This window comes from Thamnophis elegans, chromosome 11, assembly GCF_009769535.1.
Source record: "Thamnophis elegans isolate rThaEle1 chromosome 11, rThaEle1.pri, whole genome shotgun sequence".
NCBI lineage: Eukaryota > Metazoa > Chordata > Lepidosauria > Squamata > Colubridae > Thamnophis > Thamnophis elegans.
In genome coordinates this window covers 39017832-39141364 of record NC_045551.1, presented here as the reverse complement: position 1 = coordinate 39141364, position 123533 = coordinate 39017832, and the positions used below count along the sequence as shown (strand labels likewise).

The window sequence follows — 123533 nt, the reverse complement described above, 5'->3', positions numbered from 1 at the left end:
ACAGAAGCATTTTTTTACTACTGTGTATGCGCACATAGTGTGCATTAAGCGCACGCCCGCCCGAAACACGTCCCTGAGCGAACCGGCAGTAGCAGAAGCCAGAACCCACCCCTGCTGTCCACCCCATCCCTCTCTTCCCAAGAAAATGCAGGGCCCATGCAGAGGCTTGGGAAGGAGGGAAATGGGCCTAACGGAAGTTCTGGAAGTCCAGAAACGGGCCTCCAGAGCCCAGGGAAAGCAGATTTTGCCCTCCTAGAGACTTGAGGAAAACTTCCAAAACCTGAGGAGGGCAAAAAACGCCTCCCCCCACCATGGTGCAGGAGGCCGACAAGGCCACACCCAACATGGCCATGTCCACGCAACAATGGGGCAACAAAACCATTGCTGCAATTTTTGAAACTAGTGCTGCAATTTTTTTGAAGTTAACAACCCCTGACTTGTTTCATTTCTTTGTTTGTTCATTTTATAGAACTACCCATCTCACATATGTGACTTTGGACAGGTTACAAACAAAAACAATACAACCTCCCCATAAGCAAAATAATGAAAAACATTAACAACATAGTAAAAACTATGAAAATATAATCAGTGGGAAGACGCCATCAATTCACTAACAATGTAACCACTTTGCAGGCTTCACACCTTTTGATCAAATCCTCAGGCCAGTTGGCAAAGCCACACATTTCCAAACTCTTCTGAAAGGCCAGCAAGGATGGGATAAGTATGACCTCTGCAGGGATGGTATTCCAAAGGGACGGTGCTGCAGCTGAAAAGGCTCCTCTCCTGGGTCCCATCAGGTGACCTTCCTTTGTGGAGGGGATACACAACCTGCCTTTTCTATTAGAACTGATGGGATGAGTAGATGCAATTGAGAAGAGATGGACCCTCTTACTTGAACCTTCAATAATAAAGTTGACTCTAAAGCTATGATGGCAAACCTATAACACGCGTGCTACAGAGTCTCCACATGGCCCATTTTGGATGCCAGGTAAATGTGGGGCCAGCATGGAGGCTCTGGGAGGGTGAAAAACAGGCCTCCTGGAAGTTCCAGAAGTCTAGAAACTGTCCTTTTTCTTGCCTCCAGAGGTCATCTGGAGCCCAGGTGATGCTGTTTTCGCCCTCCCGGAGGCTCAAGGAAAGATTCTAGAGCCTGGGGAGGGTGAAAATGCCCCCCCATGATGGTGCAGGAGGCCAAGTAAGCCACGGCCACCACGGCCACACACACAGCAACTGGGCAGAGAAGCAGTTGCTAAAATATTTGTGCGGGGGGCAGGGCATCGTGTGTGCATGCACAGGGGGGAGGTGCATTGCATTATGGGTGTGGGCACGTGCACGCAATTTCAGCATGTGAGGAAAAAAGGTTAGCCATCACTGCCATAAAGGAACACCTAAGTACATTCTCTGCAATGCCATTTAGAACAATCAATCACCACACAAAAAGTCTCCCTCCTGTTAAGGAATCAACCTGAATTTATTGGCTTGCCCTTTCCCTACAAGGAGCCAAGAACCAACTCAGAACATGTGCAGCTTGACTTATTTAGATGTTTGGGGAAAAATTGAAGTGAGCACTAATGATATATTGATAACACTTCACTCAAACCTCTGGTACTAAAATAGTTACATGAAACTGTCAAGTTGTAGAACCTCAAGCGTCCATCTCTGAAAACTTCGATCCTTAAAATTTAGTTCTAATTATGTCAATATTATTGTCAGTATTCCACTGGTGATCAAGAAACTTTAATTTTGCTTAATTCTTTATCACAGTAAAAGCAAAATCAAAGCAGCCCTGAAATGTGTTTTATATGTTTTCTCCCTCTGGTGGATGCATAAGACAAAACCAGGAATAACACGCATTTGAAATATATTGATATACTGTACGTGCTATGAAATACAATATATTTTATTTCATTATAATCACTAATATGTTGCCTTGCTGAAAATTCTACGGAATGATAGTTCATAAAAATGATAGAACTATACACTAAAACAACATAGAAGAGGAGTATTATATCTACTGTGATCAATTGCAGCACAAACAGCTACTGTCAATTATATTCTACTACCAAGCTTTATGGAAAGGCAGCATCTTGACAGCCTTCCAGAATGGTAGTAGAAAAGTGCCATCCAATCAGTGGAGGACAAGGTGTTCCAGAATGAGGGGGTGGCAACCAAAATGCATGTCTGCAACATATCCTCTCAGCAATGCATGCCAAACAAGGACATAATCATATAACACTGGGCAGAGTTAGAAAGCTATTCAGGTTATCACTACTGCAAGGAAAAATAATTAAAATTTGAAAATAGAAAAGATGGAAAATGAAATAAAAGACCAGTTAGACTAGTAAGGTGCATACTTATAAACACATCTGTTTATTTACAGCCCAAAATTACAGCTTTGTGGATGTAGGATATAAAGTAGGAATTTAATGTATGTCCAAAAATTTATAATAGATATCAACCCTAAATCTAAAAGTCCACAAATTATCTACTGAAATTGCAACAAGCTGTAGTACCATTACATGCAGCAAATTGCAATAATTTCCAATGAATTAAGTCCAAGGAATGTATTTGATTTTAATATGAATAACAGAAATAGTTGTTTCATATAAACTAGCTCAATACTACAGATTGACATTGGGAATGCTAGTATATTATTATTCACTTGAACATTTTTACGTAATTGCCTATTTTGTAAAGAATGTGCTTTTGGTAGATATAGAAACACTCTGGTTTGTTGAAAGAGCACGTGTGCAATTTATTTTTTAATATCATTCAGGAAAAAGGAGAAACAATTTAAAAACTATTTCTAATTTGTTATGGAAGAAGAAAGAGGAGGACAGAAGGCTGACATATTAACTACTTTAATTTGGCTTTAGGTGTCCAGTGAACTGAGTTCAACGTACTGAGTCAAAGGCGCGCACACAAATTTCAGTGAGCAAAGGTTAAATTGTTTCTAATAAAATGTTTTCCTTCTTCCATTTATGAAAAATAGTTGAAAAGAGATGGCTTCAAAAAAGGACAACTTCATGAAAATCACGGGATCAATGGCCAATAGCTTTGATGGATTTTGATCAGGGGTGAGCTTCAAAAATTTTAGCAACAGGTTCTCTGCTTGGTTGCTGGCTGGGTGTGGCCTAGTTGGCCTCCTGCACCATGGCAGGGAGGCATTTTCACCCTCCATGGGCTTCAGAGGCTTAACTCAAGCCTCCGGGAGGGCAAAAATGGCCTCCCCCAGGCTCTGGATGCCCTCCGGAGGTCAGAAACTGGTCCATTTCCAGCCTTCCAGAACTTCTGGGAGGCCCGTTTTTCACTCTCCTGGAGCCTCCCTGGACCCTGTAATTACCTGGCATCCCAAACGGGCCGCGTGGAGACTCCTGGGAGGGGTGGGATGGGCACAGCCAGCCGGGGTGCGGGTTCACCGAAGTGGGCAGATCTTTAACTAGAGGTTCGCCCAAACCCGTGTGAACCCGCAGCAACCCACCCCTAATTTTGATCCCCCTCTGAAGGCATCAGTTGGGAGACTTGTGGTCTTTTGGGGGGGCAGGGGGTTGGCCACTGTGACAAAAAACAGCATATATATACACACACATACATACATACATACATACATACATACATACATACATACATACATATATATATATATATATATATATATATATATATATATATATATATTAACAGCCCCCTCTAAGTTGTTTACAGAGTCAGCATATTGACCCCAACAGTTTGAGTCTTGATTTTACCAATCTTGGAAGGATGGAAGACTGAGTCAACTTTGAGTCTGTGGGACTCGAACTCTGGCAGTCAGCAGAATTAGCCTGCAATACAGTATTCTAACCATTGTGCCACCATGGCTCTTGATCAGCAGATTAGTGCATAAGAAGCCAAGTGTTGATCCAAAGACTTCTTTTGACTGCAGCAGTTGGTAAAGGGGAAGCAAGTTTAAAGGCTAAATCTGTGCTTCTCTCTTGGCAGATCTGCAAAACTCTATTCTCTAAAAGGTTTTGGCAGTAAGAAAAGTTGGACAGCCTGAAGGAGAATGTAAAATCAGAGCAATCCCCCTTCAGTAGGAACTTATGATAAGCCTAAGAAGACATGAAAATAGAACTTTATCTAAAACATTTTATTTAAAAAAAAAACCTATGGGTTTATGCAAAGGCTAATCCTGGCATAATCATTTGGAATTAAGAGTCTGTACTTCTGCTAAACACTCTGTATTAAACAAAAATAATATTTATATGCATAAAGACTGCCCTCCATTTATAATACAAAAAAAGACAGAAGACATACAATAGAAGAGCAGGAAAAGAAAAGAGATAAGTTTGAAAAGAGCTGTTATATCAGCGAAGGATTTTGGGACAATGATCTGAGGCCCCAGTTAGCAAAAAAAGGAACAAGCTCTTTTTTCCATCACTTCTGCCTATGCCGAGTCCCTGTTGAATTGTGTTAACATCATTTATGAATGAACAGTTGTTATATGGGTTGTTAGACCTGATGGTTTTCGCCTCTGACTTCACTGTCTTTCCCTTTCACCTGGGGAAGGATCCACCAATGAAGGCATTGCAGCAAGAATGAAGAGGGGATTACTTAAAGACTTTGTCTTTTGGCTGTTCTTCCTCATCAGTGGTGGGATTCAAAAAATTATTACTACCAGTTCTATGGCCATGACTTTGTGGGCATGGTGTGGCTTTGTAGGCGTGGCAGGGGAAGTATCCTGCAAAATCCTCAATTCCCACCCCACTCCTGGGGGAAGGTTACTGCAAAATGCCCATTCCCTCCCTTCCCCACTAACCTGCTTTCCAGCTACGTTCTCCTGTTCAGGGCAACAAAAGATTAGCTGGGAGGCCACGGGGGCAGGCCAGCCTATTTGCCAGTTCTCCAAACTACTCAAAATTTCCACTGAATACCACCTATGTTCCTCATACTCCTTCCAGCTAGTTTTTGGGCAACACTCAACATGATCATGTAACTTGCAAGATTCATTGAATGGGAATGCAAGCTACCTTACTCCTGAGCAATTGGTTATCGTCTAGTACTTACAGAAGAGAAGGTAATCAATATGGGGAAAATGGCAAATAAGCAAAAGCATGCTGTTTTTTCTTCCTGAAATGAAATAGTGATGGCCTCCTGAACAAACTTTGACTCCTAGGCAGAAGTTAGTTTAAAAACAGACAAGCTAGTAGTGAATGAAAGTGATGGGTGTGAAAGGAACTCACAAACAGAAGTGTGAGAGGAAAGACCAAAAGCAGAGAAATGGTTGATGTAGGATCTACATAAGGACCAGCAAATTGAGGATATTTATATACCTTTGCGGATGCTCTTGGATAGTGTTGGAATAAGAGGAAATATTATTTTGTATTGTACAATTAATTATGACTTATGCCTATCTTACTAACAGGCTGAGATTGAGATGAAGGCCACATTGTGGGAACAAAGCTGAAAACAGTGCTGACAAGGCATAACTAAGTAGTGCTAAGGGGAAGTGGAGGCAGGACCAAGCCAAGTTATATACAAAATAATCTCAAGAGGAAACTCACATAAACTAATCGTGTTTGCAGCCCAGACTTATGCATCTCCACCATTAAATTAGTGTTCAGCATTCAAAGTTCAGTGTTCTGAGATCTTTTTCTTAATCAGTGTTGATATGTTAATAGAAAGAATTCTTGCAATTGGGAATAAAAAAATATAATTCTGGATTTCTGCAGAAGGAACAGAATATAGAAAAGCAGACATCAATCCTGGATAAATATAGAGGCTTTTGGAGATTCATACATTTGGTTTATGTAGAAGTCAAGAAAAAAGAGACAAGAAGAGCAGAGAAAAGGAACAGCATAATTACAACATGGGAAAGATGAAATATATTGTACCCGTCCTCATTCAGTGACTGTGTTACATTTCAATGAACAAGTCATTAAACAAAATGGTTGCTAAGTGAATGCATGAAAAGCAGAGAGACAGGGAGAGGGAGAGAGAGGGAGGGAGAGGGTAGAAGCTTCAGAGAGATATATTCAGACTCAAAATAAGAATTTCCTGAGAGCTACTAAGCAGTGAAACACCTTTATATCTGAAGCAGTGGTGGGATTCAATTTTTTTTACTACCAGTTCTGTGGGTGTGGCGTGGTGTGGCTTGGTGGGCATGGCAGGGAAAGGATACTGTAAAATTCCCTCCCCGCTCCAGGGCAAGGCTACTGCAAAATCTCCATTTCCTCCCAATCAGCTGGGACTCGGAAGGCAGATGGGTGGGATCAGTCAGAGGTGGTATTTGCCGGTTCTACTCAAAATTTCCGCTACCAGTTCTCCAGACCTGGTCAGAACCTGCTGAATATCACCTCTGGTCTGAAATCATGGATGCTCTGTGTCACTGCAGATTTTCAAGCAAAAGTTCAACCATTTGTCTGTGATGGTAATGGAATCCTACAATGGGTCAGGAAAAGATTCCCAGATTACAAGATCTCTAAACCCCCTAAATCAGTGGTCTCCAACCTTGGCAACTTTAAGACCTGTGGACTTCAACTCCCAGAGTTCCTCAGCCAGAAGTCACAGATCTTAAAGTTGCCAAGGTTGGAGACCACTGCTCTAAATGATTCTTCTAACTAAGCCTTTTAGTCACCCACAAAATTAAGTGCAGCCTTTATGGATGAATCACTCTGACTACTCCCTCCTTTCCTTATCTTCTCTACTTATTGAGCTCTAACTTATAGCTGAAGAAATGGGGCACCAAAGGAATAAGTTCTCTTAGTCCGATTTGTTCACAAGGGCAATGCTGATGTTAACCTTCATAGCACAGTTGCAGCTAAATTCCAGTTAAACTCTTTACAAACACCTCCAAAGAGAAACAGCAAAAAGTAGTGAACAAGAGACATTTAACAGAAAACTGGAAACCAAAGGTACCACTGGGACCTGAATTACATATTTATTATACCTAAATACTATCTTTATTTTAGTAGCTTAAAATTGCCACCTTTATTATAAATACCAATACACTTGATCCTTGTGAAGCATATTAGGATAAGAATTTTTTTAGGTATGACAGCACAACACCATTCCCACAGTGGTCACAAGCATAGTGTTACCTGCTTGCCTAGCTAACAGCAATGTGGAAAATATTCTGCCTGTGAAATTTAGGATTTCGCCATCAATGACGTTAATCTCTGTGCTTAACCCTTAATAGAATATTCCTAATAGCTTGTCCCTCTATATGGATAAGACTCTGAGCAGCTGCTATGGGTTGTATCTTCTACCCATCTGTTGAGGCTTACGATACAGTATTTATATTGAAGGACAAAGTCAGAAGGACATTTATGCACACGTGCAGTTTGAAAATATATATTGGTTCATCAGATAAAAGGTAGTATAAATGCCACAAGTATTTGTTCAAAGTTTCTTTTTCTTTTAAGTGAAATCTCTAATTGTTGACACTCTGTGTTGTCATTGCTCTGCCTCCTCTTTTTTTGAAACAGGCTTCCAAAGTTGCACTTTAAACTTTGTTCATTCTTTGTCTTTATCAAAGGGCCACGGTTAGGCAGACAAAATTCAGCAAACTACGCCTAGGGAACAAAAATGGGAATTCGCAAATGGATAATATGCTTTTTCTTATTTGTATTTATGGCTCACTCCGTAGACCTGACAGGTAGGAAGTTTTGCTCACATAATATTAACTCTCACTTTTCAAAAAAAAGAAACAAGAGCACAAGGAAAGGCTATACTAACCTCTTATTAGTCTATACCTTTAAGAGTTAATTCCCAATAATGTTTGTTATCGCACAGGAGGGAAAAATAAATTAGAAGAAGGAAGCTTTATATTACTACTAGCATCCAGAAATGACTCATGCCATTTACCCCTAATAATAAAGTGGGAATCCAATCCAATGCATGATACTTAGAACTTGTCCTATTGAATGCCATAAGACATGCTGCCTAGTTAGACATCAGCCTCAGTTGTAAAACTAAATTAATTGCATTTTGGGTTTTACCAGAAAGAAGTGGGCCATAGAAAGGAAATGGAATATTTTGCTCTTCTCTGTCTTATTTTCTCTATTGCCACAGATATTTTACCCGTTCCAGGGAGGTGTGCTTGAAAAACAAAGCCTGCAGATTTGTTTTCATATGAAGCATTGAAACAAAAATAGCTTCTCATACCTAGAGATATATTTCTGAACAAAAATGAGAGCCTTCCCATCCCTTTATGTGTTATGCAGCACATAGGTGGAGCTCAAAGCTGTTGCCATTCCATCCAATTTACCATTTTCATTTTGCCATTGTTGAAGGAGAATTTTATGCAGAATTACCATACTATTTTTTGCAGATGCAAGCCCTGAGATAAGTAATCCTCCCATGTACCATCTCCCCCTTTCACAGTATTGCAGTATCATCCAACCAGTCATCTTCCAAGGAAGGATATTTTTGGTCTATTCCAGTTGTGGGGCACAAAGGCATGGGGCTGTTTTAAATCCTTTCCCCGACTTGAAAGGATGGGCTTAGATGAGGGTGGATTAGGTTTCTGATTTTTCCCTTGTCCTTCTCTTAAGTGTTTCTGAAAACAGAAGATGCAAATCAAGTCCTGACAAGATCCAGCCGTGCTGCTTTTATGTTTTTTGAGGAACTTCTCAAGGGCAATTTAGAAAGAGAATGCCTCGAGGAAAGGTGTACCTATGAGGAAGCAAGAGAGGCTTTTGAAAACACAGAAGAAACTGTATGTATTTTAAAACAACATTTCCCATACAGACAAGTTATTTCCTTTATGAGCCAAGCCCGTTTGATGGCATTTCAATCGAAGCATGTCCACCGCTGTAATATCTGCAGACAATTCATTCTGGAATCATTCTAAACCGTTTCTATACAATACCCTGGTTAAGCAGCAGCTTAACCAGGGTGTTATGTTTGCATTCCATATAATTCAGCTTGACCCCTGTTGACCACTTTAGGTTAATGCAGGCATGCCTTTTCCACTTCAAGGTTTTAATTTTTATATTTAAATATTTTCCTATGTTTCATAAATAATTCAAGTGGTGAACTTATCTAGCACCCTTTCTCCTCCTATTTTCCTCATAACAGTTGGGTGGGAGAGCATGACTGACCCAAGGTGTCCCAGCTAGCTTTCTTGCCTGAGGCAGGACTAGAACTTACAGTCTTCTAGTTTCTAGCCGGGGTCCTTAACCTCTAAACTAAACTGGACCAAATGTTTAGTGCGAGGAAGCAAACAAACCTGGGGGGAAACCATCAATCCCTGCTCATAATACACAGCACCATTTGCCAGTACATTTTTATGTTGATGTTGTTTTTGGTCAGTTCAGGAAGTGATGGATGGTACTTTAAGTTGACTGTGGGGAAGAGCCCCAAACTGGGAGACAGCACAGTTAGTGTTCTGAAGAGCAGAGAAAATATACAAGGGCAGTAATATGTTTGTGATTTGCTGCAGCCTATCTGTGCAAAAAAAAAAAAAAAAGGAATGGCATAATCATATCTATGTGTATTTGGGAATAGGACTCAGAGAGTTGAAAGATGTTGACCAAAAGCTAGAGACTGGTAAACTTTACACTGCAGTGAAGAGCAGCTGTCTTATGTCCGCTACAATCAGTCATTTTTAGATGTCTGCCGAGTCACAAGAAAACAATTACATTTCTTTTTTTCCAGAATGAATTTTGGAATGTCTACTTTGGTGAGTATCTAAGAAGAAATTTAGAAATACTTTGTAACTGAAGAATTCTCAATGTTTATGTTATATTTTAAATCACCAGCTGTGCTGGTATAATTTACTATTCCAAAGGACACCCAAGATGCTGTCGTTAATGCAAACTTTGCTTCTTTATTCTTAGTCTCCTTTGGGAGGGAGGGAGAGAGGGAGGGAGGAAGAGAGGGAAGAAGGAAGGAAGGAAGGAAGGAAGGAAGGAAGGAAGGAATTCTAGCCAGTGCTATTAATCCAGATTCATTGCTTTAAAATGAAAGAGTTTTCAAACATTTCCAGGCAAGCCTTGCAGCAGTAATAAACAAACATAGAAATGTTGTAATTTAGTATTTTCTTTTTTAAAAAATACTCTTCGGGTCTGCTCATCCTGCACTCAGCTTGTTATGTTTATTTTTGCAACAAATATATCCCTAAGATTACATTTTTGTTTCTTGTTCCATCTGCTTGATATTTTTCCAAAAAAAAAATACATCAAATCTTTCTTTAGAAAAACACTAAGGCCTTTTTTCAGAGGACTTACTAACAGAATAATCTCAAATCAGCTGAGAAGCATTTCAAAATAATCTTATTTATGCATGATTTTTTTTTTAAATTACCTTGAATTTCCTTCAGAAGGGAAATTCAGCCTGATTTTATTGATGGCCAAACAAGAGAACTGGCTAAAATTACACAATTATTAAATTTTAATCATAATAAAAATAATTTATCTAGTCGCTTTTGGAAGTAATCCACATGTCTCAGCTTGGTTTTGCAGACAGTAGTCTGCCTAATTATTACAGAAAAATGCAAAAGGAGAGATGACTATAAATTAAGGATTTTGTTAAACAAACAAGCAAATGTGCAAAAGCTTCTTTCTACTTACATTTCTTTCATTTCTAAACAGTATCAGAAAACAGTAGAAAACAACATTTTTTTCAGTACTACTCCCCAAGTGACATTCTTAAATCATTGCTCCAGCAACTCTTACAAAATGAAGATTTTTTTTTGTTTCAAAAAATGTTTTCTCCCTTAACAAAAGATGCTTGATGCCTAATATAAAAACTAAGAACAGAATTGTTGCAAGCAGAATTTGATCTGCTTGAGTTATAAAAGAAAAAATATTTTTCAGATATGGTTGATTTTCACCCACCTTTACCTGAGCCCATTGGTTTCTTTTCAGAATATTTGAGATCTGATCTTTCTTGCACTTTTATTACTGCTGCTATTCCCCCCCCCCCCCAATAAGAGTATTTGAACAGATATGTTGCAGCCTTACCAGGCATCCTCAGTCTTTTAGGGCTACTGACATTTAGGGATAACATGACAGGACCCAATGGTGGGGTGAAGCCTATTATATCAGAAAGCAAAGAAAGAGTTTTGTTGCCAACAACCATATGTATTGTGACTACACCTGGCCCTGCTAATTAGAAGGTTGGGGGAGGGATTCCCAACACATCTAGAGAATGCCTGAGTGGTGAACAGCATTCAGCATAGAAGAAATGATTTCAAAAATTTAAATTCAGCCTAAGAAACTCTTTTGGAAAACTTGCTTAGTAGCTTATAGATAAACATATGAAGAGGAACCAAATATAAGCTCCCTTGTTAGAAAATTCTAAATGCAGTTGTTTGGTATTTCCCCCCCCCCCCAGGTGGTATCCGGTGCTCTTCCAGTCCCTGCCTTCATAATGGTGTATGCAGGGACACTATTCGCAGCTACACATGTGATTGTAGAGATGACTTTGAAGGAATAAACTGCGCTTTTGGTAAAAACCAGTTTTTATTTAATCAACCAGAACGTGTGCCATTAATTCTTATGAGAAATTAGTAATGCTTTAATAATGAAGATGCTATAAGGAATATAGTTTGCTGCCTTCCAATACTAGTGTCAAAAAAGAATTTATAATAAATATGCAGTCACAATGGACATTTTTCTCTTTAAATCCTTCTGTTTTTCAAGCAGAGATATTTGTCTGAGTTTAGAATAACTCTGCTGCAAATGAAGGGCTGGGATGCACTCAGGGGTGGGCTGCTACAGATTTCCCGGGTTTGGGAAATCTGTAGCTAACGTTATGGCTGGTTTGGAGAACCACCAAATCCCACCCCTGGCTGGCCCTGCCCACCCTGCCCTCCCACCCCACCCCTCCTAGGAGTCTTTATGTGGCCCATTTTGGATGTGAGGTAAGCGCAGAGACCAAAAATTGGTCTCACTGAAGTTCTGGAAGGGGGTGGGCCTCCGTAGCTCTGGGGAGGCTGTTTTCGCCCTCCCAGAGGCTCAAAGAAATCCTCTGGAGCCTGGGGAAGGTGAAAACGCCCCCCCAACCCCCGCCATGGTACAGGAGGCTGACTAGGCCATATCCACCATGGCCATACCCATCCAGCAACTGAGCAGAGAACCTGTTGCTGAAATTTTTGAAACCCACCCCTGGATCCACTGGCAGTTCATTAGATAAGGAGTATGGATCTGATTTTGCCCAGCCAGATCCCCTTCCTCTGCAGCATTTCAGGAGATTCCCCCCAGCCCCCATAGATTTTTAGGAGAAAAAACTTGCTGCCACATTGTTTTGGTGGCATCAAGGACAAGAATGCTGACAATGGGGTATTATGTATGTTTGTTGCCTGGAATAATAAACTTGGGATAAAAACCTAATAAAATATCAGAGAGAAATAGTACTTTCTCTTCTTTTTCCCAAATCGCTTGCCATGGTTGAAGAATTCTCACTTCTCTTTCCCTTTTTTTTTTCCTTTTGGACTACAATACAGACCTTTTCCTTCCAATATTATCTCTCTGAAGACAAACCACACAATAACACTCCTAAGATTTTCCATGGGTATTGTGCACGTGCATTTGCAAAATGAAAAGTACAATTAGTCTTTAATAGGTCATCTATTTTTATGAGGGCAGTAAAGGGGGAAATGATTTCAAAAGAATTACTCACAGCCCATCTAATGATATCACTATCTTGCCACACTTCATAGAAAACTACACTGTATTTTATTCATACTGTAAATGAACTGAAGTTCTGATTAATCGGTGCAGTGAAAATTACGACAATGTGGAATGTTTTGGCCAGAGATACAAAATCGTTTTGCCATGATTTACCCACAACTAAATACAATCCAGCCATTTTAGTCCATTGTGGGGCTTTTTCCACTCTTAGTTTCTCAAATCTACTACCAAAATTTAAAGCTGACTCTATACATGTGATTCATTCCAAAATTAGTCATACCATAGTCTGAGAAGGGTGGCACATAACAATGGCACTTTATACAATGATTTCAGTGAATTTTCTCTATGACTAAATCTGGGTGCCGCTCATCATTCTGCAGAGCACAGCTGCAGCTTTTGATTCCAAAATAACCTTACCAATAACTTGCAGTTACAAAGAATCTGTATATCTCACAGAAATAGAGCATTTGGAAAATGGTATTTGCAGAAATAAATTGAAAAAAAATAGCCACTTAAAAATGGACAAATATTAGAGAAACAAAGTCCTTGCTGGTTTTTTTTTAATAGAATAATTTCTTACTTCCCATTTCGTGTTTATTTTGTAAAAGTTATATTTTATTTCTATAGCTAAAAATGAGTGCCGCCACGAAATCAACACAGGGTGTCAGCACTTCTGCTATCCAGAATCCAACTTTTATCGCTGTTCATGTGCCCAAGGCTATACATTGGGGGAAGATGATAAATCATGCATTGCAGAAGGTAGGTAGATTTTTTTTTTTAAAGATATCTTGGAAGATAACCCAGGAGTCAATATTGTATGCATATTAAACAAATGAACTGAAATTATTTCAGTTAAGTTTATTTGTCAGTATCTGAGGTTGCATTAAGGACTGGGAGAAGATCATATATTGCAATAATCCCTTCATTGAGTATCTGTGCAAAATGTAGCTCATTCTAAACATAATAGGCAATGTAAACACAACTCACTGTCAGTCCTTTTAGAGGAGGCTGGGTCTCCAGTCATAAGGAATAATGAACAGTTTTGATCCTACTGCAGCTCTCTTCTACAGCGACTACAGAAAAAAGGCAACTATCAGAAAACAAGAACATATATAACAGAATAACTAAGTTGGAAGGGATCTTGGAGGTCTTCTAGTCCAGGGATAGGCAACCTTAAATACTCAAACGGCCACAAAGGTCCCAACCGGAAGCTCCCTGTTCAATTCTAGAGCTGACCAGAAGTCTGGTTCCCCCACCATAGTCTCCTCCTAACACAGTGGTGTCTTTTTTTTTCTACCTATCCTAACCAAAAGCCTATCAATTGTGGAGCCAACTGGCAATAGGGAGCCGCAGCAGGGGAATGAAAGAGCCAGATGCGGCTCCAGAGCTGCAGATTGCTGACCCCTGTTCTAGTCCAACCCCTTGCTCAAGCAGAAAACCCTATACCTTTTCAGACAAATGGCTGCCCAATCTTTTGTTTAAAACTTCTGGAGACAAGTTGTTGCACTGATTAATTGTTCTTGCTGTTAGAAAATGTTTCCTTATTTCTAGGTTGCCTCTCTCCTTGAATAGTTTCCATCCATTGCTTCTTGTCCTGCCTTCGGATGCTTTGGAAATAGCATGACTCCCTTCTTTGTGGCAACTTGTTAGATATTGGAACACTGCTATCGTGTCACCCCTATTCCTTCTTTTCATTAAACTGAACATACCCAATTTTTGCAATTCTTCAGCATGTTTTAGCTTTCAGTCCAGTGGTGGGATTCAAATTTTTTTACTACTGGTTCTGTGGGTGTGGCTTGGTGGGTTTGGCAGGGGAAGGTTACTGCAAAATCCCCATTCCCTCCTGATCAGCTGGAACTCGGGAGGCAGAGAATAGATGGGGGCAGGGCCAGTCAGAGATGGTATTTACTGTTTCTCAGAATTTCCGCTATCGGTTCTCCAGAACTGGTCAGAACCTGCTCAATACGAACTCTATTTCAGTCCCTAATCATCTTTACTGCTCTTCTCTGCACTCTTTCTAAATTTATTTTAAATTTATCTATTTCTACAATTTAAAGCAATAAAGCTTGGGAGATGATTGCCGCCTCCCCTAAACAGAATATCAAAGTTTTGTGTGTCTGTGTGGGGGATAATCTAATTCCAAAGATGTTACACTATACAAACTGCAAATGGTAGCGAAATAGTTAAGGTGTGCTTGCTTTCATCAACCAAAGACCCAATTTCTTGTTTAAAAAAACATTTATTTTAATCAAATTTAACCAAAACAGTTACTTTTGAAATCTACCCATTAAAAAATGACTGTTTTCTTTTCTTACAATATATTGCCAGATGAATGTGCCTGTGGAAGATTTCAGAAACCTCTTTCATGTCCACCCTATCCAGATGATGGAGAATTCCCCTGGCAGGTACCCAAAGGGATGAGGGAGCTCCTGATTTGGTCTGGCTGGGCTCAAATGTAAACTTGTAATGCTTACAGGTGGTCAAATCCAAATCATGATTGTAGATCAGAAAAGTAAAATTTTAAATATAAATTACAAAACAAAATTAAAATTAATTTAGGGCAGGGCTCCCGGCCCAGTTTAGCGAAGGGTGGAAAGCCCCGATACATCACATGACGTCGCTGTGACGTGAGTTTGACACCCCTGGTTTAGGCAGTCAACTGATATGTCTTTACTGCTGCCCACCAATAGATGGCAGCTCTCCTTATGCTGAGAAGAGTTAACATATTCAAATAATTCACATATTTCATGGTAATGAGCATTTTGGAGCTCCCTTTGAGGGAGCTAATTCTGACCTCTTGGCTAAGATGAAGTGTAGTGTACACTGTTTAAAACTCTGTGGCATCAGAGAGAACATCCAATTCTTGTATTATTTTTGGAATTCTACTCAAACAATGGCAAACAACATTTTTTAAGAGAATTAAAGCTGGGTAATCCTTCTTCTTATCCATTTGCGATTGGCATGAATTTTTGCTAGTTCCCTAATCTGGATTTTCTACCCCATATTCCTTCCTAAATCCCAACTGGCATAATTCTGCAATCCAACAAGACAGACACAGACTTCAGGGAATAATCAGAACTGCAGAAAAAACAATTACTGCCAACCTGCTTTCCATTGACGATCTGTACACTGCACGAGTCAAAAAGAGGGCCGTGAAAATATTTACCCCTTGCATCCTGGACATAAATTGTTTCAACTCCTCCCCTCAAAACGACGCTATAGAGCACTGCACACCACGACAACTAGACACAAGAACAGTTTTTCCCCATCACTCTACTAAACAAATAATTCCCTCACCACTGTCAAACCATTCACTAAGGCTGCATTACTATTAGTCTTCTCATTTTTCGTATCACCCATCTCCTCCCACTTATGACTGCAGGACTGTAACTTTGTTGCTTATATCCTTACAATTTATATTGATATTGTTTCCTGGTTGGTTATTTATTTATTTATTTATTAATAAAATGTATAGGCCACCCAATCCCGAAGGACTCCGGGCGGCTTACAAAAGAAGAGGAAGAGAAGTAATAAAGAAAAATAAAAAAAGATAGATGTATTTTAAAAATCACAACATACATTTGTTCTAATCGGGGCTGGACCTCAACAATGAGGTCAACAGCCCCAGGCCTGCCGGAATAGCCAGATTTTAACAGCTTTTCTGAAGGCCATGAGAGTGTACCCTATGACTATCATTAAGTGTTGAACCTTATGATTCTTGACGAATGTATCTTGTCTTTTTATGTACATTGAGAGCAGTGGTGGGTTGCAGGAGGTACGCCCCGGTATGGGTGTACCGGAGCCTGCCTGGAGCACCGGGTACCGTTCCAGTATGGTGCTGCGGAGGGCCCACCTGCCCACCCGCGCTCCTTACCTGTCTTTATACCCTTCGGCTCTTCCACGCATGGCACATACAGCGCCCTACGCGATGCTCCGGTGAGCAGCTGAAGCATTGCGGAGGCTCGTGGAGGCGTCGCTGGATGGTAAGACGCATGCGCACGGTGCATGTGTGTGTGCACACACTGCGCACGTTCATGTGGAGGACGCTGGGCCCCGTTGCAACCGGTACCCACCACTGATTGAGAGCATATGCACCAAAGACAAATTCCTTGTTTGTCCAATCACACTTGGCCAATAAAGAATTCTGTCTATTCCAGTGATGGCGAACCTATGACACGCGTGTCAGTGCTGACACACGTAGCCATTTGGGGTGACACGCACAAGATTTCATGCGATTCATCCTCGGCTCCTGCACGGCCGCCGAGGATGAAAGAATCTGTGCTGGAGGAACGGGGGGGGCGGGACGTGTGATCTCCCCCGCCCACACTCACTTACTGTATCGCCGCCGCCCCTTTCTGAGCGCAGGGGCTGCTGGTAAGGCGTGTGTGCCGTGCGCACACACGTCATCAGCGCGGCGAGGGAGGACCCGCAGGAGAGGAGCGCGGGAACAGTGCGCGCCTCTCTCCAGTCAGGCCGGCACAGAGAGTCTACTCCTGGGACTGTCGGTTATGACCGCACCACAGCAGGGAACAGCGGAGTGCCAACGGGAACTGTGAGCGCCATTAGCAGCAACTATAAATTGCGCAAAATTATGTTTTTGTCGAAGTGACACACAACACGAGTTATGCTCGATTTTTTGCCGATTTTTGACACACCACGCCAAAAAGGTTGCCCATCACTGGTCTATTCTATAACCCAAATGTTGGCTTAAAATCATGAGTTTGGTAGTCCCTTTTCCAACTAACAAATTTTTATTAAAAGGCCAAAGCTGCTATAACAGCGATAGCGAACCTTTTTTGGCTCACGTGCCATAAGTGGGGGAGCGCAGGGGAGGGTCATGTGCGGGCATGCCGCACCCATAATGCAATGCGCAACCCCCCCAGTGCACATGCGTGCACTACAGGCATGACCCATTTTTTGCATGCTTTTTTCACCCTCCCTAGGCTCCAGAGGCTTTATAGGAGCCTGGGAAGGGCAAAAACAGCCTCCCCCACCCCTCTGGACGCCCTCTGGAGGCTTCAGGGACCTTCAGGAGGCTTCCCTGAAGCCTCCAGAGCAGTCAAAACGACCGAGCAAACCGGAAGTCATTCTGGTTTGCTCAGAGGGTCATTTTAAGTGCTCCAGTCAAAACGACCCTCCGAGCAAACCAGAAGTCCGTTCCCAAATTTCTGGTTTGCCCGTAGGGCTGGGTTTTTTTTGCGCTCCGGAGGCTTCACGGAAGCTCATGAAGCCTCTGGAGGGCCTCTGGAAGGGGCAGGGGAGGCTCTTTTCTCCCTCCCCAGGCTCCTATAAAGCCTCTGGAGTCTGGGGAGAAAAATGGCTTTAAAAAAGGGTGAACTCAGCTGGCCAGCGCGCACATGCACGCTGGCCAGCTGACAGGGCAGCGCCTCGTGTGACCTGACAAATGGCTCCCTGTACCACCTGTGGCACGCGTGCCATAGGTTCGCCATCACTGTGCTATAAGCTGCAGAGTTTTTCTCCTATATTGACTTACCAACTATCCAGTTCATAAAAAAGATTACAGCTGCTAGTTAGTTCTCCTTATGAATCAATGTTCCATAAAACATAAATGTATCCTGTCTAGCGGGTGTATAGGTAGTCCTTGACTTATAATCGGTCACTTAGTGAACATTCAAAGTAGCAACAGATCCCGAAAAGGTACCTATGATCCAGTTCCTGAATTTTGACAGTCAGACTCACCAGTGGTCATGTATTTCGTCTATTCAGCGAGCCCATATTTATGGCCATTTGCAGCGTCCCATTGTCATGACGATTTATTATGATTTTGCCAGAAACAGGTGTTTACTTCCAGCTTTCGTAAAAAACAGCAAATAATGGGCTTACTTAATGACCACAGTATTTGCTTAGCGACTGCAGATTCACTTAATGACGCAAAAAGGTCATAAAATTAAATCAGCATGTGATGACTGCTTTACAATTACTACTTCTTACCATAATGGGTGGGTTACCTGTAGCGAGCAAAAGAAATGCTGGTTTGCTTTGTTTTTAAGGTCTTGCTGTTAAATTCAGAAAAAAAATGGATCTGTGGAGGTGTTCTCCTGAAAAATAACTTTGTATTGACTACAGCTGAATGTGCCCTGCTGTCTCCTGTTAGTGTTGTGGTTGGTAAGTAACTTACTGTTTCTCTCAGTATTGGGAATTTCAAAGAAATAGAAACTCAAAACATGTCAAGTAAAAGTATTAGTAGACTCAGCATGTTCACCTGCAAACTTGCCATGCTATAGTAAGTAAGTAAGTAAGTAAGTAAGTAAGTAAGTAAGTAAGTAAGTAAGTATGTAAGTATGTATGTATGTATGTATGTATGTATGTATGTATGTATGTATGAGTGGTGGGATTAAAAAAAAATACTACCAGGTTTTGTGGCTGTGGCTTGGTGGGCGTGGCAGGGGAAGGTTCCTGCGAAATCCCCATTCCCTCCCGATCAGCTGGGACTCAGGAGGCAGAGAATAGATGGAGGCGGGGCCAGTCAGAGGTGGTATTTACCGGTTCTCTGAACTACTCAAAAATTCTGCTACCGGTTCTCCAGAACTGGTCAGAACCTGCTGAATACCAACTCTGGTATGGATGTATGGTAGACAGACACTATCACATTAACTGCTAACACCCAGCCAGCTTTGCCTAATCTCAAAAGTTGTCAGCCATCATTAATGAATTAATTTGGAAGGGAGACTTCGTAAGAAAATCCCAAGGCTACTCTAGAAAGTCCAAGAACATTGTGGAAGGTAATTATGACATAGTGCTTTTCAGTCTTCCCAAGAAAATTGCATGGTGCAGTCATACCACCATAAATCAAGCTTGAATCAAGGAAGCTTTTTAAGTGTTTATTTTAGGCAGCAAGGAACAGCAAAGAAAAATTAAGGCATAGCATTTCCCCAGCGCAAACATGAATCATGGGGCTACAGTGATGCTAAAAAAGAAAATTATCTTTAAAAAATCATATTAATTGAAATGTCAGGAGGTTACTGAGATTTCTGTCTTCTCACATGACTGGGTGTTAAAATCTTATTTGATTTGATAATCTGTGGCTATTTATTTATTCCTCCCTAGTGTCAATGAAGATCACATGATGTAGAAAAGTTGTCAAGCTGTGGTCCGATGTGATAGTGGATATAATCATTATGTTATTATTCCCTATGTGGCAATTCCATTCATACAAATTGCATCATGCAAGAAATGATGGGTTGAAGTGCGTTTGCTACAATCTGACTATAGGTATTGTTGCAGACTGTTCCAGTCACTGCAGCCCCCCTCCCTCCCCAACCACTCCTCCTATGTGTAACAAAGGTTGCTGTTGTGGCCCGCCAGCAGAGCTGGCAGCTGATTCGGACAGTGAGGAGGTTGGGGAGGAATGTGGGCCAGTCCTGGAGTCTGGGGAAGGCTCTGATGAGGGCTCTGTGTAAGAGGCAGAAATGGGGCCAGAGTCGTATGCCAGTTATCAGCTGCCTTCAGAGTCAGACATCAGTGAGGCAGACGAAAAGCTGGATCCTGTTCCCAGTGTGTGCATGACTGGCTCCTCCCAGAGGAAATAAAAGAGGAGCAAAAAAGGAGTGGAGTTTGCAGGAGACAATTAGTTCACTTATTTGGTTTGTGACTCTCCAAGACTCCTTGCTAAGTGTTGCAGATATCGGCCTGTCAGCTCTCCAAGCCAGACTGTAAATCCTCCCTTGAAAGACTTTGCTGGATGTGAATGAGCAGAATTCACAGTAAATTAATAAAAGGGTTTTTTGTCAGGACAAGGTGTTTGCTTCATGCTCTTGGGAAGCCTAGGACAGAACAGTTGCCAACATGGATATTCCACTATCTGAAATCAGTGCCACCTCTTCTCCTTTCATGATGCTATATACAATTAGTGGTTTCACATTATTTATTGGCAGGACTAGGTTGGGCTACGTCCATTATTAATTCTTCTTATTTCAGCCCTAGTTCAATAGGTCTAGAGCCAACATGTACCATTTTTTCTTTATTTTGTACACTTTATCCAGGTGATTGTCTACACTTCTGAGCAAAGTAAAAAAAAAATTGCTATCTTTGTTTTACTGAAGTCCGTAGATCCCAAAATAGATACATAATCTATAAGCATTACTGTACTAATAACTTCAGTTGTATATATTTAAATGTTTTTAAGACACCATTGTCCTCTCTGTGCTTATTTTTCTCTATTCCATAACATTAGCAACTTAACTGGTGTGAGCAAGATGGCATTTTTCATTTGTTTAATGTAAACCCAGTTGAAAGAAAAGCTACTGTCAGCCTCTGTTTCGCTCGCTTGCTATCGGCTGCCATAGAAACGGCAAGGATGGGGGCATGGTATTGGGAAAGGGAGTGTTGTTCTCACCATCCTCTGCGCATGCTGATGGCTGATGTTTGGACTTGGTCAAGGCCAACTGTCTCGCATATCAATCTGATGAGGCCCTTTGAAGATGCACCCCACATGACACCTTAGGGAGTTGCAGATTGGACACTGGGCTGGGGTAACTGGGGAGAGGGGCTGGGCAATCATTTGATATGTACGTGTTCACACCTTTCTGGCTCAGATCTTGCTTTCCTTTTTGCTGCTTTCAATTCATATCTAGTAAAAGTACTTTATCTCGATTCAAACAAAGTTGAGGTTTTTCTTTCTTGGATATAGACAGAGGCATGCCTGACAGCTACTGTAATGACCAATGAATACACTTTTCTCTGTTCAGGAATCAACAATCTGCAAGGACTGAATCAAGTAATACCAGTGAAAGAGTCTAATATACACTTCCGCTATGACAACACCACTGGCGAGAACAACCTGGCTTTGCTTGAGCTTAGCAGCCAAAGTGACTGCGACAGGGACCATCTACCTATATGCATTCCAGAAAGGGATTTTGCAGAGCACGTCTTGATTTCACAAATGGAAGGTAGTCTTAGTGGCTGGAATGGAAACAGAAGTCATCTGACACCCACCTTAGTACAGTGGCCTATTTCCTACCTCAGTGAAAATGATTGCAAGCAAATTCTGAACAGAAATCTGATAACAAGGGAATACTGTGGCTACAGTCACACGCAAACCAAGAAGATGCCTGTGGGGGGAAGTTTTGTTGCTGTTCCCTATAAAGGAACATGGTTTCTCACCGGAGTTTTAGAACCATGGGCAACCAAATCAGTTAACTGGAAAACACTTATATTTACCAAGACCTCAAGATACGTGATGTGGTTTAAACGAATAATGGGATAATGAAATATAAAAACAAAATATATGTATAGAAAATGAATATCCAGCATATAACATATTCAGGTTTGAACTACTACTGTAAATATGATGTATGCCTATATATGAAAATAAAACTGTTTGCCTTCCATGAACAAAGCAATATTCATTTCATTTGCCTCTGTGGAAAGATTTCATAGAACATCAGTATACTGTTCCCAGTATAAATCAAAGTACTTATCAAAATACTAATCTTACCAATTGAGAGATTTGATATTAAATCTATGTTTCCCAGTAACGTGTATTTAATTTTGTATTCTCTTCAGGAGAATAATTTCTGAGATCATTGTTTCTAATATACAAACATGAAGAAATGCAAAGGAGAAAACCTAGTACAATAATAACAAGAATTTTATAATTCATACCACTGTAAACTAGATTGATTGTATGTGCCCTGCAGATAATTACTTAATGAGATGCTTAATAGAAGCTCTAAATTGCCTTATAGGTTCTGAAGTTATATTAACAACAGGCTGTCTCACTGAAAGTACCCTAAATTTACAATTAAAAAATGTAAAATATCCAACTATTATTTTTCATTTGCTACATTTAATTAAACTTTGAAAGGTAACACATTAAGTCATTACATGGTTTTTTAAAAAAAAAATATTATAGCAATATTAAAATTGGAAACATCAATTATGGTCATGTTATGAAGAGTTCACCAGAGGTTATCAACAGAATATAGTGCTGTTTATTCGATTTGAGATTTTTATCAAGAAAACTCCACACATTTTTTTTGATGGAACAATACATAGTTCATTCCGTACATATTCTGAAAATTGCCTTCCAGAAGATGGTCCTGAAGATTACAGAGATCATAATCATTTCCTTTGAGTGGAAGGAAGTAATGGAGCCGTTTGTTTTCTTCTGTGCTGTAGCAATCTCTTCAATGTGCCCCTCTTAGTTCTCCTATCGCTTTTGTCCTAAATACAAGACTGTTCAAGCTTTTAAAGAGGGCTCCCCCTTCCTAATCCCCATCCAGAAGCAACAGTCCTCAGTTCAGCAGACAGTAGAAAGTGGAGGGAATGGATTTTGCTTGCTGACAACAAGCTTCTGATGCTGATGTGATATATAGCCCTTAATATGACCCTAGTTTGGGAAGAAAAACCCACAAGCATCAGCCTGGTAAATATAGAATAATATATTTCTTGGGTTTCAATATTTATTTAACTATGTATATTTTTCACTGTATGCCATTTTTAAAAGATCAATTACAGATTAACGCAATATTATGCACAGGCACATGTTGTGCGAGGTTGTGTGATTAAGACACTAGATAATTTGAATAAGGCACGTACAGGGCACCGGGCTAATGTATGGTGAATTGAGTGAGAGTAGGTAACGTAAGTAAAATTATAAGATTAACAGATTATTTTGCATTAATATTCAAGTAGGAAATTGTATGAATATATAGAGTATATTGCAAACAAAGTTAAGACATATTCTGAATTAATGCTCCTTTTCCTGGTCTTGAATAATGTCATTATCCCATCACCCATCCCCAAAAAACAGATTCTCTTGTTTTGCACATGTGTCTCAGGAGAAAGATAATCCCAAACCGGATCCTCAACTCACAAACCAGAAATTACAAATTATTCCATTACTCCCAACATAGGTCCAAATTACCTCCAATTGAAGAACTGCTGTTCTAAGTCAACTTGGCATCCTCCAGATTACCCAAATATAAACACGTGTATTTATAAAGTTAAATCCCAGAATTCCAAATCAAGATGATCTTTCAACATGCTAGATAAGTATTTGGGCAGCTAAAATTCAATACTGGTTTGAAGGCACCAGACCTAGAAAGGGGCACTAAAAGGTATCAAGCAGGTATAAAGGAATTCCTTTTTTTTGAATCAACATTGTTATATAATTATTTCCATACATCATTGCTGCTGATACCATGGATATCTATTTTCCCTGAATCTGTTGCCTTCCAGCTGTACCAAAACCATGAATTTCTGAATTCTCTGCCAGCTTGGCCACTGATTAAGCTGGCTGGGAATTTTGGGATCTGTTACCTCAGTGAAGCCCAAAGGCACAAGGCTGATGTACTCTCATCCTAACACAGAACCTGGGAAAGCTGACAATGTTCCTCTGACTATAAGCTAGTTTTTAATATACCATTAATACAATCCTGGAGAAATGTGTAATGGAGAAAAAAACTTGTCCAATCCCATTGTCTATTGAGTAACTATTTGTCCTTTTATGCTTATGAATATACAGAGTACGTTCACTGTATATAAAAGTAGGATTCAGAGACGTTAATGTTATAGTACGGTAAGTCTACGACAACAGCACATGTTGTTTTTATCATGCCATGTTATGAATGCCAACACTTACCATGTAAATGAGATTAGCCAAAATGCACTGGACTTCATCAATATCAACATCAGTGACTTTCATGAATTTCAGGGCAACCAGAAAGGCATCTAGAGATAGCTGGTGAGTTTTAAGTAACAAATATCTGAAGGAAAGGGGAAAAAAATATCCCAGTCGCTATTACTGATAATAATTCCAACCTAGTCTATGCCTCAACCTCCAGATCTATGCCCTCGCTGCCTTCTCAATATTTCTGTGAATGGAACCATCTACATATCTTACTTTTCTGAGAAAAGATTTTGCCACGTAATCTGGTGGATCCAGCCAAATTTCATTTTGGTTACGACTTGTGCTGTATGGTTATGGGCAGGCTGCTGGAAGACTTTGTCCGGCAGCCTGCCCATAACCATAGAAAACACTCCTAGAGCGGCCACTGCTGGAAGAATCAGAAGCCGGGTTCCGGAGTTTGGAAGCCAGAGAAGAAGTTTTGCTCGGAGCTCGCTGCTGGCTGCAAAGACAGCTGGCCCAGGGCATGGTGAGGCTGGGAGGCATGTGAGCTGGGGGCAGAGCAGGCGCTCGCGCAACCCCCCTCTTCAGCCGGACAGAGCTCCGTGCACTGATATAGTGGGTATCCCAAATGTGCCAAGCCGTGGGAGCTGGAGGGCAGGCAGAGCGCCATATGGCTTGGCGCCTTAGGGATACTCCATAGGTCAATGAATGGTGCTCTGCTCGGCTGGAGGGGGGGGTTTGCCGGGTGGCTGCTCGTGAGCATGGTCACCTCATGGCTCCTTCGCCCCTGAGGCTGTGCCTGGCTCTTCGGGAGCCCGCTTGCAAGGGAGCAGCCGCCCGGCAACCCCAAAACAATAAGCCCTCCCCCTCTAATAAGCCCAAGGCCATATTTTGTGGGTCTAAAAAGTATAAGACCCTGTCATATTTTCGGGAAAACACGGTATAGTGTGTGTTTGTATGTATGCTTGTATGTATGTGTAAATGTACACACAGACACACACACACACACACAAACTTTAACTGGGCGAAACAGTGCATCATAGGGGAAAACCGTTCCAGCAAGGTACCTCAAAGGGGATAACTTCTAGAATGTGAGGACCCATTATTCCCATGAGAATGAAATTTTGGAAAGTTCTTGCCGTGTCAGCACAACTAAGCTGCTGTTCAGTGCCACTGCTCTGCTGCCATGGTTACCTGATCCTCATTTACAACATTCCCTGACACCTTCCCACAAGTCAGTTGGAAAGCCTGAGAAGTTTGCAGGGAGAAAGTCAATGGGGATCATGTGATCATGGCTGCTGACAGAAACGGACTTGCATTCTCCGTTTTGATAAGGAAATATATGAGGATGACCCAATGGATACGAGTTGTCTAATTAGTCCCTAATACAGTGTTTCTCAACCTTGGTAACTTGAAGATGTCCAGACTTCAACTCCCAGAATTCCCCAGCCAGCGAATGCTGGCTGGGGAATTCTGGGAGTTGAAGTCTGGACATCTTCAAGTTGCCAAGGTTGAGAAACACTGCCCTAATATTTGGTAATCCCAAATATGTGGAACCAAACTGCCCTATTATTACTTTATTTGGGGAATGAAAGAGAATCTTGATATTTTACTAATAGATTAGGGTTAATCCAAATAAGCAAGTCTGCTTATTCCAGAATAATTCAGCTCACATAAAGCATTATTTCTATTATTAGCTATAGATGCTAAATCAAAACAGAATATAAAATTCATATAAATCAAACAATTCTCTTTATACCCTTCATATGACTTTTCTCGGCTGGTCTGTATAGGTACTACAGTCGGAAAAGATAGCTTTCCGATTCCCATCTCAGAGACCTCTCTTTTTAAAAAAAAATGCAGAGGGACAGTATTTTTCTTGCCAGATATTTAAAACAACAGGCAAGTCTCTGAAAATCTAAAATATGGCATCTTACATTTAAAAAAATAGATTCCAGATGCTTCTGGCAAACATATTACTGATTAAAAGATTTTCCAAGCAGACATTTCCATTTAGGAAGATGGTCAGAGGTTCTTTGCTCAACAAGTGCAAACTCAAAAAGTACTCCTTACAATAAAGAGCAAATACATAATATATAGATAGTTGTTGACTTACAATAGTTCATTTAGTGACTGTTCAATATTACAATGGCACTAAAAAAGTGACTTATGACTGTTTTTCACACTTACACCATTGCAACATTCCCATGTGCGTGGGAATGGCAATTGGCCCTTGACTCATATTTATGACTGTTGCAGTGTCCTGAGATCATGTGATCAACCTTTTGCAACCTTCTGGCAAGCAAAATCAATGGTGACTTGGTGGCCTTGGTGGTGTGGTGGTTAGTGTGTAGTACTGCAGGCTACGTCTGCTGACTGCCAGCTGCCTGCAATTTGGCAGTTCAAATCTCAACAGGCTCAAGGTTGACTCAGCCTTCCATCCTTCCGAGGTGGGTAAAATGAGGACCCAAATTGTTGGGGGCAATAGGCTGACTCTGTAAACCGCTTAGAGAGGGCTGCAAAGCACTATGAAGCCATATATAAGTCTAAATGCTATTGCTATTGCTAATGGGGAAGCCAGGTTCATTAAACTGTGTTACTAATGTAACATCTGCAGTGATTCACTTAACATCTGTGGCCAGAAAGTGGGACAAAACTCACTTAACGAATATCAAATATCAGAAATTGCTGGTCAACTGTGGTCATAAGTCGAGGACTACCTGTAATTCTCGTTGATCTGACTTTTTCCCTATTATAACATCATATTGTACACAGTTAATGACTCCTTAGCCATGCCAAGCAATATAAATGAAACTCTTACACTTTCTTGAAGAGGTTTCTGTAGGTGATGATTTTCAGCTTCTCAAGAATAAGGAAGATACCGCAGCGAATGAAAAACGTCTCATGTTTTGCCAGAGCATCATTTAATAAAAGAAGGTTCCCTTCACTAAAAGAATTTTAAAAACAAAGATTTTGAACATTCCAAAAAATTCAGAGTGACTGTATCTACATATAAGTTGGGTTGCATAATCACGTGATGAGTGATGAGCAACAAGTAACTTCACAGGAAGCCATCTATTTATTTGACTTTTCCAGTATCTTGTCATTTCCCCCATAGTCAAGAGGAAGAGTAACCTAAAACTCTGTTTCACTTTAACCTGACATATTATTATGGGGAAATATGGAATTCTAATCTAACAGTCCAAGAGTTATAGTCTTGTTCAATCTTTTCTGGTTTATTCAGAGGTGTTATCTTAATTAACTATCATTACTGATAGGTAGTCGGTCAATTACTTTTTCCCACCTTGATCCTCCTACATTAAACACAGGGGTGTCAAACTGGCAAATTGTGGGCCGGATGCCCACTCTGCAAAGGCAAAAACTGTTGTGATACGTCACGTGACATGATAGAGTTTGACACCCGTGCTATAAAGGCATCAAAACTCTTTCATAACCTAATGAAGCATCATTACTTCACACTACAGACTATTAATAATTTTCCATCGCAAGCAACTGTCCTCCTACAAGAAGGAGAAATACAACAGATACAGCATTCAATTGCCTGGAAAGGGCATGTTAAGTTAGAACCAGCAACAAGCATGATATTCTTCAGAAAGAAGACCAGAAATAAATTAACAACCAGTTTACAAAAACCAGAACAAATCAGTAAATTAACATTCCAGTTTATATGAAAGAAGAGATCTAGTCAAAGTAAAACATAATTTTACTTTGTTCTTCCTCCTGGTTTCATGGAGGAGAAATGAGAAAGTCCACAAATCATGACTTTGCCTGGGATGTTTCTGCTTGTACATATCACACTAAACCAATATTTGGAGATAGCAATATTGAGCAAATCGATTGGAAACGTTTTGGATTCTGGGATCTACTTTGCTAAGGGTGAGACTGCAATGGCAGGGCATTAGTATAAAGCAAGCAGTTACAGCTCAAATGTGGTTATGGTTGGGATGTTCCATTTATTTCCTGAGGAGAGGAGAATATTCGTTTAATCTGCATTGCAACTTTTTCATTATTTCATTATATTACTATGAAATTAGGGACTAAAAGAGCATTTTTTAAATATAATAGTAAAGCAACATTCAACAGCTTGTTATCTACATTGTAAGAAAAATAGTTTGCAGTCTTACTACACTAATAGGATTAGAAGTATGCAGTTCCATAAATGAAACTTACCTCACAGCTTGTGTAACTTCTGCAAACTGCATGAGGTCATACTTTTTTAAAAGCTGGATCATTGGCATATGGCCCTGAAAATCCAAGCATAATTTTAAACTCAATGCCAAAAATTAGAAACACCAATAATCAGTTTTTTACCTAAAGCTATAAACAGTCATGAGTTGTTCTGTTAATTATCATCATAGCTAATCTCCTAGCACAAAAGACATTATTTCTGGCTGCCTACTACCCACATAATATCCAGATGTAGCAAGGATCCTAATGGGATCCCAAACTGGGTCAAGTTAGACCAAAGTCATATCTCTAAAGTGTCCTACAGAACAGCATTAACAGAAAGACTAATTCTGAATCTAGCAAAAAAAAAAATCTATTGACAGGAATCGCTTTCCATTGGATCTGGAGTTGGGAGTTTTCCATTTAGCAAAAGGTACCAAAGAACTGCTCTTTCTCCTCTTCCTGTGCTCTGAAACTTGAACTACAGTTCCTGCCTCATGAAGAAGTCATCACTTTATTCTTAAGTGCTTGCAACAGAAGTTCCAACTAAACAGCTCAGGAAATTTGTTAATGATTCTGGCTCTCTGGAATCCAGGCTGCCATTCCCAAACCACGTACGATGGCATACTAATCCAGTTTCACGTTTTCCTTGACTACCTGGAGCTACAAAACAAAAAAAGCTATGTAACAAGTGTACAGCTAACAATTTTATATGCCTAAAAAGTTAAAGGTTCCCAAGGCACATATGTGCTAATCATTCCCGACTTGGGGGGGGGGGGGGGGTTTGCTTATCTCAATTTCAAAGCCGAAGAGCCAGTGCTGTCCGAAGACATCTCCGTGGTCATGTGACTGGCATGACTAAATGCCGAAGACGCATTTAGGGACACTGTTATCTTCCCACCAAAGATGGTTCCTATTTTTCTACATGCATTTTTACATGCTTTTGAACTGCTAGGTTGGCGAAAGCTGGGACAAGTAACAGGAGCTCACTCCATTATGCGGCGCTAGGGATTCGAGCCGCCGAACTACCGACCTTTCTGATTGACAAGCGTGACATTTTAGCCACTAAGTCACCTATTTTGTATGCCTTGGGAGGCCCAAATCTTACATGGCTTCTTCCATAAACTGTACTTATGATGGGCAACTCCATAAATCTCTGGCCAAAAAAGGGCTCATTCCCCAATTCTTTACTAAGTATCAGAACATACTTTAAGACCAAAATTTCTAATCTGCTGGTACCTGACTTGATATCCATCAAAACACCTATCATCATTTTCACATTAACATTCTTTTTCATTTAAACAAGGTAGGGAAAGAATTCTTTTCAACCCCTTTACCAGAAGTAGCCTTAGGAAGCACTAGTAGTTTTGTCTGGGTAATGAATTAACAAGTTGCAACTGTATTTCTGTTCTGTCCTTAAACTTCATTTCTGTTTGTGTATATGTGAGCTGCATATACACAACTCTGCAACTCTGGATCGCATGATGATGAAGGAGGAGGGAAGTGGGCCTAGAGGAGTGGAGTCAGTAGCATTCAGAGCCATGTTTAGAAGCCTTCCCATGTAGTTGTTGTTTTTTCTACAGTTCCAAGGCAGCCCTGGACCATTTCTAAACGCTATCTTTCTTCTGACTTCTAAATTTGTCCCCTTCTGTGTGATTTTTATAGAGTCATTCTGTTGCCAAACAAATAGACCTCAGAAACAGTCCTGAGCGCTTTATATAATTTCTTTCAAACAGTTCACTGGGTTGGCAAGAATAAATAGGAACCCCAGCTTGCTACAAAGCAAAGTGCCAGCTTCTTCCATTACACTGAATGAACTCCAAACAGAGCTCTAGTCTTTCTTTTAAAAATTGGACAGTTGCCAGTCCAAGCTTTGCAGAAACGTGTTCACCTGGCCAGAAAAAAGACAAACCTTGAATAGAAGATAGAATGGATGAAAGGGGCAGGCCAACAGCTAATTTCAGAATATCCAGGACACATTCTTATAATTCCGATTTTTTACATTATTCATCAAAGTTCGGAATCTCTCCTGGGGGAAGACTGATACATTCAAATGCCACTCACCAGTAACATTTTCACTGGCAGCAAATAAATCAATATCATCCTTTTGTTTTTCTGACAAGACCGGTGACAGTGCTCAAAGGCAAAAGACAGATACTCTTCAGCTGCAAGAAGACAAAGAGGAGGCACACCATAACTCATCAGCATAGACCAAGAGCAAGTACTGGGCTTAAAAATAGTAGAAAAATCAGGAGAATCCACAACATGTTGGATCTTCTAGACAATAACAGGAAATAATGTTCCCTCCACACATACTTTAATGAAATTAGTAATGTATCTAGTTCAATAATTTGTACTAACAATGAATTAAGGAGAGTTTATCCACAATCATTTTTTAGCAATCTTTTCAAATGTGGCTCCATAGCCAGTCCTCTGGAAGATTGCATATATCTTATTACAGTATAAAATCTAGCTCTTCAACATGTATGTTTTTATATCAAAGCAAAAATAAAATCAAATGAGATTTTAGTATACATTATATACATTAAGAGTATCTCAGTGTTGGCCATTTTAAGAGGGAGAACTTCCAATTCCCAGAATTCCCCAGCCAGCATGCATTAGAGAGAAAAACCATAATTATTATTCTCAATAGTGGTTTGTACAAATACTCAAGTTTAATAGAACGTTCTCCCTAATCATACTTAGTCCTGAATTTTACTACATCCGTTTTCTGAAGAGCAACAAATGTCAATCTCACGATTGTCAGAAAAGTGAGCACTGCCTTGTTTTCAAAATGTTTAAAGTAGAAGGGAATGCTTAGTTTTTAATCAACCTAATTAACGAGTTTGGTTTAACCTGAAACAGACCATTTCATTTTTCCCACACTCTACTTTTAACTCTGGAAATAAGAAACAAAAATCAGAAGGCACACCTCAAAACATTAGAATATAAAATAATTTTATGCTTCTGAATTTGAGACTGCTTTATAGTATAATCACCGAAAGAACCTCACATGTTCCTCTTTCCTTCTATAGATATTCATCTCTCAGATTAGAAGTTAATCGTGATCAATGTAGTAGCATCAGTAGCATCAACGAAAGCTAGTATTAATTCAACATATATGACTAGTGAAAATATCAGTGTACAAATACTAGCTAGAGACAAATGGATGGAAGGAATATCAAAATGGGAAAGGAAGTAGAAAAATCAGGAACATCCATAACATGTTGGACCTTCTAAATAATAGAAATGATGTTCCCTCCACAGTTTAACAAAATTAGCAATTTAATTTCAATAATTTGTACTGACAATAAATTAAGGTGAGTTTATCCGCAGTTATATATCTGTAACCTGCAGTATTCTTACGATACTGGAATCAGACATATCAAACCAACTTTTTAAATGTATTAATATGCAAACGTTCATAGCAAAAAAAACCCCATCAATTATATTAATATGATAAATACCTTGTTTAAAATCACTATCAAACATGGCCTTCCTTCCAACATAGTACCTGTATGTAACTCTTTGTGCCATACTATATTCATCTTTAAGGTTTGAGCTATCAATTGCTCTTATCAATGGTTTACATAGGTGAAGTTTATTGATCTGGAAAGAGCAACATTGTTAGCAGAGGGGAAGTTACATGTGTGATAACAATCTTGAGTTAAAAAGAAAGAATTCATGATAAGATTTTCAAAGTTCCTGTCATACCTTAAAATATATTTTAAATAGTTGATTTACCAGGAACAACATGCCCCACTTTTTTGAATCCTCAATGCTGGCTCGACTATAACAAATATTACAAAAATGATCAAAATAATTTTTTATCCTTAAACACACATATTAGGCTTTAAGCCACATTCCTAAACAAGTATTTTTGCATACAAAAATCATAACCAAGGCCTTTACTAACATCATAATCCTCTTTACACATATTCAGAAACATTCTACTGAGCTAATCAGGTCTAATGTGGCATATATAAGAGTCACTTTATAGGGAGATGAGACGCATAAAAATGTTATAAATAAAATCATAATAAATAAATAATATAAACATTATGAAGGCCAGTTTTAATTGTGACATTTATCAATGAATTAATATTTACATTAATTTTCAACCCTAGGAATTCAAATTTTAACACTGAGGAAACTTTGTCTTAAGAAAAATAACCTCTGCTTTAGGAAAATATGGTTAATAATTTGCTATAATAAAGCACTCAAAGAATTCCTAATTCAATCTTATGGGCAATTTCACAATTGTCTCCCAAGTCAAGGAATACTGACATACAACAAGCCTACATACCAGTTTACAAGGTATAAAAACTGTAATCTACATTTCCAACAAGTTAACCTAGGACTAAGGATCTACTCACGTGTCACTTGCACATACACGGAAACAGCTCATAAGAAGTTCAGCTGCTTTTTCCAACATATCACCAACTTTGCCTTTGCCTTTCTTTGCTAGTTGTTGATCAGCCTATCATGATACAACAGTGAAATGCAATCACACTTAAGCCTTCCACTCACTAAATTGGGACAGAATACATACACTCAGAGTGAAGCTTTGTGAGCATGTTTCAGGCCAAGACCAGAGCATCTCCATGCCAGTCCATGCCAATCTCTTCCATTCCTTCAGCATCTATTAATTTTGGCCCAAGCAGTAATACTTACACTGTTGGCAAAAATTCGAAGGTCAAGTGCCACTGCATACATAATATGTAAAGCCCTGGCAAATGAAAATTCAACACAGGGTTAATCTTGCAAACAGTGAAAAATAATCTGCTGCATACTTTTAAACATAGCAACAAAACATCTTTTATTCTTATTATTGTAACATGGACAATGAAAGTTTACAGTTTCTAAGGAGTTCCTTTAATTTCTCCAAATATTCAGGAACATGGAAAAAGCACACCAATATCTAAGCCCACATTTACCCAGGACAAATGAGGTCTTCAGAGATTTCATGGCTGTTTCAAATCCATTTTTAGTATTTATTGAGGATAGTCATTTGACTGAAAATTATAGCAAAGGCTAGCTTAATGCAAATAAAATCAAATGTTGATTTAGTTGTCTTTCTAGCTTTCTTTGATCTCCATGCCATTCTCTATGTATGACAAACTGCTATTTTTGGTCCACCAAGAGATCGCTTTGCTTCTGTTTTTGTTCTAAGTTGAGGAACATTTGAGATATTAAAATGGGTTATCCCTTGTCTTCCTCTACCTACGTCAAATGGAATATTTCTCATCAGGCCAGTTCATTTATATTTTAAGATATAGATTTATGTTAATCAGGTACTTACCAGTTTTCTTCTTTGTGTGCTTGAAAAGCTCTCAGGAAAGATGTAGAGAATATAAGGAAATTTGATGAAATGTGATTCATTTAAAAAATCATGGAATTTGGTGACCCAGCTCTAAGTGTGAACCCACAACTTAACACCAATATAAAAAGCCAAATATAATGTCCATGGTTTAATATGGACGTTCACAGGATGTGGATGACAGAAGCCACACACACTTTGAACAGAAGAGGCCACAACTATTAAAGGTAAAGGTTCCCCTTGCACATATGTGCTACTCGTTCCCGACTTCAGAGGACGGTGCTCATCTCCGTTTCAAAGCCGAACAGACAGCGCTGTCCGAAGACATCTCCGTGGTCATGTGGCCGGCATGACAAAACACTGTTCCCTTCCCACCAAAGGTGTTCCCAGTTTTCTACTTGCATTTTTTACATGCTTTCGAATTGCTAGGTTGGCAGAAGCTGGGACAAGTAACGGGAGCTCACTCCATTATGTGACTCTAGGGATTCGAACCACCGAACTGCCGACCTTTCTGATCGAAAAGCTCAGCATCTTAGCTATTACAACATGCTAATTACCAAATGTTAACATCCTCCTTATCTAGAAATGTAAATCCATTGACTATAAAAGCCAGGCATGAAGATTTACATTGGGTGTAAAGCCAGAATTTTTTCAGTATTTACATCCAATTACAGTATAGTTGACCCTGTTAATAATATAGATAGAGCCCGAGTCTAAGTAGTAGATCAAACATTTACTTGGTCCTTAACCCAACATTGGCAATTCTGTAGTTTGTGCTGAAAGCTTAACTCCAAATTCCACTCCAAAATTCAGATTTTCAAAAGAGCAAATGGTAAAGGATATTGTACTACCACTGTTTGGCATTTGTATGCTTCCACAAAGTCATGGTTGGCAACTGCGTAAGTACATCTATTTTAAAAAAATGAAACATGAATTTTAAATAATAACCAAAACTAAGCTGGCTTATATTCTCTTTACTTCTATTTAATAAATCCTAAACACGTTTTTCATTAGTAAATCCAATTGTACTTCTTGCTTCTTAGTATATTTATCCTGTAATTTAAATATCACACTTCTTAAATTGCAATAAATTAATAATAGCCAATTTCATTTGCTAAAGAGGGTAGTTGAGTAGAATGCTTACTTCTGATATATTTAGAATGTTTTATTTTTCTACTTCAAAATTTTTCAGGTACAATTCTATGCAAATATTCATTTTCATGGAATAATTGGGTTTAAAAAAACCTATTCTTTTGCACCATTTCAGCCACTTTTACACTTTCAGAATAATTGCTAAGATGACGTTTTTAGTGCAAGGTTCCATTTGTGACTACTTGAAATACTTGAATGGGACATCTTGTCTCACCCAGTTTTACCTTAAATGAGCAGCAAACATCTCATCATAAGGTGGTTCCAGCACTTGTTGACATTTTTCTTCTGGAGATGAAAGCTAGTTATAAAATAGACCAAAAGGAAAATGAGGCCTTGTTACCATAAAATAGTTTGACAAAAACCATGACGCTTTAGAAGTACAACTTAGCTGCCTTTGGCTTTTTCTTTCATAGCAGCTGAAACAAATAATAATAATAATAACTTTGTAAGCATACCACCTGGCCACATTTAATTTTTAAGAAGTTTTGAAGATATTTACAGAGTCGTCGTTCTTTCAATCAATGATATATAGTATGGGAGAGAGGAATCATTGGAATTAGATTCAAGAGTGACTAAGGTTCACATTTTATAACAAGGATAAATTATACTTGCAACTCAAAAAAGGAAAAAAATGAGCTCAGAAAGCAATTAGGTTTCAAAAGTTTAAGGTACAATGATCATGAGAAACCAAATCCTTGCATGGGGCAGCATTTAATCTAAAAGCTGGCTATTAAAAAGACAGTACAATATACTGATTTTAGAATTACAGAATTCTGTAGTATGAACCACAAAGATTATTTATTCCAATCTTTTGAAATGTATAGAAAAATGAGTTAAACCTTCTTTCAGAGGTGGATGTCCAACCTTTTCTTTAAAAGATGGCAAACCAGTTCTTTAGGAAGACTGTTGAATACACCTTTTACATTGAGCAAGCACAAGGAGATACCTCCTTGTCATTAAAACATAAGTAAACATTGCAATAGCTTTTAGGCATGGAATTCACAATGAATCAACAGTTCAAACTGTATTTTAAAGTATTTTCCCTGGCTCTAATTATGGCTATCTGACAATCCTATATATTTCTATTCAGGAATAAATATGTCATGTTTCTTTATGAGTTCAGCAGAACTTCAATACATTTACAGGATTGCAGTCTAAATGTGTTACCTGCAGTCTAGGATTTGCAACATGAGGATGTTTAAATGACACTAATTCTGCACAAAATAATCCATCTCTGCCATCAATAGATTCTAGTACCTATGAAAGAAAACCATGTAAATTTAGTATTAGAGGACCAATAAGAAAACTGTATCAACTCTTGCTAGTTTTGATTAGAACCATCATGGTGCCCAGCAGTAGGGAGTAACATGTGACCTTCCAGATATTGCTGAATAGTTCTCACCACTGGTAATTGGAACTGGAGTCTATGAACATCTGGAAATTACATGCTGTCCATACAATGTTTATACTTATGGAGAAACCCACCCCCACCCCCCGAATCAGGAAGGAATAGAGCTGGGCCTTTCTACAAGTCTCATTTCTTAATAACTAAGAGTAGCAAAAATAGCAATGAAATAAGAAAAAGATATGACTAATTTAAAGTGATTTTTAAAGTAATCTCATGCAATTATTGAAGGCAAAATGCTTCTACTATTTCCATGTATATTAAACAGAGCATTATTGGATTTGGAAGTTAGATTAGAATAATTTTTCAAAGTATACCAAAATGAATGACTAATAGCAGATGATTCTTTTTTCAAATTAGACTTATCAATTACCTGCTGCAAGTATTGGTTGATACTGATATGTGCCATTGAAAGAGTACTGCATAAAATTAAGTGGATGCTTTAACCTGAAAAATAGCAGACATTAGTACAATAAAAATAATAGTACAAAAGTTAGCCAAAAGGGGCTCAAAAATCCCAGCTAGTCTCAAATCTTTTAGCACAATATTGGGGGGGGGGGGAGATATCCCTTACTGTATTTATATAATTTCACTGCTGCCACTACTTTTTCAAGAATAATTCCAACTCCCATCCCATAAGACCTATCCAACTGGAATCTTTAAATGTGATTTAAATCTATGAATTGGACTGTTTTCTCCCTCTCTTCCATCCAGAGGGCTGCACGTGACTTTTCTCTGGCAGCCATTAATAATTAGTTGGAAGCAGACTTATTAGTAACAGCTCCTTGCCTTTAGGATGCCCATCATTTAAGCACTTATTTAAGGGATGTTATCTCTTCCTAAAATTGACCCCCTAGAAGCCAGCCTCCTTCAGTACATAATAGTTGAGATTCTCTCATGAATGTATAGGTCTCAGCTGTGATACTACAAATTATTCTTTAAATAAAGCCGTTTGTAGATCAAAATTGATTTTTTAAATTAGTTGATCAACTGAGAAAAGCTGTATTTACTCCACATTAAGTCATTCGATTAATTCAATTGTTCTTTTTTAGCCCGGCGATGCTCGATAGCAGAAAAACAGAAAAGGATAAAATCTTTGTAGAAAAGCTAAACTTAAAAGTTTCAAGGGCGGCTTTTGCTATCAGGTCCGAGGAAGGATTAAGGGCGGGCTGGCAGATGGCATTGAAACACAGCTCCCATCGGTTATTGGAAGCAAAGCCGATGTGCAAGTGACCAGAGTGGCACTAATAACACATTGATCATGGTTGTTCGTGGCTGCGAGAGCTAATCAGCCGCGAAAGCAAAAAAGAGACCCTCTGCACATGCATCAAAGCAAGATTTAATACGAGAAAAAGACGGAACCTTCTGGAACATGAGGACCAACACGTTTATTGCAGTAGAGCAAAAGCTTCGCAGGAAAATAATCTCGATTTCCGGAATCAATAACTGAGCCTTCACTAACAACTACGATGTGCGGTACGCATGCGCACAACTCTCCTATTGGCTGCCCTATTTCTTCCAGCGCTGCCTACCAGGAGGCCGATTCCTGAACTACGTCACTACTGGGTCACCCTGCAGATAGGCGGGCCAAGCAGAGCAGCTGTCGGGGTCCTCTATCGCGGATTGGCCGATTCCGGTTTAATGTTCCGCCTATTCCCAGTCCCTACAGTGGAAGCGACTCCTCGGCACTAATCCAACGGAACGAGAAGGGCGTGGCGATGCAAATGATGGGGTGGGGGCTCGGAGAAAGCAATGAGCGAAAGTATAAAAAAAATCCGGCGCCCGCTAGAGGGCAGCAAAGGGGTAATGACCTGGAGTGTTTTTCAGTCCATATTTCTAGTATTAGTTTTTTCTCATATCTCCAACTTAAAAGCCCAATATGGACACCTTACTTTTTGCTTGCGCTATCCGTTTGGTCAGCTAATTTCAATGCATAATTTACGGATTGAACCAGAAATAAATTTATTTGCGTTTAGAGTAAACCTGTTGTCATTTAAGGGAATATATAGTTCTGATTTTTCATGCAGTTCTCAATTTTCCTAAGGAGACGAAGACAAAAATAAAGTCCGTCAAGAGGAAAAAGCCTGCAAAAGTCTAATTTAACCACAAGCCATTTGTTAGGATTGCACGCCTAACCTTGGCTACCAACAAGGCAGCGCAATTTTAGGCAGATTCTGTGCAGGCTGATGAGTGGATCGGCGCTATAACTAGCGAGGAGGAAGATCCTATTGGAGGAATCAATCAGAATAGAGTTAGAAGGGACCTTCGAGGTCTTCAAGTCCAACCCCCGCTTCTCAAGTCTGTTGTGCTGTTCAGACGACGAAATGGACTCTTGAGTCTGCGAGAACATCTCCGTCGGGCGAGAGGCGAAGGAGCCATTTTGAGACGCGCCTCGAGGAAGGGCCCGGGGCTCAGCCAGCAAGAAAGAATCGCTCTGGCTGCGGCCGCGGTTTGCCCTGTAGCTCTCGGATGAAATCAGCGCGGCGCTTCTGGAACTTGTGAGCAAACTGTGCCGTTCCCACGAGAAGTCTTCTACCTGTACTGTTGTTCATTTGTAAGACACCCAAGAGTCCAAATTGGAAGATGGATGGATCTTCCTTTGAAAAAACCTTTTGCTTTTATAATAGAGTGGTCCAGTGCCGTTCGATTAAATTGATTGATTGCCATCAAGTCTTTTCAATTCCTGAAGAGCCCGTAGATTTTTCTCCATGAGGATCTATCCCAGTTTGTTCTTGCAAGTCTCCCAACGGTGAATGATGAATTATCGTGTTTGTAACTGAAGCTAAGTACCTTGCTACTGGTCATCCGCTTTTACTCTTTCCTTTCATTTTTCCCAGCATTAGAGAGCCTTTTCCAAAGAACTACCGTAGATCTTTGCATAATGTGTCTGAAATGGGATGTGAGCCTGGTCATTTGTGTTTTGTTTTATTTATTTATTTATTTATTTATTTATTTATTTTATTAGAATTTATAGGCCGCCCTTTTCCCTGAGGGGACTCAGGGCGGCTTACAATCATAGGGAAGGGAGTGAAATGCAAAAACAAACAATATGTGAATAAAATAAAATGATAAAAACACAACTTGCATTCAACACTCAACACTCGGGCGGGGTGAAATTGGAAACCTATCCCCAGGCCTGTTGGGATAGCCAGGTCTTAAGGGCTGTGCGGAAGGCCTGGACGGTGGTGAGGGTGCATATCTCGACGGGGAGGTCGTTCCACAGGGTCGGAGCTGCAACAGAAAAGGCTCTCCTCCGTGTAGTCGCCAGTCGACATTGACTGGCGGATGGAATTCGGAGGAGGCCCAGTCTGTGCGATCTAATCGGTCGAAGGGAGGTAATCGGCAGAAGGCGGTCTCTCAAGTACTCAGATCCACTACCATGGAGTGCTTTGAAGGTGGTCATCAACACTCTGAAGCGCACCCGGAGATCAACAGGTAGCCAGTGCAGCTCGTTTCGAGTGAGAACTGGAGTTGATTTCTTGATGACCCATCCGTGGTATTCTAAGAAAATAATATATTAACTTAAATATGTTAGAAGTCTAGAGATTCTCAGTCATCCAGGTCATGGTTGTCCCAAAGTTGCTTTTTCAGGAGGCAACTGGACTTTCTTGGGTTTTTTTTTCTTTTAAAGACTAAATATTTTAGATTTTAGTTAGACTTTGTGGCTTAGTATTTAACTAAGTTTTTATTTAGGCTTCGTGATATCTTTCAGATATTGATTTTCTGTAGCCACAGGTACATATGGTCACTCTAGCTTTGACAACCTAGATAGGTATCTGCCAAAATACTATACAATACTTTTAAAGTCTAAAAAGTATCCTGTCTGGCTTTGAATCTTGAAATCATAAAAAATTGTGTCTATTAATCTCACCTATATATAAACCTCTAAATCAACTGGAAGAATTCTTCTACTCAATAGAAGAATTGAATTGATACTTTCATTATCAGATGAGTGTACATAGGATTGGAGTCAACTTGATGTGAGAGTAAAACCATAATGTCTTGTCCAGGTTTTCTCATGTATATTCCCTTGCAGTAAAAGGATATTAGCCTTTGAATGTCATCCAGACTGGATGACTGGAACATTTTCACATAACTATACAATGCTCCTGTATAGTATTCTGTCCTTTCCAACTTCAACATTTAGATCTGTTCATTTATTTGTGCCATTTCTGTGTCACTGACTTCCAAACTCACCAGATGGTTTACAGAATTATACAAAATCATAAAAATATAGCAATACTACCACCACCATTAATGAAATCTGGCATCCCATAGCAACTTCCTTCCTTCGCTTCACCCATTAAAGTTTCTGCTTTTGCATTCCATGGTGTACTTTTTGTATTGTAAACATTTCCCTACTGTTATTTAATGTGATTTTTGAAGATTCACAACTTTCACTGCTATTATACTTTCCATATGAATCTGAGTAATTTTTAACTCTGAAAGTGTTCTTTATTTTTACAGGACTTTGTACCAAGGTTAGTACATATGTTACAATTGTGCTGGCATGCAAACAAAAGCTACATCTGGGCTTCTTCCTGCAGTGCAAACACTCCTAGCCTTGTGACTAGGGTCATTATTGCTTGTCATGCAGATTACAGCCTAGGAGAGTTGTCAAAGTACAATAATAAAGGGAAGATGTTTGGCATTGAGCCTAAATTACATCAGAACCTTGGAGCCATTTGGAAACTGAGACAGTCTATTTGCTGAAATGTGACATTCTTGAACCTTCCTTCATTTTATTTATTTAGTGTATTTGTGGATATTCCCTCTGTTTAATGAGTATTTGAAAATAAGCAACATGAAGAAAAATTCATGAATCAATTAAATTCTTTGCTTTAGTTTCTAATACCACTAAGCTCAACACTTTAGGACACAAAATATATGTTTGTGTTTGAAACGGGAAGCTTTTAGTATCCATGAGTCTTTGCTATGCTTTACCTCTTTGTTACAACCTGCAATAAAAATGTAGCTACTTTTATTACAAGGGCAGTTTGGAGTCTTTTCTTTAGTGTACCTATTATTTGGTAGGAATTGTTTTTTGTTTACAGCTCACTGAAAAAAATGAATTGAAGTAAAACTTGAAAAAAATTGATCAAAGTAAAACCTGCTAAGGAAAAAATAATATTTTAGTATGAATAATTAACACTCAAATATCTCTGGGCTATAAATTAGAAATTCTCTCTCTCAGAAGATAACACATCTCTGTTTCTAGGTTTTCTAAATCTTTAATAAGGCATCATGTATTTGCCTATATGCTGCTCCTTTCCTCTTCTTCCTTTTGATGTTTGACAAAAAGATGTACATAACAAACCCAGGGGTGTATTCTCATGGTGAATTATATAAATTTCCTGCTACAGGAAGAATGATTACATGAAGACATTTCTATACATATTTTCTTTGTAGTGTATTCCGATGTGATCAGCAGGTCTTAAGTAATTATTGGGAAGGCTGATGTTTTTAAGCTTTTTGCCTCATTCGCTGATAACTATTGCTTCTTTAAAAATGTTGCTCAATATGAGTAATTGCATCCATAGATTAAACCATGGGTCGTCAACCTGGTCCCTACCGCCCACTATTGGGTGTTTCGGGATTCCAAGTGGGGGGTAGGGACTTTGGAGGTTAAAACCTCCTTTTGAGCGAGTGGGCAGGCGCGAGTGCACACATCCATAAACCAACGTGCGCCTGCACGCAAACAAGCAAACACGTGGGAAGAGGAAGGGGAGGAGTGGAAACTGATAGCAGGGACAGGCAGATATGTTTTGTTATCTTATAAAATAAAGGGGAGCAGAGCAGTTGCAAAATAGGAGAAATAAAAGTTATAGGCAGAAGAGAATTGTTGTTGGCTAATAATAATAAGTGGGCTAACTAGCTCAGCCTTACTTTTGTACATTGCCCTAAGGAAGGTTAAAAAAAAGGAGATAAAAAGGAAAAGATAAAAAAAAATTAACAAAAAAGGGAAGAAAAATAGAAAAAAGGGAATAAAATAAAGGACGAGAGTAAGCAGTGTTTAGTCTGGCTCATAAATTAAGTTTTGTTATCTTATAAAATAAAAGAAAGAAATAAGTAAAGGAAGAAGGAGAAAATAAAAAGGAAAAAGAGATCCTTGATATAGTGAAATACTATAAGAAAGGTAAAGAAGAAGAAGGCAGGAAAAGGAATTTTGTTTTGATGGCGACACTTAATAAAAATTGGCACCTAATACAGCATTGTTTTTGGTGTTTGTAATAAAAGGGAAAAGAGGGAAAAAAGCACTGTGTGGAGTGCAGATCAAAACGTAAAAGTAGTTGTTAAATTGTGAAACAAATTTAGAACCCATGTCTGAAAAAAAGAAATATGCTCATGTTCCACATTTGCACAAAAACTGGTGGGCAGCAGTCACTGGAGGCAGGGGAGGCGGGGCCTCAACAGTCTCCTGAGGAAAAGGAAACAATTTTTAAAATAATAAAGGCAAAGGTAGTTGCTGCCAGTCACAGTGACTTTGAGTCTGCTTAGTGTTAACTGTAGGAGGAGGCTAGAGAACTATGGGCCTCCTTTGCATAATGAATTTTTTGCCTTTTAAAAGTTAACCAAGGGTTAAAAAGCAAAAAATTCCTTATGCAAATGAGGCACGTGATTCTCCCGCCTCCTCCTGCAAAGGGCACTTTGTGTAGAGGCTATTTTAAAACATTTAAGCAGAGTCATCCACGTGGTGACTCTAGCAGCAACTATCCTAGCCTGCCTGGCCCTGGCTAGACCAAATCTTGCATTTTTGACGCAGCTGGAAGGTATGTGGGTCAGAGGGAGGGGGCAGGGGGGGAGGAATTCAATTTATTTGTAATGTAAGTAATTGTAATTTGTTTTTAGTGTGTGTGTGTGTGTGTGTGTGTGTGTGTGTGTGTTTTTACCCGCCCCTGCTGGCGCGCGGTCTGGCACATCTTTTTTTATTTTTTAAAGCCATGCCACCTTGGGGCACCATAGAGCGAAACATGTCCTGGTTTGTGGCCGGCGGCATACACTTTAAAGTGCCAGCATGCCGCCCAGCCACAAACCAGGACGTTTCGCTGAATGGCGGCCAAGCTGGCTGGCAAAGTGCATGCCTGCTCGGCTGCCATTCAGTGAAACATGTCCTGGTTTGTGGCCGGGCGGCATGCACTTTAAAGTGCCAGCATGCCACCCTGCCACAAACCAGGACATGTTTCGCTGAATGGCGGCCGAGCCAGCCGGCACTTCAAAGTGCCGGCATGCCTTCCGGGCCGGCCATTCAGCGGGACATGCTGAATGGCCAGCCCGGAAGGCATGCTGGCACTTTAAAGTGCCGGCCTGGCCGCCATCAGCAAACCATGTTTCACTGAATGGCCGCTGAGCCGGCATGCACTTTAAAGTTCCTGCATGCCTTCTGGGCCGGCCATTCAGTGCTCGCACCCAGCGCTCGCATGCCCACTGGACGGCGCCGGGGAGGAGAGGAACCGTGCGGGTCCCACCGCTGATGGTACAGGCCGAGGGTTGGCCGGCTGGGGGTGGGGGTGGGCTGCTGCCGAGGCCTCCAGCCTTGCAATCCTGGGCAGGGAAGGCGAAAGTTCACTCCGGAGCTGCGGAAGACCATTGCACCAGGAGGCCTCCGCCCCGGGGATCCCCCACTCCCCCCATTTGGATCACCCCCGAACCCAAAGGAGCCTGGGCGGGTTGCGTTGCATTGCATGGCATAGCATCAAGTTGCACGTTTTGCTCGCCTTTCCAGCCAGGGGTGCAGGCCAGGGAAGACGGGGTTTGGGGGCACGGAGGAGGAAGGGGCGATCTCACCTTTCGTCTGTCTGTCCCGCTGCAGAGCTCCTCCCAGGGGAGGCAGCGAGTGCGTTGATCCCTGTTTGCAAGACCAGCCCTCCGCCTTCTTGTCCCGTTGGGAAGGGAGGGTGGGAGAACAGAAGGGGCAGGCTGGCCTCGCCGCTGGCATTTCCCCTATTCCCCTCTCCCAATATAGGTGCAGAGAAAGAGCCAGGCTTCAGAAAGGAAAGGATATTTTTAATAATTTTCTTTATCTGAATATGATTTCCCATTGAGGAAAAGGGGAGTTTTAATTCCCCACCAGTAAAAAAAAAGTTTAGTCTTTGAAGGGCCCTTGTGTGACATCTGCCTCTGTGTGTGTGTGTGTGTGTGTGTGTCTGTGTCTGTGTGTCTGTGACATCAGTGCCTCACCAGCCATAAACCTCACCGCACGTCACCGGTGGGCGGTAAGGAAATTTTTCCATCAAGTAAGATCCATTAGTGGGCGGTAGGTAGAAAAAGGTTGACTACCACTGGATTAAGCCATATCTTGGTTATCATTGGAGTACAGGTAATCCTCGATTTACAATCACAATTGAGCCCAAAAGTGAGACATTTGTTAAGGGAGTTTTGCCCCATTTTATAATCTTTCTTGTCACAGTTGTTAAGTAAATCACTGCCATTGGTAAGTTAGTAACATGGTTGTTAAGTCAATCTGGTTTTCCCATTGACTTTGCTTATCAGAAGGTTTCAACATGATGATCACATGACCTTGGGACACAGTAACAGTCATAAATACGAACCAGTTGCCAAGCATCTGAATTTTGAAACATGATCATGGGGATGTGGCAAATATTGTAACTGAAAAACAGTAATAAGTCACATTTTTCAGTGACGTTGTAACTTTGAACAGTCACTACATGAACTATCGTTAAGTTGAGGACTACTTGTACTGACTTGAAGTATCAAAAGCAACTTCTATCTGCTTGCAACTATGACTGAGCATGTTCATTTAATACTATATTAAATATAGATTCACAAAATATAAATTATTTAAATGGAGAAGTTAAAAATGATGCAAGTATGTTCAAAATGCTACTGTTTTTAAACACATCCATGGACAAGTCACACCAATGAGCTATTTCCTTTTGGGGTAAGAACATTTACCACAGTACAGAAAATAAGTAAGAAAAGTACAATGGTTAAAGCTGTGAGATAAAAGGAGAGGGAGGAAATATAGCTAGATATAATTTATACCAATGTTTGTTCACTACACTTCTCCTTATAACATTATTCTGTTAGGCACCTATACATTTTTATACACATGTGAAACAGACTGTAGTTGCCCTATAAGCAAACTATATTTTAACATTTCTTCACTCTATCTACATTTTTCAACATTCTTATAGCAGTTATGACTTTTGCAGTATTTGTTTCTTGGACACTAACACATACAGCATTCATTTAAATTCCATTATTCAACATATTGTTATATTCCCTTGTAAATATCTACAATAATTCTCTCAGCATTCCCTCACTTATTTCATACCAAATCACTGTATCATTTTCATTTTTAATCCATTAGCTCTATTAATTTAATAAGATCATGATTGTAGCATAAAAAGTAGAGTCAATTAATTCTAGATCAGTAGCTCCTGTTAATATTCTCTATCGTATATGCAGCTTAATGCACATTTATGTTTGTTTAGGAGCAAAAACACAGTGACATTAAGTTGTTGCACATTGGTGCTACCTTTACAAATCAGAGCTAGAAAGGAACTTTCAAAACTGAATTGCAATATTGTAGAATTTTATAAATGGAAGAAATGCTTGAAGATTACTGATGGAGTGGTTTTTTATATCTAATGATGTGTTTCAATGGGAATGTGGTTCTAGTTCATGTAATGTCTGAAGATTTGATTTTGCAATTCATCATTTTATATTTCAAAAGGATTTTCTGTAGATTTCCTGTTGCACAAAGCCACTGCCATCTCAGAAAGACAAAGCATTTTGTTTAAAAGCAACCTAGTTTGAAATATAATATTAGAAGAGAATGTAATATTACAATTACCATTGTTCTGTACCTATGTAGAGAAATCCAGTTTGCCTAGTAATTATATGGCAACAACTTAAATTGTGCCAACAGCCAATCATCTGTTAAATATAACCTCCAATGACTTTACCAAGTAGGGATTAAGTATATAAACATCATAACTTAGTAACCAAGTAAGTTGGTAAGACTGTAGAGTTGCCTCACCAGATCTCATTCATTTAAACATATTTTTAAAAATATTTACTTTCAATTCAGAGACTGTTGTAGGGCAAGTTGTTGCATGCTCATCTGGCATTTCTCAACATTACTGTGTTTCCTAGGGATAAAGTAACTCCTCTTAACTCCAATAAATCTAATTAATGTTACTCCAATTATTATATTATCTGCCTTCAATTTAGCTTGTCCCCTACAGCAGGAACAAATTTCTCAGCTCAAACTCTGTTTTCTTATTCTAAATTATTACTATTTTAGTATTTAATACAATAGAGGATATCAATAATGGAGAATATTTGTAGCTCCAAGTTGAAATGTACTTTGAGCTTGGTTGTTTCCTTGCAGATGTTTCATTACCCAAACTAGGTGACATCAGTGCTAGGAAGAATTCCTTATCAGAAACTCTGCTTTTCTATTGCCATTCTGATTCCTATACTTCCTGTTTCCTGAGGAATTCTAACATTAAGGAATCCCTGCATTGATGGCTGGTTTCATAAGTTCTCACCACTGATACTGGATGGGAGCTCTGTATCTGAACTGCTTAATGATTTCTCAATGAATCTAACTCCTTGAAGCTTGGAAGACATTTCCAACATTCATGGCCAAACATTTTGGCTTATATTAGATTTATATAAAACAGAAGTGACAAGTCATTGTCAATCAGCTTAATCGTAACAAAAGACCTGGCTGTCAGGCCTGCAGCCGGTTCCTTTTGGGATCTTTGGCCTGTCACATTTCTATTCTACTATGCTGTTTCATTAGTGGGGAATTGGGAGGGGGAATAGTAAGGAGTAGAATGTGATATTGCCAAAATAAAATTCCTTTCTAGAATCCAAGGTCATCCTTTGTCTCTGCACCTCTGCACCTGACCGGAAATGGATGGGTGGCACGTGGAGGATTGGACCATGTGATGGACTTGTGGGTGTGGGGGCAAGATATTGGGTGGGGAAAACCGGGAAGCTTTCAGATTTCGGTTTTTTCAGATGTGCCAACATGACTCTCTTAATAAATTGGAACTTTGAGCAATACTTTGCCTTGGACTCTGATTTAATTTTGGATGTTATTTGGAACCCTGACACTGGCCATGGTAGAAAACTGCATTCACCAGCTACAATGTCATATAATTGGGGTAAGTCTAAAACCAATCTCTGTGTTTTGGTGGAGTAAGGTAATGCCTAACCTTTTGCAGAGAGGATGAGATACATTCCTCAGCTACATTTTTTCCCCTTAGAACAAACATCCATTTTATCTGAATTCATTGATTTTCTTTCTGACCAGTCATGATAAGGATCAGAAGGACCCAGCCAATAGCTTCCTCATCACACCTTGGTGGCCTCATAGCTATAGTTCATCCTGTTTCTTTAGTCCATCAAAGGTACTTTCACTTTCTGAGCTGAACCAGTTTTAGTCTCTATGCCTTGAGGTTAAGTCTTCCATCTTTCCAGACCACGAGTGTTTGATTGCACAAGGTAGAGAAGATTGTTTTAGTTTATTGAAGCTTTCACAAGAGTTTTCTGGAAATCCTTTGAAGCTTTTGCTCAGAAATAACTATTCAGTCCCTGCAATATTAGATCTGCCATGTTTTCACCTTTCACTTGTAGCTGAAACAGCAAATTTTACACTTCTTTTTATAACCATCTGATAAATATTTCCTGAAAGGCCTAGCATATTTCTCTCCTCAACCATTCTGTCTGCTTTCAATCTGGAGCCTTTCCCTTATCCTCTCTATAAAACTGAAATACTTGGAACCAGAGAGTTTTGCCAGAACCGCAGCAGTTTTTGGAGGAGAATTTATACAGAGCAATTCTCACCCTCCCCTACACCACCATAACAAAATTTCCTGTAATCTTTTGCTCAGGTTAAGTATCAGAGCACTGCCAATAGAGATAATGCTTTTACTGAGGGAACATGGAGCAAGCAAGTAGGTATATTGTTGAAAGGTTGATTGAATTACAAATCTTAACTAGGCTGATCTCTATGAATGCAAGAAGATAATGAGTTTTTAAAACAATCGGAACAAGGAAGTCTTTTGTGCCTTTGCCTTGAACAGAGAATAAAATAATTAAGATTTTTTTGTCTTTATTTTAGCTAGATAAGTCAGAACTTGCTGCAGTTGGGCAGCCAACTGTGAGCATCTTCCATCCTCACAAACCTTTGGTTATCTCAGTTACAGTAACTTTGCCTCCTGACTTAGATAGAAATCTCCTGGTTTTATTAAAAATAGATTGACAAAACTGAACAAGTGTTTCAGTATTGAAGTCAGCGATGTGAAATGAGATGTGTAAGGACAAAAGGAAGAAATAGGCTCATAGTCTTGTTTCATGGTGAAATAACAATGAGCATTTCCAGTAAATGTTAATGCTCTTGTCTTATTAAAAAAGGAAACTAATCTGCTTTTAGGTACACAGAACTGTTCAGAATTGTCAACTTGATTAGTAATCAGGCAAGCCTTTTCAAAGCCATCTCAGTGACTTTGGGCCAGTCACTCTCTCTCAGCCCAAACTATCACAGTTGTAGGGATAATAGGAGTATGTTTGCCACCTTGAGTTACTATACAGTAATAAAGGCAGGATAAAAAAACTTTAGAAATGTACCTATAATTCTGAAATTTCCATATCATTTGTGTTATCATTTGTGATGACACAATGCATGTAACCAAGATTCAAAATTCTAGTCATTGAATAAATATTGTTTTATCTTTGTTGAAATTTTGTCTTTGTATTACTAAATGACATATATTTCCTTTCTCTCTCCCTCATAAACTGGAGATTTTAAAAAAGTATGCTTATTATACATTACCCTATGGAGACAGACACAGTGGTACTTAATTTTCAGCGCTTCTTAAATATAACCTAAAACGTGTTTTTATACACAAGCCTAAAGAAAACCCAATTAAACAAGTGAGTTAAAATATACTTGTTCACTTCTTTACTGGTGAAAATGATTCAATCTGTTTTATGAACCACTATCCGAAACATCTTTAACCAAAATCCACTGTGGTTTCAAAAATGTTTTAGTTCTGCTTTAGAATTCTGATCAAAGTTCATTTTGGAATTAAAATTATATGAACAGTATTCTCATTATGTAAATATCTGGCATAGAGAAATGAGTGAGGCTGTGTGATTCGGTGCACATTATAAAGATTATGTTGCATCGTTGTGTTTGAATGGGATTTATTTAATGGGGAAAAAAGAATGTGGCCCTAGAATGCATTGAATAATTGGACAGGATTAACATCCTTATTTTTAAATGTTATCTTTCTAAACTATTATTAACCAGATCAACTGCCAAGAGTAATTGCATAGTAAATGGCATTAGCTGAACTTTCTAATTCAAGGTATACATTAGTGGTTTTTTAAAACAATATGAAGTGAATTAAATTGCCTTACTCCAGGACTTGCTTTATGAACTTTCATGTGAAACCACAGGATACTCTAGTTTTTCTTTAAGAGTTATGAATTTTTTTAATGTGTTTAAATGTTTTATAGCCTGAAAACATATGTGAAAATCACATCCATCTTACTTCTCCCATTTACAGAACCAGAGCTATGTGAAGTCTTCCCTTCTGCATGTTTAGATGATTACATATGCAAAAAACTAATTTCAGTTTTTGTCATACCAAAGTGGTAGCCAGCTGACTTCGATCAGTTGATTTTCGTGAGCTTTCTCCTCGTTAAGCCTTCATGGGAATGTAATCTTATGCAAAATTTTAAAAAGGTTCACTTTTTTTACATCCAACATCACAATGTAATGAAGCTGTAAGAGCGTTCTTCTAGTGACTTTTTGTTGAAACACATGCTGTATTCCACTTTCGTCCATGGTGGATAACTAGGAGGCAATGCTTAAGAGTTATCAATCATATTCTGTGTTAACAAAATCTCAAGTCTTGCCATTGATCATCATGAAATCAGTGAAGTCAAAATACAACACATGCTATTGTGCTTTGTATAAATCAGATTCAGCAATACAATTGCTAGTGCTATACAGCAATCAAGATTGTGGTTGTGTGTACTTAGATTTTCCTCGTTATTAAGCACAATTTCTAGGTATACTTAATTTCTAGAAAATATTTACTATATTAATGTTAACAACTATTAATTACTACCGCAATAAATAATCAATTTAATTCTGAGCAGCTCACACTCCAATAGCAGTGTGTAAAGCAGATGTAACAAAACAAGCCACATTTTGTCTCAGTAACGTCAAGAGGGCGGGATAGCAATTCACAAGGGATCAAGGCTTGGTTGTAATTTAAACCCTCCAGATATACGAGTTCAGCTTCTCCCATTCAGATGAACAGCCGTCTCCCGTGCCGTCACTTTCCTAGTCCTGTACAACTCTGGATCCTATCCAGGATTTTCTTTTCTTGCGAGATGAACAGAGGGACACTTAAGTGCTACTATAACCCTCTCGAGTGGCTCTGCACGAATTGCACGCTTTCTCCAAAAGGGCAGCGGCGAGAACACTTCAAAGATATTTTTTTAAAAAACCATTCCACTGTCCCCATCTATTTGTGCTCATTTATTTCGTTTATATCCTTGTTTATATTTATATCTGCTACCTTGTACACGTTTGACTAACGACGTTTCGGTCTAACTCAGATAAACGCATTCGAGGCTGCTAAAAACCGTTGAAAAAAAAAAGGAAAAAACCCTCGACCCCTCCACCCCCCTAGTTAGCACAGCAAAGCATCACGCGTCCGTCACGTGAAAAGGCAGCAACGCGAGCCAACCGCACGCTGAAGCAAGCGCGGGGCGACAGGAAAACCGCCGCCTAGGCGAACTCCTCTCGCTCGCGCGCGCGCGCGCGCGCTTGCCCCGTTTGGCTTTGACGGTATTCTCGCGAGGGCTTGATTCCCCCCCACCTTCCATTTTTAAATAAATAAATAAAGGAGGCGTGGTCTTAATTGGAATCAGGTGACAGCGAGGGCAATAACGACGGCGGGGGCGGGGGTGGGGCTGAAGTCCCAGGTCATGTGACCGCGCCCCTGGACGTTTTTTCCCCCCTCAGCGCTGCGTTGGGTCTCGGCTCTCCCGCAGGTCCCGTGTGGTTGCTGGCAGCTTCGTCGCAGCGCTCCTCTTCTTCTTTCGCGTCCTCCCCCTCCTCTCTCGGAGCGCTCCGTCATGGCGGGCCGAAGTGCGGTGGGTTTCCTCTTGGCGGCTGCCCTGTTCGGTGAGTGTAAGGGGGGGGGGACGGTTTTTCCTCTCTTTTCTCCCTCCTTCCCCCCACCCAAGGGCGATGTGGGCCGTTCGTCTTCCCTCACGGCGAAGGCCTGCAGGGGAAGCCTCTCGCCTTCCTGCGTAGCCTTGACTCGCCTGGCCCTTCCGGGACGAATTCCCTCCGTCCTCACACCCCACCCTACCCGAGGGTCGGTTTAGCAAAAGGAGAAAGGCAGGGCGGCCTTTCCTCAGCCGGTTGGCCGCCTCCTTGCTTGGCGAGGCGGTTCCGTTGGCCGCCTTTAGAGAAGGTGAAAGGATGACGGAGAAAGCGGTTTCCTTTTCCCTGCTGCTTCTCCCCACCCGATACCCGATCCACCCCCGCCGCTTCTGCTCAGCGTTGATCGGGCTTTGATAAGAGCCTCCGAATCGGATCGGCTGTTTAAAAACTGTTTGAACAGCGATGTTTAAAATAGGACGGAACGCGTGATGAGACGGAGCGGCTGCCTTTTTGCCTTTCTTTTCACCGGCCTCCTTTCGCGTTCTCTCGTCATTTCGCAATGCTCGGGAGTAGTGAAATCAGTGCTTTTCCTTTCTTCCTTCCTTCCTTTTCTTCTTCTTCCTGAAATTTATCCGAGTCCTTTTCCCAGCCTCTAGTGAGCATTTGGAGGAGATGACTAACCGCTTTCTCCTTTCCCCTTTTCTTTTTTTGCCCTTTTGGGGCACTGTCATGTAAAATAGGCTGCTCTTCCACCTTCCATTATGCTGGATAATTGGGAAATTTTAAAGCTACTGGAGGCCTCGTTTTTTCTTTCTTTCTTTCTTTCTTTCTTTCTTTCTTTCTTTCTTTCTTTCTTTCTTTCTTTCCCGTGTCTTTAGAATCGGTTTGCTGTATTCTCCTTCCAATTAGGTTCGGGCTGCCGATATGCATTTGACTTATTTCTGTATTTCTTACAACTCCCGAGGTAGATCTGGGCCATAGGTAATAGTAACAGAGTTAGAAGGGACCTTGGAGGTCATCTAGTCCAACCCCCTGCTCAGGTAGGAGGCCTGTACTAGGGATTCAACCTACCGACTTTTCTGATCGACAAGCTCAGTATGTCAGCCACTGAGCCATCTAGTCGTTAACTAGGGTGTTGTTCAAAGCTTGTATTAAGGAAAGTAAGAGGTGAGAGTTGAGAAGACCAGAGGTGCCAAATCCTTCCCAACTATATTCAGAGAGGGAGGGGAATCTAGTTCATTTTACTCATTAGAGGGAATAATACCTCGAAGAAGCGGTTTTGTACAAGAAGGCTGTAACTTCTCCCTGCTCAAAGGGCAACAAGCTGTTGGTGTTATGAAACTACTTGCCAGGTTCACAGATTTATGTAGATGGTAAATATCTTATCCTTGAGGAGTTTCCCTGTGGTTTTTCTCATGTATTCTTTAAGTAAAACCATTTAAATATTTTGCTATGTCATTTAAACATGGCTTATTTAGCATATGACAGCAGAATTCTTGCTCCCCCACAAAGAATGGTTGATTCTTTTTTTTCCCTCCTCTTTGAAATTTCTGGATTTGTGCTTTCCTCCTCTAAATGTTCTATCTTTGTGGCCATTTAAAGAACCCAAATTTTTCACATGGTTGATTATACAGATAAGATTCAGTTGGTTCTATATCCAGGTATTTTTTACCTTACTTTGTGAAAACTAGATGTGATTCTTTGTAGAATCATGTAATATGCTGTCATTGATCCAAATTACAGATTTTTTTATTTTTTCCTATGTCAGTATTTGTTTCCAGTATACTTGCTATGATTTTACAGTGTTTATGATAGGGTATGTTTCTATGCAAACTTAAATAAATATTATTGAACTGTATGAACTATTTACAAAAAAGATTCTCAGACTGTGCAATGTTGTGACCTTGGAAAGTTATAAATCTGTGATTCCCACATACAAATAAAACTAATGAATTCATGTTACTTACTTTTGTGAGAAATAAACCACATACCTTTAATAAATTGTTAAATCTAGAGGCCAAATGACACAACCATAGAACTGTACAATTTTATAACATAAAATATTTTACCTGAAATAATAAAACACTATGTTCAAAACCTTCTTTAAATAAAGTTTAATTTTACAGAATTATTCAAATTTAAAGTGTATCTTAAGCCTCATTTCTTCTGTATTCAGGATTGAGATATGTATTCTTTTAGAGCAGCAATTGTAAATGATCCTGACCTTGTCAACTTGCCAAAGCAGAAGAGGAGCATGTAATGAAAGCAATCCACACTTTGGCTTCACAAGCAATGAGAGCTTTGCTTTGACAAGTCAGTTGTTGGCTTGTCCAGGCAAAACAAGTAGTGCTTCTGATAGAGCTCATGCTTTGTGGGAGTAAGCGTTTAGGCTTGTATATATTAAGGCCTGAGGCTTGACATATTGTACTCTAGCTGTGGTTGGCCACGCTGAAAAAAATTATGTGGTAATCCAGCCTTGTATGCTCTTCCTCAGACTGGCCTACAATACCCAATTTCTTAGCTTGTAAATAAAATATAAAAGAATACCCATAAAAATTATTGATTTAATAGTGGCTGGTTTCGTTGTGGTTCTGTAAATGAGATGGATTAAAAAAAAATTTGAAAATACCACACAGGAGCAAATGTTATCTCATTCTTTCTTGCTTTGAAAATATGTCTTATTTCATTGCTTATGATTTATGTTGTTAAGAGTTTTCACATTATGCAGGGTGGGGGGATGACAATGAAGTCAATATCTTTTCGAGCTTAAGTATTTCATAAATATAGCTTTCCAATGGCAACATACCTTTACTTTATCTGAGTTGAATCCATGAATAATTTGGTTTACAATGTTTTAGTGACATTGAAGCAGATTAGGAAAACAAAAGGGCATTGTTTAATTAGTGAAGTCAGTCTTCCCTGTTTATCATCAGCAAAGATGAAAATGTTCCTGTTTTATCTTTGTAGTTAGGCATCACAAAACTAGAATTTTAAAAGATGAACTCGTAAATATGACTCTGAATTTTGTTTTGTATTTGATTTTCTGTTTGAAAGCCAGTTTGTTATCTATTATGCCTTATAGAAATAAAATATTTCTATACCTTCTTTTAAAAGCATGCAAATAAAATTCTCTTTCAGAGTTGCTTTTGACTTTAAAAAAGCTAATCCAGCATGAAATTTGAACTAAAACACTATTGGCTGGAAATTGCAATTTATTACCATGATATGTGACTTTCATAGCTACAAAAGTTTCAAAATTAAACTACTAATTGATTGTTATTCTATATAGAAATGTATTTATTAATTTATGCAGTTTACTTCCCAATCCAGTTGGAGTCAAGGAAATATAAAGATATTAGCAATCAAACACAAAGATACAATAACACATTGTGGTCAGTTGCAATTTTTCCATATAATTGCTCTGTATACAACTACCCTGTTTCCCTGAAAATAAGACTTCCCCGGATAATAAGCCCAATCGGGCTTTTGAGCACATATGCTAAAATAAGCTGTCCCCTGAAAATAAGCCCTCCCTGAAAATATTGCAACACAGTAGCAGCCATGAGGTGACCATGCTCGCTGCCTCCTGCACCTCAAAAATAATAAGACCTTCCAGAAAATAAGGCCAAGCGCTTATTTTGGGGGTCAAAAGAAAATAAGACCCTGTCTTATTTTTGGGAAAACACGATAGGTAAGGGTTTTAAAATTCTACTTTGAAAGTGGCATAGTTTTTATACGGGAAATAGTTGTTTGGTTGACCTAGGTTCAATTCCAGATTTATAATAAATAATGGACTGGATTCTCCACCATTTGAAGTAAAGTCTTTACATCTGCCTATGAGCTCAACTGATGAGGGCACTGATGTAACTAAAAATGAGACAGTGCTTTTAGAGATCAAATAGGAGAGAAAGAATTGAAGGAATAAAGTGGCTTGATATTTAAGAAAACTATAGACTTCACAGAGCAAATGCCTATTTTTTGTTTTAACTTCCCCTATGTTCTTGTGCTCATATATGCTATTCTCAAGACCCACTTGACCTCCTAAAATATTCTGTGTTTTAATAGAACCAGAATTATATAGACATGACAGGATATGATTATATAATTTACTTAGGAGTAGAACTAGATTAAAACTTTACTTCCATTTTTTAATAGTGGACAAAATCCTAACAGAAAAAATATTTGGAGTATGCAGAATGCTGGGTTGCAATGTGTATCTTTTCTGATAGGAAGCAGCGCTGCCCTTAGTTTTGATTAGATGTAGATTTGATGGTATGTATATCCAAAAACAGGAAGGGCAGAAGATGTAATAATACTTCTACTATAATTTGGATCTAAATTGTACATTTTTTAACACTTAGAGTAAAGGACTACATGCCCTGGAATAGCATCCGTGTTGAGATTCTATAAACCCAGTTAATTTGGACAAAGGAACAAGAACTTTAAACAGGGTATAATAAATCCTGCACATAATCTGATGTCAGACTTTTTTAATGTTAGGAAAATCTTATTCGGTAGCGCTATAAAGTTATTTGTAGCTACTCTTAAAAAAAGAAAAAAGGGTGCTACATTATATGCAAGTTTGTATAGTATCTAGAAGCTAGACCTGAAAAAAGAGAAGTACCAGTACAAATAATGCCAATTAAAACAGTTACTACTGATCTATAATTTATATCAACTTTTTTTCCTATACATAAACTATATGTATATATGTTACCATAGCCCTTTTCAAGGGAAATAACAAAATGGAGAAAATACAGAGAGGGATAAGGAATAGCTGGATGGAAAAAAGCTTGAAAGAAAACATGGGGATAAGAGAAATAATGAACAGAAGAAAGGGGAAAAGTTGTTAACAAACCATCTGCCCATCTAGTATAACATTTCATATCAGTAATCAATTTGATGCATTTGAGATATGGTCAGGTTGGTGACAGCATCCTTCCCTATCAGCAGGCAGTAAATAAAACATGCCTATGATGTAAGAAGAAATAAACATTCATCAATATTAGTAGCCTTCTCTTCCACAAATATATCTAATCCATTTAGTCGTCAAAATTGTCACCGATAATTTGCCAATAGCAGATTTCAGTGTAACTATACACTTTTTTTTTTGCTGGGTTGGGGATAGGAAAACCCCTGCATACAGAGCAACTCCAGTCCTGCGGTGGGGTGGAGGGATTGTCTTTGACAACATTATTTGTGCCATACATCAATGAATTGCTCATAGCAGATCTTCAATTCCCCATTTTGTTTTGACTTTTACTATATCTTTTCCAATTCTGTAATAAGATGTTTAAAATTCACTGACCAGGATTGAGCATAATACTCAAGATATAGTCTTACAATAAATTTACATATTACATAATTTATCAGTCATAGGTCTAATTAGGTCTAAGGATTCAAGGTGTGGAATATAGTTCTAACAGCAGCTGCACAGAGAGTTGATATTGCCATCAAGCTCTCCAGTGTGAGTCTACAGTCCTTTCCCTTATCAGTCACTGTCAACAGTGCTCCCACTACATTTGTGGAATTTTGTATGGCAGATGTATTACTTAAGGTGATTTATGACTGGATTTTAGTTTTAAATTTGATGGCTACTCAAATAGGTTGGATCCTTTAGAGCTCTTATAAAATCTTTATTTTGTCACCCTGAACAATGTGGTATCATGGCCACCTCTCTGCTCATCCTGGACTCTAATCACTTACAAACACATTAACAATTGTAGGTCCTAGTGCTTATCCTTGAGAGGCCTAGTATGGATATCTCTCTGGTGTAACGATTGGTCTACCTATCCTCCTACCTCCTGGCCATTGAATTTCTCAGGAGTTTTTGTTGAGGTCTTTTATAAAACATCAGATATATTTCCCCTGTCAGCCTGCCTTTTCTCACCTTCACCAAAGTCTAGGCAATTAATATTGTGGAGGCTACATTGGTTTCTTTTCAGTCAAATTCACTGTTCTATCTACTTAAATCTTTAATAATTTTTCAACAATTTTTATTGGAACAGTTATTAAGGTAACTGGACCATGGTATTCTTTATCTCCACGCAATACGTTTCCAAACATTAGGGTCATTTTAACTATTTTTAAATCCTGAAAATGGATCCTAATTTTAAAAGAGTTTCATTTTTAAAAAAGATTATCAATTTCATATTTCTCGAAGAAATCTTTCAATATTGTATGGATCTGAGGATTTATTCCTTTTAATTTGTACACTTATGAATATTTTTTCTTCACCTACATTTGTTTCAGTTCATCTGGCATTCCCTCTGAAAAAATCAGCTTTGGCAGAGAAATCTATCCTATGACCTCAGCAGTGAGAAGCAAAGCATTCAGTTTCCATGCTAGTTCTTTCAGCACACATTGTCCTGATGTTTTCTTTGCTCGAATTGCTATTTTGAAGAACTATTTTGCTTTGTCTTAACGTTTTAACCAGGTGCTTTTCTGCATATTTTATTGGCAGCTTGTGTTTTTAGCCATGTTTATGAACAAGAGATATATTTTGAAGAAAGCTTTTGTTGAAACAAGATCTTGGAGTCTGGTGATTATTCACTTCAGTCTCCTCTTGAAACATAGTTAAGTACTTCTTAACTACATATTCTGGCTAATATTCTATTATTATACTTTTAAATAATTCTGAGCGTTGTGGAGAAGATTGTTCTTGAATCTACTCTAATTTTACCATGGCTTTTGAACTTCTTCAGTAAGTCGTCTTATACATGGATGCCCAAAGTTGTCCAATATTATGATTCCAAGTGGGAGAAGAGGGAAGCTTTCTTAGGCCTTATGCAATATTCACTAGGCACATCACCCCTTCCGAGTAACTATTTTTTTAAATTAGACAATCCTCGCTTATAGTATTTGCACCATTCAGCACCTCAGGCTGCAATTATTTAAATCTGTGTACTGCTTTATTTGCAATAGCGTCAGCTGTTCCTAGCTGGGAGTGTTAGAAAATTTCACTTTATAACGAAATTATTTATAGGGAAGGAAACTTAATCAAGTAAATATTTTTCCCTCTCTCCCCAAGTACAGAGGTCAGACTGAGAATACCATGCTGTATAATTCTAGTATTGAAGCTAGTACTGACCCTGTAAAAACAACTGTGTGGTTATAACTGTTTGTAGGTAGTCTGAAGAGTTGATCTAAATTGCACGATAAGATTAATTAATCTGTCAAAAATCTTGTTTTGAGCTACCAGTTCTCCCTAGGGTAAAGCAGTTGTCCAGGGAAGATTTGTTAGCACCCTAAATGCTGAAAATGAACTCTTTTCTCCTCCTCCTAAATATACTCCATAGCCTCCCTTCCTGGTCCTCATGTTCATTAGGTTTTCAGGTTTAAGGAAATCTCACTAGAATATTAGGAGCAATTTTTAAACAATTTGTAAAAGGCTATAAGGACAATCGTGCCAGAAAATTCTACAATATTCTATAGTGCTGTATTGTTAGTAGCACCGATATCATCTGTTCTTGTTCCTGTGTGTACACTTTCAAATAACTTGTGTTGGTATTCATTATGCATCCTGTATGAAGCTTGGATAAAGCATTGACACAGAAGAGCTTTTGCCACATTATATATTTGAAGGACTATTTCTCCAAGTAGGAATAGTGCACACACAAGAAAAATGTGTAGCTATATTGTAACAGTAATGGCAAACTCATTTTGTCCTATCCTACACTCTACTGTAGAAAGATGCTATAGATTTGTATGGTTGTGTATACAAAATTACTAATTGTAAGTTTAAGGTAGGAAAATGATATTACAGGGAAGTTGTTTCTTGAGAATTCAATGCACAAGCAATACAACATTTTTAAAATGCAGGTCTTTGAAGAATTGTCATATATACAAATTACGCTGTCGCTGAGTAAATCATTAGCTCTTATGGGTGATAGTTGCTGTTGACAACAGTTTGTACTGTAATAATAGAAATCTTGTTAATGAAGTGTAGCTAAGAGATGAAGTTAATATTACTTGCTTTTAAAACTTTGTCTCTTGCCAAGGCAGAAATAATATGCACAACTTCGTAAGGTAGTGCTTTTAGCATTAAGGAAACACACAGAACCCCCCCCCCCCGAATTAATGTTATTTCATTTTTAAAAAATCTGTAGGATCATGGGGGCTGGAATAGTATATAATAGTTGAGTAATTTTGAAATAGTATTTTAACCAATATGTTAAGAGTTCTCTATACAAATTATGCTGCAGAAACTTTGTTGACAAAAAGAAATCAACTACTCTCAAATTAATCATCCTGCTTTTATTCTTAATGCCTCTTCAGTATGTTTAATCTTTGTGAACTTGTTCCATATACAACAAAAGAGGTATAGAGGAATATTGAACAAGATTGTTCTTACATGCTAGGCTTTGTAAGGCAATTGTATGTAAGCAGGGTAGGATAAATGCATTTGTTCTTAAATCACTTTCTATGTACATAAGAGCTCTACATAAGTTAGAATCCTGACTAGGTTTTTCTGTGTATATAATAAAGGGTTTAGATCACTTGTACAAACAAGAACTTTATAAAGCATGAAGATCTTCTGAATGTATTTGTATTATATTAAATCTCAAGTTATATACAGCTCTTTAAAATAATTGTAATCCATTGTTTTGTTTTTCTTTTTTTATATATTTATAGGGTTTTTACAAACAGCATCATCGTTTCAAGTGAAAGATCAAGACGGAAAACTATGCCTATCAGCCAATTTCTCTATGAGATTCACAGTGGAATTTGAAACAAAGAGTCATAAAAAACAGGTGAAACTACTGAAATTTAAAGGGATACTAACAGAGAATGCATGTTGTTAGAGCACAGGTAGTTCTCAACTTACGACCATAGATGGGGCAAAAGAGCTGCCTGCTGAAGGATTTCCCCCATGCATGGAGGGGGAATTCTTCAGGGGATTTCAGAAATGGTCCTGCAGCCCACGAAAGGATTTCAGTTCCCCTCCATGCACGGAACTCCATGCATTTCTTCCTAAGTCCCACTGAGTTTTTCAGCACCCCTCCGTCCCCTCCCCCTTGCAGCCTTCTCTTCCAGATTCCCCAATGACTTTTAGGGGAAACTGGCAGAGAGAGTTGCAAATGTTGATCACATGATTACGGGGCAACGGGCAACTGGTGATGAATGTGAGCCAGTTGCCAAATGCATGAAATGCGGTCGTGATTGTGACCCTCAGAAATTATTTACAAGTTCTAAAAAAAAAATAGCCCTTTCTGAGTGTTGTAACTTTGAACATTAAATGATTGGTCGTAAATGGAGGACTACCTATACTAACCACCTTCTGCTTTAGATTATATGATAACAAACTTTGTGAAACATGTACTTTATATGTGAAAACCAGGTTGATATAATAGTTGGCCCAACGTCAGCCAGTGACTTCATGTCTAGAGTGGACCTAGAATCCCAATTTCTAGACTGGTTCTTATAGTCCCGCTTAGCCATGAAATCAGTTGGGTCAGGTTAGGCCAATCATTCTATTATCTCTAGAAGAAGAATGCAATGGCAAGCCACTTCCAAAAATCCTGCCAGGAAAATTGCATGGTTTTCTTGAAGATAGATATTCATATTTCCTTTGCATGCATATGTTCAGCCTATTTTGTGTTATATTTTAAATATTACGTTAAAGAATTCAAAAAATAAATGAATTCACTGCTGAAAGATAAAATTATTACTTGCAGTGAATCAGTCCAGGTGATCCAATCCATATGTATGGTGTCAAACTGTAAAAAAAAGTTACATTCTATGATATCAAGTTGTTGGTACCTCTTAGGATCTAATTTATTTAAACAACTATTGATCAGAATAAATAGCTGTAGAATGTGTACAGAGCTAAAACACTCCAGCTACAATATTGGAAGAGATATTTGTTATCATTAATAATTTACTATTGATTATTGTCAAACTATAGTCATAAATATGTAGATAAATATATATGCAGAAGAGCAGTATAGTCCTCCTGGGGTTTCTGCCTTACCATGGGGAACTAACATGGGCAATTTAAGTACATATTGAAAGTTGCAAAACAGTCAGGTGGTAATAAGAAATATAGTTTGAGGTTGCACCTAATAGACCCTGATAGCTCAGTCCTCCAAGTTATCCAATATTTTTGAAAACCATCTAAATGTATGTAAACACCAGATCTGATGGCAGCAAACTATGGTTTCAAATATGCATAAGGAAATACTTTTTATTGCCCTAAATTTCCCAACATTTTGCTTCAGTGAATACCTTTGAACTCTGTTGTTCCTGTATTTGGGAATTGAGGATTAGGCAGGGTATACTTTTATTTACATTTTCCAAGTCTTTTCTTAAAAAGTACTGCTTATAAACAAAAACAAATATTATTTTTTTGCTTTGATACTTAAGCTTTTTGTTGTCCTATCTATATACAGAACATGTTTTAGTAATATATTACTCTTACTGAGTCTGGTAGTTAAAGCAGTACTCCAAATATGTGTGTGCACAATAATTTTATTAAGTTTTTGACTGTACAGTATTGGCACTGTTGTTTTCAAGCCATTTGTTACTGAGTCCATGGAATTCACCTTCTTTTGAAAGAATTTAGTTCCTTCTCATTTTATTCACACAGAAATAGCAAAGGAAGAAAGTTAGTCCAAAGTGAACTAAATGAGAATTTGACTGTGAATTTTTCCTATCCTAGTTTCAACCATAAAGTATCTATATTGGTAACACTATTTTCAAATGGCTACAGGGTTCTGAAACATTTTATTAGTATAAATCCTACCCATCCAAGATTTTGTACAATGTTCTTTTATTATTATATATACAAAAAATAGTCCTTGACTAGAAATCCATCTTAGTTTAACATTTTATTATGACTTAAATAACAAAGCAAATAGCATTATTATAAATAGCAAATATTATGTGATGTGAGCAGCTACATTACTTATTTAGAAAAAACATATACTAGTAACATTAGATGTTTCTTTTTTTAATACTAATTGTATTTAAAAAATTACAGTTGCAAAGATAAAAAATAATGCAAATGAAAAAGACAGTGAAAAGTAAGAAAAATAGAAAATAAATAAAAATAAATAAAAAGAAAAATGTATAAAGAGACAACTTTCTGCTTTATAAGAAGTATAAACAATTTTAGTAACTTACTCTTTCTTATTTCAGTTCTTATCAGTAAAAGTCCATTAAGGACTGTCCATTAAAAGTCCAGAGATAATATCTATTTTGACCTTGATCAAATATATTGCATTCCTCCCTTTTATTTTTAACAATCTTAATCTTTAGCCCCTTCAAATAATGTCCAAAAACTTTAATTTCTTTTTATGTTTTCTTTATAAATCTCACAAACTTCTTTGAAGTTTTAACAAGCCTCTTTTTAAAGTCACTATTGGAAAATTACCCAGGTTTATTACATCCCTTTTAATTATCTTTCTGATACCATACTTACAGCCTGCCATTTTTAAATCCACTTTCATACCTGTTTCACCCTTGTCAGGTAAAACTTGTTCCTTTTTCCATAATATCTTCTAACACAATATTTGTCTAGAGGCAGCCATTCTCAAAGTTATTTTCTGGGTCCTTTAAAAGTATCCTTCAATATATCAAATGTTAAAATAGTTTGCTTCGTTTGTATTAGCACATCAGATTTAAGTGATCTCCTTTAATGTTCTCCTGTAATCTTTTTCTTTCCTCTAGCATCCAACGTTCAAAGTCTTACCTATCTTTTATTTTTTTAGAATTAAAAAAAAATCATTTTCTCACAGGAAGTCTTCTTCTAATTATTTCCAAAATCTTATTTCAAATCCATCTGTACCTCAATCTGTTTGAAACTTTCCAAAATCAAAGTTTAATCACTCTTTTTGCATCTTAACAGTTGAAAAGAAATTAAGCAATTTCCAAAAGTGGTTAGAAAAGGAAATATGGGAATTCAATGTTCTTTTGAAAGCATTGACTTGTTATAGGAAAATGGCTAATCCATCATATCTTAGACCTCTACAGCCACTGGAATCCCACTGTCTTTCAGTCTCCTCATTAAGAGCAGCTCTCTGAAGCATTTGTAGGTGGTCTCAGATCCACTCCTTATCCAGAAAGAAATTTCAGAGAGCCAACCAGCTCTTCAATCTGCTGTGGTGATTGTTCTGACATAGGCTTCCCCAAAAAGTATGAGGCAGAGTCCTGGTCCCGACAAAACCCCTTTTATTAAATGAAAGTGAATTCCTCTCATTCACATTCAGCAAGGCCTGGCAAACAGTCTTTCAAAGGAATATTTATGACGGCAGGTCATATCTATCTTGGAAAGCTGCCATGTAAATATTTTCCAAATGAGGTGCTGTGCAAGGAAAGACTGGGTACAGAGTCTCTGAGATTCACAGACAGATCTTCACACTGTTGAAACGAATCTAACGACCAAATGAATTGTTTTCTGCAAAAGCCTTCCACCTGTGACTTTACTCCCAAGTCTACCCTGATTTCTGAGTTGTTCTTTTCTTCTGGCAACTCTGCGCATGTGCACATTGGGAACAGGCTATAACTGTTCCTCTGTGTCACTGCTGTCTAGCTCCGTAGGCACCTGATCACTGCCAGACGGCCTCGGCCCCTTCTCTGCCTCCAACGCAGAGCCCTTGTCTGAGCCTTCCCAGGCCTCCAGGACTGGCCCATGCTCCTCCCCAACCTCCTCACTGTCCGACTCTGCTGCCAGCTCCGCTGGCCGCTGGCAGGCCACAACAGTTGTTGGCTTCACTTTTAGTGGAATCATCTTCAATTTACTATTTCTTCACTGGAAGTTAGCATTACATTGTGTGCACAATTATTAGGCAGGCTGTATTTTGGAGGATTAATTTTATTATTGAACAACTACAGTGCTCAGGCAATCCAAAATGTTAATGCTCAAACCTGAATATTCAAGAAAGTAAAAACGAGATTGTGGCTTTCTTAGGAGAATAATAATAATTGTGCCCAATTATTGGGCAACTATCAGTGTGCACAATTATTTTGCAACTACATGAAAAATGAAAATTTTCCCTTCTCATTTATTTTTAACTGTTAAAGTGAGAATACTAAACAAACAACTCAAAATTTACAAATAAACATTTCTGACAGTTCCCAAAAAAATATAAGTGACCAATATAGCCATCCTTCTTTTCAATAACAGTCATGAGCCTTCCATTCATGGAGTCTTGTCAGTTTCATGATCTGTTGATGATCAATTTTTTTTGAACATATTTTTATTTCAATTTCATAACATACAATCACATGTATACTATACATAGCCAATATCATATAGTATTAAATAGTAATTACATCAGTTCCTCTTGTCCTCAACGCCCCAAAAAGATTAACACGCATTATTAGCTCTTCTACTCTCCCTACACCTCTTTCTTCTACCTCTCTCTTATTTCCTATCTTCCCTCCCTCTTCCTTTCCTACTCTATTTCCCCTTCCTTTCTCCTCCTTCTCTCTCTACATTCCACTCCTCCTTATCCTCAACCTCCTCATCTTCCCCCCTTACCCTCTCTCCTATCCCCCCCTTCCCACTTTTCTTCTCCCTTCTGCTTCCCACTCTTCCTATCGTTGGTGTATTTCCGCTTCCATACTACTCTATTTCCTCTTCCTTTCTCTGTCTACTCTCTCCCCTTGCCACTCCTCCTTATACACCTCATCTTCTCCCTTCACCCTCTCTCCTATCCATCTCTTCCTATCTTCTGCTCTCCTCTACTTCCAACTCTTCTATATCCTGACTTCCTTCCATCATTTTCTACTCTACTTCCCCTTCCTTTCTCCTTCTCTTCTCTCCCTTTACCACACCTCCTTATACACCTCATTTTCCCCCTTCACCCTCCCTCCTATCCCTCTCTTCTTATCTTTCTTCTCTCCTCTACTTCCCACTCTTCCTCTGATTCACTTAATGTGTTTCGGCATCTGAGCAAAATCCATTTTGTATTGATGGTATTTATAATTCCATTTCAATATACTTAAAAAAGAAAAAAATAACAGGGATGTCATCCAACATCCCTCCTCCAGCTTAGTAAACTCCACTCCCTCCCATCCTCCCCCCAAGCCCCTGACCTTCCCCCATCCTGACTTCCCAGAACCAATACAAGGTATAAATCTTTAACAAAAACAGTTTAAGATATACTTAAGAGAAAACATAGAAAGTTAATAACATCTTTGAATTCATATTAGCTCCTCCTTGCTAGGCTAACTATAAATAATTTGTATCGTTTCTGATCTTAGTCATAAACTATCTGAAATTTCCTAGACCCATATTTATTTTGAATATAGTCAGTCCATTTTTCCCAGTCTGGTTTATATCTCTCATTTGAGTTATCCTTGAGATATGTAACTATTTTAGCCATCTCTGCTAAGTTTGTGATCTTCAATATCCATTCCTAACTAGTAAACAAATCTTATTTCTTCCAATATTGCGCCACCAACAATCTAGCTGCAGTTATGAAATGCCAAGTCAAGTTGATCTCTACTGCTGTAGAGTCGGTAATTATACATAACAAAGAATAGGTGGATTTTTTTTTGAGAGAGAGCATTTTACATAATCCATCATATTTGTGTCCAGAATACCTTAACCTTTTTATAAATCTACCATGTTTTTTTCCCAACCCATAGCAAGGCATTCCCCAGAGCATGACCTTTAACATTCTCATCCACCTCTTTATTATACAGCAAACAAGCAGCCATATAACAAATCAAACCCTTCAATACTGAGCGCTCCATTTCCTGCTAAATTAATCCAATCGCTTAACATTCCATATTAGGGATTTAGTTACCATCCTTAGCCCCCTGAAACTTTTTAATAGCCATCTGAACATCTTGAAATTTAACCTTTGGCCTAGCTCCTCCCACTGTTTCTGATGTAACACCTGTATGCTCCTGAACAATGGCTTGTGTACGTTGCTTTCTTAATTCCTGTTCCATCTGCCTGGTAACCACACGGTTTTGTCTTGTTCTTTAGCATCTTGTACCTCTGAAAGAACAAGTTGATCCTCCCTTGTTAAAACTTGAGTGGCTTGCTTTCCATCATATCCTTCTCTTTGTCTAGTTCTAGAAGAAGAGGGTTGTCCACCCACCAATACGTTGGTGTAGAAATCTTGAGCTTTCCATACTGTATTGAGGCGATGTCTTTTTCCAAGATAGCTAAATGTGATGCCGGTTGGTGCGTCCCATCTAAACTGTATCTGGCGATTTTTGAGCTCTTCCACTAGAAAGGCATAATCTTTCCTCGATCTCAGCATTTTAGGTGGTATCTCGTTCAAGACAGTCACCTCCCAACCCCGGATTTGAAACTTATTTTTGTAGGATTCCTGTAATGCCGTATTTCTCGCATTTCTAGTGGCGAAGTAGACCACTATATCTCTTGGCAATTGTTTTTCTTTTGCCAACGAGGAATTAACTCGATAAACCTTTTCAATTCGCAAGTCAAGATTCCTTCCCGCCATCAGGTCGAAGGCTTCAGAGAGAGTCTGTTTCAGGTTCTCTTGTGTGCTTTCAGGGAGACCCCTTATCCTTAAAGCCAATTCCATTTGCCTATACTGTAGCATTAGGCCATCCTTCTTTTCAATAACAGTCATGAGCCTTCCATTCATGGAGTCTTGTCGTTTCATGATCTGTTGATGATCAATTTTTTATGCGACAGCAACCACAGCTTTCCAGACACTGTTCAGAGAGGTGTACTATTTTCCTTCACCATAAATCTCTCGTTTAACAAGTTCTCAATAGCATTTAGGTCAGGTGAGGAAGTGGGCCATGTCATTATTCTTTCATTTCATTCATTCTTTACTGGCTAGCCACACAGTGGAGTACTTCGATGCACACAATGGAGCATTGTCCTGCATAAAAATCATGGTCTTCTTCAGTGGTGGGTTGCAGGTGGTACGCCCTGGGTACAGGTGTACCAGTGCCTGCTGGGAGCACTGGGTACCGTTCCATCCTCTTACTTGTATTTGAGCTCTTCGGCGCTTACGCGCACGGAGCATACAGCATCTGCCCAATGTTCCGCCGAGCAGCTGGAGCATCGCGGAGGCATTGCAGAGCATCGCAGGAGGCAAGGACACATATGCGCGTTCATGTGGTGGATGCCGGGCCCCGTTGCACTGTACCGGTTGCAACGGGATCCGGAACCCAGCACTGGTCTTCTTGAAAGATGCAGACTTTTTCCTGTACCACTACTTGAAGAAAGTGTTTTCTAAAAACTGGCAGTAGGGTTGGGAGTTGATTTTGAGTCCATCTTCAACCTGTAAATGTTCAACTAGCTCATTTTTCATAATACCAGCCCATACCAGTACCCCACCTCCATCTTGCTGGTGTCTGAGTCGAAGTGGAGCTTTGTGCCCATTACTGATCCAGCCACCGCCAGCCATCCTGTCTGTCAAGAGTCACTCATCAATCCATAAAACCATTGAAAAATCTGTCTTCAGATATTTCTTAGCCTAGTCTTGCCATTTTAACTTATGTGTCTTGTTCAGTATTGGTTGGATTTCAGCCTTTCTTATCTTGGCCATGTCTCTGAGCACTGAACACGTTGTACTTATAGGCACTCAATGTAGATTGTAGTTCTGAAATATAACAGCACTGGAAGATAATGGCTTCCTGGTAACTTCACATTTGATTCTTCTTAAATCTTTGACAGTTAATGTGCGTCTTTTTTTCCTCAACACGTTTCTTGCGACCCTGTTGACTATTTGCAACAAAACATTTGATGGTTCTGTGATCACATCTTAATATCTTAGCAATTTCAAGAGTGCTGCATCCCTCTGAAAGACTTTTTACAATTTTTGATTTTTCAAAGTCAGTTAAATCTCTCTTTTTAGCCCATTTTGCCTGAGGAAAAGAAGCTGCTTAATAATTATGTACACCTTGATTTAGGGTGTTGATCTCCTTAGGCCACACCCTCCCTCATTATACAAATACATGTCACTCGACATGCTTATGCCAACTAAGCATTCAAGTGCTTAGAACTGCAGGAATTGGGTATGACTAGTTTAATGAAAAGAAGGACTAGGGGAGACATGATAGCAATATTCCAATATCTCAGGGGTTGCCACAAAGAAGAGGGAGTCAAACTATTCTCCAGGGCACCTGAGGGCAGAACAAGGAGCAATGGGTGGAAACTAATCAAGGAGAGAAGCAACATAGAACTGAGAAGAAATTTCCTGACAGAAAACAATTCATCAGTGGAATAGCTTGCCTCTAGAAATTGTGAATGACCCAACACTGGAAGTCTTTAAGAAGATATGGAATAGTCATTGGTTATGGCTATAGGTGTAGGGTTTCCTGCCTAGGCAGGGGGTTGGACTAGAAGACTTCCAAGATCCCTTCCAACTCTGCTGTTGTATTGTATTGTAAGTTTATACAGCTTGGAAATGTAAAATATGCATACAAAGGATGATATAGTCAAAATACTCACTTGCCTAATAATTGTGCACATTTCTAATTATTATTCTTTGCCTCTGCCCCTCCTAAGAAAAGCTGTTTAGAATATAAAATCAAAATTAAATGATAAGGTGTGGTTGAAAAGTTTTGCTCAAGAACCATCTCAATTCTGTGTATAACGAGAATGAACGTAGATGTCAAGGCTGCTACAAATATATGGGCATGTGTTAATGTTGCCCATGTATTGGGCAAGATTGACCATTGTATGATGAAGGAATTATATGTTTGAAGTGCTCATTATCAATGCTGGGCATATAAAAATAAATGATCAAAAATTGATTTATTAGTTTGAGATTTGGCAGATTTGTGTATAAATCCATATTCACCCATGATATTCTCACAAGATTGTTGTGGGGGGAAATAGACAGGAGGTGTAGCAGATACATTTACCATTTTGAGTTATGTGTAAAAATAGTATAGGTGGGATACAAAATAAATACTTGTTAGATCACTTTTTATAAATTTTGTTTGGCCTTCCCACTCAAATGAATATGTAATAATCTATTGTATACTATTGTGGGCTTGTTGGAAGGAAGTTCACTTCAAACTAAAATCATGGGAGATTGCATGTTAAATTTACAGGTGTTAAATATAAATAATCTCTTATGTATTTTAGAATGCAATCTTCACACTTCCATCTGATGCTCATGAAATGAATGTTAGCACCTGTGGCAACCAGAAAACTCCTGAACAAATCCTTGTAGTTGGATTTGGCAAAGGACATTCATTAAATATGACATTTGAGAAAAAAGCATCTCTCTACGTGGTCAGTGAGTTGGCGTTCAAATTCAACTTGAGTGATTCTTCCATTTTCCCCAATTCATCTGGTGGAGGTAACTGAAAAGGTTTTTTTTTTAAGGTTTTCAAAATCCACTGCACAGGGTGGTATAATTGGTAAAGGTGTTAGATTAGAAACAGAAAGACTTGGGGTGGCTTTGGGCTAGTCTTTTACTGTCTTGACCCAACCTCTCTGCATTATGAGGAGAAAAATAGGAGGAGAAAGCACTGTACATAGGGACTTGAGCCTGATTGGAAGATGGGTTATAATGTCTAATAAATAATGTTGGGTTTCACTTGTATAGAATTATCTGAAGAATCATAAACTACTGTCTGTTTCTTGCTACAGAACTACCAGAAGTAAAACATGGAACTGATATTCAAGCAGACCTAAATACAAAATATGTGTGCCATAGCAACAAGTCAATAACTGTGGGAAAAGTGTCTGTTCTTCTTAGTGATGTTTCAGTTGAAGCATATGTTACAAATGACACCCTCAGTAAGAAAAGTAAGTACTTCTAAAGAGTAACAACACTAACTTAAGTATTTCTATTCAGTCTAAGTCTAGCACTGAGTCTTACCCACTTTCATCCAAAACCATTTGACGGTTTTGTAATTGTTTTAATAACATGGACTTCTAAGAAAAGAACACATTGCAGGCTTAGTAGAGTGTTGGATTTCACTGAATCATTGTATAACTTTAAAACATATTTAAAAAACAATTACTATTGTTGGGGGGACATATGCACTTGGGGGTTATATGTGAGTGGCATATTTAGGGATGCATTTAAAGAAAAAAGGAGCAGATTCTCCCTTTTGTGTCACATTTTTAAAATTCCAGTTTGGTAATTATTGTTGAAGGAGCTCTGTGGTTCCATCCATTGTTTTGGGGCATTCGGTTAATGTTTAAGTAGGCATTTCTCCTGGCTATTGGAAATAAGGGGTTCATAATTTTTCAGTAAAGTGTTCCAGCCTTGTGATTTGTAGTTGTTGTTTTTTAGACACAATTTGTTATGAAGACAAACCTACTAGTAGTCCCATAACCACTACTCACTTACCATCAACTCATATACCTTCAACTGCTGTTGTTACAACTACCAGTGTACCACCCTCATTAAAACCAGAAGTTGGACACTATAGTGTAAATGGTTCATCTGGGATGTGCTTACGTGCTTCTATGGCTCTGCAACTTAATCTCACCTACAGTGCACAAAATAAGGTATGTAACTTTTTAATATACTTTTATGCTTTCCAAAAGATCAGATTCTTGCAACTGGAGCACCTTTTTAAAGTCTCATCACTCTTAAGTAGTAGTTCTAGTATTTTGTACATGTAGAACATTTTTTCATAACTCATTTCCATTTATTTTTATTAAATTTAGAAACTTCCCATCTCATATAGCTACTTTGGGCGGTATACAAGTAAAATAATATTACTGCTGTATCTATATATGTGTGCGTTTGTGTTACATAAAGTATACCTTAATAAGATAGCTTTGAAAAGTTTATTTTCAGCTTTAAAACAAAGTTTTAATCATACTACAAGCTTAGAATGGTTGAAACAATTGCTTTCAACTGTGAATATTTTAAAAACCTTTAATCAGACTACACTATTATTATAAATAATTGTGAGACATATAACAGTTCTTTACTATTTGGATAGATACAATTAAACTAAAATAGTACATAACGAAAATTGCTACTTTTTCTTCTATGTGAAGCTTAAACTTTCTATCACAATGTTTTTTTTCCAAAAGAACGTTTCAAAAGTGTTGAATATTCCACCAAATGCAGAGCCTTCTGGGAAGTGTGATAACAACACAGTTACTTTAAATTTAACTTCTGGGACCACCAAAATTTCTTTCAATTTTGCACAGGTAAGCATAATTCAATGTACAGCACGTTAAGTAAGCACGTGACTTTAACTTACAACTTCTTGCTGACTTCTGACCTGCAAAGTCAATGGGGAAGCTGCAGGAAGTCATAAGTCCCGGGAAGCTTGTAAGCAGATCAATGGAAGAGTGATTTCCACAATGTAACTATATGGGGGATGGCTGCAGTGGTCTGGCATGCATAAGCACTGCAGGGGCAGAGGTTGCTGCAGAGGGAAACTTCAGGAAAGTGGAGGGAGCAAGTTCAACCTCTGTCAGCTTCTCCATTGATTATGCTTGTGGGAAATCGGCAAGGAAAGTTGCAAATGATAATAGCAGGATGCTGCAATCATCACAAGTGTGAGCCAGTAGCGAATGCCCTTGGATTATGATCACATGATTGATTGAGGGTGCTGCAATGGCTGGTATTTGGAGAGCCAGTTGTAAGAATCACTTATTCTGCATCATGATAACTTTGAACAGTCGCTGAACAAGAGGTTCTTAATCTGCAGATTGTATAATATTTCTAAAAAGTTTTAATTACTGCTGCTAGACATTAGAATATAATTTTTCAAACTTCACACATTAGGCAAGTTTCCTCTGAATTAAAAACTGCAAGGTGTTTGAACTGCAAACACTTGAGTAGCTTTTGTTAAAGAAAAATGAAATTAATAAGACATTAAATCTGTTTTTTTTTTTTAAGAATTCAAGTACTGAGAAGTACTTCCTGCATGGCATCTTCCTGAGTGCAGAAGTTCCTTCTACAGGTAAAAATTCAATTTTTTATAAGATGTTAATATTCTAAAGATTTAAAAAATACAGTGGGTTTTAAAAGTTTAAACTTCTCAATTAAATTCCTTTCACATTTCCTAAATTAGCATTAATGTACATTATTTATTCCTTTTCTCTAAATGGTCTACCAAATCCTTAAAAAAAACACCAAGTATTTAAGCCGTAGAGTTTTTGATCAAATTGTCAGTCATGATTTGAACTTAACTGTTTGATGGAGGGCAGAACATCAGCAGCAATGGTTGACTGCTCACTTTTATTTCAGTTCTATATCCTTCTCTCACTAGTTTTTTAAACCTAGGTTGTTTCTAATTTGGATTGTTTCTTTAAATCTTTTGCAGAAAAAAATATCAATGCTACCAACAATAGCCTAAGTGCCCTAAGAGCTACAATTGGAAAATCTTACAAGTGTGTGGCAGAAGAGATAATTCAGGTTTCAGACAAAGCTGCTCTCAATATATACAATGTTCAAGTTCAGGCTTTCAAGATTGCAGGAGACAAATTTGGAGCTGGTAAGGTCTATGAATACAGATTTAAAATATAGCTAATTGCAAATACACATTCCTAAGAAGCAATTGAAATGTTTTGTTTAAATGTATTTTTAAGCAATTTAGGCCCATGTTCCTTCAAAACAGTGTTGAAAAAAGTGTTCTAAGAGTCAACACTGCAATTTCTATGGCATGTAGACAAATTCTACATTGAAAAAGAATAAAAGAGAATGGGTAATTGAAATTAATAGCCATTTGATTTTTCTCTTAAGAAATGGCACATATTTATGGTAAATAAATATCTCTCTGCCATTTCAAATTGGAAATTAATTCTGTGCCTGGTTTCTCCTGGAAGGTAGAATCTAATTTTTGAAAATCAAAATAAATTATTTTATATGGCAGAACTGCCTAAAGCTGAGATAAGGAATTCTACCACTAGGATCATTGGAAAACTGTACATTTTATTTGATCATTGGCAAGTGAAGTGTCAAATTCCATTTCTTTAATTTGAATGGAGATGGCTTTTTTCCCAAATAACTCCTAGGCTGGTTTTACATTTGTTTGTCCTAATAATATGGGAATACTGTTTTATTCAGTGATTATAACAAATCATATTCTAGTCTAGCACAATATGAGAATCCAATCTATTTGTAATCTTAAAGCTAGTTCTCTGTAGAAATTTTTACAGTATTCTAAGTGGTACAAATACAATTCTGTCAGATGGTAATTTTACATCTAGTACAATAAATACTATTTGTAGTTTGGGTTCAGTCAGATTCTTTGGCAAATTATAATACTCTGTTGAAAGAATTACATTGTATTTGTCTTGCTCTTTTATCTATATAAAATTTAATTTAATTTATTTATTTTTCTTTCAGTGGAAGAATGTCAGCTGGATGAAAATAATATGTTGATTCCTATTGTAGTTGGTGCAGCCCTTGCTGGACTTGTCCTCATAGTGTTGATTGCATATTTAATTGGCCGAAAGCGTAGCCATGCTGGTTATCAAACAATTTAATGATTTGCACTGAATTTAACCAGCATGGAAGAACAGCAGTTGCAAGAAGCAGAAAATTGATTCCCCTCCCCCATCTTCTCCTCAGTTAGATTTATGAGGGAGCACAATCTTTTCCTTACAACTGTTTCTTGCAGTGTCTGCTTTACTAAATGTGAAATCCATCTTGTGGCATTTACCGATGCACAAAGGATAACTTTAGTTCTGTTTAATTTTGCTAATGGGTTAAATACTGCCCATCTAGAAACAGGCTGAAATTTTATGAATGCTTTTCTGAATTGGCATGGTTTATAATGTCAACTACTTAAATGAGGATGATATAGTTACTTCATACTCCACTTAAATTCAGATTAATTGTATTTAACAAAGGGAAATTTCCACTTTCTGGTACTACCAACCTGTGCTGACCTACGTTTTACTGCATTTACAGTAATGATTGACCAACCAATCTCTGCTATTCCCACTTTGCCTCTACCTAGGTGTGTATCATTAATCTTTAAATGCTAAACTTGGTATATGCAAAGTGTGAAAATAAAATGTGGCTAACTCTTGATCTATTTTTGGTCTGTCAGCTTAGTAGGAGCTGGCCCTTTTTTACATGAAAATGGGTGTTACTTTATTTTTGGTAAAGTGAATTTCAGTCTCTTTTGTTGGAAGTTCAAAGGAGATCCTGTTTCTGCACATGTGTACAATAAATTTCAATCTGCTAATTCTTGCTTTGACTCTGGCTGGGACTGTACACTGCAAGGATCAGTTATGAATGCATTGCCTGTAACAATGCTAATAAAGACTTTTCTGTATGTTCCGCAGTGTTCTTTTAAGCAATTACAAAGCTGCTTTGATTTTGAAGTAAATTTGTTTGTAAAGTTTGGAGGCTAACTCTCTTACCTCAGATTCTTAGTTGTAACTATAAGCCTAAAATATTAATCCGTGTTTTGTATTTCAAATAATCTTCCTTCAGTCCTTGCATAGTTGATTTTTTTTTTGCCTTTTGTGGGGGGTGGAGGAATTTACCCTTAAACGAGTAGGTCTGTGTTTATGGAATTTCCTTGTAACACCTGGACCTGACCTTGTGTTTGCTATAGATTTATCCATAGAGATTCCCCTACAATGCCACAGCAAGCTAAAATGTTACAAAATAGTAGATTGAATAAGAGGAAAAAATAACTTGGTTATTCCTTGATAAAATAACTACCCATTAGCAGCTCATGGGAGTACATAGGAGACTACAGCTGTTGTACAACTGACAGTTCTGGGATGAAGCAGATTATTCAGGGCACACCTTCACATGAAGCATTTTGCTCACTACAGTTGCATGCACAAAAGTAGAAAGAAACATAAAAAATGTTTTCTAATTTGCTGTAAGGTGTAACTCCTGGTGTTTTTGATTCTATCAAGGTTCACTATTCAGAACATAAGCGTGTGTATGCATATAAATAAAATATTAATCTCATTTAGCTGAGCCAGACAACAGGTAAAGGTAGATATGCTGTTTTTAAAAAAAGAGATTAAATGGAGTACTTGTTTTCTAAACAAGGATCTCTACTTAAAAGTCCAGAGCCTTAACATGGTTACAATTCAAAAAATGATAGCTTCAAATATACTTTATTATATAGTTTTGTATTCTGTTATTACAAAAATGTCTGAAAATATATAGTCCATTTGTTGAAAAGGGATTACATCTACATTACATTTTATTTACATAATAACTAAAGTGTTTGTGCTTTTTTTTAATAAAAAAAAATCCCATTGAACACATGAAAGGCTGGGGCTAATTAGTGAAGTGTCAATGGCAGCCTGAGAAAAATTGTATCTGAGCAAGTGAAGGAATGTTCGTTTATACTGAAGCAGTCAAATTTGCTCTACACATATCTCGTACTTTGTTTATTGTAGTCATTCGCAGACTTCCAGGTTCTGTAAATATTTTCTAGAATTGAAAATTAAAGTATTAGTATATACTACAATGCAAATAAATATCTGAGAGTGTGCTTCATTGTATAAAGTGAGCAGAATCACACTGATCAGAAAATACAATGAGTCAAATCCCTTTCTAGAATGGGATACATCAATTATTAAATAATTATAAATAATTAAATTTACAAGGTTTCATTCAAATTGTTACACATGAACATTAGGAAATACTAAAGAGTCACTTACAGTATATTAGGACATGAAAACTAGTGGATCTTGTACCAATTTGGTCAGATAGATATAGGGCTAAGTTCCCTCCATAGCTAAGTTTCCATGTTTAAACACAGTCTACTTTTAAATGCCAGTTAGTGGTAAATTTATGCTCTCAATTGTAACTTTCTCAAGACTGCCCAAAAATTAGATGGGTCTTAGAACCAATCCTATCAAAAGTTTAGTGAATTTACATCTAACTCCAGAGATTTTTAGTTGACTCAATATAAGAAGGAATTGTGCTTAGGAATAATTGGAATATTATGTTACATTTAAAAATATTTAGTTTCTAAAAAAAGAACCCTATAAAGAAAACAAAGCAGTAATTTTATGCATGAAAACTCCTAGCTTTCAGAGTGAAAATGGATAAAGAAGACATTGTCAATATCCATAAAATCATATATAGTTAATATGGCATATAGGAAGATATTTTTTCTCCTCAGAATGAATGACCTTGGGGATATCTACTAAAATTAAAGGGAGATTCAAGAATTAAAGACATTCATTTGCACAGCATATTTTTCAACTGTTGAGTTTGCTGACATCCAGCAATGGACATCAAAAATCATTGTAGGAGGGAAATTAGACAAATTTATACAAATCAATATAATGGTAATTACTAAGCTGAATGGATGCATCTTGACTCAAAAGGCAGCATATTTTAAATACCAGCTGCTTGACTATAAGAGTGTTCCTTACTTGTTCTTATTTGGAGATTTAATTTGTCACAGTGAGATAGGATGGGGAACTAAAGGGATCTTTGAGATATTCCAAGTGTCAGCTCCGGCCATCCCAGAGGCCTGGAGCTGCCATTCAGGGGAGAAACCCAGGCCAGCTGCCAAGACCCACCAGGCTTCACTCCTACACAAACAGCTGAGTAAATCTACAAAGCTAGTGATAACTGACTGACAACAATCCACAATTAATTGCCGGGGTGTTTGTGTTGGGTTACGAGGGGATGGGTGTGCGCACGCACGAGGTGCAGGTTATCCTAATTACTAAGTAACTATAAAAAGTGGTGGGGAGTACCGGGTGGCAGGTCCGGGTGGACCTTTCCAGAGCAATCAAAGCAGCACTCCCAATGGACCAGTGGTTTCAAGAAAATCAAACTTTATTAACACAGCGAGAGGGCTTTGCCTGGAAGGGGTCGAAGTTATATGTACCAAGTGTGGTATGGGTGGCCATGCTGTGTCGCTGCCACGACGTTCACTCAGCTGGACATTTTGAGTTCCTCAAGACTCTACATTTAGTAAATCGCCAGTTCTGGTGGCCCCACATGAGGAAGGACATAGAGGAATATGTAAGAAGTTGTGTTGTTTGCACTATTATGAATGCCCGGCCTGGCCGGCCTCCTGGACTTTTACAGCAGGTGGCAAATCCATATCGGCCATGGGAACAGATAGCCATGGACTTCACCGTAGATTTACCGGACAGCCAAGGGAACAAGGTCATTTGGACAATAATAGACCTGTTCTCCAAGCAGGCTCATTTTGTAGCATGTACCGGCCTTCCATCTGCTAAGAAGCTGGCCAAACTGTTCATTACCCATGTGTACAGACTCCATGGCATCCCCAAAAGGGTAATTTCAGACGGGAGTGAAATTCACTGCCCGGTTCTGGCGCAGATTTGTGGCAATGGTGGGGTCTTCACAGGGACTTAGTACAGCTTTCCTGTACTACAGCATTAGTGCTGTAAAGCATTATGAAGTTTAGCAAACAAAGTAATAGCCAAAAGCCAACATGGGTTTGTCAAAAACAGATCATGCCAGACTAATCTTACTGCATTCTTTGATGATGTGACAAAAATAGTGGACCAGCGGAATGCAGTTGACTTCAGTAAGGCATTTGATAAGGTAGACCATAACCTACTACTAGATAAAGTAGAAGAATGTGGGTTAGACAGCATCACCATCAGATGGATTTGTAACTGCCTGACCAACCACACTCAATGTGTAATCCTCAATGGAACTGCATCTTCATGGAGGGAAATATGCAGTGGAGTACCCCAAAGCTCTGTTTTGGGCCCAGTACTCTTCAACATCTTATCAATGACTTGGATGAGGAGGGAATAAATGGGGAACTTATCAAGTTTGCAGATGACACCAAGCTGGCAGGAATAGCCAACACTCCAGAAGACAGGCTAAAGATACGGAAGGATCTTGACAAACTTGAACATTGGGCACTATCTAATAAAATGAAATTCAATGGTAGAAAAGAGTAAGGTTCTACATTTAGGCAACAAAAATGAAATGCACAGGTACAGTATAGGTGGTACCTTGCTCAACAGTAGTAACTGTGAAAGTTATCTTGGAGTCCTAGTGGACAACCATTTAAATATGAGCCAGCAGTGTGCAGCAGCTGCCAAAAAAGCCAACACAGTTCTAGGCTGCATAAAAAGAGGGAAAGAATCAAGACCACGTGAAGTTTTAGTACCACTTTATAATGCCTTGGTAAGGCCACATTTGGAATACTTCATTCAGTTTTGGTCACCACGATGTGGAAAAGATGTGGAGACTCTAGAAAAGAGTTCAGAGAAGTGCAACAAAGATGATTAGGGGACTGGAGACTAAAACATATGAAGAACGGTTGCAAGAACTGGGTATGTCTAGTTTAATAGAAAGAAGGACTAGGGGAGACATGATAGCAATGTTCCAATATCTCAGAGGTTGCCACAAAGAAGAGGAAGTCAAACTATTTTCCAAGACACCTGAGGGTAGAACAAGAAGCAATGGGTGGAAACTAATCAAGGAGAGAAGTAACTTAGAACTGAGGGGAAATTTCCTGACAGTTAGAACAATTAATCAGTGGAACAGCTTGCCTCCAGAAGTTGTGAATGCCCCAACACTGGAAGTCTTTAAGAAGATGTTGGATAGCCATTTGTCTGAAATGGTATAGGGTTTCCTGCCTAGGCAGGGGGTTGGACTAGAAGCCCTCCAAGGTCCCTTCCAACTCTTCTATTGTATTGTATTGAAGTGGTAAGTGCTAATGCTAATATACAGGGCAGAGTGATAGTTGAGCCCTTTGGATCAAGCTGTTTTGTTTTACATAATTGAGCAGCTCATGATGTCTGGGTTTGTTTTTTAATTGTGAGCCTCCCAGAATTGTTGGGCATTGTGCAGCCTATATATTCTACAGTTAAATACAACATATTTTTAAAATGTTGAAACATTCCATAAAGCCTGCTTAAACAATCTTATGGCCAACAATATCAATAGACAATTTTATACATGACTTATAGTTTTCTAGGGTGACACCCACCTGCATAAATATGTGACACTCGGTTACAAATGGTCCTGTAGTAATCTGCTTAAATTTTTCACAGATTTCAGGAAAATTTGTAGCTTCCAAAATGAAATCTTGATGTTGTTTAATTAATGTTAAGGCCACGCGAAAGATTATTTTTGATCCTTCATAAAACAAACAGTCCCAAATTCGGAGCACAGTCTGTAGAAAAATGAAATTAGTTACTGAGTGTATGAAACACATGCACTAGAATTTGGATAATTACATAAAAGGCAATTCAAGTTGGTGTCAGTTCTCACTTGCCTCTACTGGAAGAATGTCAATGAACAAACATATAAACCAACGGGATGCCACCAAAGTCCACAAGTTGCCATGTTTTTCCATTAATTCTGCCACAGCTGGAATCTTCATTTTCACAAGGTATCCAAGAACATCTTGATCTGTTTTCAGGCCCATCATTTCGGGACTATAGTAATCTTCAGAAAGATGAAATGAAAACTTATGTCATCACAGTGCAATTTATTGCATATACTTTATTGCATATATATAGAGATAGATAGATAGATAGATAGATAGATAGATAGATAGATAGATAGATAGATAGATAGATAGATAGATAGATATCTAGCAGTAAGAAGGGTATATCCTTCCAAAGCTAATTTGCATCTTGTCTGGTCCATGGTTGGTCATGTGAAATTATGAAATTCTATTAGGACAGCCGGGAAATAGTATTACAAATTTTGACTGAGGACAATTTGCAGGAAAAATACACTCCAATTTCTTCTCTTCATGAACATGGACAGAGAAAAAGGGCTAGCAAGAACAGATGATACTAGAAATAGTTATTTTTTTATTACCACTAGGTGGATCTCAACCAGCATGAAATGAATTTCCAGTCCTACAAATTTTGAAAAGTTATAGATGTTGAGTTTCCATAAAATTAGACAATTTTACATTTTAAGGAAAGTATGTTCTATGCTGAGGAATGCACCGGCATGGCACATGTAAGGAGCACACACACAAATAATATTCCTTAGTATGTCATTTTTCTCCATGCTGTTATGAGAAAGTAAAATGGTCACTTCAATTCTTAATAAAGACACCAGATGGCGCTACATAACTTGGCATACTTTGCCATGCAGTAAATTCCAGGTTTCCTTAATCTTTTCAGGATCTGTTGAAAAAGAACAGCAGTTGCTGCTTTCAGTCTCCAAAAGCAGAGCAAAAACCACAGACTAAAGCCCTTTGCGGGAATAATGAGGCATTATTCCAAACCACTAGAAATGCTACAAGATCAAGGTTAGACATGCTACTACTTTGCTTTCTTGATTGAACAACAATTTTTCCCCTCCTGTTTGTATTCCCCCCCTCCTTACTTTGGTTTGTGAGCGCCCTGAGTCCCTCGGCATAGAAATGCAATAAATCAAATTAAATCAAATCACAGAAGAAGGGTTGTTTTTCTCCTTTAAAACATTTATATAGCCGTCTATCTTCTAACCGATTCTGGATGGTTTCCAATCAAAAGTTAAAACAACATATAAAATCATGTTAAAATTATAAAACTAAACACATTAGAAACAACAAAAATCTGGTGCCAAGTCAAGCTTCGAATGTGCAGTCATTCAAATATGATCACAGTGCTTGAGGAAAATGCTGGAGGTACAAAGTTAATGAACGGCTCTGGAGGGTAGAGGCCTGTTCTAAGGGGAAGGGGCAGCCACAGAAAAGGCAGACTACCTAGTTCCTATCAGATAGCAATATTCAGGGAAAGGATTAGAAGTTGACCTGGTAGGATGGGTAGCTGTCATTCAGCCCTGCAGATAATTGATTTGGTTTGGTTTGGTTTTATTGGACTTATATGCCACCCTTCTCCCAAAGGACTCAGGGCGGCGTACAACATAAAAACACATATGACAAAAGTTAAAAAAGATTAAATAGGAAATCCAATAATCTTCGATTGACAATTTACATCAAATTTAGGTTTAAATTAAAATTAACAATTTAAAATTAATCTTTTATTTTATTCTATTCAAGCCAATTTTTTAGGGTGCGCCAGAAGGACCAGAGGTCGAGAATTATGTGAAGCTCCGGGGGCAGTTCATTCCAAAGTGAAGGCGCTCCCACAGAAGGCTCTCCCTCTGGGGGTCACCAGCTGACATTACCTGGCCGACGGCACCCTGAGAAGGCCAACTCTGTGGGATTGTACTGGACAGTGGGAAGCTACCAGTGGCAGTAGGCAGTCTCGCAAGTACCCTGGGCCTAAGCCATGGAACGCTTTAAAGATCATAATTAACACCTTGAATCACACCCAGAAAACAACCGGAAACCAGTGCAGGCCACCTAAAAGGGGTGTAACATGGGACCACCTAGGTACCCCTATGACAACCTGCGCTGCCGCATTCTGGACCAACTGGAGCCTCCGGGTGCTTTTCAAGGGCAGCCCCATGTAGAGAGAATTACAGTAGTCCAGGAGAGAAAGGACGAGGGCGTTAGTGACTGTGCACAGGGTATCCCGATCCATGAAGGGGCGCAACTGGCATACCAGGCAGACCTGGTTAAAGGCCTCCCTGCTCATGGCCATAAGATGTTCTTCTAAACTAAGCCACATATCCAGGAGGACTCCCAGATTGCAGGCCCTTTCTGAGGGGGCTAAAATTTCTCCCCCAATCATCAAAGATGGTACGTGATGCACAAATCGGGATGACGGGAACCACAGCCACTCAGTCTTGGAGAGATTAAGCTTGAGCCTGTTCGTCCCCACCCAGATCTGCACAGCCTCCAGGCACCGGAACATCACGTCGAAGGCATCGTTGGGGTGGTTTGGGGTAGAGATGAAAAGTTGGGTATCATCAGCATATTGATGATACTGTACCCTGAAACCATGGATGATCTCGCCCAGCAGTTTCATATAGATGTTGAACAGGAGGGGTGAGAGAACCGACCCCTGGGGCACCCCACAAGTGAGGCACCTCGGGGTTGATCTCTGCCCTCCAGTCAACACGAACTGTGATCGATCTGAGAGGTAGGAGGAGAACTACCACAAAACGGTGCCCCCCCACTCCCACCCACCCCCTGAGTCATTGCAATAGGATACCATGATTGATGATATCGAAAGCCGCCAAGAGGTCTAATAAGACCAGGACAGAGGAACAACCCCAGTCCCGGGCCCGCTAGAGATCATCAACCAACGCGACCAATGCCATCTCCGTGCTGTACCCGGGCCTGAAATCCGACTGAAACGGATCCAGGTAGATAATCTGGCTCTGTGCCATATGGAACTTTAAAGGTAATGATCAGCACATTGAATTGCACCCAGAAAGAAACTGGAAGTCAGTGCCACTTATACAAGAGAAGTGGGCAAACCCAGGGTCCCCCATTACTCTGTGTGTTGCTGCAGTCTGGGTGGTCTTCAAAATTGAAAATTATACAAAGAAAACATTACAAGATTTCATTCTACAATAATGTATGGCATTCCACTACATCACATACCTTATTACACATGGACCATTGCCTGTGGGAAATATAAAAATCTAATGGAATACAGAGATGAGCACTTCTGAACATTTCAGTAATGAGCATTTCAAATAAATAATTCTGGGTTGCATTTGTTTTGCCATTCTCAAATAATCTGTTGCCACAAAAATTCCATTTCAATATATTACTGCAGTCACAGATTAGAAGAAATAGCACAAAAGCGCTGAGAATTATAGGGATGCAGTGGCTCAGTGGCTAAGACGCTGAGCTTGTTGATCAGAAGGTCGGCAGTTTGGTGGTTCGAATCCCTAGCACCACGTAACAGAGTGAGCTCCTGTTACTTGTCCCAGCTTCTGCTAACCTAGCAATTTGAAAGCATGTAAAAATGCAAGTAGAAAAACAGGGACCACTTTGGTGGGAAGGTAACAGCGTTCCGTGTGCCTTTAGCGTTTAGTCATGCCAACCACATGACCACAGAGACATCTTTGGACAGCGCTGGCTCTTTGGCTTTGAAACAGAGATGACAACCGCCCCTTAGAGTCGGGAATGACTAGCACATATGTGCGAGGAGAACCTTTACCTTTACTGAGAATGATAACTAATAAAAGACTGCCATTAAAAGCCATAGACTATAAAATACATAAAGCCTTTTGTCATTTATTAGCGTTACACTCCACCTTTTGGTCAGGAGGTCAAGCAGCCTACACAGTGCACCATCTTCCTATTTACTGTATCCCCACAACAGCCACACAGAGGTTAGATTAACAGAGAAAATGTTTTCCAAAATTGCTTTCATGGCAGAAGGAAGACTAGAGCCATAGTTTGCTAATCCAACACCAGGACCACTATACAACATCAGTTCTCAATGCTTTCTCTTACTTTTAAACAGGATGCAGGAAGTGATAGCACCCATATATGATGCTACCTTTGGTTCCACCACAAAACCGCGAAGCCCTTATCCGCGCCGACATAAGTGCGGAGGCAAATCTGCGCCGTCCGAAGCGCTAAGGAAAACGCGACCCTACTGCGATGACATAATCGCGGAGGGCAAATCCGCGCCTCCCGAAGCACTCAGCACCCTAACCCTAACCCTAACCCTAAACCTAACCCTAACCCTAACCCTAACCTTAATTTAAATCGGCTTTCTGCCGCCGCGCTGTTTTAAAGCGCCCTTCTGTCGCTGCGCTGTTGTTGCGGCGGTGATGACGCGCGGTGATGACGTTGCAGCTTTAGCGATGCGGTTTTATCACCGCTATTTTGACGAGCGTGGTTTTGTCATGCCACGGCTACCTTTCACTCAGGTACTACTTCAATTGCAATGTACAACATACATCAAAAACCAACTATCTAAAATAATGTATTCCAATGGTAACAGAAGCCTCGAGAAGCACTAAATCACTACACCATTGAAAGCTAATTTAAACACATATTCACAAGCAAGAAAGAAAAAGGGCTTTAATTCTGATACTAAAAAATCAACATGGGTGACAGGGGAAAAAAGTACCATTGCTGAGGAACACACACACCCGCCCCCAACCTCTTAACATTCTCCTTATATCAAAGTAGCAAAGTACCCACACTAATGGATCAGCTCAATATGAATGTGTAGACCAGTGTTTCTCAACCTTAGCAACTTGAAGATGTCCGGACTTTAACTCCCAGAATTCCCCAGCCAGCATTCGCATTCGCTGGCTGGGGAATTCTGGGAGTTGAAGTCCGGACATCTTCAAGTTGCCAAGGTTGAGAAACACTGGTGTAGACTGTCTTAAAATGGTATATGCAGCACTATTTTTCCTGCAGTTCTACATGACCTGGAAAAAATATTAGTACAAACGAAGCACAAACAAGAACTTAATTACATTATCACAATACAGTATGAAATTCAGTTTTCTACTTATTATAAAATAAGTAAAGATAGACAATGAAAAGAACTATCGGTAGGAAAGTTTTTGCAACTACCGGTAGTAAGGCTTTTATAATCTCCCGAAGCAGCCTGTATTTTCAATTTCTTTTTATTAACATTATTGCTTATTATTGATCAAAACTTAATGTACCCACACTAGCTTATTATTTTCTATATCTTTTGCAGGAATAAATTTAAGTCTTGAAACAGCTGAAAATTCTGACATGCAGGAAGGCCTTGGAACATCTTAGTTGAATAACCTACGTGCATGCAAAACACACATATATTTAAAACACTAACGATGTTCCAGTCCTTGTATTTATACAAATAAATCCTACAGCATTTCACAATCTGAAGAATTGTGGCAAAACTGATTTTGAAAGATGTGTCTTAAATTGCTACATTTGGTTCATCCACAAATAAAGAATTCAGTCTATAAAGAAAGTCAATGAATTGCAGCCTTCCTCTATTTTTGGCCATTCTTATCAATCTCTCCATGGTACAAAACAAGATTACATAGGATGTATCCTCTTCATTCCTTATTTCCAAATCTTCAGTCCTTCATTTCCTTATTTAAAAAAAAAAATCAGGATTTTTTTTTTTTAGTAAAGCAAAATAACCCACTGCTTTGTTTCAATCTGGTAAATGGAAGGAGGACTGTCACAAGCAACTGTGTTGTACTACAATTTTAAATCCAGTTCTGGAGTTGCGGGGGGGGAGGGGAGGAAGTTGTATGTACACATTTGTATATATTACATGCAGCAGTGGAAATACAGTATGTATGCAGAGTCTACAGCCTAACAAAGTTACAATACATCTCCTTTGGAACATCTACTCTGCAGAAACAGAAGTGTGTGCAGAGTTTTCATTGTTTTGTAAAATAGAGGTGTAAACTAAGAAAAGCAAAGCAGAAATAATACTTTTCAACTTCAGTACAAAGAAAAAATACGTTATTTTTTAAATAAAAAATATGGAATAATCTGAGATATTTAATGAGACACAAAGCAACAGTTGCATAAATTACATGCCACTTTGAAGACTAATACTGTTCCCTTGATGTTAAGACAATAGAGGCTCCCATTGTTTTCACTTCACAGTGTCCTTAGTGTATTAGTATTTTTATAGCATCCCTAATTTCTAATTACACAAGGTTCTATAGATATTAAATATCACTGTGTTATTTCAGAACACCTCTAAGTGTTGGCTACAGTATTCAGCATTGGCTGTGTAGCCCTACAATAGTCAGCACAATCAGCAGTAGTAGTCTTTCCTTCTACTTATGGTAAGGATTTTTCAGATGTCCAATAATTTTTGTTTACTTTTGTCCCAATCTTTTCCAACTCTGCCAAATTGTATTCTTCTTATGATGCAAAGACCAGAACTATGTACAATACTCTTAAGTATGATCTCACCATATTTTGCAAATCTACTACATATTTAGGATAATGATAAAGATAGTAACGACAACACTTGAACATCATTGGGATTGACAAAATTGTCATCAGCCAATTGCAAAAGCAATTGAACAGTTTACATCCTGCAACAATTCTTTTAAGACCACCAAACAACATCTGCCTATCCCATAAAAAACAAGAGTTTCAAGGTTGATATTTTCATCAGACGGTTAACTGTGATTCCCAGTCCCCTTCATTAGCATTTATTACCAGCTCATATTCCATTAATGGGTTAAAAAATGGATTCTTTGGGTGTCTACCAACATAGTATTGCTTTATTTATACTGGCTGCATTTGCCATTTAGAAGGCCATTTAAGTTTGGATATATCTTTTTAGAGCTCTGCACAATTTTTTTATTTTTATTTTACCACCTTGAATAGATTGGTTTTATTAGCACACATGGACACCTCACAGTCCAACATGATCTCCAGATCAGCTAAAAATTGAAAATTGCCACTTATGTGCTTTTATGTGCTTTTGCCCAGTACGAGAACCGATCTTTAATCCAACAATTTGCCATTTTTAACAGATGCAATCTGGATAAATACTTATTCCATGGCAGCTCAGGTCAAAAGTCTTTGAAGAATTTTGATAACAGCTTTTTTAAACCCACGTGAGTAATATTAACTGGACAAATCTCAACTCCCTTAATGTTTATACCCTTCTAAATGTTTGAAAACTTAGTGAGAAGACTCCTTGCAGAAGCCAGGCTTTTAAGCAAATCTTATTCTTCTGCATATTCGCTTATTTCCTCTTTAATATTCCTTTCAGTTATTTTCCTTGAAACAGATGTTATGCTAATGGGATTATTTTCTTTACTGATCCTCAAAGACATACGAATTGGGTCACAACGGCTATTTATAAGCCCTGAGAATGGAGGCTAATGTTAAATAAAAGTTTTATATATTTTAAAAAAGAACTGCAATTTCATTATTAGGTTCCTGAAGAATTTCTGGATTTTATCTGGACCTGCATACTTATTTTTTTATTTGTCCATTTAGTTTATGACTTTCTTTCTCATTGTTTTCATTTGTCTGAAAAGTCAGCTTTGGTTCAGAAATCTGTTTCTGGGAGGATTCTTTGCCAGCCAGCCACTTCCAGCTGCGGCAGATGGCTGGGGGCCGCCACAAACTCCAATCAGCTTGCCTTCCAGAAGCTGGACCAGCCACCACTGGTAAGCAACCAAAGAAGTGATGGTGGGAGAGGGGCTCCAGGGCAAGGCCAGAGCCGGGGAATGTCGTATTCCTGACCTGGCCCAGGCGGGTGGCAAGAGTGCAGCGGCTGCAGGGCAAGGCCAGAGCTGGGGAATGTCGCATTCCCTGACTTGGCCGAGGCGCACAGAGGCTCTGTGGCCTCAGGGAATGACATGTCCCTGTGGCCAGGCCCCTGACACAGGATGAGTGGGCAGCATGCTTACGTTTGATGAGCTGAGCAGGTGAGGCGAGGAGGTGACTGGCAAGGCACGTAGCTGGGGGCTGGGCTGCTTGTTGATGGTATATGTAGGGCTCAGATGGGTGGGGAAGGGTTGAGCGAGCAAGTGAGCATCGGACGGGCAGGGCGAGCGAGTGCTGGGTGGGTGGGGTAACCGAGCGGCAACTGGGCAGGTGGGACGGGCGGACAGGGCGAGCGAGTGGCGACCAGGCAGGTGGGATGAGTGACAACAGAGGGACCGGTTTGGGGGCATGGCCAGCCAGACATCACTACCGGTTCTCCGACCTCTGGGAAATTGCTGCCACTGGTTCACAAAATGGCTGAATACCACCTCTGGCTGGGATGTGTCTGCATCTATGAAGATCAGAACTGTGGAGGAATTGGTTTTCTTTATGACTCTCTATGAAAGTTAATATTAAAGAAGCAGGGCATAAAAAGTGTTAATGTTTCTGAATATTGATGTAAAAGAATATCATGGATAATCAATAAAACATATTAATGGTTAGGTGAACAAATATAGTACTAACTCAAGGCACAAATACTTGGGTTGAAATTATAAAATTTTAGACACATTATGCAAAGATCTAATTTTTTTCTGAAGGCTATAATGCTAAGAAGACAGAAGGAAAGAGGGGTAGAAAGGATAACCTACAGCAAGGTGAATGGTCTTCATTACAGAAATGATTGGCACACATTTAGAAAACATGACAGGCGAGGTTAGGGCCTGATCATCCTAGAGAAAGTATCTTTGTAGTTGCTAAGATTCAACATCAACTTGATGGCACATAATCAATCAAAAGTAGTTATTCCTCAGTTTATGATTTTAGTCTACACATCCCCATGCTTGAAAGTTAATTCTGTACACTCTTCCCCCCAACCCACCTACACACACATATACATATATATGCATTTTTTTCTTCAGTCCTTTCTCAAGGAGCTTATAGTTACAAACATGGACTAAGCAGAGATTATGGTACATCCCCATGCAGGAGCTAAATACACAAAATTAAATTATCAATTTTATGGAATGTTGGTGTCAGTTCCAAATAACCATAATAAATAACAATTTGCTTTTATTAAGGCTAGATTAAATATCCTATTACCACATGTGTTGGAATATAGATTTGAAAGGATTTCTATCCTACAAAGATTTAATTCTTTCAATGTCAAAATTGGATTAATGGATCTCAATTCTAATAATCTGTAATTTTTATGTAATAGTTCACAAGGATTTAATCTGGTTTATTTTAAAAATGTATCAAACAGATTTAATTTCAAATATACATTTTTGCCATCTGATAGAGATACAAAGGTGGTTCTAGTGCTGATTAAACTTTGAGTGGTAGCTTCTAAAAACAGCTAATGAATTAAATAGGAATAATTGAATTATTCTGGATACACAGTTAATAGTTAACCAATGCTGAATGTTTTTCTTAATGTAACATAACCAGTCTAGTGTAATAGGTTATGCAATATCTATATTCCATTTCATGTTTACTTCAACTGTAACAGATTTATAGTATAATAAAAAATAGACTCCATGTAATTTTTCACATTCGCTCCAAGCTTATTCATGCAAACACCTACCTCATGAACTCTATGAGTAGATTAGATTCTAAGGATGAAGTATAACATTCTGGCAGTGTATCATTCCTCATCCTGTTGAATGTGATATTTTTTACTAAATAAATCATTTTTGTCTTCCATCTGAAAGACATCAGATAACTTATCCAAATACTACTTTATGTTCCTCCTTACTTTGACAGTACAATGGGAATGAATTAGTAATAAGAAAAGCAGCCTCAGTTTACCAAATACAAGCAGATAACGGAGACTATGCTAACACCCTTTAGAACAGTGGTTCTCAACTTCCCAATGCCCTGACCCTTTAATACAGTTCCTCATGTTGTGGTGACCCCGAACCATAAAATTGGTGTCTCGGTTCCTAAGACCATCGAAAATGTGTGTTTTCCAATGGTCTTAGGTGACCCCTATGAAAGGGTCGAACTTTCTTATGCTGTGTTTCAAAAAGCTGTAATGTACAACAGTTTTCCCCAATCTTGGGAAACCTTAATGTATATGGATATCAACTTCATAAATCCCAGCAGTGGACAGGTTAGCAGGGGAATTCTGGGAGTAAAATGCTCAGCTCTGATGTAGAACAATAAGGACTATTCCAAATTAAAAGACTTCAAGTCAAGCCAATTATCTTCCTCAGGCAAATGCTTTTATGTTCTTTGAATAAACTATTTTCCAAATAGTCCAACATAATCTATCAAAATTGGCTATTTTAACAAACCACCGGCTTCCAATCACTGGTTTCAATCACTGTTTTTAGTAGTCAAGCTACTGTCATCAATATATTTAGATCACCTAATGCATTATCTAGCAGTCAGATATATGAAAAGTTATTTTAAAGCTACCAGATCCACTAAGAGCTCCAGCTGATCTATTTTAACAATTATACAAATGCCTACAAACATTTAGAAGAGCAGCTCTGGTTTAGCTCAATTTTTTTCAAATCATTTCTCATAGAAATGCTAAAATATCAGCCGAGAATGGACTGCAGATAAGCCACATAATCACATAAACCTTTCTGCATAGCGTCGACCCCATTTCCCTACACAGAGCAAAGTTACACTGGAAACAGTCTCCTTAAAAAAAAAAAAAGATCACAAAATGCAAACGACGTCATATTTATTTTGTACGGTATATAGGTAAACATAAACTTAAGGAGCACATGCAGTAATTGGTAGTTTCTGACATGAATGTGTTATTTGTGTAAAATGAATGAATTCTCAATACATTACTGATGGTACATCATATACCAGTGATGGCTAACCTTTTCGGCGCCATGCCAAAAGCATGTGCGTGCGCACCCATGATGCATTGTGCCTGCAACAACCCCCATGCACCCCACCCCCACTCTCACACACACATCTCCTGTGCATGTACCCTGCCCCCCATGCATGTGTGCGCACCTCCCGCATGCGCCCTGCCCCACGTATGCATGGCAGGCACCTGAAAACAGCTGGCCAGTGGGAGGCACACAACATGGGCAATGGCTTGCGTGTCTGCAAAGAGGGCTCTGCGGGCCACCTGTGGCACACGTACCATAGGTTTGCCATCACGGTCATATACATTTAGACTTCTGGAATCCAAAATGTGCCTATATGAACATGAAGTTAGTTCTATCTATTAAACACACTTAAAGGAAACAGGAGACATAGGAAATGAATTGTGAGGTGAGATCCAGACATACCAGGTAATATTCGGCCAATGAGTGCATCTAATAACCAAAACGATTCCTCCTCATTCCTTGTAATAAGAATCAAGTATCCAGCTATGAAATTCATGCCCTGAAATAAATATGGATTTCCTATTTATTTCATGTCAAAACAGGGAGTCAATAGAATGAAATAAAGTGAAAAAAGCAAAACATTTTTCATTTCCATGTTTAATGTCACACTTAAAAATCTTTCATTAGTTAAGCAGTACAGGAATTATTTCTACTTTCTTCTGCTCACATATCCAACAGAAGCACTTGAGGGAGGTGGGTGGAGGTTGCAAGGCTTTGATGGAAAATAGTTATGAGGTGGTTAATCTGACATAACTCATCTATTTGGGATCTGGGACAATTTTAAAAATGGCTCTTCTGTCAGTATAAAATTTGTCTTTGTCCTATTACAAGCTTATAGACTGGTGACTATGCCAATAGAGAGTTTCTATATACTTATGCATTTTTGCAAATCAAAAATTACTTTGCAACAAAGTTGAGTAATGCTGCAACTTTTTAAAGTGTTAAATGTGTGAGCTGTACGTTTTAAAATATTCAGGAAGAGAAGCATTGCTTGCATTCATTTAGATTTAATATTTAATGCATCTCAGGTTTCTCGTTGTCTTTTTAATCCTCCTAGCTTTTATTTCACTAATTGTTCTTGATCTTTCCAGTCAATTCTAAAACAGAAAGATTATATTTTTCAAAATTTAATTTTCTAATTAAAATGCCAGCTTAGATTCAAACAAGACAAAAAATAATCAAAGTGTCAATATTATTTTATAGAACATTTCATGTCATTCAAACAGAATCAGCTCCTAAGTTTCCAAGTTTCTTAATAATCATCTGTTGACATGACTGGCTTTCTTCAAACAGTGCCTCCCATCCCCCCCATCTTCTCTTTCTAATCTATGAAAAGCCAACAGTCAGTATAAAAAGTTTTCCATGTGGTTGGGATATTTTGCCCTCCAGTTGTGCTGCTAGTTTGCTTGACAATAGCAACCATGGTGACTATTTGGCATTTGGTTGGAGGAACTACAAAGGTTTACCCCCTCAGAGGGTTTTTGAAGAGCAAGTGCATTTATTAACCATGCACGCCAGCACAAACCTCTATTAGTACTGTGGCAGCAAACAGCAAAGCAAGCTTGTCCAATTCTTTTAAAGGAATGCTCAGTGCAAGATTCCCTGAAATAGGTTAGCTGTCTGTCACATTAACATTTCTGTACTGGGAACTAATTAAAAATTCCTTAAACATAATCTTAAATTACACAGAATCACATACGTTCTATTGCTTCTGAAAGGTCTATGTACTTGGAACAATTGGCTGCCTACAAAGTTCAACATATTTTATGCAGTTGAAAAAGCTTCAAATTCTCTAAAACATATAATTGTCAGAATTATTCTGACTGATGCATTGATTTGCCAAATATTTTGGAAAATAGTGGATCTATTTTGAAGAATATAGTAACAGCATGTTCCAAAGCTAAAGTCACCATCTACTGAAATTATATGATGGTAAATTTGTGGTGGTTGTTTTAGGGCAGGGATAGTAGCTTTCTGTTAACAAGCTTAATTTGGAGTACCAGACCAGCTCACCTGAACAGTATGGCTTCAAGACAAATCCTTTCCTCTTATGAACACTCTTTTTTTCATATTTTCTACCTTTTCTTTGAGGAAAGTGCAAAGCAATCAAGAACTGTCATTCATTCATGCAAATACCATTTAAACATGGGTGGGCTGCTGGAGATTCGCTGGGGTTCAGGAGAATCTCTAGCTAAGATTCTGTGCCGTTCAGAGAACCCCCAAATCCCACTCCTGGCTGGCCCCATCCACCTCTCCCCGCCCCTGAATCTCCATGCAGCCTGTTTTGGATGCAGGTAAGTGCAGGGTGTATGTGGAGGATTGGGTGGGGTGAAAAATGAGCCTGCCGGAAACGGGCTCATTTCCGGCCTCCAGAGGGCCTCCAGAGCCTGGAGATGCTGTTTGCACCCTACCAGAGGTTTGAGAAAAGCCTCTGGAGCCCGGGGAGAGAAACAACCACCACCACCCCGTGATGCAGGAGGCTGACTAGGCCATGCCCACCAGAGAACCTCTTGCTAAATTTTTTGAAGCCCACCCCTGCATTTAAAATATCTGTCAGCACTTTCTTAATGGGAGAACATACAGGCTAACTAAGTTACTTGCTGCAGAGAATTAACTTCCTACTGCATCCTAAACAGAAAAAATGTTTCATGCCCAGAATGTTGGTTCTCTACCTCAATTGGTTTTGTCAAGTCTCTGCAGAAGAGAACACAGATTGCCTCTCATATCCCTCTTCAGGGAAAATGTATGTTAATAGTAGGGCATTTGGAAAAGATTATTCCATTAAGCTTCACCAAGGAGAGAGGAATGGCTCACCTGGGCATGTGGAGAACTTAGATCTATCTTTTGCTTTACTGCTTTCTGTCAGATGAAGTGATATTCCAACTGACGATGCTGGCTAGGAATTCTGGTTATCATAGCCCCAACTTACATGACTTTGCTAAAGGGACGACAATTGGTAAAGTCTGCTCTAAAACTATTTTTAGCCAGGTTCTGTTCTACTGTATCAAAAAGAAAGCAACTCTACTGGACTGGTCCAAGGAACTTATGTATATAAAGTCATATTAGTCATGTGACTAGTCCTATTCAACCAACTTACAATCATCAAATGGTACAGCACAGGACTCCCATGCTCCGCCTGAATAATATTTATAAGCTCTTATATTCCTTTTGATTGATTAACCCCAATGGAAGAGTCCTGTTTGTGGAATCTGAATTTTTAGAGAAGAAATAGGGATTTACTTGCTACACCAAAATGATGCTTCTTAATCTAAGATGCTGTTCAAAAGCTGAGAACCCAAAACACCATTCTTTCATTTATATTCTGTATTTATTGTTTTCACGAATAAATCAAGGTGGCAAATATCCAACACATGTTCCTTTTCCTATTGAAATGTAAGTAGCATTCAGGACACCACAGGGGTAAATTTAATGACATGTTTGCTATTATTTTCTTTCTCAAAATAACATATTTTTAGTATTACATACCTGGCAATATCCCACAGATGGATTATGGTGCCCATATGCTACTAATACATTGTAGAGTGTTTTCTGTAAACAGGGAACAGCAGATTTGCGGAACTTTATATTATCTGGAAATGTCCTATTGATATCTATGAAAAAGGAAACATGTTAAAAATTAATCCATGGAACAAAGTTGTATGCTCTCTTCACTTCTCTTCTCTCTATATACCAATGACTGCATCTCAAACGATCCATCTGTTAAACTACTGAAGTTTGCAGATGATACAAGAGTGATTGGTCTCATTCAAGACAATGATGAAACCACATACAGAAGGGAGGTTGAACAAGTAGCCTTGTGGTGCGACCAGAACAATCTGGAACTGAACACACTCAAAACCATAGAAATGGTAGTAGACTTTAGGAGAAACCCTACCAAACAACCACCTCTTACAATACTAGAGAACACAATATCAACAATAGAGACCTTCAAATTTCTAGGTTCTATCATATCTCAAGACGTAAAATGGACACCTGACATCAAAAACATCATAAAAAAGCACAACAAAGAATGTTCTTCCTGAGTTCTTTCAACTCAGGAAGCTAAAATTGCCCAAGGAGCTGCTGATACAGTTCTACAGAGGAATTATTGAGACTGTCATCTGCACCTCTATAACTGTCTGGTTTGTTTCTTCAACCCAACAAGACAGACACAGACTTCAGAGGATAATCAGAACTGCAGAAAAAACAATTACTGCCAACCTACCTTCCATTGAGGATCTGTACATTGCACAAGTCAAAAAGAGGACCGTGAAAATATTTACAGACCCCTTGCATCCTGGACATAAATTGTTTCAACTCCTACCCTCAAAATGATGCTATAGAGCACTGCACACCAAGACAACTAGACACAAGAACAGTTTTTTCCCAAACATCATCACTCTGCTAAACAAGTCATTCCCTCAACACTGTCAAACCATTCACTAAGACTGCATTAGTCTTCTCGTTGTTCCTATCATCCATCTCCTCCCACTTATGACTGCAGGACTGTAACTTTGTTGCTTGTATCCTTACAATTTATATTGATATTGTTTCCTGATTGCTTATTTGTACTCTATGACTATCATTAAGTGTTGTACCTTATGATTCTTGACAAATGTATCTTGTCTTTTTATGTACATTGACAGCATATGCACCAAAGACAAATACCTTGTGTGTCATACTTGGCCAATAAAGAATTCTATTCTATTCTATTCAGTTTTGGGAATTGAATCAAATTGAACATATCAAATTATGCATGAATTTATGATTAAACAAATGATAAGACAGATAATATTTTGCTCAAAAGTAAAAACCTACATCAAACATTTTAGAAAAATTCTAATTGTTTTTCTTTTAGCCTGCAAAATCCATCAATTCTCACCAGTCTGCACATCTAGAAGCACCCTAAAGAATAATTCTTGAATGGAATTTAACTTCAAATAAGTAAAGAGAACCATAGAATTATTTTATATAAATGTACATTTCCCTCTATTTTTTAAAGATTGCGGTTCAATTACATTTACTGCTGCACCTTAAATACCAAAACCAGCTTTAAAAGAATACATGAAATTAAAGGACTGAGAAACCTGCCTTTGTTATGTTTCTGTGTCAAAGTCATTTAAAAATAATTTCCAATAAATTCAGTAAAATTTACTTGTTTGCAATCACTCTAGCTTTAGGAAATATATCACTTCCAAGAACTGTGAGCAAAGACTAACTTGTATGAATATATACAGTTGCTATATCTGAAGGGTATAGCTAAAGAGACATCTAAATTTTAGCTGAAGGGACAACTAAAATACAATTAAGTAATGCATTTTGGCTCAAGCATCAAGAATTTTCCATCATGCTCTTCCTCCTCCTTTCCGCATTTCTGGGCATGCCCAGTCTTCAGGTAAAATAGATTTACTTTGAGTGTGACCAAATCTGAGTCCTATTTAGTATTCTAATTCCCCCTTTAATAAAGACATGCAAATTTAAATTAGCAGGCACTGAAACAATCCAGAAAACCCTGCAGGTTAGAGTAGTTGATATAGGAAGCAGTGGTGCTTGTAGAGATGCTTAAAACACTTGTATGTTACTGCATATTTATGCAATGTTAGTTATATCACTAAATGACACTGCTTTTAGGATTTTATTTAGAACAGTCACAAAGCACTATAGAGGCAATCCTTGACTTTTCATTTAGCAACTGTTCAAAGCTACAATGGCACTGGAAAAAAGTGACTTATGACCAGTTCTCACACTTACGGCTGTTACAGCATCTCCACAATCATGTAGTCAAAATGTGGGCACTTGGTAACTGGCATATATGTATGATGGCTGCCTCATCCTGGGGTCCTGAGACTGTCATTTGCAACCTTCTTAGGGAGCATCTGATGAGCAAAATCAATGGAAGAAGCCAAATTCGTTTAAGGTCTACATGATTCACTTCACAAACATAGTAATTCACTTAATAACGGTGACAAAAAGATTGTAAAATGGGGCATGACTCACTTAACTACCTTGCTTAGCAAAGAAATTTTGGGCTCAAATGTAGTTATAAGTCAAGGGTTACCTATAAACGGCTGTATGGATAAGGTTCTACACTAATTTTTTCTCTAGAGCAGCCCAGCATGAACAAGTCTATACTGTTGTGTAAGGAGTTATTTTGTTGGATAAGATTGCAAATAAAACCTTATTTTATTGCTATAAAAGTTAGGTACAGGTAGGCCTCAACTTACGACTAATCACTTAGTAACCATTTAAAGCTATCACTAATCCAATCAAGCAACTTACAACCTGGATTCTAAGGCTGAACCGGTAGTGGTTTGGTGGACTGAGTCGCTGGAACCAGCAGCGACCCAAGCCTGCCACGTCCCCGAACTGGTTCTCCGGGCAGCACCGTAGGAACTGCCATCTTGTTTTTCGCTTCTGCGCATGCACGGAACAATTTTGACTGTATTCTGCTTGTGCACACAACGAGCAAAGCACACACACAAGTGAACCAGCAGTAGTGCCTACTGGAACCCACCACTTTAACTAACCCACACCTATGGCCATTTGCCAAGTCACAAGACTGCAATTTACGATATTTTTTGCCAGAAATCAGCATTTACTTCCCATTTCTGGCAAAAAAACCAACCATTTGGGACAAGGCTTGCTTAACAGCTACAGGTTCGCTTAATGACCATTGAAAAGAAGTCGTAAAATCAGATCAGTCACATGATGACCTCTTAATGACTTGCACAATTTATTTATTGTAATTCCTGACTCAATTATGATCATAAGTCAAAGTGAAGGACTACCTGGGGCCCTACAAGTACATAAACCGAAACCAAAGTAAAATACAAGTAGTTGAGTACCACAATTGAGCCGAAAATTTCTGTTGCTAAGCAAAACATTCGTTAAGTTAATTTTGCCCCATTTTACAACCTTTCTTGCCACAGATGTTAAGTAAACCACTCCACTTGTTAAATTAGTAACATGGCTGTTAAGTGAATCTGGCTTCCCCATTGACTTTGCTTGGGAGAAAGTTACAAAAACGGATCACCTGACCCTGGACACTGCTACCGTCATAAATAGGAGTCAGTTGCCCAGCATCCCAATCTTGATCACATGACCATGGGGATGCTGCAACCGTCGTAAGAGTGAAAAATTGTTATAAGTCACTTTTTTCAGTGCCGTTGTAACTTTGAACGGTCACTAAATGAACTATTGTAACTCGAGGACTACCTGTAGTTCTTTTTGTTGCTTGTGAGCCGGTTGGCACATTTCCAGGAACCTGATCTTTATCCCATAGGCTGCATGTGGCTATTTACATTCTAGACCATGAATTCCTGATAACTCAGTTTTTGCCTGCAGTTCTTGTCCTTGTATATTTTTAACATTTTCTCAGCTTTGTTAGCTTCAGCCGCTTCAGCAAATATTTACTCCAATCACACTGTAAAATGCCAGACACAAAGGCCTCGGATAGTACTCTTAATTGTTTCTTGAGGATACTTGCTTTGTAAAACAGAAAATCTTTTTACATTATTACCATTGTATCAATTTGCCTAAACTTAATCAATTAACATTTATCATGTTCAGAGAAAGATATGACCTTATAATTCTAGTTGCTTTTTTCCTTTCCTATGAATTCCTCCAAATTAATCTATCAGGATAATTCCAAAGACACTAATTGTTTTTTTTTTAAATAGTAATTTAACTTTCAAGCTAAAGCAGCAGCAACAAAAATAAAGTAAAAGATAGCAGCACATAGTTCCACAACCTGATGACCTTCAGAGCTAAAAACTTCCACCAGCTGAACTGGGTCAGAGGCTGCAGCTCAAAATAGCCCTGGGCACAAGGTAGAGAAAGATTCACTATGCAGTGATATAAAGGCAGCTGCAGAAAAGCAGCTTCACTTGTTTAAAACAGTCTTCTCAAACATAGTGTTGTCTATATGTGTTGGAATTTTACACTATCCTACTGTGGACATTTTTAGAACTAAAATCCCAGCACAACTGTGAGACAGTTGGAAAAATCTAATGCAGACCTGTTCAGTCATTATTTAGCTACCTCTAGGATTATCTCTCAAAGGACGCTGAGCTTGTCAATCAGAAAGGTCGGCAGTTCGATGGTTCGAATCCCTAGTGCTGTGTAAAGGAGTGAGCTCCCGTTACTTGTCCCAGCTTCTGCCAACCTAGTAAGTCAAAAGCATGAAAAAATGCAAGTAGAAAAATAGGGACTTTTGGTGGAAAGGTAACAGCGTTCCATGTGCCTTTGCATTTAGTCATGACGATCATTTGACCACGGAGACAGCACTGGCTCTTCGGCACCGCCCCCTAGAGTCAGGAACGACTAGCCCATATGTACAAGGGAAACCTTTACCTTTACCTTAGGACTATCTCTCATCTTCCCATAAATATTGTAATTTCAAAAAATTAAGTTGCAGTTAAGTAAATGGAAAAGTTGTCACAGAATTCTAAACTTGCAGGAACTAAAGCTTATTATATTAGAATAAGTACTAGACTAACAGCAATATATCTGCCCGTTTTTCTGACAGATAGCGAGAGACAAGGAAAAATAATTCAGTGATTCTTAAGATAATGTTTTAATTGACATAAAAAGCGTTGCTTCTGTGCAAAACAATAATTATCTATTTTATGCACCTCCATAATTCAAGGGAAATGTGGACAACAAAATCCTAACACACACACACACACACACACACACAAATGTATAGATATGTATTTTGAAGTTAACCTGTCATAATAGTTTCTATGAGTTTGCTGTTTTGGTCTCCTTCCAATAATTTCTGGTAGTAGCCTGGATTGTGGTCCATATGAGAGCGAGCACCACTCACTACCATCCAGACTTCGGCACGGTGCTCATTTGGAATGCCTTTTCTGATGTAGCGTTTAACTGCAATAAATTAATTAAAACACATTTTGAACATGTAAAATGAACATGTAAAACCAACAATTAAAGCTATAAATAATTAAAATACATTAAACATATTAACAGTGGAGATTCAGGACCATCTTGCTCTGTCATACGTCAAGGTGAATCCAATGTTGTTAGTGTTTCATTCCAACATTAGAATTTCATATTATCCCTCAAGATGAAACATACCAATAACCACAGTAATTTTGGAGTCACTTCAGGCCTCTTGCACTAACTCTAAGAAGCTGCCTAAAACCTGCCAGATGGAGAAGAGGATAAGCTTCCCATGAGACCAACTTGGGAAATAGAAAGGATTTTGGCCAGGCTATCATAGTGTCTTGTCTATAGAAGTTAATCATCTCAAACTACCAGGTTCTGCCACCTCACACTCTGTTGAGAGTCTACAGACACATTGCCAATCTGTATCATAACATGCTTCATATGAAGAAGGAACTTCTTAACTGCTATACTAGGTGTCCCAAGGAACGTCTCCCAGTGCATCATTTAAGGGATTTGTCAAGAAAAGATGTCCCGTTACTCTGATTTTTTTCTATTTTTCTGCTTCTCAGAAGAACAGAAAACCTAATTCACTTTTTAAACTAAAACTCTTTTTCAAAGGGTTCCCTGCAGTGGTAGGTTCCTCTTCCCATCGCTACCAGTGCTCACCAGGCCGTGCGTCCTTTCGTGCACATGCGCTGCGTACGCTTGCACACTCCACCACCCCTGCGACACCCAGTTGCTGGTCGGAGCTTGCACAGGCACTGCATGCTGTGCGCATGTGCGCAATTGGCTGGTTGCTTTAAAAACTGGTATAGAACGCAGGTGGGCCAAACAAGCCACCATACCGGTATGCTGTAAGCTGCTCCTGGCTACTACCAGTACGCCTGTACTGGGCCATACCGCCGGAACCCACCACTGGTTCCCTGGAAGGTTTGCGGCTTAATGTTTACTATTTAGAAAATCAGTCTTTTAATAACATTTTGAGTCCCATTACAATTTACAATCACCAAGTCCTAAGGGAAGAACTTAAACAGGTAAATATGCTACAACCCCCACTTTTACAGAGAGAATATGACTAATGGCTCAATTCATTCAATATAATACTAAACTAAAATTTTAAAATAATAGCTTGTTAAGTAAAGCACCATGACTGGAGTATGTATAAGGCTAATTGGGGAAAAATGAAAAAAAAAACCAAATGGCTCAGGTGAAGGTCCAAACAGAATTCCTATTTTAAAATGCACAAATTCAGGTAGCAGTATATGCCCCTGCTACCTGATAAATTGGATTTTTCTCTGGGTTATTTATACCAAAAAGAAAATAGTATATCTGAATATGTTGGTCTTCTCTTTTTCTTTGTTGTTGACCCTTCCCTGGCACAGCTACTGATTCTGAAATAAGGTGTCATTCTGTAAAGAAGAACAGTGGAGGATATTGGGGCTACATCAGTGGTGGGTTTCAAAAGTTTTTAGAACCTCTTCTGTAGATGTGGCCTGCTTTGTGGGAGTGGCTTGCTGGCCATGTGACTTGGTGGGAGTGGCTTGCCAGCCATGTGACTGGGCGGGTGTGACCAACTTGTAAAATGTGGTGAAAGTCACTTAACAACGCTCTTGCTTAGCAACCAAAATGTTGGCTCAGAAACTCTGGCATTTGAAGCACGCAAGTCTTAAAGCTGTCAAGTTACAAGACCCTTGCACCCCTAACCCTTTAGAAAAAAAAACCCAGGGGTGTTCAAACTTGACAGCTTTAAGTCTTGTGGACTTCAACTCCCAGAATTCCTCCTCTCGCTCTTCATCTTGATGACGTGTGGACGGGCGGGGGGGGGGGGGAGCTGGAAGCGATTCTAAACAGCACTGTAGATTTGTGGAACATCTTCTATAGAAGAGGTTAGAACTGGCAGGAACCCACCCCTGGGCTACATTCACACCCATTATTCTTAAATGCTCTCGCACTTTGAGTTCTTGAGACCATCAAGCCATTTTTTTCCTCTGCCTGAAAAATGAAATAAAGCTACCAATGGAGAATTTTACAACACGGTGAATTTCTGGAGGTGCTAAAAATGTATTGTTTTGTTTGACTGTAAATTAAAGCTTTCAAGAAAGAAATAACTCTGTGTTTTCATAAGTATAGAGATTTTCTGTTTAAATGTTTGTCAGGCTTGTCGAGAGAGAGATAGAAGGAGGGGGAGGGAGAGAGGGAGGAAGAGAGAGAGAGAGAGAGACTTAAGTAAAATAAAGAAAATTAGAAAAAAGGAAAAAGGAAAGGAAAACAAGAGAGCAATGTCAAAAGATCATATAAAGCAGAGGTGTCAAACTTAAGAGGGCTTAGATCTGGCCACCCTAGAAACAGCGAATGACTGGCCCGTGGTGCCTCTACCAGCAAAAATGGAGCTTAGGAGGAGTTCTGTGTTTGAACAGGACGGCCTCCTACAGCCCTTTGACAGCAAAAATGGGTTGCCGTATGCCATCCCAGCCGAAAACGAAACTTGGGAGCCCATTTTCTCTGCAGAGTGTTTGGGCCATAGGCATTCCCGACACGAGTGATGTCAAACTGGCCACACCTACCCTGGCCACGCCCAGCCCAGCTTCTGAGATCAAACACAACCCTGATGTGGCCCTCAATGAAATTGAGTTGGACATCCCTGATATAGAGTTGCGACACCTTCTCATAGATGTAAATGTATATAAAGTTTCAATAAAGACAACCATATTTGTGATCTTCCATTCATAATCCATCTCTAATCTGCCCCTTCTGTTAATACTGTTAATTTTATAATTGCACATTATCATTCAAATAGTATCCATAAAGCCAGTTAAGTAAATAATGTCATGTTGGATTTAAAATCTCATCTGGTCAAAATATTTTAAACAGAAATGCCTTTTCCTTTAGTTTTATTTTTCTTCTTGTTTCATGTATATCAGTAGGAGGCTATTATAAAGTACAGGCATACATATTATCTACTGTTTAGATAGCTATGACAAATTAATCTCAGTTCTCAGAATGATCAAAACTTGCCCTGTACATCTCTCTTAAATCGATTGATGTTTTAGCTTATTGGTTTAGACTTCATTTTTAGATTGTAAAATTGTGTTTTCTCATTTTTCTTTTCTGCTGCATTTTTCAATAGTCTTTGAAAATCTACCAACTATTAGGGAAGCCTGGAATGGCACCGGATGTGATTTTGGGATCACTGTGGCAAAAACAAAAACAAAAGTTCAGAGAGTCTCTCTCTTTTGATTGCAGAAACAGAACTATGGAAACAAGTATATGAAGAAGTTCAAAGTATGATTTGCTACCATGTTTCCCTGAAAATAAGACAGGGTCTTATTTTCTTTTGACCCCCAAAATATTGATTGGGTCTTATTATTGGGGGGGCTTGTTTTGGGCTGTCGCAGAAGCGGAACGTACCAGCCATGAGGTGACCACACTCACAAACAGTCACCCGGCAACCCCTCTTTCCAGCCGGGCAGAAGTGCCACTCACGGATCCAGTGATATCCCAAAGGCACTAAGCCACGTGGTGCTCTGCCCTCCCCCCCAGCTCCCGCGGCTTGACGCATTTGATATACCCTTAGGTCAGTGCATGGTGGTCTGCCTGGCTGGAAAGGGAGGTTGCGTGAGTGCCTGTTCCATCCCCAGCTGGTGTGCCTCCCAACCTCACCATGCCCTGGCCCAGTTCTCCCTGCAGGGCCAGTGTGCTGCTGCAGCGCTCTGAATATAATCTATTCTCTGGTTTCCAAACTCCGGAGATCCGCAGCCGAGTCTTTTGGCAGTCTTATGGTTGTAGGCTGGCTGAGGCAGAGTGTACTTCCAGAGCGTACAACCATAGAGTGTATTCCCAGAGTGGCAACTTCCAGAAGACTCGGCAACCTACCTCCTTGCTTTGGAAGCCACAGAAAAAGCCATGCGGTAGTGGTGAGTGGCGGCGGCAGCGGAGATGCCCTGGCTCTGCAGGGAGAGTTAAGCAAGGGCATCGTGAGGCTGGGAGGTGCGCGAGCGAGGAGCGGAAAAGCCACTCACGCAACCCCCTTCTCCAGCCATGCAGAGCCCCATTCATTGACCTAGGGGCATTCCGAAGGTGCCAAACCACAGGAGCCGGAGGGCGGCAAACAGGCGATCACGCGGCTTGGCGATACCCCTAGGTATCAGTGAATGGTGCTGTGCCTGGCTGGAAAGGGGGGTTGCCGTGCGGCTGCTCGTAAGCATGGTCACCTCATGGCTGCTGTGTAGTGCTGCTGTGATAGCATAACACAGCCATTCAACCCTGAGGCTGTGCCCGGCTCTTCGGGAGCCCGCTTGCAAGAGAGCAACGGCCTGGCACCCTCCCTCTCCAGTTGGGCACAGCACTGCTCACTGACCTAGCGGTATCCCAAAGGCGCCAAGCAATGCAAGCCTTTGCCCCACCCCGTTCCTGCGGCTTGGCGCCTTCGGGATACCGCTAGGTCGGTGAGTGGTGCTCTGCCTGGCTGGAGGTGAGGGATTGTCCAGGGGGCTTATTTTCGGGGGAGGGATTACATTTTTGCCTACCCAAAAAATGTGGCATGGTCTTATTATCAAGACATGTTGTATTTTCGGGGAAACACGGTACCTAAAATATAATTATACTCTATGTATTTATTATTTATTGGATTTATTTGCCACCCATCTCATATCAAATGACTCTGGGTCACTCTTTAAAAACAAATATGCATTCATTCAGCATTTATGTTTGCCTGATTAATAACATTTATAAATCTGCCTTTTAAAAAATGCCATGTATTAGAAAACCTTGTGAGAAAAACTGCTTTTTGTCCACAGATGACAACTCATTGTTCTCATTTTGCAACAAATAATTACTGTTAACAAATGTTTATACCAATAGACAGATTAAATTAACTTCCTGCAAGGACAGAATCTACACAGACCAATTTGTCAGTGATGAACTACAGAACCTAGGCATTATTGCACTTTTGTTGATTTATTTTTGTTTGTTTGGCAATTAATTGTCAAATTTCTATACAAGTTTCTGGGGAAATAATGACCAACAAGAACTCTGAACTAAGAAGCACAGGCTCTCCCAAACAATGGTTTTACAATGTTATAAAATACCTTTTGAAAAAGATAAAAGGTTGCAAGTTAAAATGAAAACTATTTGTCCTTATTTCATATTTAAACATGGAAAAGTCTTACCTTTTATGTTTTTCTGCACCCTTGTGTTTCCCTTTAAAAGTTTGGACCACTTAATTGCTCTTCGAGTGAGTACCACTAAGTATCTAGAAAAGAATTCTTCATAGGTTTCATAGTCAAAGTCAGCTGGTCTTTCAAAACCATATGGATCCACACTATTTCAAAAGAAAGATTATTACAAACACATTAAAAACATGCAGTTAAGTGAGTTATTCATTAACCCAAACTTAAAACAGAAGGAGAAAATAAAGTACAAATGTAGTGCCAAACAGATTTCATAAAGTGTCTCAATTCCAAGATATCTAGCTAATAGTAGATGTCTCTTAGGACAATGGAACCATTTCACACAAACCATTAAAACAGCCAGAGACCACTGATACAGTTCTTATGGCCCCCGTTTCTGGATCTATCCAAAAATGGAAGAGAAAAGATGCTTAAAACTTCCATTTACGTGTCATTTTGAACTAGAGGCGATTAGCAAAAACTACAGTTATTTTAAACAAGCTGATTTTAGAAACAATGAAGCAAACAGAGCTCATTTTAGTTGACACTAGCTGATAACCCCGTGTTTCCCGGGTATTTATTTATCCTAATCCATACCTTTGTCCTCAAAAATAATCACGGACCAAGCGTAATTTGTAATGTTAGATTTTCCCCCTTACCAGAGGGAACTCCCTTGTGAAGCTATTACCGTGGCAAGTCCACTGTGCTGTATAGTAGAAGCCATTTTATGGCAATACGGTAGAAGCCATTTTAAGACACAACAGGCTGTATCTTAACAGAACACACACCCCCAAGGGGTGTTAGGGGTGTCTTACTGCCACAGTATTTGTTTCTAGAGAGTAAGTCATCTGTGTAACAAGTTTGGTTGAAATTGTTTGAGGCGTTCATTCCAGAGTTATGTTGGAACATACACACACACACACACACACACACAAACACAAACACAACGATAGATAGATAGATAGATAGATAGATAGGTAGGTAGGTAGGTAGGTAGGTAGGTAGGTAGGTAGGTAGGTAGGTAGATAGATAGATAGATAGATAGATAGATAGATAGATAGATAGATAGATAGATAGATAGATAGATAGATAGATAGATAGATAGATAAACTACTTTATCAGCCTGGATGATATCAAAAAGCTAATGTTTATTGTATTCTATTGCTTTTATAATTAGAGAAGTTTTCAACTCTATGCTGCCCATTTATATTTATAAATATAAAGTTGCTCATAATTGCTGTTGATTAAACAGTAACAATCAGGCACATTTCTGGGAAATAGCATGGAAAAGGATTGCTGTTGCCTTTTTATTATTTTTTAAAAAAACTTTCCAGTCAATTTTATAATCCTGTGATTCTCTGGTAATCTGACCAACTATAGTGAGTATAGAAAATGGCCTTGAAGATATGCTACCAAGACAACAATAAGATAAATGAGGCTTGAGCCAGACCAGCAAAGTGGTTTATGAAAAGACCTCAGAGAACCTCCCTGCTTAATTCACAAGGCGATAAAAGACAGAGAAAGAAAGCACATTCAGATCTGCTAGGTTTTGTTACTGTGGCTGATCTAATAAAAGTAGCTTTAAAACTGTAAAAAAAAAAACAACGCTAAAAATATCTGAAGTTTGTCCCATGAGAAATTTAGATAAAAATGTCAAAGTTTGCAAGATATTACATGAGAAAATTAATATTTTATAACATTTTGAACAATTCAACTTTTACGAATGTTTGAGGTTCTATGCATCTGGGAATTTTGTCACCCATGACTGCTGCACTGCCAATCCGGTGTGCTTGTAAGATTTCCTTGAGTTAATTCAATGTACTGCTTCTTTCAAAGAACATGAGCAGGTATCTTCATTTAATGACCATTCATTCAGTATTTGAACTTGAAGTGGTGCTGAGTGAGAGGTATTTATGACCAGACTTTATACTTACAGACCCATGGTCATGTGACTGCAATTTGCAGCCTTCCCTGCTGACTTCCCACAAGCGAAGTCAATGAGGAAGCTGGCAGGAAATCAGAAGATAAAGTCTTGTGAAGTTCTCACTTAACAACCTGTAACCTCTCTTAACAACAGTAATCTGGAATTCCAGAACTGTAATTGCTAAGCAACACAGTCACATGATTAGCATTGTTGCAACAAGGACTACTTGTAACATAAGCACTTATCAGGCTTCTAAATATTCCTTCATGCATTTCATGCAATTGAAATAAATTCTAAACGAAAGTTCATGTTAGAGTTTCCGCATTCTGTAAACCGTAATTGCAATTTTGAAAGTAGCAGCATTGAAACAGGATAGGGGAAGAAACCAGCCATGCCATAAAGGGTATTTATACAAAACATTTTAAATTCAAATCTAATATTGTATTATACAGCATTATAAACTCACCATCTTTCAGCTTATCCATTGTACTGCAGTGGCAATAAAACTAATCTAACTTCCAATGCTGCTGCAGGTAGTCCTTGATTTACAACCACAATTCATAGCAGAATTTATGTTGGTAAGCAAGGCTTAGTGAGTCATCTGTGGTATTATGACCTTTTCTGCCAGAGTTATTAAGCAACTGCAGCTAAGTGAATTATACAGTCATTAAGTGAATCTGGCTTCCCTCATTGATTTTACCTGTCAGATGCCAGAAGGGAAGGTCGCAAATGGCAATCACATGATCCCAGGATAATGCAACCATTGGAAATATATGCTGGTTAAGTGTCAAAATTCTGATCACATGACTGTGGGGCTGCAGTGATGGTCATAAGTGCAAGGGCTGGGTGTAAGTCACTGTTTTCAGTGCCATTCTAATTTTGAATGCTCACTAAACAAATTATTGTATAAGTAGTTGTTGCTTAGAGACCATTCGAAGTTACAACGGACTCTCCCAAAAGATATTTATGACCTTGTTCCAATATTCTAACAGTGGCACTTTCCCTTCCAGTCACATCAATGCGTTTTGGTTACTTGGTAACCAGGTCACCTTTAAGGCTACATTTGTGGTTCTGTGGTTACATGACACTATGTTTTTTTTGCCAGAAACAGGCTTTTTTTTACTAGTTTCTGATAAAAACACCGAAAGAAATGTATTGAACTAACCACTGCAGTGTTCACTTAACAACTGGCACAAAAATGTTTGTAAAATCAGATTGGTCATGTATGTTTCCCGACTTGGAACCATCATAACTTACAACGGAAATTCTGTGTTCCATTACAGTCATACAAGAATTTCCCGTAATTCAAGGACTACCTGAATAAAGATAGGTTTACTGAGATGTATCAATATTTTTTTTAAAAATGTTTTATGCATCATTATGCATCAAGGATATTAAGAGTACTTTCAATATCCGTACTCAAGGAGTAATTATTTCACATATTGACCCTAGATTAATTTTCCCCATTACACTAGGATTTGGTATAAAGGATAGTTATGTAAACCTTTCAATGAGGATTACTACTAAGTGGTAGCAATACAATAATGATTTTTTTAAAGTAAAAAATGTGTGATTCCTGAAATAATGTATCAGGTAAACACTCAAACTAGTTATTAGAATTCCACTGCTACATAAGATAAACAATTTGTTTACACTTCTGCTTCTCTGGCCATGCAAAAGAAGCACATCAATCGAAAGTATTTTCTGTTCCTTTATTTTTAGTTACTTGAATTGATATCTGTCCAACCAAAAATGAAAAGTTGTAACATACCACATTTCTATGTAAAAATATCTCATAATATTCAGGACAGGTAAATTTGCCTTTGGCATCTACTGACTTTAGCATTTAATATGTATATATCAGTGTTTCTCAACCTTGGCAACTTGAAGATGTCCGGACTTCAACTCCCAGAATTCCCCAGCCAGCAGTCCGGACATCTTCAAGTTGCCAAGGTTGAGAAACACTGGTATATATCATAGACAGCCAGTTTGGTATAGTGGTTAAGGCCATTAGGCTAGAAATGGAAGAGTGGAGGTTCCAACTGAGTGATCTTGGGCCAGTCATTCTCACTCAGCTCTAGGAAGCAGGTGATGGCAAACCTGGAAAACCTTGCCAAGAAATGCAGGGACTTGTCCACGTTAATTCTGAGAATTGGACAGGATTGAATGAAAAGGGGGGGAAACACGCAGAACATTTCTCGAAGAAGAATACAAAGAAAGTTTAAGAAAGTCCAGTTAAAACTATGTCTTCTCAAATTAATTTGCTTGCTTTGTATTGTATATTCCTTCTGTATCTTCATTCTACAAATAATGTATTCAATTTATGCATGCATGACAGAATCATAAATTAGTAAAATTGAAAGTGAAAACTTTAAGTATCCATGTTTTGCCTTTCAAGTTTGCTTGCATGCCAACATGCCAACACCTGTTAGCAATCTGAAGGACTGCCCCCAAAATGGGAGAACTAAAAACTAACTCCCTTTGTCTGAAATCAGGCCCTTTCCGGCATTTTGATGTGCAACAGAGGAATTAATAAGTGTTGGACAGTGGGCACTATTTTGTTCTGAAGAAAATATTAATCATTCCTGATGTCTCATCCGTCCGTCTGTCAGTTTCATTCCAAAAACAAGTGTTTCCGCTTGCAGAAAACCTAAGTAATTTATAACATTTAGCCTCTTCATATTCTCCAGTAACTATCATCTTTGCATACTATTTAATATATTCTTCTAGAGCTTTCCCTCAATTAAACCTTAAAATAATACAATGAAATTGCTCAATGTTCATTTAGGACAACTGTGAACAGTAGATTTGAGAAGAGCATCTCCTAAATATCTCATCATCTTATCCTGCTTTTTAAAAGCTCTTCATGCTAACTCCCAACAAAAGGAAAATAATTTCCTGGAGCCTACATAAAGTGAAATATTTCCAAAATAAGGACCTCTTACTTATTTCACTACTTTATAAATTTAACTCTACTATGGAAGGTAAAATAAATTGTTGTTATTTCTTCTCAGATAAACTAGAAAATGCTATATTAGCTTATCCAAGGATTTTTTTAAAAAAAAGGAAATCTGCATTCAGACAACAACAAAAAACCTGGATTAAAATATGGTTGCCTATTTGCCGTTGAGTGTGTTGCGGAAATACAGCCACTAGCAATAAAATCCTTTAAAAAAGGATTCGGCCAGGCAAACAAACACCCACGGTTGACCGAATATCCAAGCCAGCTACACCTGGCTCTCCCAGATAAACTTGTTGCCATTATAAGCGAGGCGCGTAGTCCCGGAATGACAGACAGGTCAGCTGCTCAACAAAGGAAAATACTTCAGAGAAGTTCAGCCCTTCCAGGAAAGAAAAGGAGCTCGAGAATTCATCCCAAACGTAGGGACTGCGCCCCCCACCACAGGCGCACCCCCCTTTTTTGCCCGCTATCCTACCAAAGCCCTTCTTCTTCCTTCATTTCCTGTTACACCTGACGGGCCACGCCGGGCATGCCAAGCAAAATGCCAGTTTGACCCGCACGCCCCTTCCTCGAAACCCAAACCCAGGCGGAGAGGAGAGGCGCGCTCGGCGTACCTATGGACGCTGCTTTCCCGGCTCCCTTGCTTCGCTCGCCGCACTTCCTCCCCCTCCATGGGAAGGGCTCTCTCGGGATTCCTCCAGCACTGAATGGTCGGAGGGTTCCCTCCCACGCCTCTCTGCTGGGGCGGCAGAGCCCCAAAGCCCACTGCGGCGTCAGCGATGGGGCTGCTTTCGACGGTGCCGCTTGGCTCCTTCCCGGCTCCAAGAAGAGAGCGCCCGGCGGCTACCAGCGAAGTCTTTTTTCAGGAGGCAAGAAGGAGCCGGTGCGGCAAGCGATACTTCCACGTTGGAGGGACCAGCAGCGGCAGGAGACTCCCCGGCTTCCAAGTTTAGCCGCGGGCTTGGTGCCTTCAGAGGGTCGCTTTTCTCCGTTCCCGAGAAAGATCAAAAGGCGCGCAGTAGCGCCTTTCCCATAGTCCGCGATAGCCCTTCCTGTTCCCTACCTGCTTTTTAAACCCTACCTCCGCGAAGGGAGCTCCAAATGGCGCCGCCTTAAGGACAAAGCCGGCGTAGCCGCCTTAGAGGTAAGAAAACGAACCGCTGAAGGAAGGAGCCCCCCCACCTCACGCCCGGGGGGGCTTGGAGGGGCTCCCTCCCACCTGCCTGGGCAACTCCGAGGGTGCGCGCGCACCCTCGCATGGTGGAGCGGAGCACGCCGAAAGTGCGGAAGGGGGGGGGGGATAATCTGCCTGCGGTGAAGAGGAGCGCTGTGTTCCTTCCTCTGGGGCAGACCCCCCCCCCTTACCCGTTTTCGAGTTAAGTACGGTAATGAAGAACGTATGCTTCCGCGGTGAGGTTTGTGGTCCCCTCGGCTTTGATTTACACAGGATTCACTCACTTGTTTGGGGTTTGTGTCAAGACACCAAACCACAGGCTAACCACACTGGGTGGATTCGCATTAGAAAGCAAGCCATACGTTTTAAGCTTGCACGGTATCCTAGCACAACTCGTGTGCCTTCAGATCAGTGCTGCAGAATATCCGGGTGCCTTCGACTCTTCTTAGCAGTTTTAGGTATCCTGTGAATGTGCCTTGTGGCAGAAAAGGGGCTGCTCCGATGCGCTGCCCCAAATCCCATGGAGGAGATGGAGAGAAGGAAGGGGAATGAGTTAAAGGAGGATCAATTTTAAGTAGCTTACAATTCACTTTTCTGAAATAGGTGACCTCTGGATAATGGCATCTTACTGAGGCCACAAGTAGTATTCTTAAGCTGATGGGACATGTTAAGCCCTCAAACACTGTCCGCTTTTCCGAAAGCGCTTAAGACCTGACTTTTCCAAAGCAGAGGGGGTGGGGCAAAAAGGTTAGTTAAAACATATGTGGGAAATTAGCACCCATCCCTCTCCTAGAAAAATGAAATATTTTAGGAAATATTAAAAGGGCAGAATATTTACCCTAAAAGGGAGGCAGAAACACACACACACACAAACACACGCACACCTTTGTCAATGGACCATTAAGACCTGGGCCAGTCTATTCTACATAACAAAGATCTACCTCCTTCAGGCAGGTAGAAATTGCCCAAAGCCCTTTCATTACATCATCACCCAGCAAGGCTCAACCAAGCTTGGAACTCAAAAACACAACCTACAAAGTTACCCCTACATGGCCCCATGGGAGTCTGACAACCAATTAGAATACAAGCTCAAATTCAAATTCCAACAGAGGGTATAAATCTCAGTCTCTCTTCACTTCATGTGCCTTTTTGCCCAGGACCTCAAGCCATGTGGTCCTGTTCACCATTAAACCATCTTTCCAATCAGCCACCATGTTTCCAGTGTCTTTCTCCCCACTTGGAACTGAACCCAGAAGATATTTCTTCCAACACAGATGAATTGATCGCTGACCTCCTTGATTGGCATACTATGCTCATTCTGTTCTTGATTATTGTTTTTCTCTTGTTTGGTGTTTTAAAATTTTGTTAGCATCCCAGAGTCACATATGTGAGATAGGCAGCCATATAAATTAATTTAAACAAATAACAGGTTTTATCTAGAATAACAGGTTTTGTGTGTTATTGAAGTCCAAAATGGAATTTTTAGAAACAGTACATGAGTATGATTTCCTTTGTCAAATAACCAAAGAATGTCAGTTACAAAAACTTGGCTGTTACAGATTTCTAATTTCCTTTTTTTTAAGAATCTCAGCTTGATGTAATTGTGAATGTAAATAAAAACTATCTTTCAAATCATGTGTTTTTAAAATTCTTTGCTTCTCAGAAGAAAATTTGATCTGAAAAAAACCTTAATAAACTTGGTAGAAGTTACTTTCAATAAATATGCATAGGATAGCATATTGGATAACTTTGAAAGAAAGTTTGAACACAGTCCTTTGGGTTCAGAAATAAATTTATTTGCGAGTAAAAAAGTGCCAGCTTAAAAATTTCACTGTGCAAGTAAGGTATTATTATATAGGTTGTCGTCATTTAGCAACTGTCTCATTTAGTGATTGTTTGCAGTAACAATGGTGGTAAAAAACAACAACTTTATAACCAGTCCTCACATTTACGACCTTTGCAGGTCTGTAAATCAAAGGAAAGTTATGAAATAAGATCACAAACATGACTTTGGTTTCACTTATTGTTTGCTTTGTTTAACAATGAAGTTTGTCCAGCATCCTGCTTGACTAGGCAGAATGAACATCTTGAGAAAGCAGGTAAAATATGTAAGTGGGGTGGAACAATAGAGAAGAATATTATATGAATATAATACATACCGTAACATTGAAAACAATTTTAAAATATATGTTTTTAGAAATAAGACTTTTCCTTTATTTAACCTTACATGTGTTACCTGTTACTTTATGCTTGTAAAATAGTTGAGTACATTAAAAGCTGAGAAACATTTTGGTGTAGTTGTTAAAAGTGCCAAGGAAGAAACCAGGAAATACTGAGTTTCAGTTCTGCCTTAAACACAAACCCAGCTTGATGCCTTTGTCTCTAAGCCAGAGCTTTTCAAACTTGGCAACTTTTAATTCTGGGACTTCAATTCCCAGAATTCCCCAACAAGCCAACACTGCTTTAAGTACTAAGAAGAAAACAGTAGCAAACCACTTCTGTTGCCAAAAACTTGAGCATGTCCAGACAGACAGTAGCAGTGAAAAATTTGAAGACACCTACGCATGCAACATAAAAGCATGAAAATATGAGGTAGGACATGGCCATTGCAGCATTCTGCTATGCTATAATCACCGTTCAGGTGTTCAAAACCAGTGCACATTTATCATCATTGCAGCATCTCGCAGTTGCATAGTCACCATTTGTGAACTCACAACTGCTTTCCAACAAGCAGAGCTAATGAAGAATGTGGAAGAGAAATTGCAAATTGTAGCAATGTCCTGTTGAATGACTACAGTGAGTTGCTCATCCCAATTCTGTCAGTAAGGAAGGATTATCTGCATTGTACATTGAATAACAGCTTGAAGTGCTTGCTCAAATTCATGCAATTAGCATTATTTATTTTATAGCTAACTTCTCTTCTGCTGAGTTCTTCTGATTGGATTAGAATCCATATTTGATAACTTTTAAAATCTATTTTCCCCACTGATCATTTTAGCTGTATATAGGCTCTTAATGATATTGGTACAATTTTTTAAAAGTCTACTCGAAAACAAATACCCCAGAACGGAACTTTATTTGATTTAATTGTTTGTTTTTGTGTTGCTGAGGAAGAAAGATGTTTTTCAGAGTCCAGTGCTTGTATTTACATGTTTAATCTATAAGTAGCACAGTTAAACACCAGCTATCTTTTAAATTAGTTAATTACCAGAATGCCTCTTCATGCTTAGTCATATCCTTTCTGTGATATTGTATGTAAGTACAATAAGAATCTAGTTGCATTTAATTCCTGATGAGAAGTTTTAGGTTTTAATCACACCTGCAATGTGACAAATAACCCCCCGTATTATGGCACTGTCTCATCATTAAAAATGAAACTGGGCATAAAAATTCAAAGTAAACAAAGCAATATGCAAAGTTCTACTTTGTGGCCTCCTTCAGCCAAATGAAGATGGACAAAAAACTACTCATTTTGATCTTAGTGGATCTTGAAAGTGATAGTATTATAGGTTTTATACCATATATATATATATATATATATATATATATATATATATATATATATATATATATATATATATGATGTTATATTACACACTCGTATGATTTCAATAATTATCTGTCCATTTATTGATGTTGTCTTTTTTTAAAAAAAAATACAAGTAGTTCTCACTTAATAATGACAGTTGGGACCAGAATTTGCATCAGTAAGTGATGCAGACATAAAGTGCATGGGTTCATTAAGCAAGGACATCATATGATCACCATTTGTAACTACTTGCAGACTTGCCCATTAACTGTGCGTGTAGGAATTTGGGAAAGGAGATTGCAAATGGTGATTGTGTGATCACACAGGACAGCTGTAAGTGCAATGGTTATTAAACAAGAACCATCTTTATTTACCTGCTTTAAATGCAAATTAGAAATTAGGAAACAAAAAGAAAAGAAAGTGCAATCAATAAGATCATCCAAAATCTTTCCAAGCTTAACACTGCAAAATGCTTGTTCACAATTTTTGTTAATATACACTTAGCTTGGAAATTTTTAATTTATCCTTTTTTCCCCATAAGCTTTTCAGATGAAGTACCATATAGAAAATACAGAAGACAACAAATAAAAAAGAACAGACTTCTGGCTGACGTCACGATGAGATTGGATGGGAGGAGCAGGTCTCCGCGCCGAGTTCTCCCCGTTGGACGGCTCTGAAAGGAGCTAAAGCCACCTTGAGCTGCAACTCTCCTGCTTGACCCAGGGCTTCTTCCCTCTTATCCACAATGAGAAGAGGCAGCCATCATGGCTGCCATGAAGTTGGGACAGCCAAGGCAACAAATAAATGTGTAGGAGCGGTGAGAAGATTGGAGCTGGGTGAGATTGGAGTTGGGTGAGAAGATTTCTTTTTTTATTTGGACCCTAACTTTAAAAGAAAAGAAGAAGAAAATCCAGGAAAAGAGACTCTACAAGCCTGGGGAAATTCCTGATAAGAAAAATAAACAACATTCATCTTGAGGACTGTGGTGATTCTGTTCTATAACTATTTACTTTATGATTACTGGAGACTCTATTGTAAGAATAAAGAAGACTCTTAAGTAAAGTAAAGTGACTTTTGATTTGTGGAAAGCTGCCTAGACTATGTAAATGGAACTGATTAAAAATCTTAAGATGTAAAGAACTTTGATTCTTGAACTTTCTGAGGAGCAACATTGGACTTGAATATATTTTTTGAACTATTGAGTAAGAGCGGGACTTACTAAAATAAGACAAGATGCTCCACCAGGGGGAAATGAGTGAGATTTCAAAAGAAATGGCCTTGATGTTTCAAAGCATTTGGGACACTATGACAAAGAATCACAGAGAGCTAAAGAACCTATTGCAAGGCATAAATGGGGAAATAGAAAACATCCTACAATGGATAATGAATGAAAATCAAAGAGTCCAGGAAAAAGAGGAGACAGCAGCAAGAATGGAGGAAAAAATAGAACAGACAAACCAGCAATTAAAGCAAGAAATTGATAAAGATAATAATGACTGATGAAATAAACCAAGATAAAAGTACCTTAAGAGATTTAAAAATGGAATTGGATAACCTGGAAGATACTTTTGAAAGGGAGATAGGGGTGTGGGTGGACACTCTGGAGACCTGGCAGCTTAGGAGGATAGAGATGAAGAAAATATTCAGATTGAATGGTGAAGACACAGATGCTGATAGAGACAAAGATCCAAGAGAGGAGTATGGGAGGCAAGCTAAAAAACGAATAAAAATTGAAGGATTAAAATGGACAAGAGATGATGAATAGAAAGGAATTTCTTTCTTTTTTTCCCCTAATATACCGATGGCTTGATTAAAAACCAGAATAGTGGTAGAAATAAGAAAACAGACCTTTATATAAAGCAATAGTTAGATGGAAAGATTGGAGGTTGAAACTTTGTACTATTAGGTATGATTAAATAGTATGATAATTGGTACTAGAATGGCATTCTGAGACTTTGAATAACCAAATAATGGACTATGTCTTAATATAAACATGTTTATTAACGCTAGGATTAGTAATGGTGACCTAGAATAGAGGTAGAAGCTCTATTCTAGAAGCTAAAATAGAGGTAGAAATAAGAAATTGGGGGAATATTAGCAGATATAATTTTATATAATAGACTGTAAGTAATAACTAGATGGAAAGATTAGAGGTTGAAAGGTGGTATTATGTATGCTTAATAATATCATTGGCATTAACATGGAACATTGAAATATGAAACAACTACTCTATATTAATACTATATTAATACTATGATTATATAAGTTTGATTAATGTAACATTATTATTATTATACAATTGTATCACAGCGGCCAGTTGTTTCGCCGGATTTGGTATTGGTTACTAGTCGGGCCCTACCCAGGGGCCTAGGACGTCGTAACGTATTTTCGTAATATGCGTGCAGGTCCAAGCAGTGCGGCTTTTTGCATTTGACTGATGTTGATTTTGTCAATTTTTAACTGTTTTAAATGTAATTCCAGTGCTTTTGGAATAGCACCCAGTGTGCCAATTACCACTGGAATTACCACTGCTGGTTTGTGCCATAGTCGTTGAATTTCTATTTTTAAGTCCTGGTATCTTGCGATTTTTTCATGTTCCTTCTCGGCGACCCTGCTATCACCTGGTATTGCGATGTCTATGATTGTGACCTTATTTTTCTCAACCAGTGTGATGTCTGGTGTATTATGCGCCAGTATTTTGTCGGTTTGTATATGGAAATCCCACAAGATCTTGACCATCTGATTTTCAGTTACTTTTTCAGGCTGATGTTCCCACCAGTTTGTTGCTGTTTTAATATTATAATTTTTGCACAAATTCCAATGGATCATTTGTGCTACTGAATTGTGCCGCAATTTATAATCAGTCTGCGCAATTTTTTTACAGCAGCTGAGTATGTGATCAACAGTTTCATCAGCTTCTTTGCAAAGTCTGCATTTGGCATCATCAGAGGATTTTTCGATTTTGGCCTTAATGGCATTTGTGCGGATAGCTTGTTCTTGCGCAGCCAGGATTAGTGACTCTGTTTCTTTCTTTAATGTACCTGTTGTTAACCATAACCAAGTTTGTTCACTGTCCACTTTATCTTTTATTTTTTCCAGAAATTGGCCATGCAGTGCTTTGTTCTGCCAACTCTCCATTCTTGATTTTATCACATCTTTTCTGTATTCTTTTTTCGTCTTCTATTATTATTATTATTATTATTATTATTATTATTATTATTATTATTATTATTATTATGTGGTTAATCTTTGGTGAGATTCACAGCCTTTGGGGCTGATTGGTAGCTCAATAGCTCGAGTCCTAACCAAGGACCTAGGAACCGTTAAGGTAACGTCGGAAGATATAAGCTGTTCCAAGTAGGGTGGTTTTTTGTAGAATCAGAATGTTCAAGTCCGATAAATTTAGAATTTCTAAATAGCGAGGGAGCCCTTGAGGTATTGCTCCAATTATTATTATTTTTTTTATTATAAAAATGTATCACAGCGACCAGTTGTTTCGCCGGATTTGGCATTGGTTACTAGTCGGGCCCCACCCAGAGGCCTAGGACATCGTAACGTATTTTCGTAATATGTGTGCAGATCCAAGCAGTGCGGCTTTTTGCATTTGACTGATGGTGATTTTGTCAATTTTTAATTGTTTTAAATGTAATTCCAGTGCTTTTGGAATAGCACCCAGTGTGCCAATTACCACTGGAATTACCACTGCTGGTTTGTGCCATAGTCGTTGAATTTCAATTTTAGCTTGTTCTTGCACAGCCAGGATTAGTGACTGTTTCTTTCTTTAATGTACCTGTTGTTAACCATAACCAAGTTTGTTCACTGTCCACTTTATCTTTTATTTTTTCCAGAAATTGGCCATGCAGTGCTTTGTTCTGCCAACTCTCCATTCTTGATTTTATCACATGTTTTCTGTATTCTTGTTTTGTCTGTTGGGCCTTCAGTAGTTTTTTGTTCTTTACTTCAATTAATAGATGTTCTTGACTTTCTTTTAAATAATCAGCCAGTGCATGTTTTTCTTCTTCAACTGTTTGCTTCACTTGTAATAATCCTCTGCCCCCTGATTTTCGGGGCAGGTATAGTCTATCAGTATCACCATGTGGATGTAAACTATAGTGCATTGTCATTAGTTTCCTGGTTTTTCGGTCCAAAATGTCCAAATCAGCCTGTGTCCAGTTAACTATACCAGCTGTGTATCTTATAACTGGTATTGCCCAGGTATTTATGGCCTTGATTGTATTTCCACCATTCAATTTAGATTTCAAAATTTTCCTAACTCTGTTGGTGTACTCTCGCCTGACAATAGTTTTTACTTCTCCATGCTTGATATTATCCAACTGCAGAATGCCTAAGTATTTGTAGGCTTCATTTTTGTTGCATTTAATTAGTTGGCCATTGGGCATTTCAATTCCCTCACATGCAGTGATTTTGCCTCTTTTTATGGATACAGTGGCACATTTTTCCATGCCAAACTGCATTGAAATATCGGTGCTGAATACTCGGACTGTCAATGATTGGATTTCTATTTCTGACTTTCCATAGAGTTTCAAATCATCCATATATAGTAAATGCGAAAAAAATTTCAGCTTCTTTGGCTGTTTGGTAGCCTAATTTCATTTTTTTAAAAAGATTACTGATAGTGGGATCATTGTGATGATATTATTTATTATTATTTATTATTATTATTATTATTATTATTGCTATTTGTATAAAAAATGAATCATACCCAAAGTCCACACTATTCATGTCTTGATATTGATGTATATTTAAAAATAAAAATCCAATGAAACTTTTTTTAAAGAACATTAAAATGGCGTTTGACTAGGCTATATGTACAAACAAAGTGCAAATTGAGTGGAACTAGTGAGCATATATAGTGATTGCAGCTCAATAATTAAATTATTTTAGTATTGCACTTTGTTTGGAGGCCATGAAGTAAGACCCTGCATTAAAACTGCATTGCTCTGTTGTTATTCATTATCTTTAGGCTCTTGCAACAGCAACTAACACACTGGCTAATCCAGTCGAGCAGCAGCAAACGCTGCCTGAAGGAAGATTGCATCCTGGTTATCAGGATGTACAGAGGAAGTACAAGGTTCACACAGGAACATCTAGTTTGTAGGGAGTCAGCTTAGATAGATGCTTGAGCTGTTTATATTTCTCTGCCTAATCTCTTGCTGTTTTGTATTCCTGCATACTTGCTGTGTGATGCACTTTTGTGATATTTATCACTTCCATGTATGTGCATTGAATCATTCCATTCAGGGCCGTACTGTGAACTTTTGTTCTTGTTTTCTTATTTTCTTTTTAAGTTTAGAGTTCAACATTAAAAGTAGCTCTGCTGAATCAGGCTAAAGCATAACTCAGTCCACTATTCCAGTTCTCACGGGCTAGTCAGATCTATCTGGGCTGCCTGCAAAGAAGTGGAGACAAATTCCTTGCCACTTACCACCCTCACCACTGTTTCCCAGCAACTGGTATTTGGAGCCCTGCGGCTGCCCTCAGTTTGGAGGTAAAATGGAGTCTTTGAGACAGACAGCCTTCAATAGACTACCTCCAGGAGTACCCTCCAGGATCTAAACCTTGTTTTTATCCACTCTGCCAAGATACTACTGATGAAATCAATGTTGCATGGCAAATATCAAAGACAATAATATTGTGACTGAAATTAAAGAGTGAAAATGAATGGTCACAGATGGCAAACTTGGGGGTTAAACAAAAAACTACAAGAGAATAAAAAGAATGTCATCCAGTATGTCTGAAGAGTGCAAGGATAGAGTAGAATGGCATACATTTTTAAATTTATTTTTTATTTATTAACTTATATTTAGAAACTGCCCATCTCCCTCACAGAAGGACTACATTGATCTTGTATACCCTGCATCCAGACCAATTTCTTTCCTTCTATTGTTTGGTTTTAAAGGGACAACCTTCTAATAATATGGATCCATGATGCATTAATGAGCCATTTTGATGTAATAGTTAAGGAGCTAGGATCCAGGAGATGGTGAGTTCTGGTCCTGCCTTAGACACAAATGGATGACTTTGGGCCAGTCACTTTCCCTCATCCGAACCCACCTGATAGGGTGGTTGTTTGGAAAATAGGAGCAGGAAAATATATTTTGTATTTTTTCTGCCTTGAGTAACTTATAAACTAATAAAGGCAGGATAAAAATCAAATACATACATAAATGATTCTGGTTTTATGGAGGGTTCAAATCAAGGAATACACATTTTTTAATTCTGCCATTCCACATTCTGTAGGATTACAGCTTGTATCTAATGTGCTTTGTAGCCATCGTACTTTTCCCCACATTGCTCTTATCCAAGCATGGTGATTACTACTCTGACTGCCTTGTCACCAAGAAAATGTGGCTCCCGTTTGAGAACTGGAAGGCTGACTTTTTGTTAACATAAGAAAGGAAAAGTGTTTGCGCCATTGCCAATCGGTATGTAAAGAGAAGAAGGTGTGTTGGGAAAACACAGCTATATATAAATTGCAGAAATATGGGAAGGGTGGGAAAAACTTAAAACTTTATTAATCAAATGGGGTCATCTGTGAACTCAATTGTGATAATCAGCACCAGATAACCACAAAAGATTAGGTGAGCACGTCCTATATATCCCCCTAAGATAATTATGTGTGCTACTTATTTCATTGGCATTGCTGTCCTAGATTACCCTTGGCCCAATAACTGACTTTTACCTTTATTCCTTCAACAGACCGTAGTTTCTTTTGTTGCAGCCAAACCCAAGACATTGACCTTAGGACTCATGAGAATCATGGGATCCTTCAAGAATAGATTGATGCAGATAGTCCTTGACTTACGACATAAATAAACCCAGATTTCCATCATAAGTTGAAAAAGGCCCCCATGTGACTGAGTTTACAATCTTTTTTGTGGCAGTCATTAAGTGAGTGCTGCAATCATTAATGAATTCATATGGTCACTTTTGGGAAGAAATTGGCCAAAAAGGACAGATTCTGGCAGAAAAGTCATAAAACGTGTCACATGATGCCACTTGGAGAGGCTCTTTCTCTGGGCGCCGCTAACGTTGGCAAGATGGTGAATGTCCCGAAAACCCGCAGGACTTACTGCAAGAAATGTGGCAAACATCAGCCCCGCAAAGTCACCCAATACAAGAAGGGTAAAGAGTCTTTGTATGCGCAAGGAAAGCTGAGATACGACCATAAGCGCAGTGGCTATGGAGGTCAGACAAAACCCATCTTTCGCAAGAAGGCAAAGACCACAAAGAAGATTGTGCTGAAACTGGAGTGCGTGGAGCCGAATCGGCTCCACGCATTCCAGTCTCAGCACAATCTTCTTTGTGGTCTTTGCCTTCTTGCGAAAGATGGGTTTTGAATGCTCCAAGTGGCTATAAAGATAAACCACTCGCCAAGCACCCACAATGTGGTCATGTGACCATGGGATGTTGCCACTGTTGGAACTCTGGTACTAGAACTCATAAGTACCTTTTGGGGATATGTCATAATTTCAACCTTTCTTCATCATTCAACAATATCTTACAAGAAATGCTTCTGTATGTTGGCCCAGTAGGTTGCCTAGTATTAATGTGTAGACAATATGTTGTTTATTTCTTTAAAGCCAATATGTTGTTTGTTTGTTAGTTTATTGGATTTATATGCCGCCCTTCTCCCAAAGGACTCAGGGTGGCGTACAACATTTAAAAAAACCCACATATTACAAAAGTTAAAAAGGAAATTAAATAAAGTATCCAAAAACAAACCCAATTAATATTAACAATAAAAAATTAAAAAATTAGATTAAAATTAACAATTAAATTAATCATTGATTTTATTCTGTTCAGGCCAGGCTTGGTGGAAAATCCAACGTTTTAGGGCGCGTCGGAAGGACTGGAGGTCGGGGATTATGCGAAGCTCTGGGGGGCAGCTCATTCCAGAGGGAAGGCGCTCCCACAGAGAAGGGTCTCCCCCTGGGAGTCGCTAGCTGACGCTGTCTGGCCAACAGCACCCTGAGGAGACCAACTGAATGAATTATGCTGCTTTAAAAAAAAATTCTTTTCTATAAGAAGCTCAGAAAAACATCTACTGGTATAGTACTTCTTCATTCGATCATTGTGGCAGCTTTTCAAAGTGTTAGATTAAATGAAAGCCATCGTGTGTGTTTGTGTGTGTTTTATGATTCAGTACAGTAAGGGCTGAAATTTAATACAGCATTCACTGTAATACACTATATATTTACAAAGATACACAGGTTCTCAGCCTCACTGTGGTCACATTTGTCTGAGTAATTATATGCACATGACTATGTTCCATTCACTGTATGCCTCAACAACATGAGATGCACAGATTTTGCAGGAAATCCTTTCTGCTTATACAAATCAATTCCATTTGACTTTTTGTTTGTTTCTCAAACAAAAGATCCCCCCCCCCCCGCAAACACAACCAATTTGACTTTACATTCTTACAGGATGTCTTCTGATAGGAAGTAATAGGAGTACAGGTAGTCCTTGACTTCCGACCACAATTGAGCCCAAAATTTCTGTTGCAAAGCAAGATAGTTGTTAAGTGAGTTTTGCCCCATTTTAAAATCTTTCCACAGTTCTTAAGTGAATCACTGTAGTTATTAAGTTAGTAAGACAGTTGTTAAGTGAATCTGGCTTCCCCATTGACTTTGCTTGTCCAAAAGTTGCAAACGATGATCCCATGATCCTGGGACATGGCAACCGTCATAAATATGAGCCCAGGCATCTGAATTTTGATCACATGACCATGGGGATGTTGCAATCTTTGTAAAAACAGTCACAAGTCACTTTTTCAGTGCAATTGTAGTTTTGAATGGTCACTAAAGAAACTGTTGTAACTCGAAGGTTACCTGTATAGTAGATACTTGTAGTTGATTTTTTTTTCCAAAATAGAAAATGTGCCATCTAAAGGCATAAAGTGGCACTGCAAGAAAACAAGGCCTTCTCAAATCAAATAATACTACTGGTAGATCATTAATTCTTCTCACTGATTCTCAAATCGAACACGTTTATTGACACTTATAAATACATTCAGATGAATTGGTTTAGTTTTCAACTGGGGGCATCCACTAGAGTTTTTGTGGAATAGAAATGTTACGCCTGAATACTAAAGAAAAACCAGGGTGTTTTCAGTGCAGAAACTGTCATGGGGTGAAACAGTGTATGTAGTACATAGTCAACATTCTTAATAGAATAAGGTAGTTTGATAAAGAACAATTACCTAGAGTGATGATGAGTTCCTTCTTTGCTGGAATCTGCCAAGAAGACTGGTGTCCATTGGAGTTGGTGGCCAATAAATATATAACAATGATACCAATCCTTGGGAAGAATTTGATAGATGGATAAAAATGCCAAGTCCAGGCTAAACATCTGGCTGATGATACAATGAGCCATAATACTTTAATTTGGATAGTTGAACTGAACAGAGGAATGGGTTAAACAGTTTGGTTCTCTCATTAGGAGAATTTATTTAAATTTCAGATGTGGCATTAAACAGATTTTTTTTTATCTGCAGGGCAT

At 38.8% G+C, this 123533-nt stretch overlaps 4 protein-coding genes across 6 annotated transcripts; 2 read left to right on the top strand and 2 right to left on the bottom strand.

Moving 5' to 3' along the window:
- The first annotated feature begins 7438 nt into the window (after window positions 1–7438).
- PROZ (protein Z, vitamin K dependent plasma glycoprotein) lies at window positions 7439–21968 on the top strand. 2 transcript variants are annotated; one of them, XM_032226895.1, is made up of 8 exons: window positions 7441–7633; window positions 8532–8695; window positions 9637–9661; window positions 11317–11430; window positions 13242–13373; window positions 14943–15019; window positions 18626–18740; window positions 21323–21968. In XM_032226895.1, the coding sequence occupies exons 1-8, from the start codon at window positions 7564–7566 to the stop codon at window positions 21838–21840; spliced, it is 1215 nt and encodes a 404-aa protein (XP_032082786.1). In that variant the 5' UTR covers window positions 7441–7563; the 3' UTR covers window positions 21841–21968. The 2 variants fall into 2 exon arrangements, with proteins under 2 accessions (XP_032082787.1, XP_032082786.1); XM_032226896.1 differs by lacking the exon at window positions 11317–11430 and having other exon boundaries at window positions 7439–7633.
- Window positions 21969–22135: 167 nt separating this feature from the next.
- On the bottom strand, window positions 22136–37767 carry PCID2 (PCI domain containing 2). The gene is made up of 15 exons (XM_032226898.1): window positions 37635–37767; window positions 36646–36719; window positions 36035–36124; window positions 35092–35165; window positions 34559–34624; window positions 33698–33739; window positions 33070–33124; window positions 32772–32875; window positions 32110–32185; window positions 31863–32004; window positions 30460–30560; window positions 28399–28472; window positions 27029–27154; window positions 24220–24343; window positions 22136–22965 (listed from the first exon to the last, which is right to left on the bottom strand). Exons 2-15 carry the CDS (start codon window positions 36679–36681, stop codon window positions 22876–22878), a joined length of 1200 nt encoding a protein of 399 aa, XP_032082789.1. The 5' UTR covers window positions 36682–36719; window positions 37635–37767; the 3' UTR covers window positions 22136–22875.
- A 13437-nt stretch (window positions 37768–51204) lies between these two features.
- Window positions 51205–74598, top strand: LAMP1 (lysosomal associated membrane protein 1). The gene is made up of 9 exons (XM_032226087.1): window positions 51205–51456; window positions 60076–60194; window positions 69476–69692; window positions 69986–70144; window positions 70638–70855; window positions 71393–71512; window positions 72210–72273; window positions 72637–72807; window positions 73662–74598. Exons 1-9 carry the CDS (start codon window positions 51408–51410, stop codon window positions 73799–73801), a joined length of 1257 nt encoding a protein of 418 aa, XP_032081978.1. The 5' UTR covers window positions 51205–51407; the 3' UTR covers window positions 73802–74598.
- GRTP1 (growth hormone regulated TBC protein 1) lies at window positions 74427–110463 on the bottom strand. 2 transcript variants are annotated; one of them, XM_032226088.1, is made up of 8 exons: window positions 109920–110463; window positions 104420–104571; window positions 99072–99230; window positions 93831–93955; window positions 90747–90843; window positions 79525–79697; window positions 79237–79422; window positions 74427–75725 (listed from the first exon to the last, which is right to left on the bottom strand). In XM_032226088.1, the coding sequence occupies exons 1-8, from the start codon at window positions 109976–109978 to the stop codon at window positions 75636–75638; spliced, it is 1041 nt and encodes a 346-aa protein (XP_032081979.1). In that variant the 5' UTR covers window positions 109979–110463; the 3' UTR covers window positions 74427–75635. The 2 variants fall into 2 exon arrangements, with proteins under 2 accessions (XP_032081979.1, XP_032081980.1); XM_032226089.1 differs by lacking the exon at window positions 109920–110463 and adding an exon at window positions 109781–109873.
- Between the last annotated feature and the right edge of the window lie 13070 nt (window positions 110464–123533).

Bases quoted from the DNA above. Each gene is read 5' to 3' on its own strand.
- LAMP1 (XM_032226087.1), top strand. From the start codon at position 51,408: ATGGCGGGCCGAAGTGCGGTGGGTTTCCTCTTGGCGGCTGCCCTGTTC. The intron at 51,457-60,075 runs GTGAGTGTAAGG...ATATATTTATAG, and splicing joins CTTGGCGGCTGCCCTGTTCG to GGTTTTTACAAACAGCATCA. The intron at 70,856-71,392 runs GTATGTAACTTT...TTTTTCCAAAAG, and splicing joins CCTACAGTGCACAAAATAAG to AACGTTTCAAAAGTGTTGAA.
- PROZ (XM_032226895.1), top strand. From the start codon at position 7,564: ATGGGAATTCGCAAATGGATAATATGCTTTTTCTTATTTGTATTTATG. The intron at 8,696-9,636 runs GTATGTATTTTA...CTTTTTTTCCAG, and splicing joins TTGAAAACACAGAAGAAACT to AATGAATTTTGGAATGTCTA. The intron at 13,374-14,942 runs GTAGGTAGATTT...ATATATTGCCAG, and splicing joins TAAATCATGCATTGCAGAAG to ATGAATGTGCCTGTGGAAGA.
- GRTP1 (XM_032226088.1), bottom strand. From the start codon at position 109,978: ATGGAGGGGGAGGAAGTGCGGCGAGCGAAGCAAGGGAGCCGGGAAAGC. The intron at 99,231-104,419 runs GTAAGACTTTTC...AATTTATTGCAG, and splicing joins GGTGCAGAAAAACATAAAAG to TTAAACGCTACATCAGAAAA. The intron at 79,698-90,746 runs GTATGTCTGGAT...ATCTTTCTGAAG, and splicing joins CATTGGCCGAATATTACCTG to ATTACTATAGTCCCGAAATG.
- PCID2 (XM_032226898.1), bottom strand. From the start codon at position 36,681: ATGGCACATATCAGTATCAACCAATACTTGCAGCAG. The intron at 35,166-36,034 runs GTAACACATTTA...TTTTATAACTAG, and splicing joins TTGCAAATCCTAGACTGCAG to CTTTCATCTCCAGAAGAAAA. The intron at 24,344-27,028 runs GTAAGAGTTTCA...CCTTTCCTTCAG, and splicing joins AGAAACCTCTTCAAGAAAGT to ATATTTGTTACTTAAAACTC.